General features: G+C 43.3%; 1 protein-coding gene across 3 annotated transcripts; it reads right to left on the bottom strand.

Moving 5' to 3' along the window:
• Positions 1 to 6,681: 6,681 nt before the first annotated feature.
• On the bottom strand, positions 6,682 to 104,613 carry LOC114654486 (A-kinase anchor protein 2). Of its 3 annotated transcripts, none has more exons than XM_051929774.1 (5): positions 104,546 to 104,613; positions 29,132 to 31,373; positions 25,007 to 25,197; positions 16,704 to 16,742; positions 6,682 to 9,207 (listed from the first exon to the last, which is right to left on the bottom strand). In XM_051929774.1, exons 1-5 carry the CDS (start codon positions 104,546 to 104,548, stop codon positions 9,115 to 9,117), a joined length of 2,568 nt encoding a protein of 855 aa, XP_051785734.1. In that variant the 5' UTR covers positions 104,549 to 104,613; the 3' UTR covers positions 6,682 to 9,114. The 3 variants fall into 3 exon arrangements, with proteins under 3 accessions (XP_051785734.1, XP_051785732.1, XP_051785733.1); XM_051929772.1 differs by lacking the exon at positions 104,546 to 104,613 and adding an exon at positions 73,816 to 74,123; XM_051929773.1 differs by lacking the exons at positions 16,704 to 16,742; positions 104,546 to 104,613 and adding an exon at positions 73,816 to 74,118.
• Positions 104,614 to 144,179: the final 39,566 nt, after the last annotated feature.

The raw sequence follows: 144,179 nt of genomic DNA on the forward strand, positions 1-144,179 counted from the left end.
CAGTACCTTTAATTGAACTATTAGTCCCATACTGATATACATAACGACAACAACAGACTTCTTTTTGGTCTAATTTATCTTTGTGCAATGTGGCATACTAATAGAACTTAACTTTGGAATGGTCTAGGAGGGGGTTAAGTGGGACATAATGTCCTTGGCCCCAACTTGAATGGGACACGTTGCTCAGGTGTGACGATGTTTTGAGATGGGACTGAGAGAAAAGTGTAAGGACAGAGACGGGTCAACCCCAGGAGGTCAAAAAGGCACAATCGACAAGTCCAGAAACGTTTGTAATGAAAAACTAATTCAGCCAAGGGATGTTTTTGAGGGGTTTGGACAAAAAAAAATTTTTTCAATCCACAATTCAGATGAGGAAAAGAATTTTCAGCTGACGTTTAACCTGCTGCGTCAATTACCCTCAGGCCAAGCTCCTAGAAAAATAAGCAGCCCTCCTTCCTATGGGTGTCCAAAATAGAAGTGAAAAGAAAATGGCGGTTAAAATGGCAGTTAAAAATGAAAAAAAAAATATTAAATTAGCTAGAAAAATAAAAACATTAGAATTGAGCTCAGGATATCCAAACAAAATGAGTGCTAGATCATTCAAAATGCCTGAGAAAAACGCATAAAAAAATAATTCAAGTTTCCAAATGATATCAAGGTGGCTGCAGACTGTCAGAAGGGGTGTAGCTACCTGGACAAGCTTACCATAAAAGCGGCTCCTGAGAGCGCAGATGAGGGGACAGAGACGGACCACTTGAGAGACGTACTATCGGAAGACCGCGCCTCAGCTTCTAACATCCACCGGCCTTGGTGTTTGGCGGCTGGTGAGCCTCGGGTAGGATTCTAGCTTTGGATCGGCTCGGACGTGTGTAGCAGATGGCATGGCCACTGACCCCATGTGGTGGGGGTGTATGTGCAGGTATGGGATGAGTCGGCCAGAAGCATGTGGAGAACGTGGTTACGGACCCAGTGGGAGACTGTGGGTTTGACCTTATACGATCCTTTCAAAATGCAAAGTCCATTTCCCCATTCACTGCAACAGTGTATGTCTCTCAACAGTGCGAATTTCTGAATTCTTAATACTTAATAATATCAAATGAGGCTCTTATATTCACAGGTCATTATTGTGTGACTTTCATTATATATATATATATATTTTTTTGCAGTTGTTTGAACGTTTTCTAAGGTTTTGTAATATGACCCCCGTGACCCTGTGTTAGGATATAGCGGGTTGGATAATGGATGGATGAACTATGTAGATTCCAATATATATATCTTTCTTTCCCAAGTGGTTTTAAATTAGTTGTTTTATTGTTTTTTTAGTCTTAATGCTTTCCTGGAGCCATTTCAAATGTACTTTGCTCTTCAGAAAGCTACCATGTGACAGTGGCCATCACGCATGTCATTAGACTTTCTGGTATGAATAAGGCAGAAATTTATGGCAAGCCATTTTAACATTTAATCCATTTAATTTGATATTTGCTTTCAAAACTTCGATATCATTAGTTTTAAATTTGATATCAGCATGTTGAGATTTGATATCACGCTTTTAAAATTCGACATGAAGCTTTTGAAATTTGATATCAACATTTTAAAAATTGACATTGTGCTTTTGAAAATTGATATCATGTTTTTGAAATTGGAGGTGACAGCTGAAATGCAAATAAACTCTCACACCATATTTTCTCATTTTGATATCACGGTTATAACATTTTAATATCGAGCATTTGAAATTTGATATCACACTTTTAAAATTTGATATCGAGCTTTTGAAATTTATCACACTTTTAAAATTTGATATCACACTTTTAAAATTTGATATCGAGCTTTTGAAATTTATCACACTTTTGAAATTTGATATCACACTTTTAAAATTTGATAGCGAGCTTTTGAAATTTATCACACTTTTGATATCTAGCTTTTGAAATTTATCACACTTTTAAAATTTGATATCACACTTTTAAAATTTGATATCGAGCTTTTGAAATTTATCACACTTTTAAAATTTGATATCACACTTTTAAAATTTGATATCGAGCTTTTGAAATTTATCACACTTTTAAAATTTGATATCACTTTTAAAATTTGATATCGAGCTTTTGAAATTTATCACACTTTTAAAATTTGATCACACTTTTAAAATTTGATAGCGAGCTTTTGAAATTTATCACACTTTTGATATCGACCTTTTGAAATGTGTTATCATGCTTTTGAAATTTGATATTGAGCTTTTGAAATTTTATATCAGATTTCAAAAGCTCAATATCAAATTTCATAAAAAGACAAATGGATTAAATGTTAAAGTGATCTGCCATACTATGGAAGTATTTAAACTCTCTTTTTTGAAATTAAGTTTCAAAAGTGTGATATTAAATTTTAAAAGCTTGATATCAAATTTCAAAAGCATGATAACACATTTCAAAAGGTCGATATCAAATTTTAAAAGTGTGATATCAAATTTCAGAAGCTCGATATCAAATTTCAAAAGCGTGATATCAAATTTTTAAAAACTCAATATCAAATTTAAAAGCAACGATATCATCATTGTAACTGCTGATATAATGTAAAACAGATTAAATGTTAAAGCGGCCTGCCATAGAAATTGGTGGATAATCCCTGTCCAAAAACTCTTATCTGGTAGTCCACGTTCCAGAGTTTCATTTTTGGGTTGACCCTCATTACGTTCACCTCTGCTTGTTTTCCCACTGGACACTTTGGTATTCTTTTGATCTTTGTGACTCTTAATGCTATTGTGACGATTCTTTTGCCTGCTCCATCTTGTGCTCACAATACATTTTCAATTCACCACCAAGCTCTTCCTATGCCACGCTGCACAGAGATGAATCACCGCTTCGTAAGTGTTATGAACTTTGTAACAGTCTTATTACATAACAGTATGTGACTAACAGCTGCATTATAGGCACCCCCAAATCTAAAGTGACACCCAAGTGACTTTCTCTCTTACTCATACATTGCAATCCCTGTCCTGTCGCTCTTTTGCTGTTGCACCTGACTCTCATCTCAATCAGTTTCAAACAATTCATGAAATTCAACAATCCATTTCAGACATTTCTTTCCTTTTATGCATACATCATGTTGATGTAAACCAACAACCACTTACTTAGCCTTGTTACTGAATTTGTGTCATCTCTTCTCCTTTTATGTCATATTTTCTGCAGTTATTTTCTATTTGCAGAAAACCTCTGGGCATTAACACCGTCTGACACCTGCATTTCAGTCCTCCGTCCTTCATAACAACTGACTTGGCCTATGCATCTCAGTGTTTTCAAACCTCCGTAGCACTCAGTCTATGGGACCGCACTTATCATTCACCCATTACATTATTGCAAGTCCATTGTAAACCTTTCAGAATTGTGCATAGTCAATTTTAAAAGACACCTTCAGTTTATTATGATGATAAAGATGATGATGCAAACACAATAATACCTTGGTTAGTGAATCCCCTGAGAATGAAGCTCCTTTCAAAAAAGTTCAACGACCAGACTGCTGGAATACCATTGTAGTCCTTGTGCGTCTCCCTACACTGAACAGTCTCTTGTTAATTTCATGCGTACTGCAGAACATCAGTTTATTACACGCAAGTTGTTCGGTATTCCACAAGCACTGTGGTCACTCCTACAGACACCCGGAGATCCACGTCAATGACAGGCTGGTCTGGTCTCCTAACACGGAGGAATTGCAGAAAAAAGAGCAGAGCTTACTCTTGGGGAGGCCGGGTTTCTTTAATGTGGGTAGTGACATTCTTTACATGTCCTGTAAATCCGATAAGCCAGTGTGGTGTGCTCGGCCAATAACATCAGTTCTATAGAGGCCGACCGAATGAACGAGATGATTAAGAAGACAGGCTCAGTTATGGGATGCCCTCTGGACCCGCTGGAGGTAGTGGCGGAATGAAGACAAACATTTTAGCCATTTATGAACAATTTTGCAATCCTCCCTATGAGACCCCAGCATCAAGATTTTTAGCCAATGAATTATTCAACAGAAGTGTGTCGAGTAACGGTACTGGGGCTTCGTCATATCAATATCAGAGTGCCCTTCGTAGTGCCTCAGTGGGACTTCTCTCTTATCATTAGCCAAGTTTTATTCTTTTTTGAAAGTCATGTGTGTGCTTGAGTGTGCTAATTCTCCCCCGGGGCAAACAAAGTACTGTCCATTTATTAACTGCAGAAAATAAATTTCAAGTAGCGTAATCACTGGGATTAGCATGCGGCCATGTAAGGAGCCAGTGGAGAGAGTGCCACGGAAGAGGTGGCATGGATAGAGACCACTTATTAACAAGCAGGAGGTGCATCTCCTCTGCTAAAATCTACTGACTAGAGTGAGTGTCTCATTAAAGTTCCTGGCTTGGATCAGCTTATGGATTTAGGGAAAGTGAAGGTAGATGGTGTTGCCACCAAATGAGCCTTCTGAGGCGGAACCAGTGTTGCCAGGTTCACGGTTTTCCTGCTTTTGACTGGCGCCCACAGAAAAAAATGAGCTTTTGCGGGTTGTGTATTTTTTGTGTATACTTTTTCAGACTCCTCCACATGAATACCATATTATTTTATCCATCTGGCATTCGTTTCTCTGCTATTCACACTTGTATACGTACTTTATCCTTGTAAAATCTCTGAGAGGGATCGTTGTGTGATGGTTCTGTTTCGAGATTCTATTTCTGAGGAGGGACTATGCCAGGCTTTAAAGCTATGTGCCTAATTGTTTGCTACCAGTGCCACCCCAGTTGTCACGATGGCTGCATTAGATTTTGGGCAACTACACCGTTTTTAAGCTGTCCTTGGGCTATAAATCTTTCAAGGGCCTGGCAACCCTGTGTGGACCAGGTGGCATGTGCACGAGGCAGATGAAGAGTGCATGGAGCTACATGGGAGGAGCCGTGGAAGAAGATATCAAGATGTGGCTGCAGAATAACCCTTAGGCAGCAATAGTCCTGCTTTCAACATCAAATCCAACTACCTGCCCCTAAAACCTCCATTTTAATGAGTTTTGCATTTCACAATTTCACAATCACACACACACCATAAATTTTCAGGGGAAATTATGTGAAATGAAACTGTTATGTGACATGCAGCCGGTGGTGTGAATGTGCATGAGGTGGAAGAGGCAGATGAGAGTTTGTAGCTGCCTGTAAAGAGCCACGGCAGCATCGTTGGAGAAGCAGGAGACAGCAGTTTCAGCTACGTAAGAAACGATATCCTCACCGGTCTCTCTAATGGTGCATCTACTTCTGATAACAAAATTTCTTATAATGAACTAAAGTCCCAGAATGCATTTCCTCCATTAACTGAGGTACTATAGTACTAGTGGGTTACTTTCGAGGAGACACAGAATAAACGGTGCTACCCTCTGTAATTCAAACACTATAAAAACACATGCACACAATAAATAATACCTCTGTCTCTTAAAATTCACTGTTGCATTTGCGTCACTCGGCACACCAAGTGTGGGCAGAGAATTTAGTGCATCCTAATTATAGGAGACTTGAGAAAACTAATAAAAATACAAAGATGTTTCAACGCGATTACTATCCCGTTCACACCTCAATCTTCAAAGTCCTGGTTATCGGAAGCTGCGATTTTTCTGCTGCTTAACCTGAATGGTGTAATTTAGAAAGCAGAAAACAAAAAAGATTAAATAAACACAGCATTGGCAAGATTCAGAACCAAAGTCTCACGGGAGGGAGTCTGCTTTTTCCAGTCGTTGTCATTCTGGGCACATCCGACTCTGATAAGAGCCTCATACACGAGGACGTGTTGACTCTCAACAACAGGCTGGCCACCCCTGAAGCAAGAAAACGCAAATGCTGGTTGGGTGAAGTCGAGTCGGCGCTGGGCCACATCACTGAGGTTCACCGATCCCTTCGCCATCAGACGCCAAAAAAATGAAAGCAGCTTCACCAAAGGACTTCCGATAGGATGCATGCGGCTTGAAATGCTTAAATGAATTCAAATGAAAAGGTCATTTCGTTCCATTCCTGTGCTAGTCGGGCCTAACTTCTACTGCAGTCCCCATAACTGGAAGATAAAACATTCGCAGTCTCCGGCCCAAGGATAGGTTAATGTCACGGATATCGATCAAATCACACAGCTTACTTTTCATACAGTGTCATGTATGGAATTCCCAAATAAACACACACCAAATTATACGGAAAGGTGAAAGTAAATTATTAACACGTGTAGAATGCCTTTATACTATTTAACCAATACATTATACTCTGTATTTGCTTCAAGAGTTTCAATAACAGCAGCACTTATGCATAATAAATTATATGGCAAAAAACAAATCCAGCTTCATTGCTGCAAAGTCAAATCACAAGATCCTATGCACATCTTCTGGCACTTAAAATGAAAACACATCATTGTATTCCCTCATTCAGTGCAGTGGAAATCACCAAATGCCATTTCTTGTTTTTCCTGCTGGTGGGTGTAGGATTCTGGCCAAGGGGGTTTCGTGCCTTTGTCTCCTCAAGTTGCTGTTGAGGTTTGTGAACCTGAGGCTTCCAGTTGCTGGTTATGGATAACGCTGCCCTCTTCTGATCTCCAGTACATGCTAGAAGAACACACGTGTGTATCTCCAGTGTCCCTGAAGTCACCGTCATCTCTCAGGGAATTGGCGGTTTGCCATTTGCAGGTGAGGCGGATTTCAGCTGCTCCAAGTATAGTATTGGGGATGGTGAGACTGACCCATAGACTGATGCATTGTGTGAATGTGGGAGCTCAAGGAGTGTCAAACTCAGATCCTGGTGGGCCGTAGGGGCTTCAAGGTTTTGTTTCAGCCACTTTCCTAATGAATAACCCACTTGCTGTTTACTTTTCACTTGACTTGCTTTTTAAGACTTCTCCCCTTTAAATATTTCTTCTCTCCTTAAACAGCGACCAAATAGTAAACGAGTCAAAAAAGCTAACCAGCTCGGCTAACTCAGGGGTCTCAAACTCGGATCCTGGTGGGTTTCTTAATTACAGTCCAATTATTGCAGTGAATGAAGCATGTTATTTAACTCTATGGCCTCTCGCTTGTAAGGATTACACTAACCGGCAGCAGTTTGAGTGAAGAATGGAATCGGGAGAAGGGAAAGAGACGTATATAAACTAACCAAGGTCAAAACTGGGAAATTAGGAATTGAATGAAACAAACTTAGGAAGTGAAACTAAAAATGGTAGCCAGGGAGGCTCCGTAAGTAGAAGTCAAAAATTAGCTTTTGTACATTAATTGAGCCAAATCTGAAAGTGGAGTTCAACAAGGAGAGGAAACCAGTACTCAGATATAACGCAAGGGTCTTTGGGGTGTACTGGTTAACCTGGACAAATCTGGAAGAGCAGGACGCTGACCTTTGGGTGGCGCTCAGGAAGCACTCAGAAATTCATCAGGAATTATTAGAGTTTGGGGGGGCCTGGTGTAGCCCTCTAATCCTGCTGTAACTGTGACTCTCCCTACCAGACAGAGGACTAAAACATCAGCCAATGAAATGTGATTGCCTTGAAAAGCACTGCAGCACTCGGAAGAGCTCAGAAACTAAATTTCGGGTCCGACCATTGTTCTTCTGGTACATCTTGCTTGTGACGACAACGTAACGCTGCAAAGTGGATGGATGTTTGCTCTTTTCATCGCTCATTTAGGTAGCAAGCTGTCCTCAGAAAGACGTCTCGCTTCAGCCACACTAGTTTGGAGATCGTGCGAGTGTGTCAGGCTCGTCCGTTTTAGAGGCTCCCCTGCAGCCGACACTGAAGCTGCTTGTCTAAATGATGGAATGGCAGCTCATACTGTTGGTGATTCGGCGCTGATGTCATTCCCGGCTAATGCAAGGCTGAGCGCCTTTTAAAAAGAATTAAGTCGGGCACTCAAGAATGTGGTGTTTATAAGTCTGGAACAAAGGTATTGCTTTGAATGATTATTGTTGCTTATCATCAACATCACGTAGAAGTGGAAGAGGATGAAGAGGAAGAAGAAGTTGCTATTTTTTTTTAAATATGACACATCCTACTTGTCTTTATGAAACATAAGTTGCATGAGTAGATAAGGGGATGCATCTAATGGCATTTCTTTGTGTCCTCTGTCAGACATTTTATTGACCGCTTGTGAACTTCTAGCATGAGGAAGCCACTCAGTGTGAGGAAGATTTCTAAAAGAGTTCTAAAACTCCCTCCATCTCTGAATGTATTTCTTTTTTGAACAAATATTGAGGACAGCCCACCTAATTGTTATAATGTTAGCTCAAAGGCTTAGAGATGCTCAGTTGACTAACAGGGTATAGATGTGCCAGTGCAGCAGGATAAGCACCAATCCTAAATCCACGCTTAACTGGATTGGCGTGTTTGCATATCTTCAATTAGATGCATATATCTATATATAGATAAATTATTACAATAGAGAGCTTGAAAAAAAAATTTGGACGCATTGCAGTAACAAGAGCCTTCCTTTACGATTTCTGATTTTTGGTGTCACTCTTGTCATGTGACGACAAATGAAGCTCGGCGCCGTTAATTTCTTTTGAATTGCCTGCCTCGGCACCGACATCACATTTTCGTCTTGACAGTAGCTCCTAGGTCAACAGCCACAAGCTGCAATCCTCCAGAATAGGACCTTAAAGCTCCTGATGTCTGCTACAAGGATGAGGAGGATGAACGATGTGGCCTTCCCAGGTGTGCGGTCAGTAGAGATAGATAGCAACATCCTCCGTGGTGAACATTCACAAAAGCACCTTCTCAGAGCTCTCCAAAATCGAAAACGCAGCAGTAATAAGTGGATGAAAAAGACGGGCTTGTACTAAAAAAATAAATGGTGAGTCTTTGCTATCAAGGGCTCGCTGTTTTGTTTTTGTTCTTGCTGAAGAAGTCTTGCATCAAAAACCAAGAACCTTTTTCCTGTTGTTTAGGTCAGCCACCTGTATTCTGCAAAGCCTAGCTAAAATAAATACTGATTTTTTTTTTCATTTTTCTTCATATATTTTTTTTAAATTTTCTCATAAAGCCGTGCAGGTCTGATTCTGCTTCACTTTGATTGTCACTGGCAGATCCTGGCAATGGTGGCAGCAGCAGTGGTTGTAGGGTAGCAATGGTTTGGGCTGAGCGATTGAATGGCATCCACAGGGCTGTGCTACTCATTTTCATCCCGGTTGGCGTAGATGCCAGCTTCCCATCGCAGTGCCATGGAGCTCTTTCTGCGCGTTACCCTTGTTGCCTCGAGCACCTGTGAAAAACAGAAAATTGTGAATATTCACCGTTATGTTCTAACCTCCCTGCTAACTTGCAATTTCCTTTCACTGTACTAACAGACAGGCACAGACACGAGGCTGGATTTTGGGTTTGAAACCCCTGCTGAAATATACATGTACTTTATGACAGTTCCTTCTGATTAGTCATAAAAGAAATTTAGGATTCATGCACTTTCTCAAGTGGATATTAATTCTTAGCTACACCCCTGCCCAGCAGCATCAGATGCCATGTTGGAACCAACCCCAAATGGGTACTACCCCATGCCTTGGTCTAATCACACCAGGGACGTGCGGTCAGGGGAGGCTAAAAAAAACTAATAATGATAACATAAAATAAATTTGTCCACTGGTCTGTGCTATAAGTTTGTTTTCTGTATGATTGAAATAATTTTGATGATTTTTACAGTCAAAATTGCTGAATTGGTGCATTTCTTGTTCAATTAGAGGGGAGAAACGTGAGGTGTGGCAGTGATGAGCCTCACCTCCCCTCGGACTGCACTCTCCCTCACACACTGACGGGGCTGATGCCTGCAATTGGCACGTGTCTGTCGCTGTCTCTCTGTATGTCGCCAATATAAGGTTTGCAGACACCTTTATTACACACCCTGCCACAATGAATTTGAAATGAAACAACTCTGATGCAGTTGAAGTGCAGACTTTCAGCTTTAATTCAATGGGGTGAACAAAACGATTACATAAAAATGTGAGGCAACTAAAGCATTTTTTGAACACAATCCCTTCATTTCAGGGGCTCACAAGTAATTGGACAATTGACTCAAAGGCTATTTCATGGGTAGGTGTGGGCAAGTCCGTCGTTATGTCCTTATCAATTAAGCAGATAAAAGGCCTGGAGTTGATTTGAGGTGTGGTGCTTGTGGTTCTTCTGCACCATCAGGGTTACAACACTTCAACGGCTATGTGGCAGTTACAATTTAAGAATCTTTTCTCGGCTTATAAAAGGATTAATGTTATACTGTCGGTTAATGCACAGCACATTCTCATTATAGCTTACATTTCAGTTAATAATGTTTTTTCTTTCTCAATTCTTGAGGACCAAGGTGTGTCAGCCTCTATGTCTGTTATATCTGGAGAGCCCAGTGTGTTGTTCGTGCCAAAGCTAAGCTAGTGAGTCCCTTTGTAGAGTACTGCGGAGTTGTATGCAGTGTGGGGAGAACTTCAGGGCATATGGTCTGCGAGTGGGAGGGGTGGGTGTGTGTTTGAGTAGACCAATCCAAAAATGAATTTGCACTCCCACCATGATAATACATAAGGAGAAAGACGATCATTAAACTCCTATGCAGATACCAGTCCGTCACAGGGTGGTCACATGCACACACATACAGACCCCAAACAGCAGGTTTAGATTAACCAGCTATCTTAAAGAGGAACAGTCAACATTTTTCTCATATTTAGTACAGTAAAGTACTCTTTCATGTCGAGTTTAAATACTTGGGATCAACAGTACAGAGTAACGGGGATTGTGGGAGAGAAGTGAAGAAGAGAGTGGAGAAGAGTGTCGGCAGTGATTTGTGACAGACGGGTACCAGCAAGAGTGAAAGGGAAGGTCTACAGGATGGTAGTGAGACCAGCTATGGTATATGGGCTGGAGATGGTGATACAGGGGACAGAGCTGGAGGGGGCAGAGTTAAAGATGTCAGATTGGCACTGGGTGTGACGAGGATGAATGGGATTAGGAATGAAGACATTAGAGGGCATGGTGGCGCAGTGGGTAGCGCTGCTGCCTCGCAGTTGGGAGACCTGGGGACCTGGGTTCGCTTCCCGGGTCCTCCCTGCGTGGAGTTTGCATGTTCTCCCCATGTCTGCGTGGGTTTCCTCCGGGCGCTCCGGTTTCCTCCCACAGTCCAAAGACATGCAGGTTAGGTGGACTGTGTGTGTATGTGTGTGTCCTGCGGTGGGTTGGCACCCTGCCCGGGATTGGTTCCTGCCTTGTGCCCTGTGTTGGCTGGGATTGGCTCCAGCAGACCCCTGTGACCCTGTGTTCGGATTCAGCGGGTTGGAAAATGGATGGATGGATGGACATTAGAGGGGTCAGCTAAGGTGGCAGACAAAGTCAGAGAGGCGAGATGGTGCTGGTTTGGACATGTGCAGAGGAGAGATGCTGGGTGTAATGAGAGAAGGGTGCTAAGGATAGAGCTGCCAGGCAAGTGGAGAAGAGGAAGGCCTAAGAGAAGGTTTATGGATGTGCTGAGAGGGGACATGCAGGTGATGGGGGGTGACAAAGCAAGATGACAAGGACAGGAAGATATGGAAGAAGATGATCCGCTGTGATGACACCTTACAGGAGCAGCTGAAAGATGAAGAAGAAGAGGAAAGTACTCTTTCATGTGAGCACTTTGAAAACATGGCCAGCTTGTGTCCCCTAATCCTAACCCTGTGTTGATTCTCGGGTTTTTGTGTTCCAATAGCAAAATGCAAGACCACTGAAGTCACCAGTCTGCTCCTCTCTGGCGGTTTATATGGAAACAGTTGCGTTGGTTTCATGTCCACATGAAGGGGTACATTTTGCTATTTAAAGATAGAAAAAAATGTGACTGTCCCCCTTTAAAATCGTGCCTAGTTTGGATTGGGGGAATCCAGATATACTTGGGGAAAAAAAATAAGAGATTGGGGAAAACATAAAAATGAACACAGAAAGACGGGAAGAGAATTTGAACCCAGGACTCTGAGGCACCTGCCACCTTACTAACTTTTGTTTTTTGTGGAGACCTTTATTCTATCACTAGACATTAAGCCCGTTACAATAACAGGCTCTAGAACAGTAGTCCATAAACATTAGTAGGAACAGTCTATATTAAATGGCAAGGGACCTTTTACCTCATTAAATTCTTCCCATAAAATGCCTGTAATTTTCTCTGACAGTAATAGTGGCTTTGTTGTCCGTAATATTTGTTTAATTTTCTGTCACACCGGTGGGCAATCAGCAGATTCTCCCTGGCAACTGATGTAATGTGCGCGAAAATAAATCTAGTTTTAAAAGTCATTGTATTGTAATATCATGAAAATTCGTATATTTAGGAAAACCCCTTCAACGACTGACACTTTACTGGGCCAAGCTTCTTAATCGCAAATCTGACATCCTCAGAGTGAACACTTGCACAACAATGGGGAAGCTGGTCTCCGCGTCTCAGTACCCGATTGGATTTTTTCGTGTTTTATGTTTTAGGTCTTACCTCATTTACCGAAATCTGATTGGATCTGCCACGCGATAGTTTATAGGTCCCGCCCACTCTGTCTTGTGTGACGCGTCAGGCGGCCTTTGAAGCATCGCACCGTGCTCCGCGCATGTGCACTTCACCAGAAGACACACACACACAGACACTGGACGCACACAGGGGTTTTATTAAAGAGGATGCCCAAGAGAAGCATGGTGAATAGAATTATGTAACAGGACATCTAAAATCGGGGCAAGGATAGGATTAAAAATTGAATCCTGAAGCCAACCGCAAAAGCACAGCCCTAATGTCTGGCCGATTAGCACATTGTCCTGTCCAGTGCACTCCTGCTACACTTTCTCCTTTGTTTTCGGCCATTTTTAGAGGCACTCCTCTCCCAGCAGAAGAGCTCTCCCTAAAATAAAGTATCTATCTATCTATCTAAACTGCAATACCAGTCTTAATCAGAGGTCGTTTCCTTCCTGTGTTTGTACTTGTTTTTCCTATTTCAGGGGATTTAAAACTGGCTTGACAGGACAACTTTTGTTTTTTAAGCATACATAAGCATTTGATCCCCTGCTGAATGTGTACGTTTGCTCACTTGTAATTGCCAATCTGTGGGAGCCCGAATTCTGGCTGGGTTGTAGGGGATCAAATCCTTATTTCTCTCAATGACACGCAAATCAGTTAATAACTTTTACGTCATGTGTCTTTTTCTTGATTTTCGGTTGATATTCTGTCTCTCGCCATTAAAATAAAACTACTATAATAATTCGAGACTGTTCATTTCTCTGTAAGAGAGGAAACGTACACATTCAGCAGGGGATCAACTGCTTATTCCCCCACTGTATAAAGTCTATACAGGTGGATGGCTCCTCTTCTCTTCACTCTATCTATCTGTCTATCTATCTATCTATCTATCATATACTGCCTTTCACTCTATCTATCTATCTGTCTGTTATATACTGCCTTTCTATCTATCCATCTATCTATCTATCTGTCTGTCTGTTATATACTGCCTTTCACTCTATCTATCTATTATATAGTGCCTTTCACTCTATCTATCTATCTTTCTGTTATTACTGCCTTTCACTCTATCTATCTATCTATCTATCTATCTATCTATCTATCTATCTATCTATCTGTCTGTTATATACTGCCTTTCACTCTATCTATCTATCTATCTGTTATACACTGCCTTTCACTCTATCTATTTATCTGTTATGTACTGCCTTTCACTCTATCTATTATATAGTGCCTTTCACTCTATCTATCTATCTATCTATTATATACTGCCTTTCACTCTATCTATCTGTCTGTTATATACTGCCTTTCTATCTATCCATCTATCTATCTATCTGTCTGTTATATAGTGCCTTTCACTCTATCTATCTATTATATAGTGCCTTTCACTCTATCTATCTATCTATCTATCTATCTATCTATCTATCTATCTATCTATCTATCTATCTTTCTGTTATTACTGCCTTTCACTCTATCTATCTATCTGTTATATACTGCCTTTCACCCTATCTGTCTATCTATTATATAGTGCCTTTCACTACTTATTTCCTCCATTGTATAGAGTCACTGCGGTTGATGGCTCCTCTTCTCTCTTTCTCTTGGGTGGGTTTGTAGTACTGGGGTGTTGCACCGTGTCAGCCATTATGGATGTGGTGAGAAGGCAAGCAGAATGACCCCTTTTATTAGCTAACTAGAAAGATTGCAGGATGTGAGCTTTCAAGGCAACACAAGCCCCTTCTTCAGGTGAGATTTTGTTTTGGGTTTGATTTGTTCCATTTGTCTTGATTGTGTGAAATGTTTCTAATTATCCATCCATCCATTATCCAACCCGCTATATCCTAACTACAGGGTCACGGGGTGTTTCTAATTAAAATCAATAAAAATATAAAAAATACAAAAGAAACTGGGACCAGTCTGTAGTCAGAGGGACAAAGGAATAATTCAAATATTCCATTTATAGTTTAACTTGTGGGGTCTGTAATAGAAACTCCCATCGTCTGTGCTCTAATATATTTAGACAAACATTTTGAAGCTGACAGCGTGTTGTCACACCCACCACATGACAGACCACCTGGATCGGTGACACGTCAGGAACACTGTCAGCTTTTTTACGGTGGTTGGAGTGCCAATCCTGTTGTCACCTTCTCACCAAGCTTCTTGCCGGTGGTCTTGTAGCCCACTCCAGCTTTGTCCCTGATGTTCTTTGCCCGTGGTGGTGGTGGTGGTGGAGAGGTTGGAATGGAAGACATTGACTCTGTGGACAGGTGGGCTTTATACACATCACGAGTTGAGATCAGGAGTATCTGTGATTGATTGATTGATTGATAGGCTGTGTGCCCATCAATCAATCTGTGGGAGTCAGAATTCTGTCTGGGTTGTGGGGGATCAAATCCTTATTTCTCTCAATGACATGCAAATCAATTTACGTCATGTGTTTTTTTAATGGATTTTCGGTTGATATTCTGTCTCTCACCATTAAAATGAAACTACTATAACAGTTTGAGACTGTTCATTTCTCTGTAAGAGAGCAAACGTACACATTCAGCAGGGGATCAGTTACTTATTTCCCCCATTGTACAAAGTCGCTGCGGTTGTTGGCTCCTCTTCTGTCTTTCTCTTGGGTGGGTTTGTAGTACTGGGGTGTTGTGCCGTGTCAGCCATTATGGTTGTGGTGAGAAGTCAAGTAGAATGACTCCTTCAATTGGCTGACTAGGAAGATTACAGTATGTGAGCTTTCGAGGCAACTCAGGCCCCTTCTTCAGGTGAGATTTTGTGTTGGGTTTGATTTGTTCATTTCTCTGTAATTGAGCAAACGTCCACATTCAGCAGTGGATCAGTTACTTATTTCTCCCCACTGCACTTTCAACTTGCCAAGTTTCACAGTGTCTCTTTGACCTGCTTGAGGTCAAGTTAGCCAGCTTACGAAACGTTCACTGGAAAAGTCAGCCATTGTGGCCTAACAGTAGCATCGTGTCAAAGGATCTGCTGTAACGGACTTCATCATTCCTGCCTGGGACTTACATGTATTCACAGGGCAAAACGCATCACGCTAAGCACCGTGTCACACTAGAGAGGAGTGTTAAGTCCATGAGTGAATGCAGAAAGAGAAAAAATCATGGATTCCAGAAGTGATATATAACTCGGAGTCCTGCCACGTGCAAAAGTTTGCTGATGACACTGCTATCGTGGGCTGCATCAGGAGTGGGCAGGAGGAGGAGTATAGAAACCTCATCAAGGACTTTGTTAAATGGTGCAACTTAAACCACCTACAACTGAACACCAGCAAAATCAAGGAACTGGTGGTGGATTTTAGGAGACCCAGGCCCCTCATGGACCCCGTGATCATCAGAGGTGACTGTGTGCAGAGGGTGCAGACCTATAAATACCTGGGAGTGCAGCTGGACGATAAATTGGACTGGACTGCCAATACTGATTCTCTGTGCAAGAAAGGACAGAGCCGCCTGTACTTCCTTAGAAGGCTGGCATCCTTCAACATCTGCAGTAAGATGCTGCAGATGTTCTATCAGATGGTTGTGGCAAGCGCCCTCTTCTACGCAGTGGTGTGCCGGGGAGGCAGCATTAAGAAGAAGGATGCCTCACGCCTGGACAAACTGGTGAGGAAGGCAGGCTCTATTGTTGGCATAGAGCTGGACGGTTTGACATCCGTAGCAGAGCAACGGGCACTCAGCAGGCTCCTATCAATTATGGAGAATCCACTACATCCATTAAACAGTGTCATCTCCAGACAGAGGAGCAGTTTCAGCGACAGACTGCTGTCACTGTCCTGCTCCACTGACAGACTGAGAAGATCATTCCTCCCCCAAACTATGCGACTCTTCAATTCCACCAGAGGGGGTAAACGTTGAACATTATTCAAGTTATTGTCTGTTTTTTACCTGCATTTTTTATTACTCTTTAATTTAATATTTTTTGCTGCTGGAGTATGTGAATTTCCCCCTGGGATTAATAAAGTATCTATCTATCTATCTATCTATCTATCTATCTATCTATCTATCTGAACAGTCTTTGCTAAGATGGAAGGAAACGGATAACACATTTAGAAAAAGTGACGACACATCGACGGGCCTGAGGAACAGTAAAAGGAAAGGACTGAATGCAGCGCCATATTGACAGACGTGGACAAACTCCTGGGTGAACTCTCGCCAGCACACAAGCAGCACACCAAGCAGTGGCCCGGATACATGCAACATCCGGGAAAAACCAGCATGCGACAAGAACACCAGTGAGCCGTAGAGCAAGCAGTTAACAAGTACCTCTGAAGTAACGTCATTAGCGAGCAACAAACGGGCGTACTGATGGAAAGGAAAGAAGCAACATTAGTCATTCAATGCAACATGTCGGAAGACTTTTCAAAGAAGTCCATCATCACCTGCAGAATGGTGGCAAAAGGACACAGACAACAAGCCAAAATGATTGCATTACATTTTTTTTTTTTAATTCACTTAGATGACAGTTTTATCCAAAGCAATTTACAAATCTCAATGGCATGATAATGTCCAGGCAGCTTAAGTGACACAGGGAGTTCAGGATTCAGGCTAACCTGGGACCTTGCACTTTACTGTCCACTACCGAAGCCCCGAGATAACACCTAACATCAAGTCAAGTCAAGTTGGGGAGCAGGCACTGGTATGGCATGTTGCCGCACCCACCACACGATGAAATAGCTCGGGATCCTGGTTGGCACACGGTCCAGTCCCACCCTCCAGAAATGACTTTCTATCTGCCGCAGCCCGGTGTTACGTGGGTGACACGTCCCCACACTGCCTAATACTCCTAAGTACTCTACAGAGGGACTTGCTAGTTAAGCTTTGGCCTACTCCAGCCACTCAGATCCTCAACAATGAGGATCCCGCAAGCCAGATCACCCTCGGGTAATGGCGCCACATGGCCGTAGTGCCGTAACTGATGCTCCCTGACAATGCAGGTCATGTGCCTCATTCAGGACTCCATGAGCAACACAAAGTCAAACCAGTGGGACCCAAGGATTCTCCATAGAGACACAGCACTGAAGGAGTCCAGTCTTCATCTCAGGTCACTGGATAGCGTCCATGTCTCACAACCATATAGCAAGACAGGGAATACCAGGACTCTAAAGACTTGGACCTTCGTCCTTTAGCAGAGATATCGGGAGCGCCACACACCCCTTTCCAGCAACCTCATGATCCCCCATGCTCTCCCAGTCTGTCTACTGACTTCATAGGTAGAGCCACCAGAGACGTAAGTATGCCGAGTTAATTAAACCTCTCAATGACGAGGTCAACAGTCTCTCTGCAGACAGACACACTGCTGATGGCTGTGCCCAGGGGGTCATTATAGGCCTGGCTCTTTGGTTTTTATCGGGACCCTCGGAAGCCCAGACCCTCAGAGTTCTGCCTCAGTCTCTCAAGAGCCCCCATCAGAGCCTTCATTGACTCCATGAAGATCACAGAATCATCAGCAAAGTCAACGTCAGTGAATCTTTCTTCACCAACAGTCCATACAAGAACTGAACAGAGAAGGAGCAGAACACACTGCTGACCATCTCCAGAATCAACTGGAAAATACTCAACTCTGTACAACACTCCCAGTATCAGTGGACAGGCTGGCCATGGTATCCAGCAACCTTGAGGGGAGGGGACCTAACATCAGATCAATACATTTTTCAACATGCAGAAATTATAGCATTGCCCCCTTGAATGGTGTTACAATTCCTTTAGGCTGACGGGAATTTATAACAATGGTGTTTTGTCATGGTAGGGTCCTGGGTGACCCCCATTTTCCCTTTTATAGTCTTTATTATGTAGACCCTAACAGCTATTGAAAAGCGTGAATAAATTTAAATATCGAGGATCAGTGGGTGCCCAGTATGGAGAACTAGAATCAGAAATAACCCACAGAGTGCATTGTGGACGAAGCAACTGGGTGAAGGTATCAGGAGTGTGGTGAGCTTGAAGAATTAAGGTGAAGGTTAAAGGTAAAGTTTTTGTGACAGTAGGAAGACTAGCAATGATATGTGGAGCTGAGACATGGGCAGTAAAGGGGGGGTACAGGAGAAGTTAGATGTGACAGAAATGAGAATGTGGAGATGGATGTGTTACAAAGATAGACAGAAATGAGACCACTAGACATCCAACAAAAGTGGGAGAGATCTCTAAGAAAGTGCAGGACAGCAGGCTGAAGTGGTACAGACATGGGATGAGGACAGCGAGAATGAATAGGTGGATAAAAGAGTGATGGGAATGGAAGTCCAGGGGAAGAGAAAGCGAGGGAGGCCAAAGCAGAGGTGGATGGATAAAGGAAAAGAAGACCTGAAGGAAAAGGGGTCCGACTGGGGAGGAGGTGCGGGACTGAGCTGTAAGGAGAAGGTTGATCAAGTACAGTGACCCTACATAGAAGTGGGAAAACATGAAGAAGAAGAAGAATTAAGCAGACCATAACAGAACGCCCCAAGTCCCATCCTCACCGCCAAATGTTCTGACATGGATTCACAACAGGAAACATGTCAGCCCAAAGACTTGCACTGCGGAGAACTGCCGGTGGTCAGAGGTTGGACCTGCAGTATCCGACTCAGGAGCCTAAGCTACACGGAGAGTTCACTCAGTCAGACGCACCGAGACCATCTGAGGAAACTGTCAGTGGAGCACTTCCTGGGGACGTCAGCCGATCTCTCTCTCTATCTCTGTCTCTCTCTCTCTCTCTCTCTATTTCTCTTTCTCTATCTCTCTGTCTCTCTCTCTCTCCATATATATATATATCTCCCTCACTCTCTATTTCTCTCTCACTCTCTATTTCTCTCTCTCTCTATCTCTCTGTCTCTCTCTCTCTCCATATATATATATCTCCCTCACTCTCTATTTCTCTCTCACTCTCTATTTCTCTTTCTATCTCTCTCTTTTTCTTTCTCTCTCTCCATTTCTCTCTCTCTATTTATCTCTATTTCGTTTTCTTTCTCTCTCTATCTCTCTCACTCTCTATTTCTCTCTCTCTCTCTTCCTCTCTGTCTCTCTCTTTCTCTCTATTTCTCTCTCTCTGTCTCTCTCTATTTCTCTGTCTTTCTTTCTATATCTCTATTTCTCTCGCTCTCTTTCTGTCTCTCTCTCTCTGTCTCTCTCTCTTTCTCTCTCTATCTTTCTATATCTCTATTTCTCTATTTCTTTCTCTCTCTGTCTCTCTCTCTCTTTCTCTCTCTTTCTCTCTCTGTCTCTCTCTCTCTCTATTTCTCTCTCTCTCTTTCTCTCTCTGTTTCAGCCCCTCCCCTTTTCTCCACTCCAAACTCTCATCCCGATTCTTACAGTACGGCTCCTTCCAGTGTCTGCCACGTCCACTGCCTGCACATTCACGCCACCCACTGCTCCTTTGGGGTCCAAGGAGACACCTCAGGGCTGGCTCGAGCACTTTTGCTGCCCTAGGCAAAGCTGTAAAGAGGAGCCCCCTCTCCATTCCCCTCAACCAATATTACAACCCTTTTTTTGAAACCCTTGACTATGGGATTATGGGTATTTTACACTGTGAGTGTGTGAACATTTGTAATACATTCTAACTTTGTAAGCTGCTTTGGATAAAGGCATTTTAAAAGTATACCGCAATAATGATAATAGCCATACTGCATCAAAACTGTTAGGCCGCACTGTTTAGATATACACAGCATATGAGAGAAACTTTTTTTATTTGAACAAGTTAAGAAGCTGATCATAGAAGAAATGAACACCACAAAGACAATTGTGTAACACAGCTCTGTGACAGCATCAGGGTGACCACTTGGCGTACTGGCACTAAACCTGTCCATTTAATAATCAGCAAATTATCGGAAATCAACTTAATGTGTAATGTCTGAAAAACTTTATATTTTCAAACAGATGTGTGAAAAAGTAAGTACACCCCAAGGAAATCATTGACTTGTTCAACTTATTGGCAGAAGCAAACAGCAGATCTTCATGCAAATAGTGCCACCCAGTGATACATGAAATCAACATGGCGCATTCATTCTCGTGATCTCAATGTACAAAAATCCAGATTTGTCACGTGAAAATGGCAAGTCCTCAGGACTTTACTTTACCCCAGTCCTCTGCTGTCCAATCCCTGTACCTTTTCTTTGATGAATCCCTTTTCTGATTGGTTGGGGCAGATTGTCTGGAGAAGAAAAGGTGAGCGGCGCTACCATCAGTCCTGTGTCAGGCCAACAGTAAAGCATCCCAAGACCATTCATGCCACAAGGGGTTGCTTCTCACTCACAATTTGGCCTAAAAGCAGAGCCATGAATAAAGAATGGGACCAAAACATCCTCCGAGAGCAACTTCTCCACACCATCCAACAACAGTTCGGTGACCAACAATGACGGAGCACCGGGCCATAAGGCAAAAGGGATAACTAAGTGGCTCTGGGAACAAAACATTGAAATTTGGGGTTCGTGGGCATGGCTGTGTTCTTAGGCCAAATTGTGAGTGAGAAGCAACCCCACATGATATGAATGGTCTCAGGATACTTTACTGTTGGCCTGACACAGGACTGATGGTAGCACCGCTCACCTTTTCTTCTCTGGATGCCCCAAACAATCGGACTTTACCCCAGCAGTCCTCAGCAGTCCAATCCCAGAATATCAGTCTAACCCTGATGAGTTTCTTGTCTTTGCTGCCCTTCTTGACACCCACCAGGCCATCCTCCAAAAGTCTTTGCCTCCCTCCCACCTGCCTGCTGCCATTCCTGAGTAAGCTGTGCCCTGGCAGTGCCCGCAGCTGAATCCACTTTAGGAGACGCTCCTGGCGCTTGCTGGACCTGCTTGGGCACCCTGACGCCTTCTTCACCTCTCTATTGTAACTCAATCAGCATGACAGAGTGACCTCCAGCCTCGTCCTTGTCACACACTCTCACCCGTGTTAACGAGAGGACCACTAAAATGACATCAGCAGGTCCTTTAGTGGCAGGGCTGATATGCGGTGGGTGTTTTGGGATTGAAGTTCATTTTCATGGCAAAAAGGGACTTTGCAATTCATTGCAATTCATCTGCTCACTCTTCAGAACATTCTGGAGTCGATGCAAGTTGCCATCATAAAAACTGAAGGAGCAAACTTTGTAAAAATTCCTATTTGTGTCATTCTCAGAACTTTTGGCCACGACTGTACACACTGTTGGCATGAAGATCTGCCGTTTGCCAGTTCAAACATATTGAAAAAGCCAACAACGTCCATGGAGTATACTTACTGTTTCACATGACTGTAGAGTGAGGCTAAAAATCGAGACAGTTCACCATGAAAAGGAGATGCCCCTGGCAGTCAGAAAAACCCGACTGTTCGCTGGGCTGAGTGGACGTCACTTGTAGCTGAATGGGGCTAAGATGGCTGCACTCTGTACCCAGAGGCCAGAGTTTGTGACCAGAAACTCTGAAGGAGGACCTACAACGGAGAGCGGCCCTGGCTGTGCAAAAGCCTTGCTGAAGACCGTGTTGGGGGTAAGACAAGTGTAGGGAGGCTGAAATGGAGCTAATGCGCTGTAAAAAGAAGAAGTGGTCACGGACAGAAGGCCGATTGGTCACCAGGTCACCATTAGCTTGACTGGCTAAGATGGCCATACCCTGCGCTCCAAATCCAGTGACTCGAGTTTGTGTTCAGCAGTACAGAGTGAGGACCTCCAACTGTGTGTGTTTGGGTCTGGGGGGTGTGTGATTAGCTGCCAGAACAAATTTCTCATTGGTGACATCCCAGGGGGCGGGGTTTGTCTGAGATTCACTCAGGGAGCTGAGGGGTGAGTGTAGCAAGAAGATGAAAGGGAGAGATGCCTAAAAGTTTGAGGGGGGCGGGCTCTAGGGAGTGTCCATGTTTTTGATTGGTTAATGTCCAGCTGAGGGGGCCATCACATTTACAGCAGACACCTAAGATGCAGACTCCAGTGGGGATGATGAATTCAGAACTTCTCGAATGAAATAAGAAGTCATTTTAGGCAACGTTTTCACTCACTCAAATTCGCCACAGGTGCGCACAGTCACAACTCTGAGCGGGCGCGGATATCCCGTGACTGTGTGGTGGATACAAGTGCAAGAAGAAGGCACCCAACCTGACATACTTGTCTTTGTGATGGGGCAGATAAACCCAGAGAGACATTGGGGGACAAGCGCTGCACAGACATTACCTGGGCTGTGATTTGAACCCTGGGGCACTGGAGCTACAAGGCAGTGGTGACAATGACTGGGCCACTTCTAGTGTCCTGTGGAGCTGCTAACTTAAGAGCTGTTACCTGCTGTGTCTACTGGGATATTCATTTTCTTTGTCAGACACATAAAAACACCAGATTTCCATGCTGAAATAAGGAAACCAACAACATTTGAAATATAAAGTCTCTAACAGGCGGAACAGGTCATCTTTTTTTCCAGAACCAATGGTGTATCACTAACAAGACCACCAGACAACACCCAAATATATTTGAATATACAGCTTTGTTTTGTGTACAGAATCACAAACATTTCAAATCAAGGCAACAAAGTCTGACCGATAGCAGCAGTGCTACACAGATTGTATAAAAGTGGAAAATAGAAGTGAAAGGTACTATATAATAAATAGATAGATAGAGTGAAAGGCACTATATAATAAATAGATGGACATATATATATTTTAGCGTAGTTGGCAGGATTAGATAGATAGAGTGAAAGGCACTATATAATACATAGATATTTTAGCGTAGTTGGTAGGATTAGATAGATAGATAGATATGAAAGGCACTATATAATAGATAGATATAGATATGAAAGGTACTATATAATAGGTAGATATTTTAACATAGTTGGTAGGATTAGATAGATAGAGTGAAAGGCACTATATAATACATAGATATTTTAGCATAATTGGTAGGATTAGATAGATAGATAGATAGATAGATATGAAAGGCACTATATAATAGATAGGTAGATATTTTAACATAGTTGGTAGGATTAAATAGATAGATAGATAGATAGATAGATAGATATGAAAGGCACTGTATAATAGCTAGATAGATATTTTAACGTAGTTGGTAGGATCAGTCTCCATATACAGTCGTGGCCAGAACTTTTGAGACCAACACAAATATGAATTTTCACAAAGTTTGCTGCTTCAGTTTTTATGATGGCCATTTGCATCTATTCCAGAATGTTCTGAAGAGTGATCAGATGAATTGCAAAATCCCTCTTTGCCATGAAAATGAACCTCAATCCCAAAAAATCACTGCATGTCAGCCCTGCCACCAAAGGACCTGCTGACGTCACTTCAGTGATCCTCTCGTTAACACGGGTGAGGGCGTCGACGAGGACAAGGCTGGAGGTCACTGTTATGATGATTGAGTTACAATAGATAGATAGATAAGAAAGTAATTCATTTCTGCTTCATCCACAAGGTGGCACTATGTGATCTTTATTGAGATTTCTTTTTGCAAAACTCAGAACTGAAAACAGGGTCCTGTTAGTGTGCATGGATGTCTGATTGTTGACTGCACCTTCATTTTGGATTCAAGTACTTTTTTTGGCCAAGTCGAGCTTATGCTGTATTTAACTAAAATTAAGTAAGTCATTGTGAAATTTAAAAAATGTACACAGTTAGGGAGCCCCAGTTTCAATAAACCTATGGAAGAATGCTGTGGGGTAGGGTTAGTACCCAGAACTTGCATGGCTTCCAGTTCTATCATCCTGCGTTCCTTTAAGAATTTGCATGTAACCCTGCTGTGGCTTTATGGGCTGCACTCACTCCAGGGCGTCATTTTCAACACATCCTGTCCAAGAAGCTTATCGTGTGTACTAATAAAAAGCATTGCAGTTTCCATTCCAACAGAATATGCAACCAATGCTCTGTGAAATTTTAAACAGAAAAAAATATCAGGGTCATACACAGGGGTGCTGTAAGGGTCTCATACTGGTGTTTTCCCAGTTATTTGTTTATCTGATTTATTCCTGCTGTTATTTTGACCCTTATGGACTTGACTTTCATGGCTGATCCTTATGATCTGAGTCGAACTAAATGAGATTTATATTAAGCAGGGTAGCTTGATTCTGTTCAAACAGTTAGCTTGATTTAACTAGGGGGCAATTACTTTTTCACACAGTGCTTATTCGATAAAGGACACAGGTAAAAATAAAAAAGTGATGTGTTCACTCAGTTTCCCTTTACCTAATGTTAGATTTTGGCTAAACACCTGAGAACATTTTATATCAATACTTTATACAAGTGGAAGAAGCCAAGAAGGGGGCAAATACATTTTCACGGCAAAAACTGCAAATGCATGCTTTTATGCAAAGAGTGAAAGGCTGCCTGTCATTACAGTAATAGCAAAAGTAAGAATATCAGCCAAGGTAGCTGGAGATTTCACGTTTTAGGTGGAAAATCAGGCAGAACGTTCAAAGGAAAGCCCACCAGTATCATCAGTTTTAAGCTCTGGTCTTGCTGATGGAAACCATTGATTCAGGACAAAAAAAAAAAAAAAAAAACAACCTGTGACTTCAAGCAGAGAAATCTGCCACTGAAACTTGCAAAGGAGAAACCGCTTGTCCTAAAAACCCCAAGTCAGGCGTATGTGAGTGAAATGCAGCCCGTTGGTGGCCATAAATTATTCAGACACTTACGCTGGTGTCTTCGACTTTCTCTCGTCGCCTCACTTTGTGGGTCTCGTAATCTTCCATGAGAGTCTGCATGAAATTCTTAGGTCTGTGGTTGCCTCCGGTCTCTTCTGATCCTCCATCGGACAGCGGCGATGGCAGAGGCCCCTCGGCAGAGGGTGATACTGGGGGCACGGGGCGAAGTTTCTCAATCTTGCCTGTAAAAGAAAAACAAAAAAATAGGTGATACACAGGACACCTGAATCAATAAGAAATATAACTGCAGTGAAAAATCCCCCTTTTTGACACACCTGCTCTGTTTATATCTGGATACCCCGAGACATTTTTTTATATCCACAGCTTGTACAAAAAGATATTTTAATAATGATAAACTACTTCTGATCTCTATAGAAAACCATTTAGCATCAAAACCCTTACACTTACACTAAATGGCCAAAACATATGTGGTGTAACCAGTAGGTGGCGCCACTGAGGCCCTAGCCCCAAACACACCAACACAAATACAAGTCCCGGGTTCAAATAAAAAATGTATTTTCCATAAATAATTGTCACAGATGTTGTCAAATGTTGTACAAAAGGACATAAGGTCACTGGAAAGGGGAGTGTGGCGCTCCTGATATCTGCAAAAGGACGAAGGTCCAAGTCTTTAGAGTCCTGGTGCTTCCTGTTTGCGAGACACGGACACACTCCAGTGACCTGAGATGAAGACTCGACTCCTGTGTCTCTATGGAGAATCCTTGGGTCTCGCTGGTGTGTCTTTGTGTTGCTCATGGGGTCCCGAATGAGTCACATGACCTGCACTGTGAGGAAGCGTCAGTTACGACACTACGGCCATGTGGCACCATTACCCGAGGGTGATCCAGCTTATGGTTGAGGGCCCGAGTGGCTGGACCAGACCAAGGGGATGCCCATGTAACACCTGGCTGTAGCAGATAGAGGGTCATTTCTGGAGGGTGGGACTCGGACCGAGTGTCTGCCTGGGGAGTTGCCAACCGGGATCCCGAGTTGTTTCATCATGTGGTGGGTGCGGCAACATGCTGTACCAGTGCCTGCTCCCCAACTAGACTTGACCTGCTGCACAGAATCACAAACAGTAATCTTCTTCCCGGCGGCACAGTGGTAGCGCTGCTGCCTCGCAGTTAGGAGACCCGGGTTCACTTCTCGGGTCCTCCCTGCGTGGAGTTTGCATGTTCTCCCTGTGTCTGCGTGGGTTTCACCTAACATGCAGGTTAGGTGCATTGGTGATTCTAAATTGTCCCTAGTGTGTGGGTGTGTGTGTCCTGCGGTGGGCCCGCGCCCTGCCTGGGGTTTGTTTCCTGCCTTGCAACCTGTGTTGGCTGGGGATTGGCTCCAGCAGACCCCCGTGACCCTGTGGTTAGGATATAGCAGGTTGGATAATCTTCTTCCCCTTCTTTGTCATTCCTCTCCTCCAGGTGAGTTTCATCCTCCTCCACCCGACTCTGACTCCACTGAAGTGCCGAGGAATGGCATCCTTTATACCAGGGGTCCCCAACTCCAGTCCTGGAGGGCCGCAGTGGCTGCAGGTTTTCATTCTCACCTTTTTCTTAATTAGTGACGTGTAATTAACTTCTTTTGGGGTGGCACGGTGGTGCAGTGGGTAGCGCTGCTGCCTCGCAGTTAGGAGACCCGGCTGGGTTCACTTCCCGGATCCTCCCTGCGTGGAGTTTGCATGTTCTCCCAGTGTCTGCGTGGGTTTCCTCCCACAGTCCAAAGACATGCAGGTTAGGTGGATTGGCAATTCTAAATTGTCCCTAGTGTGTGCTTGGTGTGTGTGTGTGTGCCCTGCAGTGGGCTGACGCCCTGCCCGGGGTTTGTTTCCTGCCTTGCGCCCTGTGTTGGCTCCAGCAGAACCCCGTGACCCTGTAGTTAGGATATAGCGGGTTGGATAATGGATGGATGGATTAACTTCTTTTGAGTTCATTGTAATTAATTTGCTCTTAAAGACTCAGACCCCCTTAATTGTTTCTTTTTCCTTAATTAGCTACTGTGGCAGGTGGCCGGGTGCGGCCCTCAATCAGCCGCCTATTTAAGGAGCCGCCACCCTGCAATCAAGGCTGGAGTCGGGTAGGCGGAGAACAAGGCCAGTGCAGAGGCGGCAAGGAGAGGCCCTGTGTGTGTGCAGTGAAGAGACGGCTCAGAGGAGAAGCCAGGACTTTGGGAGTCAGTGGGGGTTTGTTGGTGTGGTGCACATAAGGACTTGTATATAATAGTGACTTGTGAAATAAACGTGTGGTGATGGACTGCAACGTGTCTGCCTGTATGTGTCCGGGCTGTTCCCTTCTACACTACCAAACAATAACTACATATAAAATGAGCCAAAACAGGACCAGCAAACTGTGACCATCACACAATATCTGAAAATAAAGAAAGGTGAAGGTCTCAGGAATACTGATCTGTACCTCTCACACCTCTCATCTGGTTTAGTGGTGGGCTTTTTGATTCACTTTATGGATTTAATTCTTTTGAACTGTCTGTTTAAGAGAATCGATTCTTTTGATTCATCGATAGGATTTTTCATTCTCTTTGATTAAAAGTCAGGCAGTCGTCAGTCAGTGTCCAACCCGCTATATCCTAACACAGGGTCATGGGGGTCTGCTGGAGCCAATCCCAGCAACACAGGGCGAAAGGCAGGAACAAACCTGGGGCAGGGCACCAGCCAACTGCAGGACACACACACACACACACCAAGCACACACTAGGGACAATTTAGGATCACCAATGCACCTAACCTGCATGTCTTTGGACTGTGGGAGGAAACCCACGCAGACACGGGGAGAACATGCGAACCCAGGTCTCCTAACTGCGAGGCAGCAGCGCTACCCACTGTGCCACCGTGCTGCCCTTTGATTAAAAGTTAATTTTTTATTTTCATTACTTCATGAGCATGTGCAGAGGAGAGATACTGGGTATACTGGGAGAAGGGTACTAAGGATAGAGCTGCCAGGCAAGAGGAACAGAGGAAGGCCTAAGAGAAGGTTTATGGATGTGCTGAGAGAGGACATGCAGGTGCGACAGAACAAGATGACGAGGACAGGAGATGATCCACTGTGGCAACCCTTAACGGGCGCAGCCGAAAGAAGAAGAAGAGGAAGAAGAAGATGATATCATTTGTGTTTTGTATAATGTCATAATCTGGTTTCCTGTGACTCGCTGCTGATTTTTTTTTCTAATGTCTGGAACTCGTTGCTGGTGTCAAGTCATTTTCTCTGATGAATCCCCTTTGCAATTGTTTGGGGCATCCGGAAAAAAGAAAAGGTGAGCGATGCTACCATCAGTCCTGTGTCAGGCCAACAGTGAAGCATCCTGAGACCATTCATGTCATGTGGGGTTGCTTCTCACTCAAAATTTGACCTAAGAACACAGCCATGAATAAAGACTGGGACCAAAACATCCTCCGAGAGCAACTTCTCCCAACCATCCAAAAACAGTTTGGTGACCAACATGATGGAGCACCGGGCCATAAGGCAAAAGTGAGAACTAAGTGGCTCGGGGAACCAAACATCGACATTTGGGGTCCATGGCCAGGAAACTCCCCATTGAGAACTTGTGGTCAATCCTCAAGAGGCAGTGGGTGGACAAACAAAAAGCCACCAATTCTGATCCTACACGAATGGGCTGCCATCAGTCAGGATTGGGCCCAGAAGTTGATTGCCAGCCTGCCAGGGAGAATTGCAGAGGTCTTGGAAAAGAAAGAAGGGCCAACCCTGCAAATATGGACTCTGAGCATAAACATCATGTCATTGTCAATAAAAGCCTTTGAAACTTCTGAACTGCTTGTAATTCTACTTCAGTCTACCAGAGAACCATCTGAGAGAAAGATCTAAAAACACTGAAGCAGTAAACTTGGTGAAGACAGAGCACTTGGGTCCTTCTCGAAACTGATGGCCATGACTGTATTGTTTTGTATTGTATTGCATTGTGTTGTGTTGTATTGTATTGTGTTGTAGTTTTGTGTTGTAGTTTTATGTTGTATTGTTTTGTGTTGTGTTGTATTATTTTGTTTTGTGTTGTATTGTGTTGTGTTGTAGTTTTGTGTTGTATTGTGTTGTGTTGTATTGTATTGTTTTGTGTTGTGTTGTATTGTATTGTACTGTATCTCTGATTTCTTACCTGGGACGGTCTTCCCACTGCACGCTATTCTTGTCGGCAGATTAGGACCACTTTTCTTTGTGGGACTCGGTTCGGCGCTGACTCTCTGCCTTTGTCTTCGCAGTTCCTCTTCCCTCTCCTGGGCCGCTCGGATCTCTTCCTCGATCATGGATAGCGTCCGCTGCTTCCTGGAGCGTAACTTGAAAGGGCCGGCGTTAAGCTCAGGTTCCTGCGTCTTGAGGACAGAAGCCGTGCTCCTCAGCTCCGCGGCTTGAGAGTACTTGCTGAAGTAGCTGAACTCCTGCCTGTCTTCAGTGGGCGACCGCTCACTTGAAACGTCCACAGCACGCTGGTCACAACTTTCTGCCGGTCCCTGTACTGGTGAGGACACTTGAGGTGGCTGAAACTGGGATGTTACCCTCAGGGGGCTTAGTTGCTCTGCAGTCTGTTCCTCAGGCTCAATGGGGGGCAGCTTTTCTGCTGCCTCTTGTATGCACACTTCAGGGGTAGTGGGCTCCTGAACTGTAACGCTCCTTTCGTGACTCTGCTGGGCAATGGCCTGCTGGATTGCATTTTCCACTAGAATGCCCGCGTGGTACTCCAGCTGCTCATCAGTTGCCATGACTCCGTTGTACGTACCTGGCAGTGGGCACATAACGGGGTCAGCCTGGGTTTTGGCACTGCCTTCCATTTTACAATCAATGGGGGTGACGGCTTGTGGAGTAGGAGGCAGCGAGAAATCCCCCAAGGAGTTCTCCAAAAAGGCGTTCATCGTCTCGTTGGAAGCCCCGCTGTCACTCACATTATCCATGCTAAAGTCATTGGACAGCGTTTCCAGTATGGTGGTGTCCTGCGACCTGAGGGACAAATCGTCTAGGCCAGAGTCTAATTCTTCAGGGTGAGAGGACACGGTCACCGATTTCGCGTAGACGTATGGCATATCGTGCTCTTCGTCTTTCAGAATGGTCATCACGGCTCGAGCACAAGTAAATTCAACGTCCTCCTCCTCCTCCTCCCACCTCTCATCTTTGAATCCTTCATTTGGGTCATTCGAGGCCTTGATGTTTTCCTCTAACGTTGTCTCGTCCAGCTTATCCGGCACATAATAGATTTTCTCCGCTCTGATGGTGGTCACCTCCGCCTCTGACTGATCTTGACTACTAGAACTCCCAGTCACCATGACCGAGCCGGCCAGCTTCTCCATTTGGGGCTGCTCGGGTGCTTTGCAGAATGGCTTTGCAGAATACATCTTGGGAGCCACAGATCTCTTTGGTGCGCTGGGCTGAGTCGGCATATCCATCTTTAAAAATTGTTTCCGCGCAGCCGAGAAATCAATCTGCTCCGTCACTATGTCGTCCTTATTAACGTTCAGCGGTTCGGACTCTGTGACGACGGTTTGGTTCTGCTTTGGCGATGGCAGGGCCGTGCTCGTGTCTTGCTTCCTCTGCTTCCTTTCTTCGTATTTCTTATGCGACTCCAGCTGTTCCGGGTCCAGCTGTTCCAAAATGGTTTTCTCCTGCGGTGGGTTCCACCATTTGGCGGCAATACCGGGATTCTTTTTGACAGCCTGGCTACGGATCAGCTCTCGCCGTTCTCTCTCCAGCTCTGCAATCTCCTCCGAAGGCCTGATCATCTTCACTCTGACGATCTCCTTTTCCATACTGCTGTCAAAAAGCTTAGATGGCTTCTTCTCTTCGTGGAAAGCCCTCAATTCAAATCGGGCTTCTTTCTTGATGGTCGTCAAACTTGGCTCAACGGCTGACCTCTGATTGGATTGTAGGTTGGAATCGTCATGCTCAGGTACCGAGTGACCATTGCTCTTCGTCTGGCTGCCATCGTCTGCCTCCACACACGTGACTTGTCTTCTTCCTATCACAATTACGTCATTATCAGATGGTGACATTCTACCAGAAACGCTCACCGATGGGCTGGAGGCTTCGAGGGCAGTTGCACGAGGAGATGGCATCCCATTGAAAGTCTCATTCACAGAATCGCAGCAGTTAGCCTCTAGAACTTCATCCAAATACTGGATCTCCTTGGCCACATCGCTGTCCAGGGATTCATGCCTGACCTTCAGTCCATTCTGGTCGTTGCTCGGTAAGCACGTGTACTGACTCTGGGCAGGCTTCTCTGAGAAAGGAGCCTCAACTTCCATCTTGCGCTTGCTGCCAGAGAATATGCTGATGGGTTCGAGGAAGCTGACACTCTTCACACCTTTGTCTTTCTTTAAATCTCTGTCATCTTCAGCGATTTTGGAAGACTTCTGACAAGAAAAAAAAAAAGAACACTTTCAGTTAAAATGCAATTTAGAATTTGTCATAGCAGCAGGCTGATGCTTTATCAAAAAAGGCTTCTTTTATTTTAATAACTTAAGTAGATATTGATATATCTATATAGCGCCTTTCACATCTACCTATCTTATCTATTAATCATATAGTTTCTATCTATCTATTAATTATATAGTGCCTTTCACATCTAGCTATCTTATCTATCTATCTATCTATATAGCACCTTTCACATCTATCTATCTATGTATCTATCTATATAGCGCCTTTCACATCTATCTTATCTATTAATCATATAGTATCTATCTATCTATCTATCTATTAATTATAGCACCTTTCACATCGATCTATCTTATCTATTAATCATATAGTTTCTATCTATCTATCTATCTATATATCTATATATTAATCATATAGCACCTTTCACATCTATCTATATAGCGCCTTTCACATCTCTCTATCTTATCTATTAATCATAAAGTGTCCATCTATCTATCTATCTATCTATCTATTAATTATATAGCACCTTTCACATCGATCTATCTTATCTATTAATCATATAGTGTCCATCTATCTATCTATCTATCTATATAGCACCTTTCACATCTATCTATCTATTAATTATATGGCACCTTTCACATCGATCTGTCTTATCTATTAATCATATAGTTTCTGTCTATCTATCTATATATTAATTATATAGTGCCTTTCACATCTCTCTCTCCATCTTTTGTAAAGTGTCTTTCATATTAATCTGTTTTAATACCTTCTTGTTTGTCATGTTTCCAGAGTGTTGCATGCTGCTTGGACATGCAAGTAAGAATTTCAGTGCACATGTGACAGCATAACAACTACTACAAAATATTTAAAATGTTAGACTTTCAAGACTTATCTTTTAAGGAATCATTAGTATTTATTTATTTCCTTTTCCATCAGAAATCAATTCATGTAACAGGCATTTTGGGGATGACTGAGGCAGTCAGCAGAGGAAACCCAGTAAATATGGGAGGAGGTGTAAACTCCAGAGAGACAGAGCCAGGGCTGTGAATTGGACCACAGGGTCCATCTGCTGTAAGACAACACAAAAGCTACCACATCAGTAATGTCAGGCCATTTTCTAACCTGTGGAGTCCAGACAAGGTTCACGGCTTGGGAGGCTGGAGCCTATCCTAACTGTCATAGGGCATAAAGCAGGAACAAACCCTGGACAGGGCGCCAGTCCATCCACAGGATGAAGACACACACTCGCCCACACACCAAACACGATTTGTGTTGCCGGCTCACCTAACCTGCATGTCTTTGGACAGTGGGAGGAGATCGGAGCAAACCCACGTGGGCACAGGGAGAACCCACAAACTCCAATGCAGGGAGGAACTGAGATGTGAACCCTGGTCTCCTCACTGACAGACAGCAGCACTAAACCTGTGCCACCATGCTGTCCTGCACCAATAATAATTATAATAATAATATACACATAGACACACCCCATAAAACTGCCCCGTGTCTAGGCCTGATGTACTGTAGGTGGTAGCAACAGAACTATCCCAGGATAATTACAACAACAATAATAATAATAATAATAATATGTACTTGAGGAAGATTCTTGTGTTGTTCCATTATTGCTTTGTCATTTTATTCTGAAAGACTTTGGCCTCAATCGGCACTGGGCAATAAACAGATTGTTTTTTTTTTAAAGCATTTTATTGTTTTTATCACTTTTCTTTCTTTCTTTCTTTTTCTTTCTTTCACACGTCTGTAGATTGTTTTTTTAAAGCATTTTATTGTTTTTATCACTTTTCTTTCTTTCTTTTTCTTTCTTTCTTTCATACAGCATTTTATTGTTTTTATCACTTTTCTTTTTCTCTTTCTTTCTTTCTTTCTTTCTTTCTTTCTTTCTTTCTTTCTTTCTTTCTTTCTTTCTTTCTTTCTTTCTTTCTCCCTTTTACACGTCTGTAATGAATTCCCTTTTGTGTCCGCTCTTCCATGACATGTTTTTGTGGCTCTCACTATGGTGGTCCCATCAGGCTCTTCTTCTCCTGGGTGATTAGCCGTGTGCTGAGGGTGTTAATTATAGCAACACCAGAAATCCCTTAAATAGCTCCAGAGTTCTGCACTTTGTGCAGCCGACGCGCCCTCGCTGTCTCCATCAGTGAAAGGAGGATCACAGAGACCACGACGCTCCACTGTGCGAGTTCTGCTTGTAAGGTACATTGGAGAAGAGTGTGGCACCCTGAGGAGATTTGCAGGAAGTAAAAATAACAATGCATCTCCTCTCTTTCATTTCCTTTTCTTCTACTGGGCTGTATGAGCAGTGTATGCACACAAATGTCAGGGCCCTGTAATGCATGGGCACCCACTTCAGGGTTGGTTCCTGCCTTTCTGCCAGATGCTGCTAAGATAGGCTGTTACCCTCACTGGCTCAGAATTGCAGTAAGGAGGTCTGAGAATGGTATGTTATGTACGGCAGTGTGGGTGACAAAGCTGCCACCTGGAGGCAGAGGGCAACCCTGCAAACAATGGGCGACTAGAGGATAACAAATAATCGATAAGCGCAGAGTCCAGACCGGGAATTGGGGTTCCAAATGTCTGTACCTGTAGAGATCAATGCTGTTAACCAGCATTAGTTGGCGCCCCTACTCCAGGCAGCGCTAGCCCCCCAGGCTAGTGGTGATATAAAATGGGTGGTGCGGTCGTTGGACTGACGGCAGTTGAATTAATTAGGTAATCCGTTGACTCCATTCACTTTTTCACAGCTCATTTCTGGTAGTGTCACTGCAGAGTGTTGTACAAAGGGTACGGCAGTGGGGCCCAAGCTCTTTTTTTGGACTGGGACCCCATTTTGAAATCGGAGCTTTTTCTTTTGAAGCACTGACACTCACTTCCTCTTCAGGACATTGTTTAATGGCGAGTTGCATTATTTTGCGATCGTTTTGAAGACTGAAGTTCAGGATTTGGAAAGCCTGCACTTGATGTGGACGGGGCACCTCAGTCAAGAAGTCTCCCCACTCTGCTCACTTAATTAACAGGCCGGGGAACACAAAGAAATGTACATACGAAAAGATTCGAAAATTCGTGGGACACATTTCAAAGCAGGGTGGCACGGTGGCGCAGTGGGTAGCGCTGCTGCCTCACAGTATGGAGACCCGTCTGGGTTCGCTTCTCGAGTTCTCCCTGTGTGGAGTTTGCATGTTCTCCCCGTATCTGCGTGGGTTTCCTCCCACAGTCCAAAGACATGCAGGTTAGGGACATTGGAGATTCTAAATTGTCCCTAGTGTGTGCTTGGTGTGTGTGTCTGTGTGTGCCCTGTGGTGGGCTGGCACCCTGCCCGGGGATTTGTTCCTGCCTTGTGCACTGTGTTGGCTGGGACTGGCTCCAGCAGACCCCCGTGACCCTGTAGTTAGGATACAGCGGGTTGGATAATGGATGGACGGACATTTCAAGCACCTTAGTTTTGAACGTTTTAAAGCAGGGGTCTCAAACTCCGGTCCTGGTGGGCTGCAGTGGCTGTAGGTTTTCATTCTCACCCTTTTCTTAATCAGTGGCCTGTATTTGCTGCTAATTAACTTCTTTTGAGTTCATTTTATTTGACTTGTTTTTGAAGACTCGGACCCCCCCCCCCCCCCCCCCCCCCCCCCCCCCCCCCAATCGTTTCTTTTTCCTTAATTAGCTGCCAAACAAGAATGAGATACAAAATGAGCCAAAACACGACCAGCAAACTGTGTCTGTCCATCATACAATATCTGAAAATAAAGAAAGACGACGGTCTCTGCTCAGGACCCCAAAACATTTGACCAGCGCTCTTAGAAAAGAGAAATATCAACAATTCTAGAAATGTCTGCCATTGCACAGTGAGACCACCAAGAAGCCATGGAATTGAATTAACAACGAGACTCGACGCCTGATTAAGCAACTGGTTGGAGTGAAATTGGTTGGAGTTTGAGGCCCTGACTTAGGTGGTCTTCAGTTGGCTCCCTCACTTCACGTTTCATTTCTGTTTGGGTGCCGTTTAAGGAAAGAAATGAAGCAATTCAGAGGAACGACGAAGAAATTCAGGGGAACAAATTATAAAAAAAAACAAGTAAATTCAAATGAAAAGGAATTAATTAGCAGCAAAAACAGGTCACTAATTAAGAAAAGGGTTAGAATGAAAATCTGCGGCCATTGGTGCCCTCCAGGACTGGAGTTTGAGACCCCTACTTTATACCAAAGTACCTCTGGTGCTGCCACATTACACACAGGAAGCACTTTTGGGTCAGGTGGATCCCCCCCCCCCCAAAAAAGAAAGAAACCTCCTCCCCACATCTCCCTCTATGGTGGCTCCCTCAAGACCCAGCAGGATTGCAGAGTGGAACTCCATTTCCCATGAAGCCCTGCAGGAGTGTATATGAGAGATCCATCAGAGAGCTGCTGCCACCTGTTGGAGTGGAGGAGCAAATAGCTCCAGGTGACGGTCTCTTGCCATCCATATGTAAAACTGGCCACCCTGGCTGAGTAAGGAACCTTGAACTATCCTGCCCGGGACACAAGTCCATACTTGGTGCCCATTACAGTGGACACCCCTAAAAATACAGTAACTCAATGGAGCCATTCAAGCTCAGGGGAACAAATCTCTCTATTATAAAAGAAAATCCTGAGACGAGACGAGACCTTGGCCATGAGATTTTTTTAAGTCCCGCCCTCCTCTCCACCACTTCTGGTTCATGGCCCACGCCCGCAGTCCTCTCACCCCTCTATTAATATAAAAAAATCCTGGGATGAGAGAAAACCTTTTTTCCAAGAGATAATTTCAAGTCCCGCGAGATGAGACTTTGGCCGTGAGATTTTCTCAAGTCCCGTCCTCTTCTCCACTGTTTCCGGTTCACGTCCCACACCCGCGGTCCTCTCACCTCTCATTGGTGGGAATGCTTTTGTCCGACTCAGTTTCTGCGCTCTAAGCTCTTATAAATTTTAAAGTTCCCAACTAAAGAAGACGTATTCTGTCCAAATCTTATTGAAGAATTTAATCTCGAAGGGTTACCAACAGAAGAAATGAGTACACGGGAAATCCTAGCACCGAGAAACGATGAAGTCAAACGAATTAACACAAAAATTGTTGATTGGGTACACAGCAAATTGATTAAATGCGTATCAATAGACTCTGCTGAAGCAGTTGGTGGTGATGGTGCGGAAGATGAAAACATCAACTTACAATCCATCCCATCCATCCATTTTCCAACCCGCTGAATCCGAACACTGGGTCACGGGGGTCTGCTGGAGCCAATCCCAGCCAACACAGGGCACAAGGCAGGAACCAATCCCGGGCAGGGTGCCAACCCACCACAGTCAACTTACAATATCACGTAGAATATCTACAACTGTTAACACCGTCTGGTCTTCCACCGGCCGAATTACTACAGATATATCGTAATGTAATTGTGTAATTGATGTCTGAGTGATGGGCTATGCAATGGAACAAGATTAGTCGTATTCAAAATTGGATCAACTGTACAGAGTAACGGGGATTGTGGAAGAGAGGTGAAGAAGACAGTGCAGGCAGAGTGGAATGGGTGGAGAAGAGTGTCAGGAGTGATTTGTGACAGTCGGGTATCAGCAAGAGTGACAGGGAAGGTCTACAGGACCAGCTATGTTATATGGGCTGGAGACGGTGGCACAGGAGACAGAGCTGGAGGTGGCAGAGTTAAAGATGCTGTGACGAGGATGGACAGGATTAGAAATGAGGACATTAGAGGGTCAGCTCAAGTGGGACGGGTGGGTGACAAAGTCAGAGAGGGGAGATTGTGTTGGCTTGGACATGTGCAGAGGAGAGATGAGGGGTATAATGAGAGAAGGGTGCTAAGGATAGAGCTGCTGAGTAAGAGGAGAAGAGGAAGGCCTAAGAGAAGGTTTATGGATGTGGTGAGAGAGGACATGCAGGTGATGGGTGTGACAGAGCAAGATGACGAGGACAGGAAGATATGGAAGAAGATGATCTGCTGTGGCAACCCCTAACGGGAGCAGCCAAAAGAAGAAGAAGAAGTCGTATTCAAAATTGGTCAAACAATTCTGACATGTAAAATTTGAACAGGCGACAAGAAAGGTAATGTAGTCCATCTTCAGGGGTAACATTAGACACCAAAGGAGACCTTGATATGCTATTCGTAGTGAAGCGTTTACACTTTCCCGTTAGAGTAGCTTTGGCTATGACAATTAACAAATCACAGGGACAAACATTTGAAAAAGTCGGTTTAATTTATTAGAGAGAAAGAAATGAAATTCACTCATACGTTGTGTTGTCACGATGGAGTCCAAACACGGAATCAAAATTCAATGCGATATTGACGAATAGTTAATTCCAAATATTGTTTTTATTGAAGTTTTACAGTAAAAGTGTAAGTTTAAAAAGTATTTGCGTATTAATTTCAGTCAAACAGAACGAAAACGTATAACGCAACGAATACCTCTAATGCAACATGAAACATAATTTTCTTTCAGTTTATTACGTTTTATTATTTTTCCTGTGGTTAATGACTCGCTGTAATGTAAAACAGTTACTTCTATTATGCATATGTAACAATTCCCATCTGTTTAAATTGCACACCCGCTTCCCGATACCGTGAGCGGCAGAGCGTGAAGTGGCTAGCGTGTGGCGCCCGTCTGGGGGTCGGCGAGCGAAGTCAGCAGGGGGCAGAGCCCCCTAGTCTTAAAAAAACAAATCAATTAAAATGAATTCAAAAGAAGTTAATTAACAGCAAAAACTGGTCACCCATTAGGAAAAAAAGGTGAGAATGAAAACCTGCAGCCACTGCGGCCCTCCAGGAGCGGCGATTGAGACCTCTGTTTTTACGCTTTTAATGTGTATTAAATCTGAACTTATTAATGAAGCAGTCTTAATTGCATTTATATTTTACATTTTTTTTTCTATTTCTAAATATTTTTTCATGAATCCATTAGCATATCAGGTGACCCCACGTGGGGTCGTGACCCTAAGATTTAGGAAACGCTGTTCTGCAGGTCGGGGATGATAACAAATGTACAACACACACAACGCATCAGTAAACGTAAAAGAGAATGGATTAGCTGTAAAACAAAGCCATTTCAAACTGATTCAGGTAAACGGCTCCTAATGTGCTCACGTCCATTCATGTTATTGCTGAGCCTCTGTTAACTTACGGAAGCTGCTTTTCTTGTAATGTTATAAAATGACAGATGTGATTGTTAGATTAATGGCAGGAAAATGAACTGAAGAATTCAATACATACATCTGGGCATACAGTGGGGGAAAATGAGCATTTGATCCACTGCTGAATTTGTACGTTTGCTCACTTACTGAGAAATGAACAGAGACAGAATATCAAGCAAAAATCCAGAAAACAACACATGACGTAAAAGTTATAAATTGATTTGCGTGTCATTGAGAGAAATAAGGATTTGATCTCCTACAGCCCAGGCAGAATTCGGGCTCTCACAGATTGGCGATTACAATCAATCAATCAATCACAGATACTCCTGATCTCAACTCGTGATGTGTACAAAGCCCACCTGTCCACAGAGTCAATGTCTTCCAACCAACCTCTCCACCACCACCACCACCACCACGGGCAAAGGACGTCAGGGACAAGGCTGGAGTGGGCTACAAGACCACCGGCAAGAAGCTTGGTGAGAAGGTGACAACAGGATTGGCACTCCAGCCACCGTAAAAAAATCTGACAGGGATCCAGTGTGGTGCTGACGTGTCACCGATCCAGGTGGTCCGTCATGTGGTGGGTGTGACAACACGCCATCAGCTTCAAAATTTTTGTCTAAATATATTAAAGCATAGACAATATATTACAGACCCCACAAGTTAAACTATAAATGGAATATTTGAATTATTCCTTTGTCCCTCTGACTATACACTGGTCCCAGTTTCTTTTGTATTTTTTATATTTTTATTGATTTTAATTAGAAACAGATAACATTCCATACAATCAAGACAAAGGGAACAAATCAAACCCAAAACAAAATCTCACCTGAAGAAGGGGCCTGAGTTGCCTTGAAAGCTCGCATACTGTAATCTTTCTAGTCAGCCAATTGAAGGAGTTATTCTGCTTGACTTCTCACCACATCCATAATGGCTGACACGGCACAACACCCCAGTACTACAAACCCACCGAAGAGAAAGAGAGAAGAGGAGCCATCAACCGCAATGACTCTATACAATGGGGGGAATAAGTAACTGATCCCCTGCTGAATGTGTACGTTTGCTCTCTTACAGAGAAATGAACAGTCTCGAACTATTATAGTAGTTTCATTTTAATGGAGAAAGATAGATAGATAGATAGATAGATAGATAGATAGATAGATAGATAGATAGATAGATAGATAGATAGATAGATAGATAGATAGATAGATAGATAGATAGATGTGAAAGGCACTATATAATAGATAGCATAGTTGGCAGGATTAGATAAATAGATAGATAGATGTGAAAGGCACTATATAATAGATAGCATAGTTGGCAGGATTAGATAAATAGATAGATAGATGTGAAAGGCACTATATAATAGATAGCATAGTTGGCAGGATTAGATAGATAGATAGATAGATAGATAGATAGATAGATAGATAGATCGATGTGAAAGGCACTATATAATAGATAGATAGATAGATAGATAGATAGATAGATAGATAGATAGATAGATAGATAGATAGATAGCAAAGGCACTATATAATAGATAGCATAGTTGGCAGGATTAGATAGATAGATAGATGTGAAAGGCACTATATAATAGATAGATAGCGTAGTTGGCAGGATCAGATAGATAGATAGATAGATAGATAGATAGATAGATAGATAGATAGATAGATACTTTATTAATCCCAAGGGGAATTCACAAATCAATTTTATTTATATATATATATATATATATATATATATATATATATATATATATATATATATATATATATATATAAAAAAAATATCAACCGAAAATCAAGAAAAAAGACACATGACGTAAAAGTTATAAATTGATTTGCGTGTCATTGAGAGAAATAAGGATTTGATCCCCTACAACCCAGCCAGAATTCGGGCTCCCACAGATTGGCAATTACAATCAATCAATCAATCAATCACAGATACTCCTGATCCCAACCCGTGATGTGTATAAAGCCCACCTGTCCACAGAGTCAATTTCTTCATTCCCAACATCACCACCACCACCACGGGCAAAGAGCGTCAGGGACAAAGCTGGAGTGGGCTACAAGACCACCAGCAAAAGAAGCCTAGTAAAGCTATATAAGACATTGGGCAGTCCCTGGTGGTGATGGGCAGGTGTCCCCGACTCTTAGAGAACCACCCACAAAACACAAGGAACACAACACGGGCATCGGGAATACAACAAATAAGAAACCAAAGTAACAGTAACGTAAATCAAAAGCTGACAAATGAACAAAAAAAGACCTAAAAATAAGAATTTGAACCTTAGATTCGGGGGGGGGGGGGGGGGGGGGGGGGACGACCCTGACTGAAATATAACAGACAGCTGTATAGGAGTATCACACTGTTTCCCTTGGTCCTGAACTTGACAGAGACTCCGGCTTTTTAGGTGTGTTTCCAAATGATGTGCGAAGGAGTTATTGCAGTAGCCGTGTTATGAATCGACGACTCGGCCCCCGGTCCACACATTCTGTCTAGAGGTGGTAGCTTATTCTTCAAAGAACTGTGTCACGACGATTCAGTCTTATTGAGGGATCTCGAACAGATCGGGTGCTGGAGAAAATTTTGAAATTAAAAAAAAAAAATCACCCGTTGAAAATCACTGGCGAATGTGCAAACGTGTCAGTCTTAAAACAGGGAAACACTCCGGTGCTGCATTAACTATTAATAATATAATTCATTACATTTATATACTATTGTTACTTTGCTGTTTTTACCTCAGCAGTAGTAATACCAGCTTGTATATTTTCGTAAGTTTTCCTCTTTTTCATCTCTGATTGCACAGTTGACGGCAAACAGATCCCCAATTACAAGTGAATGAAGCACCAACAGACCGTGGGTGTGTGTGTGTGTGTGTGTGTGTGTTTCTGTCTGTGTGTGTGTGTAGGGTAGGAAGTCGCTGTCATGATCTGCTCCTATGCACGTGGTAAGCCAATCCTTTCTCGGCGAGTCCAGCCGGGCGCACGCAGAAACTGCTGCATCAGCAAGTTGCTTTGTGCTTTATGCTTTGTCTGGCCCAGGTGTGCCAGTGAAAGTGACAGTCCCCAATTTCATGACACCCAAGAGTACCAAAATGTCCCGTTTTTGACAGGTTACCCCTCTAACAAAGTCTATTCCGTGTTACGACCTAAACAAGGAAGACTGACAGAGGAGTCACCACAGATAAATCAATAAACGCCCGTCCATCTCGTTGTCACACAAGAAGCACAGATCACTTGCTGATCTCAGGTGGGCGCCCAGCCTCCTTCTTCCTTTAGTTCTCTGTTTTGTCACATCTTCCTTTCCCATTAAACCTTCCTTCCTTCAGCTTCACTTCCAGTGTTGGCCAACCATCCCTGCACCCAAACACTTGTTGTTGTTTTCCTCTCCAAGCTCACATTGCTCTGGCAGCAGCATGCCCATTTGGCACCTACTGGGGTTGCCATCGGACATTAATAATAATAATAATTCCTTATATTTATATAGCACTATTCTCACTACTACTTCTCCATGTAGGGAGGACCTGGGAAGCGAACCCCACAATCCCCCTTTCTGCAAAGCTGCAGCACCACCACTGCTGAACGATTTCCAGGGTCTGCTGTGGCCGTGCCAAGCCTCAGAGTCCGTCCCTTTTGCCCAATATATACACAGCAGGGCTCCCCGAGTTTTTCTTATCGTCAATCCAAACTTGTCCACTAGAGGTTTAGTGTCTCAGTCTGACCTGATCAGAGTGCCACTTTGAGATCACTACTCACTAATGGCAGCCATGGCGGGCCTGTTACTGGGCATCTCTGGTGCCAAGCCCGAGGCTCACTTCCACAGGAGGCTTTGCGTTTGTGACCTGACCGGCCTGCCTGCCTGCTCTGCCTTCTCTTTTCCTTAATGACGGGTTTTTCCTTCCTCCTCCAGGCTTGAACTTCTCCACTGGAGCTGATGCAGATGGAACACCATTTGAAATCAGATAAAGAAATGTGCAAATGGAATCTGCGAGTACGGCGAAGGTAAACTACCAAAGAGGACAACGGAGAGGGAAGAACTTCTTTAAAAATCTAAAAGACGAGAAGAAAAAAACAACGGAAGCAAAATGTAACAAGTGCACTGAATTTATCAGACAGGAGTGGAGCCCCATCATGGTGTGAGGGGCTTTAATGATTAATGTGCAGGACGTCCCCAAACTGGGACAAGCGCTGCTGCCGTCCCCGAGGGGCTCAGACTGTGGCAGAAAAATGTAAAGAGTCCGGATTAGGCGCTGGGCACAATTAGTCAGGCCTCGAGTGAGAGGGTGACAACCAACATATTTAAAAAAGAAATTCAATAAATCAAATGAAAAATCCATAAAAGATTAAGCTTTACAAGTAATAAAAATTAAAACACACGTTAGTCAAATAGAGCTTTACATTTCATTTTTATAACTGAGAAAAAGGAGGAAGAAGATAGATAGATAGATAGATAGATAGATAGATAGATAGATAGATAGATAGATAGATAGATAGATAGATAGATAGATAGATACGAAAGGCACTATATAATAGATAGATAGATAGATAGATAGAGTGAAAGACACTATATAATAGACAGATAGATAGAGTGAGACACTATATAATAGATAGATACAAAAGGCACTATATAATAGATAGCTAGACAGATAGATAGAGTGAAAGACACTATATAATAGACAGATAGATAGACAGATAGATCGATAGATAGAGATAGATAGAGTGAGACACTATATAATAGATAGATAGATACAAAAGGCACTATATAATAGATAGATAGATAGATAGATACGAAAGGCACTATATAATAGATAGAGTGAAAGACACTATATAATAGATAGATAGAGAGTGAAAGACACTATATAATAGATAGATAGATAGATAGAGTGAAAGACACTATATAATTCATAGATAGATCTATTTAGAGTATAGCACCTTTCATCTGTCTACCCTTCTTATCTCTTCATTATGTAGCGCCTTTTCTGTCTGATGGTCTGTCTCTCTCTAGTATATAATGCCTTTCACTAATCTTTGTATCCACCCCTCCATTATACAGCACATTCCCTACTTAGCGGTTTATCACTCCATATTGCCACTCCAGTCTGTCTGTCTGTCTGTCTGTTTTTCTATCAAGAGCTTTAGTGTGAATTCACAATTGAAGAGCGACCTCTCAAATGAAGTTGCTTTGTGCCCCGTATGGCCGGCTGACATCCCGCCAGTGAACTGCACGGCTCAATGCTGCGAGTCGCTGTTTCCACCTCCAGTTTACACATCTGGTCGCCACTCCGTGAACATTTTTTCTGCATAAGTAAGCTTCCTGACTTTGCGCACGGCCTTTTAAAGGAATGCAAGACATATTTTGTCTGCCTTTTGGCAGTTGGGATATTTTAAGAAATATGTGGTAACATTTCAGGGGCAGGACGTGAAGGGCCACACTGAGTCAGTCACCTACTGTTATGGGAAACAAGCGAAGTCCTTTGTTAAGCTTTTGTTACGGAGCACTTAGTGACAAATGTGAGCCCCTGCTGGCACTTCAAGGCTTGGCCAGTGGGACTTTTTAATTCTGATTAACACCAAAGCGCCAGCTGAACAGACCAGTGGAGGCCCCTAGGCAGCCCGTCGTAAGGTGTTGTCACATACTGTAGGTTTATTAAAATGCCTTCCTGTGCCAGGCGTACGCTGTGCGATTTTTCGAAATCGGGTGGCTAAGTGATGACACTCATTACACAACTGAGTCACCGGTCATTTGTGTGCTCAAACTGTGCAAATGGATTTGGTCCGACACGGATGCTGTGACTTTACACGGTGTGCATGATGCCCCCGATGGACAGTCTTACCCATACAAAAAAAAAACAAGATGGCCACGAACGTCTTAAACTGTCAACAAAGCAAATCATTTTGATAGCTTCCCTTGTGCTTTTTATTTATTTTGTAATTAATGGTCATTCTGGACAGTGCAGCCTTAGTGGGTAGGACTTTGGACTAAACCCTGAGTGATCTGACGTATTGTCACGGTGCCCACAAGGAGCATCAGCCAGGGAGGAGTCACCCATAGTATAAGCTGGCAGTGGGGAGGGGGCTATAAAAACGTCGTACGTGCAGCAACCATTGAGCTGCCCTTTTGTATCCACAAGGCCTACAGCATTGGAAGGATCACTCGCACCCTCCCCATTGGGGTCTTTGTCCCACTTCCATCTGACGAAGGTTCCATTGCATCCAAAGCAATTTGGTCAGGGTCTGCGCCAGCTTCTACCCCTTTGGTGGTCCGGGGACTCTGAACTCCGCACTACCCCCCCTACCACCCTCAGATCTGCTCCTGATAGCTTATTTGTGTACAGTGCATTTGCTGCACCCGTTACAACTGTTGTTTTCTTTTCATTAGTAGTGGTGATTATTATTATTTATTTAGAACATTAGAATAATCCGGACGAGAGCAGGCCACTCAGTCCCACAAAGCTCGCCAGTCCTCTTCACTTATTTCTCTCTATTATGAAAAAAAATCCCGTGGGTGGGAATGACTAGGAGACGATACGTGATCTTCACGTTAAGATCATGGAAGACAAATAAAAGACCCGCGAGATGGCCAGCAAAAAAAATCAGTAGTGTAAAGGCGTGCAGCACACACAGGGGTCTTAGTGCATATAAAGGACAATACGTTATAAATGAAACGTCGAAGACTAAAAGATCGCATTAGCGCAAACAAAAGGAAATTAATCATCAGGACCAGGTGTAATTGAAAAATAGCAGGACAAAGCCGAGGTCAGAAATAAAAGGCAAAGAGCATTTGCCTTCGCATCATTCAATGCACAAAACGTAGATTTACACAATAATGGAACATGAGAATATATGAGAATCTGTGGTCCCGCAACAGTTAAAGCAACGACAAGTTTAATTTCAAAGAAAACACAGTTCGGTCAGGTGTATATTTAGGATCACAGAGAAGCGATCACAACGCGAGCAGCAGAGACACGAAGTGGCAAAAAGGACAGCGGCTGTACAGGCTTTAAAATGATCGACGGGCAGCACGACAGCAGTTGCCACCCCCCTTCATAATGCGAGCAGCGCTATACGTCCTGCAAGAAAGAGATTGAACCAAACCCCAGGGCCGGAAATAAAGGACGATTATTGTTTTTACAACGTCACGCGAGACAAGGCAGTGAGCCATCATTTAAAACAAGTCCACAAACATCTAACCTAGCAATTGTTGGATTGCTGTTGGCAGACACGCATCATGTGCTCCCAGCTCTTAAAACAACGACATGCGACAAGCAGAACAGGCAGAAAAGACAGCAGACGATCCGACGGCATCTCCTTAGCGTGCGTTCAGTCACCCCCCCCTTCACAACGCGAGCAGCGTTATACATCTGGCGAGAAGAGATGTAACCACGCACGGGGCCGGAAATAAAGGACTAGTACTGTTTATACAAAAGTTTTTAAAGTAAAGTGAAAATAATGCATACTGTATGTAACAATTCACAAGAAAATAACAATCTCTTTAAATTGTATATCCTGTAAACCAAACACGGGGGTGGGCGAGCGAAGTGAGCAGAGGGAGGAGCCCCCTATTCTTCCAAAAAAACATCAAGTCGAGTTTTGAAAGTCCCCTAAAGTCCTACTGTCTACCACACTACTTGGCCGCTTATTCCAAGTGTCTGTCGTTCTTTGTGTAAAGAAAAACTTCCTAATGTTTGTGCAAAATTTCCCCTTCACAAGTTTCCAGCTGTGTCCCCGTGTTCTTGATGAACTCATTTTAAAGTCACCGTCTCGATCCACTGGTCTAATTCCCTTCATAATTTTGGACACTTCAGTCAGGTCTCTCTTAATCGCCTGTAAAGGCTCAGCTCTTTCAATCTTTCCCTTATCACTCATCCCCTGTAGCCCTGGACTCAGTCTAGTTGTTCTTCTCCTTGACCTTCTCTAGTGCTGTTATGTCCATTTTGTAGCCTGGGAGACCAAAACCGCACCCAGACTCCAGATGAGGCCCTCTCACCAGGCTGTGTTATAAAGCTTGGAGCAGAACCTCCTGTGACTTGTACTCACCACACATCAAGGCGCTATATAACTTAATATCCATTAGATGTTTTGATCACTTCTCTCATCTGCCTACACACAGACAGTGACCAGTCCACTATGATTCCAGGTCCTTCTCAATGGAGACCCAAACTGCACCCAGTACTCCAGATGAGGCCTCACCAGTGTGTTTATAAAGCTTGAGCAGAACCTCCTGTGACTCGTACTCCACACATCAAGGTGCTATATAACATGATGTTCTGTTAGCCTTCTTAATGGCTTGTCTGGTAGTTGATAGCACTGAGTCCACTACGACTCCTAAGTCCTTCTCATAAGGTGAACTTTTGATTTTCAAACCTCCCATTGTGTATTCAAACCTGACTTTTAACTTCCTATGTGTCATACTTTACATTTAATTACATTCCTTTTTCTTCTACTTAGACTGTAAAGGCTCAGCTCTTTTAATGTTTCCTCATAACTCATCCCCTGTAGCCCTGAAATCTGCCTAGCTACTCTTCTCTGGACCTTTTCTAGTGCTGCTATGTCTTTATGGAGACCTAAACTGCACCCAGGACTCCAGATGAGGCCTCACCAGTGTGTTATAAAGCTTCAGCAGAACCTCCTGTGACTTGTACTCCACACATCAAGGCGCTATATAACTTAATATCCTATTAGATGTTTTGATCACTTCTCTCATCTGCCTACACACAGACAGTGACCAGTCCACTATGATCACCAGGTCCTTCTCAATGGAGACCAAAACTGCACCCAGTACTCCAGATGGGCCTCACCAGTGTGATATAAAGGTTCAGCAGAACCTCTGTGACTTGTACTCCACACATCAAGGCACTATATAACCCGACATTCTGTTAGGCTCCTTAATGGCTTCCTCAACACTGTCTGTTAGTCGATAGCTTAGAGTCCACTATGACTCCTAAATCCTTCTCATAAGGTGGACTCTGATCCTCCGAGATCGATGTGCGTGCGTCGAAGTTTGATGAACGGTTCAATGTGGTGAAGCAAAGTGCTGACATACAAATGCATTGGTGGTGCTTTTATATTCAAGCATTGCATATTCCCCATCGTAATGACGCGATACGTTTTAAATCTCACTGGGACACGGTGAAAAGGTGTATTTTGTGATTAAAGTGGAAACTTGGCCCTTTAATCCTCGAAAATGCTTCCACTTCAACCTCATAGTTTACTTTATCATTAAAGTCGATCGTCGTAAACGTCATCTTCAAACCGCCCCAGTTGTTAATCGCTATTACCCTGCATCTGTTGTTCTTCCTCCTGACCTGACAGCAGCGGCAGGCAGTGATCGCCACACACAACACGTTACATTTTTGATATTCCAGCTCTCTGCTCATTTAGAATCCTTAGATTTCTACTTGATATCACGTTCGTGATGAAATGCATTAAAGTATGTATGTGACATTTTACAGGTAAGTCATTAACTTCATTCAAATAATGAACACTGTTAATAATTACGCACGTGGGGGCGGCACGGTGGCAGAGCGGGGAGTGACGTCTCTGGTGTTCCCTGCCTGGAGTTTGCATGTTTTCCTGGTGGGTTTCCTTCCAAAGGGGAGTTGGTGATGCTACTAAAATGATGCCAGTGTATGTATGTGTGTGTGTGTCTGCTCGTATTCCCCTTGCAATGAGCTGATGCCCCGTCCAGGGATTCTGTTTCCATCTCGTGCCCAGTGCTTGCTGGAATGGACGCGTCCCTGGATTGATGGATGTTATCATTAAACATCCTCTTCAGAGATATTGTGGCACGGTGTTCTCAGAATTTAATGGATGTTTAGGGCAATTCACAGCACAAGGAAGCCGAACGTGTGCTCACCGTGATGATATCTCGCACTGCCACCTGGTGGAATCTTCCAGATTTACATAAAGAACATGCACAAGTATAAACAGTACAATGCTGGCGTAGCAGTAGCGTCCGCTGGGGCACACGTCACGTCACGTGAAGTATAAACCTGGCCTTAGATTGTTACTTCACATCAGTTTTATGCTGGAATGTGTTAAAGCATGTGTGTTACATTTTACAGATAAGTCATTAACTTCATTCAAATAATGAATACTGTTAATAATTACACATGTTGTGGTGGTGCTGCTGCCTCGTCCCTGGTGTTCCCTGCCTGGGGTTTGCATGTTTTCCTGGTGGGTTTCCACCGTGGGCTTCGGGTTTGGGGATTTGGTGACACTAAAATGACGCCAGTGTGTCTCTCCGTTTGCTCGTGTTACCCGTCCAGGGATTTTGTTTCCGTCTCGTGTCCGATGCTTGCTGGAATGGGCGCATCCCCTGGATTGATGGATGGCATCATTAAACATCACTCTTCAGAGATATTGTGGCAAGGTGTCCTCGGAATTTAATGGATGTTTCAGGCAATTCACAACTCAACGAAGCCAAACCCGTTCTCACCGTGATGATATCTCACACTGCCACCTGGTGGAATCTCCCAGATTTACGTTAAGTACGCTCTCAAGTATAAACAGTACACCGGTGGCGTAGCAGAAGCACACGTCGTGTCACGTGAAGTATAAACCCGGCTTTACTCCTAACTGACTCTCATTCCCCATCTCTACGGTGTGGACCTCCATGTCTCCTGATTATTCTCTCACCGCAGTTCACAAAGTCATCCTTGAATGTCACAGGCCACGGAGACCCCCATCTGACCTCACCTGTCCCACCACCATTACAAACAGTAAAGGCCTCAGAGCCGACCCTTGACGTAACCAGGCTGTCACTCCCTAGCACAGTCCCTCAGCTCCTGCCCCACCATCACGTACTTCTCTGCCACTCCCGACTTCCTCACACGGGACCAGAACTCCTCTGTTAAGTAAAACACGACCAGAGATGTGCAGGTTTAAAGAAAAGAGCAAAAAAAAAACAAAAATGGAAAGGTTTGAAGAAAGTTCTCATGGGATAAAACTGTGACGTGGCGCCCTTTGTGGAGCAGCTGAGTTCCCGTTTACAGAACTTTTAACTTCTCTTCTCATGTGCTTGCAGGACCAGACGTGAGGAAGAGGAGCTCGCTCGCTCTCCATATGGGACCCCATGCCTGTAATCTGTGAATGTACATGGACGGCCGTTCACACGCTGGCCTGCAAAGGCTGGAAAAACAGGAAACCACATCGGAAAGCAAAGGCTGGAAGGTTTTCTGCGTTTCCAAAAATAGACGAGGATAAAATCCGTACAACCGGGACGCAGCCTTTTTTAAGCTGAGGAGCGGATTTGACTCGAAAAAAGGAAAGTTCAGTCTGCATATACAGTATAGCTGATTTGGAAAGTCCTCAGATCCTTCAACTTCTGCACACTTTCTGGTGTTGTGGATTTAGCTTTAAACGGATCAGCTTGCCATGTTTGTCCATTCATCTACGCTCAGATAACCCATCCTGATAAACTGAAAATGTTTTCAGAAAGCTGTGCAAATTTAAAACAAAAAAAGTCAAAAACTGAAATCTCTCCTTCCTGTCCGTATTCAGACCCCTAATTCAGTACATTATAGAAGCAGCAATTCCACGCTTTAAGTCTTCTTGCCAAATCTCTACAAGATTGGCACACCTGGATTCGGGCAGTTGATCCCAGTCTTCCTGGGAGATCCTCTCAAGCTCCATTTGACTGAATGGGAGGCGTCCTGTGAACTGCCATCTTCAAGTTTCTCTGTCCTGGGCCACTCAAGGACATTCAGAGGCTTGGATCACATCCTATCATGCTGCCACTCACCACAGCAGAGCCAGGAAGGCGATGCCCAGGCACACATGCATGGCACCCTATAGGGGTCTCCCTGCTTCCCAATGGTGGCTCCCCACATTGACAGACTTCTGTTTCAGCTCGGTCCATGAAGGACTCGTGTGCGCCACTCCACTCAGTGGCCACAGGCGAAGCAGAGAGGATGAACTGAGATAATCTGCTGGAGTATCAGAGTGGACGATTGTGACGGAGTCTAAACCCACAAGGCCTGGAATCCCAATTACAGCGCCTTATTCACGTCATCAACCACTTCTGGGCAGACACCGCCAATTCATAAACATTAGGTACGTCCTGAGGAGCTACTGGCCGGACCACTGAAGTCCTGATAAGCTAATTGTTTTCAAATGAATCACATGCCAAGCCTAGCGGTGGAAGTGGTGGTGTTGGTCCATTAACCAGCACTCGGCTGCTTTTCTTAGTAGGATGTCGAGAAAGTTTTGGTGTTAACTATATAATGGCAGATGTAAAAGGCACTATAAGTAATAAAGTCACCATATGATAGACAGAAATGAAAGGCACTATATAATGAATGGATACATAGATATGAAAAGCATTATCTAATACTAGACAGATAGATACACAGATAGAAAGGCACTATATAATTAACAGATAGGAAAAGAATTCTATAATTAAAGATAGACAGATAGAAATTTTAGCGTAGTAGGCAGGATTAGATAGATAGAAAAAGATAGAAAAGGCACTATATAATTAACAGATAGGAAAAGAACTATATAATTAAAAGATATAATGATAGAAATTTTAGTGTAGTAGGCAGGATTAGATAGATAGATAGATAGATAGATAGATAGATAGATAGATAGATAGATAGATAGATAGATAGATAGATAGATAGATAGATAGATAGATAGATAGATGGATATGAAAGGCACTATATGATAGATAGATAGATAGATAGATAGATAGATAGATAGATAGATAGATAGATAGATAGATAGATAGATAGATAGATAGATAGACACTATATAATTAACAGATAGGAAAAGAACTATATAATTAAAAGATATAATGATAGAAATTTTAGTGTAGTAGGCAGGATTAGATAGATAGATGGATAGGGCATTCTGAAATAGAGAAGCACAGAAAGTACACTATATAATAGGCACTACAGCACAGACAGATCTGAGAGACACAAGTGAAACACAATATATTGGAAAGGCACTATATAATAATAGGCACTACTTTATAAATTGTATGACATATCTTTCAATAAGTGATAAAGTCACCATACGACAGATGGATGTGAAGCACACTATATAATATACAGACATGAAAGTCACTAAATAAAAGACATGAAAGGTGCTATATCATAGAGAGATGTACAGCTAGATATGAAAGGCAGTGCCTAATGGAGAGGCACACAAAGCACACTATATGAAAGGCGCTATATCACAGCTTCATCCGATAGGTAATTCCTCATGAGACGAGTGATTCACACTGTGTCATATATGGCGTCTTTCAGTTAGGTGTGAAAGGCACTATATAACAGCTCAGATTCCCCTCTCCTGTTGATCTCCTGTTTCTCTCCTTTTGCTCTCCATTTGTCTCTCTGTGAGGCGCCTCAAGCCGCCCTGCCACTTTACAGTTGCTGACCTTTTTGTATGATTGGTTGTGATTTGTTTGATGTCACACGATGTCACACATTGAGTCGGAGGCTCGTGCCACACTGGCCACCTTGATGTTTTTTAAGTCCCACTGCCTGCTGTGCCCATCTTCTTTTAGACTTCACGCCCTGAAAGATCTAAACATCACAAATGGACAAACGTACGTGTAGAGGAGGACTTCTGTTTCCAGGCGAGTGCCTCCAGTGTCCCTGTTATTGCCCTTTAACTTTAGAATTTCTGAGGCCCACATGGCGGCTCCTTTACTTCAGGTGATGACACACCTCTGAGAATCATGGGGTCCATCCACACAGAGTCACGTGTGCCCCCGGCTGGCAGTCACAAGAGCACACAGACTAAGCCAGCATCCTGTTCAGGGGACTTCATGCAAAATCACACTTGGAAAAAGAGAGAGAGAGCGGAAAAGAACACTGGGACACGTCCAACAACAAGACCTCCTCACCACACCCAAGTGTGATAAGGGACCACCAGTGACAAATGTGACTCACGAGTCGTGAATGAACTTTCAGTTTCTTTTTACCAAAAGCACAACAAACCCTCCGTGTCTCTTTGTGCTTCTTTCTGGCCCAATGAAGCTCTTTGGTGTCTTTTCACAGCTCCCTGCTGCTTCCTTCCTCCTGTCCTCTGCTGTCACTTAACTACTTCTGCTGATTCGTTTATTTCTTTACAGATTTATTTTCTCCTTCCTCTTCAACTGTGGAACAATCCGGCAAAAAAAAATGGACATTTCTGTGAAGTGCTGTGATTTGTTGTGTTACAGCTGCATTGCTCTCAGTCCATGGATATGGCTGGAGATTGTGAAGGGTCCGCTAATCTCCCCTCTCATCAACAGTAAAAGGGCAGACTGTGGAGCACCGCAGATATTGAGGGGCACTCCGGAAAAACAGACCCCTAAGCCTAACCCTAATCTGCTATTATACAGTGCCTTTCACGTGGCCTCTCTGTAATATGAGCTGTTTCATACTTACCGGTGTCTATATATTAAACTGAACCTTTTACATCTAACTGTCTTATATAGTGCCTCTCTATTATAAACTGCATTACAATCTATTTTAACTATTATATAGTGCCTTTCATTGTCTCTCTAATATAGTGCTTTTATATCTGTAAATTTAACATAAACTGTGCCTTTCATATAACTCAAGCTATCTATTATCCTAAGGTGTATAGTGCCTTTCACTGCTTACTTGTCTATTATAACGTCTTTAACATCTACCAGTCAGTCTGTAGTTTTATAGCACCTTTCACTGCTTTTCTAATATACTGTATTTCATATCTATCAGTCTTAGGTATACAGTCAGTCAGTCATTATCCAACCCACTATATCCTAACACAGGGTCACGGGGGTCTGCTGGAGCCAATCCCAGCAACACAGGGCGCAAGGCAGGATCAAATCCCAGGCAGGGCGCAGGCCCACCGCAGTAGGTATATAGTGCCTTTCACTATCTATTATAAAGCACCTTTTACATACATCAAAGCGTTTTTCACATCTATTTAACTATTATATAGTGCCTTTCATATCTATCCATCTATGTATTTAAGGTATATAGAGCTTTATGCTCTGTGTTTAATATACTGCCTTTCATATCTATCTTATCTATTAATCTAAGGTACAGTATATAGTAGTTTTCACTATATATTATATAGTGCCTTTCATGTTTATCAATGGGGGCGGCACGGTGGCGCAGTGGTAGCGCTGCCGCCTCGCAGTAAGGAGACCCGTCTGGGTTCACTTCCCAGGTCCTCCCTGCGTGGAGTTTGCATGTTCTCCCCGTGTCTGCGTGGGTTTCCTCCCACAGTCCAAAGACATGCTGATAGGTGCACTGGCAATCCTAAATTGTCCCTAGTGTGTGCTTGGTGTGTGGGTGTGCGCCCTGTGGTGGGCTGGCGCCCTGCCCGGGGTTTATTTCCTGCCTTGTGCCCTGTGTTGGCTGGGATTGGCTCCAGTAGACCCCCATGCACCTGTAGTTAGGATATAGCGGGTTGGATAATGGATGGATGGATGTTGATCAATGTTTCTAGGTTATGTAGTGCCTTTCACTGTATATCTAATATAGTGCCGTTCATAGCTATTGACGTATCTAAGTTACCTTTCAATGTATATGCAATATAGATTTATTTATTTACTATTTCTATTATTCTACAAGCCATGCCCCGTGGTTCTCCCAATGTAGTAGTGAAACAGGACAGTGAGGAGGACCCAGCCCGGCTCCCCACTCCTGATGTCACGCTTCCCCCTCCACTCGGCCCACAGCCTCTCTCTCTGATTAGCGTGAAAATATCAATCCTGCAAGTGAACTCTGATTCTTAGCGCGATGAGAGAAGTCGCAAAATTAATCAGAATGTTCAAGAAAAGTCTAGAAAAAAAAAAGAGATCTAAATCCGTGAAGTAGTTCTCCTGTGAAAAGCGGACAGACAGACGTTGGATTTTAGATCTCTCTCTCTATAGATATATATACACATACTAGCCATCCCCCGTGGCTCCGCCCATGTAGTAGTGAAACAGGACAGTGAGAAGGCCCCGCCCAGCTCCCCACTCCTGATGTCACGCTTCCCCCTCCACTCGGCCCACAGCCTCTGTCTCAGATTAGCGTGAATATATCACTCCTGCAAGCGAACTCTGATTCTTAGCGCGATGAGAGAAGTCGCAAAATCAACTGGAATGTTCAAGAAAATTCTAGAAAAAAAAAAGATCTAAATCTGTGAAGTAGTTGTCTCATGAAAAGCAGACAGACAGACAGGCATTGGATTTTATATATAGAGAGAGATATCTATATCTCTCTCTATAGAGATATACAGTATATATATATATATATATATATATACACACACACACACACATAGATATATGTACTGTATGTATATATACTGTATATATATATATGCACATACTAGCCATCCCCTGTGGCTCCGCCTACATATTAGTGAAACAGGACAGTGAGGAGGCCCCGCCCAGCTCCCTACTCCTGACGTCACTCCTTCCCCTCTCCTCGGCCCACAGCCTCTGATCAGTGTGAACATATAGCTCCTGCAAGCGAACTCTGATTCTTAACGCAATGAGAGAAGTCACAGAATCTACCGGAATGTTCAAGCAAATTCTAGGAAAAAAAAAAGATCTAAATCTGTGAAGTAGTTGTCTCGTGAAAAGTGGACAGACAGACAGACAGAGACACAGACAGACGTTGGATTTTATATTTATAGAGATGTGTAATACTTTGCATTTACTGACATCTAAATCCGTGAAGTAGTTCTCTCATTCGCTAGCTAAGTGGAGGTAAGGTACACGCCCTGAGGGTGGAGCTTGAGTGAGGACGGCCCCGCCCACCTCCCCTTGGATTCACGCAAATAAATCGGTAGCACAAGTGAACTATGATACTTAGAGCAATGAGGAAAGATGCCAAATTAACCGGAATGTTCAAGCGAATTCTAGAAAAAAGAAAAAAAAAAAAAAAAAGATCTAAATCCGTGAAGTAGTTCTCCTGTGAAAAGCGGACAGACATACAGGCAGACGTTGGATTTTATAAATAGATAGAGATAATGCATATCTATTTATTTGTTGTATATAGTGCCTTTCATTATCGATCTAAACTACTGCCTTTTATATCCGTTATCAGTCAATGCACAGGTGTATGTAGTACCTTTCACTGTCTATCAATCTATTATATAGTGTCTGTCGCATTTATATATCTATGTAGGGTATTGTAGCGTGCAGTCGGGGCTCTTGCCCGGCTGGGACGCCTCCACGCTGGGAGGACCAGGGGAGCAAGCATGGTGAGAGCGTTACCTCCCCGGGATGCTAGATGGCAACCCCCCTGGTTTGCAGCAGTGCCTCAGATTCCCGCAGGGCTTCATGGGAGTTGGAGTTTGGTGCAGCCCTGTTGGGTTCCACCGGCACTGCCAGGGGGTGCTGCAGCAGGAGCTGCTGAGCCCTTATGGGCAGTTCTTCTGCCACACCCGGAAGTGACGGGTGCGTTATAAAAGGAGCCAGCAGCCACTACTCGGGGAGCCAGAGTTGGAAGGTGGAGGATGAAGCTTGACCCGAGGAGTGAAGGAAGAGAAGGAAAAGAGTAAAGGAAAGGATTCATTGTTTTGTGCGTTGTGCTGTGCTTGGACTGTGTTATACTTGTGGGGAACGGGGGAAGGCGTTTCCCACAAGGGAAAACAGAAAATAAAAATCTGTGCCGCTTGAACTTGTGTCCCACGCTTATCTGTGTCGGGTTCAGCTGGCAGTGCCAGCCTGGTGGACCACAGGTATATAGTGCCTTTCATGGCCTATTATGTAGTGCCTTTCATATTTGCTGATATATTTAAGGTATGTAGTGCCTTTCATTACCTGTCTAAGTCACTGCCTTTCATATCCGTTGATCAGTCTCGCTTAAGTGTATGCAGTACCTTCCAACTATTTATCTATCTATTATATAGTGCCTTTCTTGGTCTATCTAATATAGTGCCTTTCGTATGTATGAATCCCTCTGAAGTATTGAGTGCATTTCACTGTCTGTCTGAACGATCATCAACCAGTTGATCTTAGGTGTATGCAGTGCCTCTCGCTATCTATCTGTTATATAGTGCCTTCTCTATCTATAAGCACCTTGGGCATGGGAAAGGTGCTATACAAATAAAATGTATTATTATTATTATTATTGGATATTGTGTCTTTCATATTAATCTGTATATTGATTTAAGGTACAGTGCCTTTCATATTTATCTACTGGTATTGATCTAGTGTACAGTATGTCCATGTACAGCTTTAGTCCATTCTTGTTGTCCCCCTGTTGGTGACTGGTGACATGTTTCTTGCTAGTTGGACGTTCAAGTGAGACTGTCCCTGTCCATCCGATGACACCCTTTGTGCCCATGCTCTCTCTCTTATTCAGTGGACAGGGCCAGTGTGTACCGCCGCCACTCGTCCTGCTACAACACTTGCTATATAAGTAAAACACGCTTACTTCATCAGTTGTTTCGGTGTAATGTGGCACCATAACATTCTCAACATAATGCCCGGCCATTACTTCAGCTCTGGAAAGAATGTTGCTAAACTCAAATCCCACTAGCGTAACAAACGTGAGTAGCAGCGCGGCCCCAGGGTCAGCCAGACCTGTCGTCACATTCCCTGCATGCCTTGCAGCTGATGAGCGCCACACAGATGAGGTGACGAGGGACGCCGGCTGCATTGTGTCTTTGTTTTTCATTCAGTGGCATCACTAGGCGGACTGAGTGTGTACGCGTTGTGAATTTGTGTGTGTGTGTGTGTGTCACACTTTCTCATGCAGCCTTCCAGATCCACAGCAGGGTGTTGTGAAACGCTGCAAAATTCACAGCTCAGCCCCGTGAAGACACCGCATTTCAAATCTCCACCGCCACATCTGGGAGGTGTTAAGGTGATGGAGGGGCTGTGGAGATTAACCCTTTCAGATGTGCTGAATGACGCTAATCCCCTTCCAAAGGCAGGGCTTTATGGACAACTGCAGAGGGGCCACCTGAGGTGAAGTGATGGGCCTAACGGTGCTGAGTGCTCCCGCCATTCCCGCTCTGCTGGGTGTGTGTCGTCACCTGTTTCATCGTCTCTGCGTTGGTGTAGCCAGAGACCTCCAAGACACCTCAGCAGCCCACCTCACTGCTACTCACATTTACTTCTACATTTCTTTTTAAGGACTTTTTTGCTGAAAGTTAAACAATCATAGTATAATATACAAAAAAAAAACTCATGTAAGCTCAAATAGAGTAAGGAGTGCGACTCACAGGCTGTGGTTTAGACTGCAAAGCAGCGGGACGCGAGTTCAATCACAGGCCACTGACTGTTGGTGTAACCCTGAGCAGGTCACTTCACCTGGCAGCACGAACACTGCAGGAACACGAAAAGAGCGTCAGCATACGCATCACGTGATGTGGGATGGAGCTAGATGTGAAAGGCACTATATAATATATAGATAGATGTGAAAGGCACTATATGATAGATAGATAGATAGATAGATAGATAGATAGATAGATAGATAATGAAAGGCACTATATAATAGATAGATAGATACATGAAAGGCACTATATAATAGATAGATAGCTAGATAGATAGCTAGATAGATAGATAGATAGTGGCATGGTGGCGCAGTGGATAGTGCTGCTGCCTCGCAGTTAGGAGACCCGGGTTCCCTTCCCGGGTCCTCCCTGCGTGGAGTTTGCAAGTTCTCCCTGTGTCTGCGTGCAACATGCAGGTTAGGTGCACTGGTGATTCTAAATTGTCCCTAGTGTGTGCTTGGTGTGTGTGTGTGTGTGCACCCTGTGATGGGCTGGCGCCCTGCCTGGGGTTTGTTTCCTGACTTGCGCCCTGTGTTGGCTGGGATTGACTCCAGCAGACCCCCCGTGACCCTGTAGTTAGGATATAGCGGGTTGGATAATGGATGGATGGATAGATCGATATATTGATAGATGTGAAAGGCACTATATAATAGATACAGTAGGTTGGTATGAAAGGCATTATATGATAGATAGATAGATAGATAGATAGATAGATATATAGATAGATAGATAGATAGATAGATTTGAAAGGCACCATATACTGTAATAGATAGATATGAACGGCACTATATAATAGATACTTTAGCGTAGTTAGCAGGATCAGATAGATAAGATAGACAGACAGATGTTAAAGGCACTATATAATAAATGTGTTGTCCCTGTGCTCTGGTGGTGTTGCTGGCCCTACACCTGTCTCCACACCCCACGTTTTCTGCTCCATGACCCACCCCACCCCCACTTTTCCCTCATTTTCAGTCTGGCTTATTCCACGGCTCTGTTGACTTTAAATCCACTCCATTTCCTTCAGATTCTTTCCGGCCCCCGTCTTACTGATCGTTCTGTGTTCAGTCAGAAGGTCCGTCCGTCTTCACTGGCTGCCCCTAAATATTTGTGGTGCTCCACCATAATAACAATAATAATAATTCATTACATTTATATAGCGCTTTTCTCAGTACTCAAAGCGCTATCCACACAGGGAGGAACCGGGAAGCGAACCCACAATCTTCCACAGTCTCCTTACTGCAAAGCAGCAGCACTACCACTGCGCCACCATAGCCTGCTCTTTATTATTATTGTTGAAGGAGGAGAAGGACGGACTCTCCAAAACCCCCAGCCATACCACCCGTGTACTAAGAGATGTTTAGCTATTGGAGGGTCGATTGCACAACTTCCCCCAATCGTCCAGCACAGGTCAGAGTTTTTCCTGAATATTCCAGCCACTGAATGAAGGACTGAATGAACATGGAGTGCCCACTCTTCTACACAGGAGGAGTCCACCATTCACCGATTGCTGTATCAGTTTCCTTCATCCCGCTGAACCACTTCAAGCCTCCTTCAAAGCCGGAGAGCAGTGAGAGGGGCGTCTACTGAGCCATGAAGCTCGTGCGTCTCCTTGGCCAGCAACATGTGGAGGGCAGCACAGAAGCCCCCGATTTCACAAGAGCGACACCAAAACCTGACAGCACCAGTCCTGCCCTGGAAAAGTCACTCAAAGCTCATTGAAGGAAAAAAAAAAACTCAAAAAATAAGAAAAACCCACCAGGTTCCCTTTCGGTGGGTCCATTACAGTCTGAGTGCTCTGCCCATCTGGGCCACAGAGTGGGTACCAGTGAAAGGGAAACCAGGGGGGTCCCATTTCCTGCCTGCGCTTTACAAACAGCCTGCTCTTATTGGATTTTTTCTCAATTGAAAAAGTATTGCCCCCCCCCCAGACACCCCCCCCCCCCACACATACACATCCACCCTCTGCAAACCAAACGGCTACGTGGACTCACCCCCGGCATCACTCTGGAGGGGTCCCTGCTAGAAGGAGAAAATGCCTTTTGATTTCCACAATGCCTCCTTCTCTCTTTGGCTCCTCAAGTCAAATTCCTTCCCTGCCTTTTTTTTTTTTTTTGGCAGCAATGATGTCATCGACTTGGGGGCTGGGAAAGCAGCGGCAGCGGCGGTGGGCGGGCGGGCGGGCGGCCCACCTTCAAGCCCATTCAACAAAGATGGCTCTTTCAGCACCCCACCCCCCCCACCCGCCCCTTCTTCCTTTTTCTCCTTCTGCTTCTCCAGCCCCCTTCTTGAGGCTTCGGCTACTGTCGACTTTACACAGACACTCACACACACTCGCACACACACACAGAGAGACACACACACTCACCCACACTCACATACACTCATACTCACACACTCACATACACAGACACACACATAGAGAGACACACTCACACACTCACGCACACACACATGGAGAGACACACACACACACACACACATAGAGACACACACACTCACCCACACACTCAATACACTCACACACACACATAGAGAGAGACACACACACACACACACACACACACACACATACTCACATACACATTCACTCACACACACCTATAGAAAGACACTCACACACACACACACACTCCCACCCACACTCCCACCCACACACACCTATAGAGAGACACTCACACACACACTCACACACACTCACACTCACACACACACATAGAGAGACACTCACACTCACACACACTCACATACACTCATACTCACACACTCACATACACAGACACATAGAGAGACACACACACTCACACACACACACACACACACTCGCACACACGCACACACACATAGAGAGACACACACACTCACCCACACATGCACGCACACACCCACACACTCACATACACTCACACTCACACACACACACATAGAGAGACACACTCACGCACACACACACATAGAGAGACACACACACTCACCCACACACTCACATACACTCACACACACACATAGAGAGACACACACACACACGCACACACACACACACACATAGAGACACTCACACACACACTCACACTCACATACACATTCACTCACACACACCTATAGAGAGACACTCACACACACACACACACACTCCCACCCACACTCACACTCACACACACCTATAGAGAGACACTCACACACACACTCACACACACACATAGAGAGACACTCACACACTCACACACACTCACATACACTCATACTCACACACTCACATACACAGACACATAGAGAGACACACACACTCACACACACTCGCACACACACACACACACTCGCACACACACATAGAGAGACACACACACTCACCCACACACGCACGCATACACCCACAGAGACACACACACACACCCACACACTCACATACACTCACACTCACACACACACACATAGAGAGACACACTCACACACTCACGCACACACACCCACTCGCACACACACCCATGGAGAGACCACACACATAGAGACACACACACTCACCCACACACTCACATACACTCACACACACACATAGAGAGACACACACACACACGCACACACACACACACACACACACATAGAGACACTCACACACACACTCACACTCACATACACATTCACTCACACACACCTATAGAGAGACACTCACACACACACCACTCCCACCCACACTCACACTCACCTATAGAGAGACACTCACACACACACTCACACTCACACATAGAGAGACTCACACTCACACACACACCTATAGAGAGACACTCACACTCACACACACATACACACAAGCACACTCACACAGACACGTGGCCAAGCTATGATACCTCACGTGAATTGCATCTGCTTCCAGCAGCACTTAACTTCTCCCGAACTTCCCGAAATTCACACTTGGCTCCCAGATGCCTCTTCCAGTTTTTTTCCCATTTAGTTGTAAATTTCAGCAGCTGCTCCGTCAACCAGCTGATGAAGCGGAACGGAAAAAAACAATTCCAGCGTCGGGACCCAAGAGGGTCACATGCTTGCTGGCCTTCAAGCACCAATCGCTAGAGTCGCCTGGTCGTGTTGGCGCTGGGCTGCCTGCAGTGCTCAGACCCTCAACATAAATTCGGTGGGTTACCGCCACCCCCCCACAGGAGTAAATCGCTTCATCTGCCGCATTGAACGTCTGCTGCTTTTTTTATAAAAAAGGGATTTTGTTTGCCCAAAACGTGACACTGGGCTTCTTTTCTTTCAGAGGAAAATGCCAGGATGGGCACCTGGTTGGGCTCCCTTGCTTTCTGCACAGGAGAGATTTTGGGTCTTTTTTTTTTTTTAATACCAGTCGGGTGGCACAAAATGTGGCTAGTGGGAGGTCTGGAGTGACTTTTTAGTAAGACCACGGGGGACGTGTGGAGCAAGTCAGAGTGACACAAACTCTCTGCTGGCAGGTGTCACCAAGTCAGAATGTCAGAATGCAACAACAGCTCTGGTGTTCAACCAGCTGAGGTGGGCTTCTACCTGCTATGCATTTATGTCCCACCTTGGGCGGAGTAGTGGCTCTGAGGCTAGGCATCTGTGCCAGCAGTCAGAAGGTTGTTGGTTCGAAACGAAGTGACTCAACTCCACTGGCCCCTTGAGCAAGACCCTTAACCTGCGATTGCTCTGTCATTAATGACGTTAATCTGCGTCCCGCCGTGCAAGCAGGTCCTTCGACTTACAATGAAAACTTGGGGGTTGGCGGCAGGATTGGCAATCCAGAATTGTCACCTGCTGCCCTCGGGTCCCCAGTCAGGTGGTCCGTCGTGTGGTGGGTGTAGCACCATGCCATATCAGTGCAGGCTCCCCAACCTCTCTCTCTCAGTTTTTAGTTTGCTACTCTACCTTCACCACATCAGCACCTTTAAGTTCAAACTCCATAATGTTCAGCCTACAGAATATCCCGTGGATCTGCACCCACATATATGGGGGGGGACACTTTTGAGGTCCTAATCACCTACTCGACCACTAATGTAGGCTGATGGGCAGTGCCACCTCTGCACGGCATCAAATCTCAGTCCACACTCTTTTCATGTGTAGCTGATGGGATGAGCTGCCCACTGCCATTTGGATCTCGGGCTCCCTCAAGTGCTTAAGCAGCGTTTGAAGACCCTCATTTGGTGAACGTCTGTCTCACTGATGACACTGATGGATTTTTGTATCTATAAGGAAGAATTGGGACTTGTGACGGTCAGATTTGTACCCTGGTTCTGTCACTCTTGTTCCCAAACAGGCCCCCCCAGACTGATGTGTACTTGTTACGTTCAACAGTTGTTGAAGTCACTTTGGATAAAAAACAAATCTGCTAAGTGTTGGGGGGGTTGGAGTGATTCGTTATTTGCTTCAGAACCATTTTGGTACCCATAGTGAGGGGCAAAAGCAGAAATCGATACCAAATTTGAACTTTTAGTACCCATCAACCACTGGTCTGGATGTGCCACCCACACCGGCCTGAATTGGATTACATTCGTTTGAGACTGGCATGTTAGCTCTTACAGCCTGCATGGAGACCCCTGCTCATTTCCCACACCTCTGCTCACAGCCGTGCTGCACGTCTTCATTTATGGTTTACAGCCCCCCGTATTCTGAACTGCTGCAGAAGACGCGCTACACGAGCCACCGAAGTACCAAACAATCAGGCATCACGCGGCCAAATGGCATGAACCTCAATATGCTGTGGTGTCACTTCTGTGTCTGCAAAGCACTTTGTGACGGCTTGACTGACGGACAGAACTGTTTCAGAACACCAATACCGATGATGTGACATGCGTGACAGAACCGTCACCTCTTCAGGCCTTTCACACAGCGACTTCCTGGCAGCTGTGGAGCCACAATGGCACAGGTGTAAATACAACTGAACCGAAAACAAAGGCAAACGATGCAAACTACACGCTGAGCAGATTAAAAAAGATCATTTATACTGCGTGTATGTGTATAAATATAAAATAGAAATAAATATATACAGTGTATATATGGATATAGGGGCGGAGAGGCAGCTATGAGGCTAGGGATCTGCGGAATGTTGCCGGTTCAAATCCTGCAAACGCCAGAAGTGGCAGGATCAGATAGATAGATAGATAGATAGATAGATAGATAGATAGATAGATAGATAGATAGATAGATTCCCATAAACGCCAGAAGTGGGCCCCAGAGCGAGGCCCTTACCGGTGCAATTGCTTTGTCCCGGGTAGAATATTATCCTGCATCCAGCCCTACAAGCAGGTCCTCTAACTTGTGAGGGAAAACTCAGGGGTTGGTGGCAGGGTTGGCACTCCAGTCACTGTAAAAAAACCTCACACTGTTCATTGTGGTGCTAAAGTATCACCCACTGAACTTGGGTGGTTCGTTGTGGGGTGGGTGCAGCATCACACTATCAGCACATACTCCCAACCTATATATATATATATATATATATGTATATATATATATATATATATATATTGTCACAAACGTGCGAGTAGGAGGCAGCTAAAAGACCTGAGTATTGTAATACCATCACCAACCAGGGGGTGGCGGAGTGTGCTGACTGTCTTTCTCAGTTACTTGCAGACCGTTTCCCGGGAAATCTCAACAGGTTTTGGCATCCTCGATGACATCACTTCCAGGTCTGGCTCCAGAGATGATGTCACTTCCATCCCAGCAACATCACTTCCGGCTCCAGTCCTAAAGATGACATCACTTCCTGACCGGGCCTTTAAAGCCACCATCTTGACTGTCTTTGATCAGTTCTGTTTTAGACTCAGTCTTGTGAACATCTCTGTTCAATTACATCAATTTTATCAGCCAGGATACAATATACAGGTGGCTGCCCAAACTTTAATCATGTCTTTTGTCATCATTTGTCACAATATATACACAGGGTGAGTCAAAATTATGTTAACACTAATGGTACTGCTATATACAGTATATACAATTTTTGTGGACAATTTATGTGCCACATGTGGTCCATGTGTTGAACATGATGGCAAACAGGTTGAGACATTCCTGTAAATCATCTTGCACAAATGAAGTATGTTTTGTGAATAAATTGTTTTCGCCATTCAAATGTTAACATAATTTTGACTCATCCTGACTATATAATATAGCCACATGTGCATGCATAGGGGACAGCTAAAGGACTCTAGTGACTGAAATTCTAGCGCTGCTCCAGGGATGTCCTAATGCATCTCTCTCTTCCTCCCTCATGCAGACTGCTTGACTGACAGCTCAGAATCCTCTGACATCACTTTCGGTGTCCATCCTCCTGGATGTGCCTTCTACCTGTCAGAAGGTCCCAAAACCAGAGGGTCAGCCATCTTGGGACAGTTCTGTCTTGAACTGTGGAGATGACTACGCAATATATGCATATATTTCTGAATCTCACTGCCCCCAAACAATACACAATGGCCATCTTGGCACCCCAACTCTTTTATTGTTGTTCTCTCTTTATGTTACTATATATTATATATATATATATATAAATATATACCATATATACTCGTGTTTAAGTTCTCCCACGGATAAGTGGGGGCTTGACTTTACAGTAGAATTTCCGATATTTTATAATGTCGGTCGTATGAGTCGAATGTGGAAAACTCACGCTATTGGTCCAAGAGAGAACGATATGCTAATGCCCAGCTGAGAGAGTAACCACGGGGCACACAGCCTTTTTCTTTTCTATGTATTGTGCCTACGTGACCACACGGTGAGACCTGAACTATTCTGAAGCGACGTTTGCACTGATTTGTGTTTTTCGTATCTCACACCCTCATACACCTTTACCGTAAGAGCATCCCTTATCTACGATGGAGCGTTCGATCCGAAGAAAATATGAAGCTGGTTTTAAATTAAAAGTCGTCGAAGTGGTGAAAGAAATTGGTAACTGCGCTGCTGCAACAAAATTTGATGCGTCTGAGAAACTGATGAGTGAGATTGGAGGAGGCAAGAAGAGGTTAAAAAAAATTGAAGTGTCGTATTTTTGAACGGGCGTATAAGTCGGGGGTCTGATTTTTAGGATCGATTTTATATGCGAGTAGATATGGTATACAGTCACACATGCACATCGGAGGATCTCCTAACAGGCTCAGTCGAGGTATGTAGTGACCCGCTGGCACGAGAGGGGGCGCTATCACTAACAGTGTTATCTCCTTCTTTCTCCACCAGGTGACTGACCCCCCCATCTCCCAGTTTACTCTCCAAAAAAGCCTGACCTCCCCAGTTAGTTTTTGACAACAGCTACCCACAGAGTGACCTCACGTGTGGCTTACTTTAAGTTTGTTAGAACATTAGAACACTCTGGACAAGAGCAGGCCATTCAGCATCACGTTTATTCTTCAGCTCTAGATTTTGTGGGACACGTCTACTGAGGAGTAGGTATATTTTTTTTGTTATAAATATTGGATATTAAAACGCAACCACCCAGTTGGTACCCCAAATTTTTCATTTTTTGTTGAGCAGTCATTCCAGACAGAAGCCTCTCCTCAGTAAAAGACACACGAAAGCCCACATGGAGTTTGTAAAAAGGCAACTAAAGGGTGGATGGTGCAAAGCAGGATTCTCCTGTCTGACGAAACCAAGATTACGTGTGGAGGAAACAAGGCACCGCTCATCATTCCAGTGGTGAGAGCATCAGGGGCTGGGAGACCAGACAGAGGTTTGGGGGGAGACCTGAACAAAGCCAAGTACAGAGACATCCTTACTGAAAACCTGCAGCAGAGCGCTCAGGGCCTCAGACTGGGCCAAAGGTTCAACATCCAATGACGACATAAGAGGGGCTTAGGGGTAACTCAGGGGATGTCCTTGAGGGGCCCAGTCAGAGCCTGGACTTGAACCCAACTGAGCATCTCTGGAGAGGCCTGAGGACTGATGGCCTCCATCCAAGCTGGTAGAGCTTGAGAGGCCGAAAGTCCCCAAATCCAGGTGTGTCAAGCTTGTTGAGTTAAATTCAGGAAGAATCCAAACTTGAATGCGGAGACAAGGGTCTGAATATTTGGCTCAATGGGATATTGTGGAGACCAGGGTTCGCTTCCCAGGTCCTCCCTGCGTGGAGTTTGCATGTTCTCCCCGTGTCTGAGTGGGTTTCCTCCTGCAGTCCAAAGACATGCAGATTAGGTGGATTGGTGATTCTAAATTGTCCCTAGTATGTGCTTGGTGTGTGTGTCCTGTGGTGGGTTGGCGCCCTGCCCATGATTGGTTCCTACATTGCGCCCTTTGTGTTGGCTGGGATTGGCTCCAGCAGACCCCCGTGGCCCTGTGTTCGGATTCAGCGGGTTGGAAAATGGATGGCTGGATGGCATTTCTAAAATCTGCAATGGACTGGCACCCTGTCCTCCTGCCTTGCCCCCTATGCCAGCTGGGGTAGGCTCCAGCAAAACCCCCGTGAGCCTGTCCAGGACAAAGCTGGGTTAGAAAATGACTGACATTTCTAAAATTCTGTTTTTGGTTTGTCATTCTGGGGTGTTGAGTCGGTGGGGGGGGGTTTCTATGATTTTAGCACAAGGCTGAAACAGAACAGTAAGTGTAAAAAGATCTTCTACTGGCACGGTAAGCTCTGTTCACCTGCCACCGGGCCACAATGTCCATCGATGGCAGGATCTCATTTAGAGGAAGACGACTCGATGGCGTGAGATGGGCGGCCGGGCTCCTCCTGTGCTCATCACAAAAGGGATGCGTCTTACTGAACAAAAATACAACTAAAGGGGATTAACCCTCATTTAGAGCTTTGCCTTTCTTACCAATGAAAGGAGGATTAAGGAGGATCTGAAGGAGCGGGCTGGTGCACCAACACCACATTGCAGCACGCCACTGGTCTTCTCTCAGGGGCGGCTTCTCATTTTTGTGCGGGGTGGTTGCGTGTTTTGTCTGTGTTGTGAAAAAATTATATATAAAAATAATAAGCTGTTCAGGGTATGGTGGGGCGGCACGGTGGCGCAGTGGGGTAGCGCTGCTGCCTCGCAGTTGGGAGATCTGGGGACCTGGGTTCGATTCCCGGGTCCTCCCTGCGTGGAGTTTGCATGTTCTCCCCGTGTCTGCGTGGGTTTCCTCCGGGGGCTCCGGTTTCCTCCCACAGTCCAAAGACATGCAGGTTAGGTGGATTGGCGATTCTAAATTGGCCCTAGTGTGTGCTTGGTGTGTGGGTGTGTTTGTGTGTGTCCTGCGGTGGGTTGGCACCCTGCCCAGGATTGTTTCCTGCCTTGTGCCCTGTGTTGGCTGGGATTGGCTCCAGCAGACCCCCGTGACCCAGTTCGGATAGAGCGGGTTGGAAAATGGATGGATGGGTATGGTGGGGCAAACATATAAAGGAACCAAAAATAAGAATCACAATCATCACTCGTTTTTCAGGGTTCACCTAAGATGGCTGGGTGTCCCCAACATCGGTGAGCTAAGCCACCAAACTTAGTCGCGTACAAAGGAAACCAAAACCAAAAGAGTCCTGAAACGAAATCCACAAGAATACTAGGAAGTGCAAGATAAGTGGAAATAAGCCGACCAATGAAACTTGAGAAACTCCTCTCTAGTCATGGATTCCCTTAGCTGCTACTATAAAACCGTATCCACTTCACGGCCCTCGCGTTTTAACTGTGCATTTCCACAGATGAGGTCCTCACTCTGCGCCTCGGTGGGGCAGGGATGGACATCACAGAGTTACATTCACGGCCGTGTGCAGCTGAAACACAAACTCCGAGAGGCCGATCACGCATGAGCAACGCATGAGCAATTACAGGTCTGTGATGCCCTAAGATGTCCAGGGGCACATGCTACACTCAATGGATTGAGGTGTGTCTACCCGGCCCCTCCATTCCTGATGGCGACTGGGGCTTGCAATTGTTCCCCTCAAATATGGAAATGCAGGTCATAAGCTGGCACAGATGAGGTCCCTGCCCCTTTGCACATCCTGCCTGCCCCTAAAACCGATTGGGTGGTTTAGTGAGGTCCTCCAACCAGCCCTGCTGCAGTAGTTCATGGCACCTGGTGCAGCACCTACAAGGTGATCAGACTTAACTAGAGAGGAAGGTTTGGATTGTTACCGAGTCTCGGGGGGGTGAGAGCAGAAAGTGCGGCACATTCACCCGACCCCGTCTGATGCCACCAGTCCTCTCTGCAAACCAGCATCCCATCGGAATCTAGCCCCATCTTTGCTCATAAGGTCAATGTTTCAGTATCTGTGGTTTCCATATCCGCTGTTTTTTATTTCAAGAAACATAACCCCCCCGCAAGATAACGAGAATCGACTGTGCAATCCTCACCGAACCTCCAAAATCTCCCCCACCCCCCCCCAAACGAACACATTCAAATGAACCGCAATGGACTTCCAATTTCCAGCTTGCCTTTATAGGGCTGGGGGCCGTCCTAAACTGTGATTGACAGGTGGCCCTGTCCACTGGAGGGCCACCCACAAATACAAGCATCATCAGAGAACATATGCAAACAGAAACTAAATTAACACAAAATACATCACTAAACAATAGAAATTTTTAAAAAAAATCAATAATAACATAAATGAACAAAATGGACATTAAAAGGAAATTTAAACCTAAGCCATGAGAGAAACCCCGACTTCAACAGAACCATTGCCATCAGTGTGCAGAAGTGGGACTTCAACTTCAATGGCGGGCACAGTGCCTTCCACTCAGATAGTTTGGATCACCATTTGGATTTTAGTTTTTGTCTTTTTGTCTCATGGCAGGTTGTGTTTGGCTACGTTGAATTTCCAAAAGAGACTTTTTAGTCATTTATTTTTACCCAGAAAATGCCAAGTGTCTGCGGTGGGTTGGCACCCTGCCCAGGATTGGTTCCTGCCTTGTGCCCTGTGTTGGCTGGGATTAGCTCCAGTAGACCCCCCGTGACCCTGTGTTCGGATTCAGCGGGTTGGAAAATGGATGGATGGATGGATGCCAAGTGTTTTGATAGATAAGGGGGTCACCTGACATTACCAAAACAGTCTTGTGAAAAAGTAAGTGCACCCCATGACATAGTTTTCTTTTTTTTTTTTTTTTAACATAAGTGGACATGTGGTTTAAAATAAAGAGAAAATCTTGATATCTGTAGATAATGGTGATGGAGTCACTGTCCCCATCTGTCAGCTCATTCGGTTATGTCATTCGGTGTTGGGTTCAAGACGCTCCCAAAACTGGAAGAGGGAGCCTGGAACTGGGCCTGCACCGTCACAACTTGGGGCACTTACTTTTTATGTGTCTATTTATCTGTTGATTAAATAGTGGCTTTCATCTATCTATCTATCATATGGTGCCTTTCATATCTATCTATCTGTCTATAAAGAAGTGCGGAAACTTTTTGAACATCCCTCATATGTAAACTATATACAGGTGCTGGTCATAAAATTAGAATATCATGACAAAGTTGATTTATTTCAGTAATTCCATTCAAAAAGTGAAACTTGTATATTAGATTCATTCATTACACACAGACTGATGTATTTCAAATGTTTATTTCTTTTAATGTTGATGATTATAACTGACAACTAATGAAAGTCCCAAATTCAGTATCTCGGAAAATTAGAATATCAATTAAGACCAATGCAAAAAAAAGGATTTTTAGAAATGTTGGCCAACTGAAAGGTATGAACATGAGAAGTATGAGCAGGTACAGCACTCAATATTTAGTTGGGGCTCCTTTGGCCTGGATTACTGCAGCAATGCGGCATGGCATGGAGTCGATCAGTCTGTGGCACTGCTCAGATGTTATGAGAGCCCATGTTGCTCTGATTGTGGCCTATAGCTCTTCTGAATTGTTGGGTCTGGCGTATTGCATCTTCCTCTTCACAATACCCCATGGATTTTCTATGGGGTTAAGGTCAGGCGAGTTTGCTGGCCAATCAAGAACAGGGATACCATGGTCCTTAAACCAGGTACTGGTAGCTTTGGCACTGTGTGCAGGTGCCAGGTCCTGTTGGAAAATGAAATCTGCATCTCCATAAAGTTCGTCAGCAGCAGGAAGCATGAAGTGCTCTAAAACTTCCTGGTAGACGGCTGCGTTAACCTTGGACCTCAGAAAACACAATGGACCAACACCAGCAGATGACATGGCACCCCAAACCATCACTGACTGTGGAAACTTTACACTGGACCTCACGCAACGTGGATTCTGTGCCTCTCCTCTCTTCCTCCAGACTCTGGGACCTTGATTTCCAAAGGAAATGCAAAATTTACTTTCATCAGAGAACATAACTTTGGACCACTCAGCAACAGTCCAAAGGCGAGATGCTTCTGACGCTGTCTCTTGTTCAAGAGTGGCTTGACACAAGGAATGCGACAGCCGACACCCATGTCTTGCATACGTCTGTGTGTGGTGGTTCTTGAAGCAGTGACTCCAGCTGCAGTCCACTCTTTGTGAATCTCCCCCACATTTTTTAATGGGTTTTGTTTCACAATCCTCTCCAGGGTGCGGTTGTCCCTATTGCTTGTCCACTTTTTTCTAGCACATCTTGTCCTTCCCTTCACCTCTCTATTAATGTGCTTGGACACAGAGCTCTGTGAACAGCCAGCCTCTTTAGCAATGACCTTTTGTGTCTTGCCCTCCTTGTGCCAGGTGTCAATGGTCGTCTTTTGGACAACTGTCAAGTCAGCAGTCTTCCCCATGATTGTGTAGCCTACAGAACTGGACTGAGAGACCATTTAAAGGCTTTTGAGTTAATTAGCTGATTAGAGTGTGGCACCAGGTGTCTTCAATATTGAACCCTTTCACAATATTCTAATTTTCCGAGATACTGAATTTGGGACTTTCATTAGTTGTCAGTTATAATCATCAACATTAAAAGAAATAAACATTTGAAATACATCAGTCTGTGTGTAATGAATGAATGTAATATACAAGTTTCACTTTTTGAATGGAATTACTGAAATAAATCAACTTTGTCATGATATTCTAATTTTATGACCAGCACCTGTAATGGATAGAGTGAACGGCGATAGATAGATAGATATGAAAGGCACTATATGATAGATAGATAGATAGATAGATAGATAGATAGATAGATAGATAGATAGATAGATAGATAGATAGAGTGAAAGGCACTATATAACATAGATTTTAAAAGCAGTTTCTAGATAGGAGATATGCTACATGACAGTAATAGTAAATGTAAAAGTCACTAATTAAAAAACAGATATAAAAGGTGCTATATGATGAAGGTCACTATGTAACAGTGTAATATATGAAAGGCATTTGATAGACAGACAGAAAGATATAAAAGGCACTATATAATAAATAGATCAATGAGATGATGTAAAAGATACCATATGAGAGGAAGATGTGAGAGGCACTATACGATTGACAGGTAATTTATCATTAGCTAGGAGGGGTCCTCACTGCTGCCTTGGGTGGGCTCACCAAGTAAAGTTTGGAAAAATGTGTATTGTGTTAAGTTTGCCTGTACAAAGGTTCAATGATGTGGATTCATGTGCCAGGGAAACACACAACCAAATCTTCAGATCAATAATGAAAGTTAAACTCCCCATAAACCCACAGCAGTGTGTTATCCCAATTCACACGTCGACTGGCTGTTTGCTGCCTGATGTCGCATGTTCTGATGTGACGCTGTGGCTCTGCTGTGTGCTCCGCAGTACCCTTTGACCAAAGAGCTTTTGCTTTCATTTTCTAAAGGGCCCTCCCCATGTGCCCCTGGGGCTCTCTTTCCAATATTCACTCTGAGAACACACACACACACACACACACACACGTCAGGATGAATCCACACTTGCGTGTCCACATTCTCCACATTTTTTTCTGCGCCATATCCGGTTGCATCTTCCAGCAGCTTTTGAGGTCAACTGATTGAGTGCCAAAAGGCACAGCGTTGCCTGCACTTCTGCTAAGCCTGTTCTCAGCCTCGACACCCCCACCACATTTCTTTTTCTTCTTCTTCATCCCCCCAGAACTTAACAAACAAAGGAGGTCAAAAGTTGAAGAGTGTGTAGCGAGATGTTCACTATTGTATAGTACCTTTCTTATCTATTTACTTTATATAGTTCCATGTATTATGTGCTGTATTTCTCGATCAATCAAAATAATCCTCTGGGGTCCATAGTTGGTTATAACACACAACACAAAGGCAAAAGACAACGTAAAGGCAAAGTCCTAGAGTCGTCAACCATCCATATTACATACTGTAGTTGTCTTTCTGCTATCATATAGTGCCTTTCATATCTATCAGTCTTATATAGTTCCTTTTCCATTATTATATAGTGTCTTTCATATCTATTTAACTTATTTAGCTTTTTTGTCTGTTGTATATAGTCCATTATTTGAATGTCCCCTTGGGGATTAATAAAGTACATCTGATCGAATCGGTTATATAGTTCCTTTCACGTCTGCACACCACGATTTCTTTATCTTAATTTTAGACTTTGCACTCAGGGGAGACCACCGTATCTCCCACCGTATTGAAGTGTGTGGTGCGAATTATCGGAGGTCATACAAGACAACTCTGCGCTGCGCACCCTTAGAACACTTGGCGAGAATTTCGGAGCGATTCGCCTGTTGATTCGAACCCTTCGCGTGTTTATCCATCCATCCATTTTCCAACCCGCTGAATCCTAACTACAGGGTCACGGGGGTCTGCTGGAGCCAATCCCAGCCAACACAAGGCTCAAGGCAGGAACCAATCCCGGGCAGGGCGCAACCCAGCGCAGTCGCACTTTTTAAAAACGAACGGGGCATTCTGAGTGTCCCAGCCTAAAGAAGGACGCAAGTGAGGGACTTGTCTCACAAACGTCCTAAATCCAGCCGTCACGCGTCAACTTCAGTATCGCGACATTTGATGTACAAATCCCCCACCACCCAAGCAGCCCCCCAATGGAGCCCTGCAGGTTTTTGTGCACATTGACCCCCCTCTTCACTCGGTGGACGTCTCCGCGGCTCCTCCATTGGGTTTTTGCTTTAACCTTCCCATTTTGAATGTTAAATCAAAGTTGACTTTAAGTGAGCGCTAAATAAGAAGACAGCGCAGCGGAACAGAAGCAGCCCGCCGACGTTCTTTCAAAATAAAAGCGCACGGCGTTATTTATATAATAAGAAAGCTCGTCTTACCCTAAATCCCTGCTCCATGGACAGGCACAGGACTTGCCAGGGTGCCGTGTACCTGAACATCTTCGCTCCTTCCTTTGCTCTCTTTAACAGATCGTACAGAAGTCCAGTCGAGACAACTTGGGGCGGCTGCCGCTGAAATTAGGGTCTGTGAGCACTTGTGACTTCACTCCAACTCTCATTCAGCATCGCCGACGCTCTCGGGCTGCGTACGGCCGGCGGGTCGCGTCTTCCAGGGCGCACTACGCAGGGGGCTTTGAAGTGAAGTGTCCTGTAAGAAGCTTTGCGTCCTGAAGCGGAGCTTAACATCAAAACTAATTATATGGCAACTTACCCCCCGGCGCGGGACTCCAATGCAAAACAATGAGGCGCCGCCCGCTCGCTCCCCTGTGAAGACCACCTGTACGCCACACCCAACATCGACAAGAAATCGTTACGGGGTATTGTGAAAAAAAAATCTGAAGCGGCTCCGGGGCAGGAAAGCAAATCGCAACTAACAAACATTTATAAAGACCCCCCCCCCCCCATCCCTGTCTATGTCCCTGTGTCTTCGATCTTTTATTGTCACACTGGTGGGACGTGCGTACGCTTAACAATCGGGACCTTCAAGTCTGTCACATATCGCACGTTTGGAGCAATCGTTCCAGGTACGAGATCTGTGACCACTAGGGGGCGTCCCAGAGGCCAAAACCTCAGGCACAAGTCCCGGGATCAAAGGGCATATTGTTTATTAAACAGAATACTTCTGAACATGCCCCTTAAAAACAAAATCTAAAAGGCACAAGATAAACACATGAAAGATAATTAGATAGATAGGAAAGGCACTATATGAAAGATAAATGAAAGGCACTATATGATAGATAGAGAGATAGACAGATAGATAGATAGCGTAGTTGGCAGGATCACATAGATAGATAGATGTGAAAGGCACTATATAATAGTTAAATACATATGAAAGGCACTATATAATCAACAGATAAACAGACATGAAATATAATTAGAGAGATTGTTATTAAACACCTCACATAATCAAATGATAGACACGGCAGGTACAAAACATCATGAAGGATATTAGAGTGGATACGCAGATATGACAGGTGTTGTATAAAACAGCACTACATAATCAATAGACAGTGTGAGTGCCATGATAGATGCTCCAGTGTTTCGCCCGGGATGGAAGCTGGTTCCTTGCCAGAGTGAGAGTCTGTAATAGAAGCATGAGGATGTACTGACACCCTGACTGGCATGGGCGCTGGGTCCTTGCCAGGTCAGGAGGCCTTCTCAGAAGGACAGTGGGTGGCTGCCTCCCTGACTGTGTTCTTCCCCCTGTGCACATGATGGCAACATCCTACCAGTGGAATTCCCATATGGATACCTGCAGGGCAGGGTGGGAATTACTGTCCCATAGGACAGCCCAGTCAGTGTTCTTCGGTGCCACCAGCAGAGCATTATGTCTCACTCAGAAGGGCTTCCAACATCGACTTGATGCTCTCAGAATGTTAGCATGAATGCTTCAAGATTGTCATCAGGAATGTCAAAATGATGGCACCGAAAAGAACTCCAGGGCACTTAAGACAAAACTGACAGGAGCAGCACAAGAGAATGTTGTCAGACGGGCCGCTCTTTACAGTCCTGGTGGAATATTAAGAAGGGGGGTCTGGACAGCGAAGACACACACTCAACCTGCAGCTGATGCCAGCAACTATCAAGTGTGAAGGCAATTTTAAAATGTTGTAGACATTTAAAAAATAATTCAAAATCATCCTTCATTAGTAAAGCACCTATAGCATGGGAAAGGTGCTATATAAATAAAATGTATTTATTATTATTACTATTATTATTATTTCATAAAATATTTCATGCAATTGTGTTCAGTTATGTATGTATAATTTTGAGGAAGCAATCACTGGGTGAGGGTTGGGGGGGGGGTTCTGCCAAAGACACTGGCACCACCAGGATGGCATAAGACAGGTGGGACTTAGCCCTCCCATCCATGTAGAGCCCTGCTCTTTGCCATCTTTATGATGCCCTTATCTCTAGTAACCTCTTGCCAGCCTGTGCCCCTCTTATGATACTTATGACTGGTACTTTTAAAATTAAATGTTAAAGTGAACTGATTTTAAGTTAAAGTAATAAAAATAATATTATTATTATTTTTATTACTTTAACTTAAAATCAGTTCACTTTAACATTTAATTTTAAAAGTACCTGTCATGACAGACCAGGTGAGAGCCCACTGAACAAACTGCTGGGCATATACTGGATGGAGATGATAAATAAATAGGAAACGTGTTATATAAGAGGTAAATAGGACAGGTACGGCACAATAAAGAGGAAAATTAGATACTGTAGATAAATATGAAAGGGACAATGTAAGCAATACATGGACACAAAAGGGAGAAATTAATAGATAAGAAAGGCAAAATACTACATAGTAGATATATAGATATGGAAAGGGCCATATAACAGATAGATAGATAGATAGATAGATAGATAGATAGATAGATAGATAGATAGATAGATAGATAGAAGGCACTATATCAAAAATGTAGCATTTTTCTTTCTTTCTTTCTTTCTTTCTTTCTTTCTTTCTTTCTTTCTTTCTTTCTTTCTTTCTTTCTTTCTTTCTTTAATCACACCTGCACATTGGTGCCTTTTTAATCTTCTTAAAGTCCCCTTGTCACAATGCAATGGTGGCCTGCTGGTCACACAGCTGCACCTCTTTTGTGTTCCCTCGTCTCTTATTTTATGTCCCAGTGACTGAGCTAAACAGACTCGGTGTCCTCACTCCGCACAGGTGTGTGAGGCGTGTCAGGTGTGAGTTGTGCTGCTGTACCAGTAGGTGTGAATGAGCGAAGCCCACTTTCCTGCAAGACAAACATCGTAAAAGAAGCTGTTCATCCTGTATGAGTGGGGAGTGTGAAAGGAGAGCTGCTGGCATGGCAGGATAAGCGGGCCCCAGAGTGTGTGTGTGACAGGTGTGAACTCAATAGCTGGAATGCTGAAGTTTGCCACTCACTTCTGCCAGTGGGGACCCTCAGCGTGTTGATCAGCTGAACTGAATTTCTGTGGTGGTCTTGGCAAACCGTTACAAGACGTCCACATAAAGAAGTCCAGCCCTGAGATGGGGGCCCAGCTGACTTGTAGAAATGTCACAACCGTTGGCTAAGGACATCACTGGTACAGAGTGTGAAGTCTCCAATCAGACTAAACTGGAAGTCTCTCGGTTTTCCGCACATTTCTTTAGCCCAGCGTGTCTCTCCATTGACCCCTGTAAAGTGGCACTGGCTCTCTGATTTGCCTGCCACTGTTCTTCTATTTTTTGCTGCCTTATCACTTTTTCCTGCTTTAAGTGTTAAAAGCTGGGGAAGCAGAATGTGGCAGATGGAGCTGACAGATCAGCCTTCCTTATCAGATTTTGCGTCCTTCACTGTCAGAAGTGGAAAAATGCGTAGGGACGGCATTAAAAATTGAGAAATAAGGAAGAAGTGGTTGGGAATGTATGTTTAGAATCCCTGTAAGACGCATCTTTCTCTTCAAGTATGACGACGGTGACATATTATATTTGGCGTGACACATTTTTCTACCCAGGGTGCCAGTCTCTGGTGAGTTCAGTCAGTTCGTTGAACACACGGCACACAACCACAGGAGACATCAGAAGAACATGAAGGACGTCTGGAGTGGAGTGGACGTCACTACTGGACCCACACTATCCTGGGCTCAGGGGCCACAAGTGGATGAGGACAAAGCTAACACAACAAATTAACTTTTAATGGATCTTCTCTCCCACTGTCACCTTCTTCCAATGACCCGTCTCTCTGATTGTGCCCATCATGTCTGCTTGGGTTTTTTTCCTCCCACATCCCCAAAGGCGTGCAGCTGACATGAACTAGTGACTCCAAGTTGGCTCTGCGTACCCCTAAAATTGCCCTGCCCTGTGCCCGCTGCTGCCAGGCTGGGTCTCCTCAACCCTAAATTGCTGTGTGTGTGTGTCCTGTGATGGACGGTCACCCAGTTCAGGGACAGTTCCTAAACTGAGCCCCCCATTAGACTATGGCCTTCGTAAATGGTGGGTTATGTTGCATTCTGGTATGTAATTCAGACGTTGCTGGAGTAACCCTGTGGAGTGACTGTTTTGTTGTGGTGTTTGGCACAGAAGCAGAGGCCATGTCACCAATAATGGGAGCAGAAGTCCTGTTTACTTGTAGCACACAATAAGCCCACCTGAGCCAAAAAGGAAGAGCAAACTGAAGCAGGCCAGCGCCCCCCTCGTTTTGCCCACGTGACTTCAGTGGCTCCTTATGGGGTGGACGGCGTTTGTTGGAATGCTCTAAAAGCTAAAATAAAGTACTGTAAAGCGTAACACGTGGAGGAGAAGGCAGGAGGCTCTGATAGGCACGGTGTTGGCACCAAGGCCAGGAGAAAGAGCAGGACAATGGCTGAACCTGCGCTCCAGACGTCATGTGAAAAGACAATTAATAAAAAATATCAAAAAAAAAAGAAAGGAGAAGAGATTATGGGGGGGGTGGGGGGGGGAGGGGCGGGGGCTGGATTAAAACCTGCAATTCTGCCACTTGGACACTAGAGGGCAGGCCACTCGGCAGATACCAGGGACATCAAACCCTTTGATTTAAGTGACAGCGTGGACATGTACTGAGTGTTGTGACTTCTGTTCTCCGGAATTTTCTTCCTTCTTACTTTCCCTGTCTTTATTAAACTGACGGAAAGAAAGAAAGAAAGAAAGAAAGAAAGAAAGAAATCTTTTTGGAAGGAGAAAACTCAACAGTTGGTAACCAAAACCGTCCATTGGGACGGAGGTCCATGGGTGCCGCCAGGAGGCGTTGCAGGGAGTGTACATATGTGACTGGAAGTACTTCCATTGGGGCGACACCCCCCGGCACCTGAAGTACTCCCGGGTCCTCAAAAAAAGGGGCTGCACTCCCTTATCCAGGTGGGTCAGAGCTGGGAGGACGGAAGGCAACACTCGACTGGAGGAAGGCAGTGCGGTGGAGAGAGGAGAGGAGAGGAATTGTGGTTTGGCTACTTTGGAGGTATTGAGGTTTATAAACATCCATTTATTTGAACCCGGGACAGCATTTGTGTGATTGTGGTGGGACTGTGTCAAAATATACATCTATATCTATATACAGTATATGTACAGGGCTGGGCAAAAGTAGGTTTACTTTTGTTTGTGTGGATAAAGACACCCAGGTTAGGATTAATCCAATATGACTTTCTAAACTCAATGGAGTATCCCAGTGGCAGAGTGCGCTCAGGTCCAGTCACTGAGGGGCTCAAATTACCGGCCTGCACTATTTACACATTCTTGTAGTCTGCTTGATAAGGAAGGGTATGGAATAGTAACAATAAAAATAAGATGATGAAGAAGACAAATAAAACCAATAAATAATGCAACAATAAATAAATAAATACATTTTGCGTACTCACAACTGTAAACCTACTTTTTCCCACCCTCTATCTATCTATCTATCTATCTATCTATCTATCTATCTATCTATCTATCTATCTATCTATCTATCTATCTATCTATCTATCTATCTATCTATCATATAGTGCCTTTCACATCTATCTATGTCCAGTATCTCCCCCTGGACGCTAGATGGCAGCATCCCTGGGTTGCAGCGGTGCCTCGGACTCCCCCAGGGCTTCATGGGGGTTGGAGTTTTGTGCAGCTCTGTGGGGTTCTGCACGCGCCGCCAGGGGGTGCTGCAACAGCAGCAGCTGGCCCCTTTTGGGCACAGGTTTCGCCTTACCCGGAAGTGCAGCCGGATGTCAGCAATCAACCACCTGGAGCACTTCTGGGTGCCTGATAAAAGGGGGCCAGCAACCACCACTCAGCGGCCAGAGTCGGGAGGAGGAGGAGGACGAAGCTTCCTGAGGAGGAGTGGTGGAGGAAGAGAAGAGAGAGGATAGTGCTTTTGTTTTTATTTGTGCTTGGTCTATCTATCTATCTATCTATCTATCTATCTATCTATCTATCTATCTATCTATCTATCTATCTATCTATCTATAATATAGTGCCTTTCACATCTATCTATCTATATATCTATCTATCTATATATACATATATATATTTGCATATACTATATATATATACTGTATATGTATATATATATACTGTATAACATAATATACAGTATATATATATATATATATATATATATATATATATATATATATATATATATATATATATATATATATATATATAAAATCCAATGTCTGTCTGTCCGCTTTTCTTGAGAGAACTACTTCATAGATTTAGATTAGGTTTTTTTCAATAATTTGCTTGAACATTCCATTTGAGACTTCTGTCATCGTGTTAAGTATCAGAGTTCGCTTTGTGTGACTGCAGTGTGTGTGTGCATGTGGTGTGTGTGTATCATGTGTGACTGGTGTATGTGAGGTGTATGTGTGTGTGACCACCCTTCGATGGACTGGCAGTCTGCCCGGCGTTTGTTCCTGCCTTGCACTCTGTGCTGTCTGGGATTGGCCCCAGCACCACCCCCCCCATGTGACCCTGGTCTGGACTAAGTGGGTCAGACGATGGCTGTCATTTTATAGGTTGAGCTCTTCTAGGTGTTCTGTTGTGTGTTTTTCTCTCTGTGTTGCTGTCACTCCTCTGTGGAGACTTTCATCACTTCAGGTGCCCTCGACAATAAACCTGAACTTGAAGTCCTGTCAGGCCACCCGAGCGTCCGCAGATGAGGTGACACATGAGCATCACAGAACACACACTTCTCAATTCATCTAACTAATACACTTGACTGTGGGATGAGGAACTAAAGCGGAATCCCACTTGTGACACTTGGAGTGGGGGTGGGGGGGTTCTAAACTCCACTCAGACTTCGAAGAGGCTGCCGATTGAACTTGGGTCCCAAAGTGACCGAGACGGCAGGAGTGACATCAGTGCCTCTGGAAATGAACCAAGTTCGTTCTTCCTCTCCATTAGTCTTTGGAATTCAGACCCCTATAGAAAACATGTAAAGTGGGATCGGCAAGCACACAATAATAACAATAATAACAATAATAATAACAATGCATTTGATTCATATAGCGCCTTTTCCAAGTCACCGCACACACACACACACACCACCACAGCAAGACTTCAAACCATGATACAAATCCCACCAGGGTTTAGCTAATCAGGTGATCGGTCGCTCACAGCCGGGAGTGACCTCGGTGACAATATGAAGCGTCACTTAAGGATGACACTACACTACTCTGATACAGAGGGCAAAGAATGCAAAGTGACAAAGAGTGACATTCCAAAGCAGGCATTGAGCTCGCCTCTAACCCCAACCCTAATGTTCCTTAGACGCCACCTCACGTGTAGTACAAGTGGTGTGGTGGCCGTTCAGTCCCCTCAGGCTCTCAAGCCCCCAACGGCTGCGGTGGTCAGACTCACCTTGTATGAAGAGAACAACATCCAGAAGGATATCATCGTTCAGCCTCCCTGCAGCTTCGCTCACTCGCTCGATAGGAAACTGAACTTTTTTTTCCCCACAATGACATTTAACAACAAAGATGAAAAAACTGCACTGGAGCATTTTATTATTGTTATTATTATTATTGTTTTTTTGTCCCCATTTAGTTCCCCTCAACAGACTAGTGAAAAGAAAAAAAAAAGGAAAAGGGGCTCTTGAAGCGTGAGAGCAAAGCGAGAGCCTGAAGCGGAATTCCTGCCCTTTCATGGATGCGAGCTTTTCATCCAGGAGGATTCTTATAAAGGCAGAAGTCGCCGGATCATAAACCACAGTAGACGTGCCAGTTGGCTTACTGGGCTAGGAGCTGGACTGCTGGTGTTTAGGAGTCACTTGTCACTTGTCAGTAGGCATCACTGAGGTCTGTGTATTTAATAAGCTTTGCACTTACAGAAATGACCCGCTTACAAAATATGATGAGTCCCTACACATAAAATACTGAGGGCTGTGTCTTCTGTGTCACTTGATTACTCGCGAGCCACCGAGGACCGGACTCAATGGAAAGCTTGTGATGAGATGGCAACCTCGGCAAAGTCATCGCGATTCGCATCCTTCTTATAACAAACTTTGACATATCGGAGAGAAAAAGAAAAGCAGAGACATCTGCTAAGCGTGCAGCAAATTGCAGAAGCCCATTATGTGATTGGAACAAGAAGAAGGACAGCCCGGGACTCCACTGTGCCCAGCCTTCTGGTACTTGGTGAGATGTGGCTACTGGCAACATCCAAGAGGCTCTCTGACTTTGCGTCTTTCTTACGGATACGAAATGCAAGTGCAACCAAGACAGACACGGGAAACTGCGCTTGGGTGTCCACAGCTACGTGACGTCCCTACAATCGCAAAACTGAGAGATACGCAAAGGAGAAGACGAGACGTGTCCAACGCATCTACTAGGTTATTGGGCCAACCTGCAATGAAGGGGCGACCAACGAGGATGACTGCGGGCGTCTTGACGATGGACTGCAGTTCAGTTGTATAAACGTCAGTGCAGTTCTGCTATATCCATTAGCTGCATTAGGATGGGGTTCATTATGAAAGGCGCTATAAAAAATAATCAAACCCCACCACTCTCTGCTTATTGTCGTCTTTGAAGTGGCCAAGATGGTGTGAAGCCTTTAAAAACAGCCACAGAAGCAGGATGGAATCCCACCAACCTGCCCAGAGGAGATGCACCACAAGGCAGGTGAGCGTCCACTTGAGTGGCTGGATTTGGCCTATGCTGATCAAAAAAATGCAATTTTGTTGTCAACGTTCAAAAATGTTTTCTGCATCGTCACAAAACACAATCACAGTACCCAACAAGGGAGAGGATCACCGTCAACCCCTGCCGTGTATACAGCAAGGCCACATCTTCAAAGGGTTAGATTTATTGAATGAAAAAAAGCCAAAAAAATAAAAAATACAACAAAGGGTTCATAAAGAGCAAAAAAAGGAGCAGCCAAAGGCAATCCAGGCAAACAGAATCAAAAATACAATCCAGGAGCAGAAAAGGTTGAAACAAATCGGCAACAAATCAGAAATCACAAAGAGAACAAAACCCACCAACACCAGAAATGACGAGTGCTGGACTTCATTACCCAGACTGCCTTTACAGGGCTGGGGGCCGTCTCTTCATGGTGATGGACAGGTGGCCCCGCCTCTGTAGGACACACCCACCAAATACAAGAAACATAAGAAGACTTCAAGATGCACATAAATACTAAATAATAACCAAATAGAATAAAAATAACAGGTGAGACATAATTAAACAAATAACATATGGACAAACATCCACCCATCCATCCATTTTTTTTTTGTTTTTTATTTTGTTGTGAATTTCCCCTTGGGATTAATAAAGTATCTATCTATCTATCTATCTATCTATCTATCTATCTATCTATCTATCTATCTATCTATCTATTTTCCAACCCGCTGAATCTGAACACAGGGTCAGAAGGGTCTGCTGGAGCCAATCCCAGCCAACACAGGGCATTAGGCGGGAACCAATCCTGGGCAGGGCGCATCACACACACACACACTAGGGACAATTTAGGATCGCCAATCCACCTAACCTGCATTGTCTTTGGACTGTGGAAGGAAACCCACGCAGACATGGGGAGAACATGCAAACTCCACGCAGGGAGGACCTGGGAAGTGAATCCGGGTCTCCTAACTTGCGAGGCAGCAGCGCTACCACTGCACCACCGTTAAACAACGTCATAGAAAACAATTAAAAAAAAGAACAACAAAGATAAAGACAAGCACTTCAAGCAAGGGCTTAACACATACAACAATGGAGAACCGAGATCAGGAACTTCCTGACACAGCAGACTTCTATGGGGGTCAACGGAGAACAAACTGCAAAGATGGTGATGGTGGCACCGTCCACCAATATAGCACCTTTGAAAAGTACTTGGACCCCTTCACTCTTTACACATTTTATTATGTTGCAGCCTTCTGCTAAAATCATTTCACACTCAACACCTCAGAATGACAAAGTGAGGACTTCTGGAATTTTTGCCAAGTTAATGATCTGAAATTTCACACTAACATGAGTGTTCAGAGCCTTTGCTGTGACACTTGAAATTTGGCCTCAGGTGCATCCTCCCATTCTACTGATCCTCACTGAGATGTTTCTACACTTTGTTTGGAGTCTACCTGTGGTCAGTTCAATGGACTGGACTGATTAGGAAAGGCGCACACCTGACTACAGAGGGTCCACCACTGAGCAAAAACTGAGCTGTGAGGTCAAAGGAATAACCTGCTGAGTGCAGGGACGCCATTGTGGAAAGGCACAGATCTGAGGGAGGAGGCCAAACAACATGTCTGCAGCACTGAAGCTTCCCAAGGGCACAGCGGCCTCCATAGCTCTTGAGTGGAAGATGTTTAGCACGGCAACAATGACTCTTTGCAGAGCTGCCTGCCCAGCCAAACGGAGTACCTGGGCAAGAAAAGCCTTGGTCTGGAATGTTACTCCTCCTGTGTGTCTCAAACTCGCACTTCCTCTCTCGTCGTGTCACAAAAGCCAACCTGACCAATCACACCAAAGCTAATCTGACCAATCACGTCAAAGCTAAACTGACCAATCACACTAAAGCCACAATGACCAATCACGCCAAAGCTAATCTGACCAATTATGTCAAAGCTAAACTGACCAATCATGCCAAAGCCAAATTGACCAATAACACCAAAGCCACAATGACCAACCACACCAAAGCTAAACTGACCAATCACGCCAAAGCTAATCTGACCAATCACATCAAAGCTAAACTGACCAATCAGATTGCACTGAGGGTCATTACACAGAAACCTTGGTGTTTTATTATATATATATATATATATATATATATATATATATATATATATATATATAGTCACACGTGCGCATGGCAGTCAACCAAAGAAACCAGAAAATGCCAATTCCACGCCAGGCCAGGAGGTGGTGGATTGCACTGAATCTCTCTCTTTTCTCTCCACAAGTCAAAAACGATTAATCCTGCCTGTATCCGAGTACGCTCCAAAGATGTCACCACAGGAAGACAGACAGCTAAAAGATGGCGTCCTCTGCAGCTCCACCTCTGCTCCCCTCGCGGCTTCTATGCAGTGTGTTTCATTCTATGGCTGAGGCAAGTACGTGGTTAACAAAGGCGTATGGCCTCAGCGCCCTCTAGTGGTTGGGTTTGGCCATTCCTACAACATCATTATCCAATTGGCGGTGAGTACGAATGGCGTCAACTCGGCCAGGCTGTAAATCGGCACATGGTTGCCCAAAATATCGGTATTGAACAACAGCAAAACAAGACATTCAGTTGAATCGATTTGATAAAAACTGTGGAGTTGTAAAATAAAGTAGTAGCAGTTGGTGACACGAGTGACACAGTCAAATGTAAAAAGGTTTAGAAATTACATTTTTTTTAGAGAATCTTAATCAATTTACTAAATAGATTTTATTACAGGTCATCAGTAAAATGAAATTCACAGTCAAGCACATTAAAACGACTTACTCGGCCCGCCTGTTCTACAATGGAGTGGACGGGTCGTGAACGACTGGGCATGTGTGCCATTTACGGTCCACTTCCTGGAAGATGAGCTTTGAAAGGACATAAAAGCTGAGCCTCAGTGCTATTCATTCACTACTCTCTAGAATGCCCCAGGCTGGCATTAGCAGCCATTTTCCATCTTTCTCCACTCACATTGTTTCCAGTTCAGCAGGACTTTGGCTTCTGACTTCACTGGCGATAAATCGTGTGACAGTGAAGATAAAGCACTTGGGTGAACTGAACATGCTTTGATTGATTTCATTGGGAAGATGTGACGCAGCAGCTCTGGTGTCACATGAGGTGACAGAACCGTAACCCTCACTGGGCAGTGTGAAGTGCAGTGGATGATGTGACATCAAATCACTTCCGTTAAATTATTGGGACGAAGAAGTGGAAGGTGAAGCCGTGATGTCTGAAATCTAAAAAAAGGACAAATCGCACAAGTGTGTTACCAAGTGGCTATCAAAATGTCTGCTCCGCCAGTGATCTGCCCGTTCGCCCGTCTAACTGTCTGTCTATCCACCCCTAGTGTCCAGCCAGCCAGTCCAATGCCAGTCCATCCAACCGCATCCTTTGAGCCCGTCAGCCAACTTGCAAACCGTCCATACATTCATCTGCCCAGTTACTGGCCCATCCTCTTCATCATTGAAGCCAAATGTCTGTCCGTTCATCCAACCAATCAGCGTGCAGATACAGGTTTACACTTGTTGGGGTCAGTAGTATCACATGGGCAGAGTACAATCAAGTTCCTAATTAATATTCAGCGCGTCACCACTCTCTGTCACCATGGTTAGTGACAGACAGACAGATATGAATGGTGCCATATAATAGATAGTGTAGGAGGAGAACGGGCATCCCAGCCGGGAAGGGGGCTGATTTATTACCCGGACAGAAGGCCAGAGAGGATCGACAAAGAAATTGGCCAGTTGGATGGAAAAATAACTTTGTGCCCGGCCAGTATGAAATAACAGATAAACCAATGGAAGCTGAAAATCGGGAGTTATTCAATCCCCCATACATCAGGTGGCAGGGGTTCTCATATGGCAAGCTGGTCAAGAAACCTGCAGGGGTGCTTGGGAGTTGGAGTCCAGAAGTGCAGCCCTGTTGGAATCCCTATGTACCAATAGAGGGCGCTGTCGAGAGAGGACCTCCCTGCTTTCTTTATGGCCCAGAAGTGCTTCCTGGAAGACATGGTGAGCCACCAAAAGCATTCCCAGGTTCTGACTTAAAAGGAGTCTGCTGCCTCACATCGGGGAGTCAGAGTTTGGGAGGTAGCAGGCAACACTCAACTGGCAGTAGAGAAGGAGGAAGACAAATTGTGTAATTTGTATTGTAACTTGATTGAGAGAATAAAATCTGTTATTTTATTCCTATAAAGTGTGCTAAATTACTGAGCCTTGGGTTTGGGGCTCAGTGGCGCCCCCTTGTGACCACAATACCTAGAGTGTGATGGTTCAGATAGGGGTTCAAATGTAGATGAATTCTGATGATGTTAATATTGTTGTTTAATATGTATTGGGAGGATCTGATAGGAAACATGGGATAAACTGGCCAAATCCAGGTGTGCCAAGCTTGTAGAGATTTACCCAAGAAGACTCCTAGTTGGAGTTGCTGCTCCTGCAAAGCCTCCTTGGACTTCACAGCTTATTTTTCATTCTTTTTAGTCCTGACATGCAGTGTAAATCGTGGGACCTTCTCTACCTTTCTAAACGATGACCAGTCAATTCAGTTGGCCACAGGTGGACCCCAGTCAAGTTCTAGAAACATCTCAAGCAAACAGGAGGCACCTGAGCACAATTTGGAGTCCCTCGGCATCTGAATACTTCTAGGAATGAGAGATTACAGATTGGGGATGTTTAATACATTTGTAAACCTTTCTGAAGACAGGCTTCCGCTTTGTTATTATGGGATATTGAGTGTAGACGGATGGAAAAAAAAAATGGAAATGTATCTATTTAAGGCCGAATCTACAACACAAATAAAGTGTGCAGGTGTGAAGGAGTCTGAATCCACTTTTGTCACCATTTTCCCACTTTGAACCTGAGACACTACCAGCTGGTGGAGTTCAGCTAGAATTGCCCAAAAGAATGAGCCATTGTTTGCCTTTGGAGGTATACTGCCTTCACACCTGACACTCCGACTTCAGGACATCGGCAAATTGCAAATTTTATAACCACAGACATTCAAGGAATTTTCGGTTGGCTATCGAATTTGCCAGTCAGGGATGGAGTTCCTCACCTGGGCCGAAAATGACATGCGGTTAAATGACACACGTCAAGGCCATAAAGCGGCCATAAAGCATCCCGCTCAGGATAAGAACCGACAGGCAGCTCAGACCTTGCGGAAAAATAAAGAAAGCAGTAGGGTGTGCCGAGAAATGGGAAATGATGACAGCGATCAAGAACAATGCCGGCTGCGCTTCAAAAAGAGGCCAGTAGTCAAACGACGCCTGCGGTCACTTTGTTTTTCTTCCTTCATTAAAGAAGAAGTTAAAAAAACAGAGCAGGGAGGGGAGTCGGAGGTGGAGGAGCAGGAGGAACTTGACTTGTACAGATGACCTCACTTCCTAAGGCACAGTGCTAAACACATCCTTGGGAGTGTGGAGAGCATGGATTGAAAGATCTGAGGGACGGTAAAAGAGCAGGAACGACTCAAAACAAAACCATCATGAGGAATTTGGGACAGGGAACAATCTCACGAGAGAGGGGAGCAACGACCAAAGGCGAGGTCAAAAAATATAACTAAGGAGTGTCACACAAATGGTGATCCCAGGATCTCCTCACAGGCTCACTCGAGGTGGGTGATTACCCGTTTGAGCGAGTGGGGGCGCTGCCACTAACAGTTTTTTGTTCTTCCTTCTCTCCCCTCAGCACCGAGAAACCATCTAGTGAGGACACATAGCCCCGCCTCTTCAGGTCAGCATAACAATGACAAATTGGAATGACAAATACAATGCATAAGTTTCTGTTATATGCAATTTGGTATGGGATTTGTAAAAGAAGTGTTAATTATTGCGATGCACCATCGGTTAGAATGACAATACAATGAATTTTAATTCTACAGATGTTTGTGATGGAATTAAAAATACAATGCATATGTCTCTGGTATATGCCACTTGGTACAGGATTCATAAAAGCAGGGTTAATGTTTGTGATGTGCCATCTGTTGGAATGACAAATGCAATGCAGGTCTCTGTTATATGCCATTTAGCATGGGATTAATAAAAGCAGGGTTAATGTGTGTGATGTGCCATCTGTTAGAATGACAAATGCAATACAGGCCTAGTGTTATATGCCATTTGGTATGGGATTCATAAAAGCAGGGTTAATGTTTGTGATACGCCATCTGTTGGAATGACAAATGCAATGCAGGTCTCTGTTATATACAATTTGGTATGGGATTCATAAAAGCAGGATTAATGTTTGTGATGTGTCATCTGTTGGAATGACAAATGCAACGCAGGTCTCTATTATATGCCATTTGGTATGGGATTTTTTAAAAACTCTTTATTAAACCACTGCAGAGTTTGTTTTTTTTTAAACTTCCTATTAATTCCAAATATGATGGCCTACAGACTAGTCAGTGGGTCAGCGCTTATATATATGGAGATACTTGGGAGGTCCTGTGCTGCTTGTCGACCACCCAGATTAGCCTAGTAGTTCCCAGGGCAAGTCTTTAATATGTCCTCCAATCCACTTCATACAAGACGATTCATAATGCAGCAGGACGTCTGGTATTCCACCAACTGAGGTAGGCCCATGTCACTCCTCTCTTTAGATCACGGCACTGGCTCCCTCTAGTGGCAGGTATTTAGTTCAGATCCATAATGATGGCCTACAAAGTCATCAGTGGGTTAGCACTTATATATATGGAGACACTTGGGAGGTCCTGTGCAGCTTCTAGACCACCCAGATCAGCCTTGTAGTTCCCAGGGCAAGTCTTTAATATGTTCTCCAATCCACTTCATACAGTAAGATGATTCTGGTGTTCAACCAGAGGTCCTGTATTCCTTCAGAAACAGCATCTGGTGACGCTGATGAATGGCGTCTGCGTGGAATCCAGTGTCACGTGAACATGCTGCCCACCACCATTCGAACGCGTGACTCCCTCCCAGTGTGTTTAAGACATGAGTGTTGGTCGAATTTCTACTGGGCATGATAGCTCACTTGTATTTTGTTCCGAGACGGTCAGTTTTGTCCCCTCATCCAGTCACACTTGTTCCCAAATGGTCCCCCAGACTGCTGCTGACACCGATTATGTTGACCTCTTTTGTTAGTTGCTTTGCATGCAAGGCTCCGAGAGGCAAATAAATGGAAATATAAAATGTCATACTCTTCTCCTTTTAAAGTTTAAAACGGTCACCTCCGGCACGCCCCCTACAAACCTACACCCCCTGCCAACCTTCCAGAACTTTCCCTGCCAAACAACTGCGGACCCTTCCTTTTTCCTTTTTTTGTGCCAGAAAGCCAAGGTTGATTCTGTTTGTAGGCCATCCACGATGAGTGGCATTTTCAGAGTGGCACCATTGCAGGTCTTCTCGCAAATTGTCACCCAACAGAGGGGCTCATCAGATGGGGGACGTCCATTCGCAGGCACTCAGTGTTAAACCTTCTCTCATTTAACGATGTGCCGACAGCCCTAACGCTCACACTTGAGCTTCTTTAAGCTGGCAGCGATGAAAAGCATTGCCGACTGGTTCTCATTACTCAAACTGATGACGGGCAGCCGACTTCCATGGCACCGCAGTGCCTTTAATTTGAAATGTATGCGGCGGCTGCTTGTTTGCAGCGTTAATAATCCGAAAAGTGATTCACATTCCGAGCAGGACTGCTGGTGCTGCCGGAATGTTCGCCTCTGGAGCTTAGCGGGGAAAAACAACACGCTGGAGCCAAGTGACCTGCTGCTCTGGGTTAAGGCGGGCAGGCGTGTGCCCACTGGCCCAGGCTCAGGCCTCCAGCACAAATACCCACTCTACACACACTTTGGCTGATTCTTATTTTTCTTTCCCTTGCCAAGCGGATAGAAGGGTTTGTGTTGAGGGAAGTAGAGTTGGCAAAACTGAAAAGTGAGAATTTATCACACCGGGACCACAATATTGGTATTCATAAAACAAAACAAACTGAATGGGCAGATCAGCCAATTCTGTCACTGATTCCTCATCGCGCCTTGGCATTTACATTCTGCAGGGTGACCTGCTGCAGCACTGAACCTGCCAGTCTCGACATGGGGATGGGTCTGGACGTGATTGTCAGACGAGAACACACGTCGAGGGACCACCCGTTAAAAAAAGTGTGTAGTGAATAGCATCGCTGCAAGGGCTCCGCCCACCCGCCCTCAGTTCCTCCAGTCCGTATGTTTTAAAACACTGCCGGGGTTTCAGGGAGACGTCAAGAGAAAATCAAAAGCTGAAACTGCTGCCATCCATTCAAGGCAACTGAAGCGTAACGACTCATGCGCACGTCATAAGGAGTGCTGCGACACTGGAGACGGTCAAAGGAGGCTCTGATCGGGGCTCTCGAGAGGCTGAGTGAGGGGTCTGAGTGTCTGTTCTTGTGAGGGTCCTGAAAAAGACCAAAGAGCCAGGCCTTTAATGACTCCCTGTGCACGGCCATCAGCAGTGTGTCTGTCTGCGGAGAGAGTGTCGACCTCGTAGAGACGTTTACTTACCTCACAGGTGACATTCATATGTCATGTGACTCTTCCTATGAAGTCAGTAGACGGATTGGGAGAGCATGGGGGGTCATGAGGGAGCTGGAAAGGGGTGTGTGGCGCTCCCGATATCTCTGTAAAAGGACGAAGGTCCAAGTCTTTAGAGTCCTGGTGCTTCCTGTTTGGCGAGACATGGATGCTATCCAGTGACCTGAGATGAAGACTGGACTCCTTCATGTGTGTCTCTGTGGAGAATCTTTGGGTCCCACTAGTTTGATTCTGTGTTGCTCACGGAGTCCCGAATGAGGCACATGACCTGCATTATGAGAGAGCGTCAGTTAAGGCACTACGGCCATGTGGCATGATTACCCGAGGGTGATCCGGCTCGCAGGACCCCCATTATTGAGGACCCGAGTGGCTAGACCAGGCCAAGGGGACGCCCAACTATAACACCTGGCTGTGGCAGATAGAGGGTCGTTTCCGGAATGGTGGGACTGGAGCATGTGTCTGTCAGGGATGTTGCCAACCAGGATGCTAAGCTGTTTCATCGTGTGGTGGGTGTGGGGATGCGCTGTACCAGTGCCTGCTCCCCGACCTGACCTAACATGACTGCTAACTCCAAACGGCATTTAATGGTCTCTGAGGGTAAGAGGATATAGATTCTCTGGCCTGATGAGACCAAGATTGACCCATTTGGACAGAACTGCAAGTACTTTGTCTGGTGAAGACCAGGAACTACCCTTCAACCGGCCGAATGTCATCGCTACAGTGAAACATGGTGGTGGCAACATCATGCTTATGGGGACAGGGAGACTGGTCAGAATGGAGGAAAGGATGAATGAGGCCAAATACAGAGAAAACCTGTTTCAGAATGCACACCACCTCACATTTCAGCACAACAGCCAAGACAATGCTGGAGGACTGGTTTTGGGACAAGTCTATGGGAGTCCTTGAGTGGCCCAGCTAACATGTGTGGAGAGACTTGAAGATGGCAGTTCACAGATGCTTCCCATCCAATCTAACTGAGCTTGAGAGGATCTGCCAGGAAGAATGAGATCAACTCCTCAAACCTAGAAGTGCAAAGCTTGTAGAGACTTAAACAAGAAGACTCAAATATGTCTGTTGAAGACCAAAGAGTGTTCATCACCTGCCTAATACCATCCCTGTGCTGAAGCATGGAAGTAACAGTGTCATGCTATGGTGGCATTTCTCAGTGGCAGGGGACAAGGAGACTGGTCAGAACTGAGGGAAGGATGAATGCAGCCAAATACTGAGAGGTCCTTGAAGGAAATCTGCTCCAAAGTGCACGTTGCATAAGACTGGGGTGAAGGTTCACCTTTTGAGATGATAATGCAGCCAAAACAATCGTGGAGTGGCTTCAAGACAAAGTCTCAGAGTGTCCTGGAGTGGCCTAGCCACATAAACCCCACAGAAGATGTGTGGAGAGACCTGAAGATGGCAGTTCAGAGAGGCTTCCCATATAGTCTAATGGAGCTTGAGAGGATATGCCAGGGAGACTGGGATCAACTGCCCAAATCAAAGTGTGCAAAGCTTGTAGAGACTCAACCCAAGAAGACTGCCAAAGGGGCTTCTACAAAATACTGAATTAAAGCTGGAATACTTCTAGGAATGCAGGTTTCACTTTCTGATTTTTAATAAATTTGGAAGCTGTGGCGGATGGCAGGGGCCCTTACCCGGCCAGGACCTTCCGAGAAGAGAGTATTTTCAGGACAGTTTCTCCCCCAAGCAGATAGACAGCAGCTCCCTTGGCTTACAGCGGGGCCACGGGTTTGGAGCATAGAAGCTCAGCTCTGCTGGGGCCCGTGACCACCACCAGGGGGCGCCAGGATGTTTACAGGGCCCTGTCTTCTGCCATACCTGGAAGTGCTGCTAGAAGAAGGTCGTTGGGCACCCGGAGAAGGACGAAGCCTGTGAGGAGGAGGAGGAGTGGAGGTGAAAAGGACTGTGATTTGCTGATTTATACTGTGCTGGTTGCTTTGGACATTGTGCTCTTGTGGGGAGCGAAGGAAGCGCCCCCACATGTAAATAAAGGTGAGCTGCGTGGGCCTGTCTGTGTTAGGGTGGCTGTACGCGCCCCGAGCTTTACAAAGCCTAACTGAAAAGACGCCTTCACTTTGTCATTATGGGCTATTGAGTGACATTGACGGGCAAAAATGACAAATGTATCCATTTAACATGAAATGTACAACACAATAAAGTGTGCAGCAATTGAAGCGGTCTGCAGACTTTCTGAATCCCCCGTACATGTCTGTCTGTCTGTCTATAGGGCCCATAAAAGTATTCACCCCCCTTTGGAAATTTTGACATTTCACTGTCTTACCTTGTGCCCTGTGTTGGCTGGGATTGGCTCCATCAGACCCCCGTGACCCTGGGTTCGGATTCAGCGGGTTGGAAAATGAATGGATGGATGTTATAAAGTATTAAATTTCTTTACACTCTTCTGATCATCAGAAACGATCTTTAATGTCAAAGTGAAAACAGATCAACGCAAAGTGGTCTAAATGAATTACAAAAATAAAACACCAAATACTTGACTGCTTAAGTGTTCGGCCCCTTCAAGTCCGTATTTAGTTGACGGACGGCAGCCATGCCAGTCTTAAGTCTGTGTGCCCAGCTCTCTGTTTCTCTCTAACAGCTCTGCTACTTTTCCCCAATTCTTCGTTGTAAAGCTGCGCAGTCCCCTGTCAGGTGTCATGGAGATCTGAGTGAGTGGCTTTTCTCAAGTCCGGCAACAAATTCTCAAATAGATTGAGATCTAGACTCTGACTCGGCTACTCCAGGACATTCACATTGTCATTTTGAAGCCATTCCTGTGTAGCTTTGACTTCAAGCTTGGGCTCGTTGTCTTCTGCCACAGCCCCATCAGGCTCGCTCTCTCTCCTAGGATTTCCTTGTATTTTACTGCACTCATTTTATCGCACAAGCCTTCCAAAGGCAGCTGCAGAGACACATCCACACGGCACAATGAAGTCACCACCAGCAAAGGAAGGAAAGGAGGAAAAGGAGACTCCTCACTTCTGGAGCCGAGCCTGTTCTTGCTGATGTGCCCTCACTTTTCCTGAAGGCCTTTACACTTTGGACCCACTGAATGGCTCTCCTCCCCTCTAATCCCACATTTTTCCCTGGGTATCTTTGTGCCAACAAGACACCCCATTGTTATGTGCTTAGACACACATGAGATGATGTGAGGTGCTGCGTATGAGGTGTGTGCCACAAAACTAAAGCACATTAACAGCCTCTAATAGAAACACAGCAAGAGAAGATGAACCGCTGAGGGAATAGACGCTCTGGAATAGACGCTCCACTTGTGCGCGAGAAACTGCTTAGCGATCTGACCCAGTTAGACGGAGTGAGCTCGATGGCAGCCCTGCGCTAGCCTGAACAACGGAATGGGAGGATAGACACGTATAAAGAGAGGCGGTCAAGGCGCTATATAGGATAGATAGACACGAGAGAAAGGCACTACGTCATAGGCATTAGATAGATAGATAGATAGATAGATAGATAGATAGATAGATAGATAGACAGATAGATAGATAGATAGATAGATTTGAAAGGCACTATAATAGATAGATAGATAGATAGATAGATAGATAGATAGATAGATAGATAGATAGATAGATTTGAAAGGCACTATATAATAGATAGATAGATAGATAGATAGATAGATAGATAGATAGATAGATAGATAGATAGATAGATTTGAAAGGCACTATATAATAGATAGATAGATAGATAGATAGATAGATAGATAGATAGATAGATAGACAGATAGATAGATAGATAGATTTGAAAGGCACTATAATAGATAGATAGATAGATAGATAGATAGATAGATAGATAGATAGATAGATAGATAGACAGATAGATAGATTTGAAAGGCACTATATAATAGATAGATAGATATGAAAGGCACTATATGATAGATAGATAGATAGATAGATAGATAGATAGATAGATAGATATGAAAGGGACTATATGATAGACAAATTTTAGTGTAGTAGGCAGGATTAGATAGATAGATTGATGCTATATACTGTATAGTGCCTTGAGCATGGCAAAGGCGCTATATAAATAAAATGTATTATTATTATTATTATTATTATTATAGATAGATAGATAGATAGATAGATAGATAGATAGATAGATAGATAGATAGATAGATAGATATGAAAGGCACTATATAATAGATAGATAGATAGATAGATAGATAGATAGATAGATAGATAGATAGATAGATAGATAGATAGATATGAAAGGCACTATATAATTGACAGAAAGGCACTAAATAATAGATATAAAATTCACAATATTATAGATATAAAAGTAATTAAGCAATATATACACAGATACTGTAGTAAGATATGAATGGAATTATCTAATAGGTTTAGACATACAATATTGAAAGGCAGTACATAAAATAAAAATATACTGTATATAGGGAAGGCACTATATCATTGAGAAATTTGATACCTATATATTAGATATAAAAGTCACCAAGTAGTATTTACACAGATAGTAAGATATAAAAAGCATTTAATAATATACTGTATAGCTATTATTGTATTTATTATTAAAAGCACTATACAATAGATAGATGTGAAAGGCACCACATAATAGATTAGATAGATTAGACAGATGCAGGTCACATATTGGCACTGCCATTTTGTGCCAGCATGTTAGTTGCCTACTCAGGTCATCTCATGACTTCCTCTTCTCCTTTTCTTCTCATGGCACATCTCCCACTCCCACGTCTCCCACCCACATCATGCCGTGTAAATTTCCGAGTTTTTACCTCGTGGACACACACCCATACCAATAATAAGCATGAATATAACATGGCAACAAGACACAAAACAAAAACAGCACAACAAGCCTCCTTATTACCGCCTGTGAAAGAGTGCCCCCTAGCTGCCAGAACACATATTTGCAAAACAAACGAGTATATAATCTTTGTTTTGTAGCATCTTTCACAACAAATGCCTATGCAGGCAGATATTCTTCTACAACAAGCCATACTGGTTAACCAGCTACACTGCAAGCCAGCAGTGACATCTGGACATGAGTGCCACCTTCCTGAAGGAGGCCAAATGTTTGGTAAACTTCCATTGTTTCCTGTTGCTCTTACTCCAGAAAGCGATTATCTGAAACAGACACCCCTTCTCTCCATTCATCCATTATCTTTTAGTAACTGAGAGCTGCAAGCAAAGCAACAGTGAGTGCCAGTCTTGTATCTCCGTAGGAGTGGCTGCCAGCCCTGAGGTGTAAATCTTGAGGAAACGGAGTGGTTGGCTCTGAGGTTAAGGATCTGTGCTGGTATCCAGAAGGTTGCCGGTTCGAATCCCCATCACTGCCAAAAGAGATCCTGCTCTGCTGGGCCCTTGAGCAAGACCCTTAACCCTTAATTGCTCCAGGGGCGCTGTACAATGGCTGACCCCAAGGGGTATGCGAAAACTAACAAATTCCTAATACAAGAAATCGTATAAGGCGAAATAAAGAACAATAAAAAAAAAACAAAGAACAGATAAGCTGAAGGGTGACTGGGCTCAGCTTGTTCAAGTCCCTGTGAATGTAGGCACACCATTGAAGTTTATTCCTTACAACCTTTCTGTAATTCAAACCTCTTGCAGATGGTCGTGCCTGCTGTCTAAAGCGCCTCCTACTGAGACACTACACTACCTACACAAAGACCGTGCTGAAAGAGCCACCTCTACATGAGTGGTAGCAATGCACTCTTAGGCAGGCAGCACAACACCTTTATGTCAGGTTACTCCGATGTTGTCCTCTGAACTATTCGACTAACCTCATCTTCCTTAAGAAAACCCAAAGATTACATCTTGCCTGAAGAAGGGGCCTGAGTTGCCTCGAAAGCTTGCATATTGTAATCTTTTTAGTTAGCCAATAAAAGGTGTCATTTTGCTTGGCTTTTCTCTACATTAAGAAAACCCAAAAAGAGGTAAAGCCTTAGAACTGCTGAATGACTGGGCTTGGCACACCTGAAATGTGTTCCAAGTCGCTCTGAGGGTTGGCACTCCATGTCCATAATTGAGGCCACCGCCTATACTTCCAGGTTATTCCTCACAACTTTCCAACTTTTAATTTAATGGCCTTGCTGCCTAGAGTACCACTAAGTGAGAATCCTAAGACTGTCCCAAAAGAGCCACCCTGCACCCTTACAAAGGCAGCACTACACGATCACAGGAGGAGTGTTGTCCTCTAACCTATTCAAGAAACCTCGGCGGTCTATTAAGGCACCTTAAACATTGGAAAGAATAAATCAAAAAACAGATAAAGTCTTAGCGGTGCTGAGCGACTGGGAGTGTCCCACCAAAACGTATTCCACGTCACTGTGTGGGTTGGCAGTCCATGCCCCCAGTTGATACCAGTGTCTTTGATACCAGTCCTGGAGTGTAAATCCTTAAGAAAACCAAAGAACGGATAAGCCTTACAAGCTGCTGCGTGACTGTGCCCACCTCCATCTGTACCTATTCAAGTTACTGTGAGGATGGCACTTCATGCCCATAACCAAAGCTGGTGCCTTTACTTACAGATCATTCCAACTTCAATGTAAGAGGGCGTCCATTAATGCATGCTGTCTGGAGCGCCTCCTGGTGGGTATCCTAAGACAGTGCCAAAAGGGATTCCAACATGAATGGTGCCAATGCCCACCTAGATAGGCAGCACTACAATGTCATTTCAGGGTACTCCAATGCTGTCCTTTAAACTATTGGACTAACATCAGCAGTCTATTTAGAGGCCATGAACAATTCAAAAAAGAATAGCTGGTAACCTATTTGAGACTCCTCAGTGTCTGTCAAGGTGCCTTAAACAATTTAAAATAAACTTCATTAAGAAAATCAAAAAACAGATAAAACCTCACAGCTGCTGAGTGACTGGGCCTGTGCCACCTTAAATACATAAAAGTTGCTGTGAGGACTGGCAGTCCATGCCCACAACTGATGCCAGTATCTTTACTTCAAATTTATTCCAATTTTAATGTAAGGGGTGTCCACCTGAGGATGATTGTGCATGCTGCCCAAAGCGCCCCCTGGTGAGTATTCTAAGAAAATACCAAAAGGGGTCCTTGGGTGGAGATGGGTCTAACTGCAGCCTGCAACATCTATATCATAGGCCAGTCGTGAAATGCCCTATGAGTCAGATAACCCTCCCACAACCCCAATGTTAACCATTGCGTAATTGGGGCATGTGATGAGCGTTTTTGTGATGTTGGGGGGGCTACTGTTATGTGACTGACCTCATGGCTACTGCGGTCTGCAAGTACACTCTGTTGCAGGGGCCACCAACAATAATGATACTTCTCACCCTTTGATTGGTGGCACTACACCATCATAATAGGAGTGCTGAGTGACTGGGCCCATCTTCACTGTGACGTGTTCAAGTCACTGTGAGGTTGGGCACTCCATGCCTACTCAACCAAGACCAGCGCTTCCTTTGCAGGGCCTTCTTAATGTATGGGCAGTGGACGGGGACCCCCAGGAGCATAGGGGCCCATGATGTTTCTGATGCCTATGTATATTTCTGTTTTGCTATCAATTCAGTCCTTATTTATTTGTCACATGCATAGTTACACAGGACAACACGCAGTGAAATGCATCTTTTCGGATACCCCTTGAGGTCAGAGTGCTGGGTCAGCCATTGTACAGCGACCCTGGAGCAATTGAAGGTTAAGGGCCTTGCTCAAGGGCCCAACAGAGTTTTGGCAGTGACGGGGATTCGAACCGGCAACCTTTGGGATGCCAGCGTAGATGATTAGCCTCAGAGCCACCACACAGGAGAGCCAGCGCACTACTTTGCCCAGGGTCCTATGAATCTTTGCAACCATCTAACTTAAATGTACAATATGGGGGCGTCCATCTGAGGGTGGTTGGCAGAATGCACAACCACAGAGCGCCTCCTAGCAAGAATCCCAAGGCAGTGCCAAAAGGGTCACCGACAAGAATGGCACCCATCTATCCAGAGACCGGCAGCACTGCAACGCCATTGTATCCTCTAAACTCTTCGAGAAACATCGGCGCTCTATTAGGGTAGCATCTCCAACAATTCAACAAAAAGAAATAATTAAAGAAACAGTTTGTAGGTGACCGCAGTCAGACGTGTCAGAAAGCACAAAACGGTAAAGAGGGCAGCCGACCCGGCAAACGAATTTCAAAGAAAAGCAAAAAAGGCTCACAGAAACTGCTGACAACTTTTTTTGAACTGCCCCAGCGGTCCCGTCCACCTTTCCCCGGCATTCATTACAGCACACTGCGGTGTGACCTCCCTGCAGTCTCCCCTCTTTGTCTCTCCCTGTCAGACGCCCCTTGCAGTGCCCATCCAGCCGATCCCGTTAACACTTCACATCCGCGACTTCCTACCTGAGGTGAGCAGCGGAGAGTCCCCTTCGTCGCCCCGTGTGTCGTTGTCGGTGCGGTGCGGCTCTGTAGAGCTGCTGCTACTCCGGCCGTGCCGCGGATGACATTGAGCTCATTCTGCGCGCCTCCCTCTCCCTCTCTCTCTCTCTCTCTCTCGCTCGCTCACTCGCTCACTCTCAATGCGGGCAGCGCGAGCGGCCGCTGCTGAATAATGAATGAATAATGTCGTCCTGGAGGTTTCTCTCCCATTCCAGTGCAATCAGGCGCCGATCACAGCCGAGGCACACAATGAGCCCTGCCAGTTTGCTCAGGTTACAGCCCACCCGTTTCAGTAGTGCGACGGCCTCCCTCTCATCCTGTCATTGTTGTCCCTATCACATAAAAGCCATTGGACGGACCCCAGGGGTCATTGTGGGGGTGGAGAGTTGCTGCTGCTGCTAATGCTAATGCTAAAAGGCCGTTTGCTGGTCACCGGAGGGGCAATTTCCTCAAAACTGGAAGGATTTAAAGGGATTGTAGAGTTTATGACTGGGTCGTGTGGATAGCAAGCTGTAATTGAGCTGATACCTTTAAAAGGGAGGGAAAAAAAAAACCAAGATAAACGAGACAGACTTTCATTAACGTGAGCAACAAATCTCTGGAGCTAATGAATTAAACCTGGCAGGGATGCCAGTTTGTCACAGACCCTCCATCAGGGAACGCCTTACTAGCATCATAGGCCCCCCAGGCAAAGAATTCAGGGTTGGGGACCCTGTTTTGACAGCAAAACAGAAACAGGCATCAGAAACATCATGGACCCCTGTGCTCCCGGGGACCCTGGCCAGTGCCCATACAGTAAGATGGCCCTGTCCTCCATCTAAATCGGCAAGGAGGAGCTCAGCCGCTTTCAGTGACGTTTCTGACATGAAAGTTGTGTTGGGGCCATGGCAGAAGATTTTGATTTATGCAGAGACCTCTCCGATGTTAACTTTACTAATCATGTCCGACCTTTTTACTTTATGTGTGGTTGTGGGATCAAAATTTTCCGACTGAGTTAAATTCAGATACGTTCAAAGCGTATTTGACTTTAGCGTGGTGCCTGAATGTTACATTTAATTATTTGGCTGACACCTTTATCAAAAGTGACTCACATTTAATGCACAATTGTTTCCATTTCCATTGTTTGTTCCAATTGGACTGCAGGCAGGTGAAGTGACTTGTTCAGGGTCACACAACATCAGTAGTGGGATTTGAACCCACAATCTCAGGATTGGAGGTCCAAAGCTTTAACCACTACACCACACTGCCTGTATGTGGGGGTCTGTATTAAAATCAAAATTGATTTTCATGTCTTAAAATTACAATTTTTCTCTGAAAAAGTTTGTGTGGTGTGTTGTATGGAGCTCTTGGATGACCACAAAGTTGCAAAGATACAAAAATTTTGAACAAGCATATTCTGAGATATTCGCCTTGAACCCTGACACCTACAGTGGGTTCATCAAGTATTCTGACCCCTTCCTTTTCTTCACGCTTTAAATGAATTTAACTTTTTATTTGTTGCCAATCAAGCCACACCTACAGTGCATCCAGAAAGTATTCCCAGCGCATCACTTTTTCCACATTTTGTTATGTTACAGCCTTATTCCAAAATGGATTAAATTCATTTTTTTCCTCAGAATTCTACACACAACACCCCATAATGACAACGTGAAAAAAGTTTACTTGAGGTTTTTGCAAATTTATTAAAAATAAAAAAATTGAGAAAGTACATGTACATAAGTATTCACAGCCTTTGCCGTGAAGCTCAAAATTGAGCTCAGGTGCCTCCTGTTTCCCCTGATCATCCTTGAGATGTTTCTGCAGCTTCATTGGAGTCCACCTGTGGTAAATTCAGTTGACTGGACATGATTTGGAAAGGCACACACCTGTCTATATAAGGTCCCACAGTTGACAGTTCATGTCCTAGCACAAACCAAGCATGAAGTCAAAGGAATTGTCTGTAGACCTCTGAGACAGGATTGTCTCGAGGCACAGATATAAGGAAGGTTACAGAAAAATTTCTGCTTCTGCTGCCTACTATACTAAAATTAAAATCTATCTATCTATCTATCTATCTATCTATCTATCTATCTATCTATCTATCTATCTATCTATCTATCTATCTATCTATCTATCTATCTATCTATCTATCTATCTATCTATCTATCTATTATATAGTGCCTTTCATATCTATCTATCTATCTATCTATCTATCTATCTATCTATCTATCTATCTATCTATCTATCTATCTATCTATCTATCTATCTATCTATCTATCTATCTATCTATCTACTGTATGTAAAGCCTTTAGTTGTTTGAGGCATGAAGGAGGTGGAGGTCTACTTTGCACTTTGTGCTCCATAAAGGTCTATTGATGTTTAGATCAGGGAGGCCATGGAAGGAATTTGAATTCTTTTATGATTTTCGGCCTTCATTAGTTTTTTGTAGGTTTTACTGGATCAATTTTCAATAAGTAATGTAAAGTTATGTTGTAATAGGAATCAGTTATTAAAAAATAAGCTATGCTTCCTTAGAAGAATACAATATTTGATAACAACAATAAAAAAATAACAGAGGTCTGCTACAGCTTGAGTTTATGTTGACTTGAATGTATTAAAACTCCATCCATTATCCAACCCGCTATATCCTAGCTACAGGGTCATGGGGGACTGCTGGAGTCAATCCCAGCCAACACAGGGTGCAAGGCAGGAAACAAACCCTGGGCAGGGCGCCAGCTCACTGCAGGGCACACACACACACACACACAGACACACACCCATACACCATGCGCACACCAGGGACAATTTAGGATCACTAATGCACCTAACCTGCATGTCTTTGGACTGTGGGAGGAAACCCACGCAGACACAGGGAGAACATGCAAACTTCATGCAGGGAGGACCAGGGAAAGGAACCCGGGTCTCCTAACTGTGAGGCAGCAGCGCTACCCACTGCGCCACCGTGCTGCCCCATGAAAATTATTATAATTATTATTATTATTATTGAGACAACTCATACATGAGCATCAAGAAAAACAGAAAGGATTGCATATGGTGTTTATTGATGTGGCGTGCCCCATCAACAGGTCTAGAGTTGCATGAGAGAGAAAGGAGGACCACCAGAGAAGTGTGTGAGGATTCTGCAGGATATCTTTGAGGGAGCGAGGACTAACGGACAAGACCACAGTTCGAAGAGGTCTGCACCAGGGGTCTTCTTGAAGTCCTGACAAGTTTGATCTTGTTATGGATGTGTTGACTTGTGGGATAAAAGACCAAGCCCCCTGGTGCAGATTTTGTGCTGATGACATTGTGTTGTGTAACACCAGAAAGGGGGAAGTGGAAAGGAATTTTGAAAAATGGAGGAGAAGCTTTGGAAGATAGAGGGTTGAAGATAAATAGGAAGAAGAAGAAGACAGAATATGGGAGGGTCAATGATGATCAGAATTCAGAAGTTTGTGTGCAAGGAGAGCCATTGAAAAGGGTGGAGAAGTTTAAATATCAAGGATCAGTGGTAGCCCAAGATACAGAGTTAGATGCAGAGATAACCCATTGTAATGGGTATAGGTTTAATACGTCACTGCGCTCTGTGCAAATCTGTCTCTTCTAAATCTGCTTTTTTCTACGCACATTCACAGCTGACACAGAGCCAGATTTAGCCCAGGGGTTCACCATATAGAACTGCTAGGCAGGCAGTATGACATGAGACAGATTGGAACAACTGGAAAAGGTGCAGTGAGACTGAGGACCGGTGTATACTATTTTTTGTCTGTTAAAGTTGGCATGAAACCGAATCCTCGTTGCCATCTTTCTAATAAAAAAAAAAAAAAGTGAATTTCCCCTTAGGATTAATAAAGTATCTATCTATCTATCTATCTATCTTGTTCTGAATTGTATGTACACCTGAGTGGGGGCCTGCATGTGGAGAAAACAGTATAAAGCCTTGGAAAACGGCCAAGCACACCTTTGAAGCCGACCGACGGATGGGAGATATCATCATGCCTTCCACTGCACCAGCGAACATCGACAGACTCAACACCTCGGGGCCCCACTCCCGAACTGTGTTCTTGTCATTGGCTTCCTTCGTCTCTTACATTAGACAAAACTATGTTGTCTCTCTTGCGTGATTTCCTACCGCCGTATCACTAGGCAGGGGTGTCGCCTTTTATTTTATATCTATATAGAGTCAGGTTACATAACACGCTGCAATCACAAAAGAACACATTCCTATGGAGTTAGCACCCCCTGCTGGATTCACCCATAGAGTGCAGTGTGGATAGAACAATTGGAAGAAGGCATCAGGAGGGTTGTGTGATCCCAGAATTAAGACAAAGGTAGACAGTGGTAAGACCAGTCATGATGGTGTGGAGTTGAGCCATGTTGGGCAGTAAAGGGAGTGCAGGAGAAGAAGTTGGATGTGGCAAAAATGAGAATGTGGAGATGGATGGATTTGTGGAGGACAGAATAAGAAATGAGAGCATCAGAGGTACAAAAAAAGTGGTAGAGATGGCTGAGAAAGTACAGGAAATGAGGTTGAGGTGGTGTGGACCAGTGAAGACCAGTGACAGTATTTCTATTGTGGTGTGGACCAGTGAAGAGGAGAGGGGAGACTAGGAATAAGTGGGTCAAAGAGGGATGGACATGGGGAAGAGAAAGTGAGGAAGGCCAGAGTGGAGGAGGATGGAGAAAGTCAAAGAAGATCAGAAGGCAATGAGCTTGACAAGCGAGGGGGTGCAGGACTGAGATGAATGGAGAAGACTGGTCAAGCACATCGACCTCACGCAGAAGGAGGATGAAGGAGATTATTATTATTATTGCTGTTATTATTACTGTTATTGTTCCCACTCTTTATAAGAAGAAGAAATGCTTGGGTCCAGTTGAAAAACAATTCAGATTCTACATGTGGAATCTAACCCACCAAACTCAGCCTAACGATAATCACGATGACGACAAAAGGAACTTTCAGCGAGGCTGTTTCACTTTAGCTATCTAATACCAGAGACGCCTTTTGTTTTTAGATCTGCCATTTTATTTTTCCCCCATGCATATTTCTCAGCACCCCTAAACTGAAATGAACGGAAAGAACATAAGAAGAAGTTCAATAATATTTTTTAGCACCACAAAAAAGCAAAATGTAAAGAGAGGGACTCACCATTGCAGTCTGATCACACAGAGTTTCTCCGTATTCCTCCGTCAGCAGCAAACGGGGGCACGCGTCCCACCCTGGAATGCAAAATGAGTCATGTTGATCAGCATGTGGTCAGGAAATCAATATTTTGTGAGGCATGCTGTTGAGCAGTTGTGATATTTCAATAACGCTTTAATGACACTCCCCCCCCCCCACCTCTTTAGCCCACCATACCAGGGGGCCCACAGAACAGTGCAGAGGACTTTCTAAATTGGGATTCTTATGAGCTGTTTGACATTACTCAATGAAAAGGGCTCAGCCATCACGGAAAGTGACACTTTCATCTTTTTGGAAAATGTCTCAGGCGGGCTCCACCAAAAAGCCCCTTTTGTTCAAGTGAACTTTTACAACATTCTGGGGGCGGCTACTTTGTGAGGTGTCGGCTCAGTTATCTGCCCTGCTGAAGTCTGTGACGGGGAGACGTGCTAAAGGGGACATTTTGAAAAGACAATCCTGGGCTCAGTGTCCATGTACAGTCGTGGCCAGAACTTTTGAGAACAACACAAATATGAATTTTCACAAAGTTTGCTGCTTCGGTTTTTATGATGGCCATTTGCATCTATTCCAGAATGTTCTGAAGAGTGATCAGATGAATTGCAAAGTCCCTCTTTGCCATGAAAATGAACTTGAATCCCAAAAAACCACTGCATGTCAGCCCTGCCACCAAAGGACCTACTGACGTCACTTCAGTGATCCTCTCGTTAACACGGGTGAGGGCGTCGACGAGGACAAGGCTGGAGGTCACTCTGTCATGATGATTGAGTTACAATAGAGAGGTGAAGAAGGCATCAGGGCACACAAGAAAGTCCAACAAGTGCCAGGAACGTCTCCTAAAGTTGATTCAGCTGCGGGTACCGCCAGGGCAGAGCTTACTCAGGAATGGCAGCAGGTAGTTGTGAGTGAGGTGAAGACTTTGGGAGGATGGCCTGGTGGGTGTCAAGAAGGGCAGCAAAGAAAAACATCAGGGACAGACTGATATTCTGGGATTGGACCGCTGGGGGAAAGTCATTTTCTCCAATGAATTCCCTTTCTGATTGTTTGGGGCATCTGGAAAAAAGAAAAGGTGAGCGGCGCTACCATCAGTCCTGTGTCAGGCCAGCAGTAAAGCATCCTGAGACCATTCATGTCATGTGGGGTTGCTTCTCAGCCAAGGCGGTGGGCTCACTCACAATTTGGCTTAAGAACACAGCCATGAATAAAGAATGGGACCAAAACATCCTCCGAGAGAAACTTCTCTCAACCATTAAGAACAGTTTGGTGACCAGCATGATGGACCACCAGGCCATAAGGGAAAAGTGAGAATTAAGTGGCTCAGGGAACAAAACATTGACATTTAGGGGTCCATGGGCTGGAAACTCCCCAGACCTTAATCCCATTGAGAATTTATGGTCAATCCTCAAGAGGCGGGTGGGCAAACAAAAATCCACCAATTCTGACAAACTTCAAGCATTGATTATACAAGAATGGGCTGCTGCCATCAGTCAGGATTTGGCCCAGACGTTGGTTGACAGCCTGCCAGGGTGAATTGCAGAGGTCATGAAAAAGAAAGAAGGGCCAACACTGCAAATATGGACTCTTTGTGTAAACTTCATGTCATTGTCAATAAAAGCCTTTGAAACTTCTGAACTGCTTGTAATTCTACTTCAGTTTCCCATAGAAACATCTGACAAAAAGATCTACAAACAAGGAAGCAGCAAACTTTGTGAAAACCAACACTTGGGTCCTTCTGAAAACTTTTGGTCACAACTGTATTCTGGACTCGGGTTCAGCTCTGGCCACCTGTTTTGGACATTAAGCAAGCTGGTGACCCGACATCTCAGAAGCAGGGGGGTGGTCTTCAGAACTTCTGAACCGACTCTGGGATCGTTGTCAAATGGACCAAATGGATGGATGTTCTAATTCCTATGCAGGAACCCAACATGAACGTGGTGCTAACATCACAGAGACGGGGAGAAGGCTGGGATCTGAACCCAGCAACCTGCAGCTGAGAGGCTACCGTTGTTTGGATGGACGTGAATTACATTTGGATGGGTTTTCTACATCTTCTGGGAACAAACCATACTGTGTTTTTAAAAGGGTTCTTCACCCCTAGGGAATTTGTGTCTAGTGTTAGTTTTGTGTTTACACATACATACATTATTGGCTTAGCAGACACTTTTGACCAAAGAGGTCAGCATAAAATCAAATCAGCATCAGTCTGGAGGGGCTGTTTGGGCAGAAGTGTGACAGGACAAGGAGACAAAACTGACCACCACAAGTGAAGAGGTCAGAGCAAAAACAGCAACTAGTTACAATTCTTAGATAATACTAGAGTGTTGTACCGTGTTAGCCATTATGAATGTAGTGAGACATCAAGCAAAATGACCCCTTTCATTGGCTAACTAAAAAGATTACAATATTGCAACCTTTTGAGGCAACTCAGGCCCCTTCTTCAGGCGACATGTAATCTTGTGATGTATGTCTTGCCCGAAGACGGGGCCCCGGGTTGCCTCAAATAGCTTGCATATTGTAATCTTTTTACTTAGCCAATAAAAGGCGTCATTTTGCTTGACTTCTCATTAATTCCTAGATAATGAAACCAAACAGTGCAGTTAGACAGAAACTCATCAACCAAGAGGGTCTTCACACACTTTGTAAACACATGGAGGGAGTAAGAATTTCTAATGGAGGTGGGAGGCTTGTTCCACCAGTGAAGAGCTACACGTGAAAGGAGTCTAGAGTGAAATTTGATACCACACAGAGGGGGCATCACTAGATGCCATTTGAGAAGGTCTATGTACCTCACAAGTGGTCTCCTGGAGTCTGAACAAATCCAAATCGTATTATGTGATATCATCTACTGTTGAATTCTGCTCTGTACTTGTAATATTTCTATTGTACTATTATATTCTGCGGTGGGTTGGCGCCCTGCCCGGAGATTTGTTCCTAACTTTGCGGCCTGTGTTGGCTGGGATTGGCTCCAGCAGACCCCCGTGACCCTGTGTTAGGATATAGCGGATTGGATAATGACTGACTGACTGACTACTATATTGTGTTGAGGATTACTTGTGTTCTGTTCTGTGTATTGTATTGTATTGACCCCCTGTTTTTGACACCCACTGCATGTCCAACCTACCTGGAAGGGGGTCTCTCTTTGAACTGCCTTTCCCAAGGTTTCTTCCATTTATCCCTACAAGGCTTTTCCTTGTCTTCTTAGAGAGTCAAGGCTGGGGGGGCTGTCAAGAAGCAGGGCCTGTTAAAGCCCATTGTGGCACTCCTTATGTGATTTTGGGCTACACAAAAATAAATTGTATTGTATTGTATTGTATATGCATCGACTACTCTGAAGGCAAGCATCAAGGATCTGAACTCAATTCACGCTGCCTCAGGGAGCCAAAGCAGTGAAATGGAAGGAGGAGTGACACGGGCCTGCTTTGGCTGGTTGAATGCCAGATGCGTTGCTGCCCCATAGACAAAGTCAAGTCAAGTCAAGTTGGGGAGCATGCACTGGTACAGTGCGTTGCCGCACCCACTACACGTCGAAACAGCTTGGGATCCCGGTTGGCAACCCCCCAGGCAGACACACGGCCCAGTCCCACCCTCTCTCTGCTGCAGGCAGGTATTATGTGGGCATCCCCCTGGCCTGGTCCAGTCACTCGAGTCCTCAACAATGAGGATCTTATGAGCCGGATCACCATCGGGGAAACGCACCACATGGCCGTAGTACCGTAACTCACGCTCCCTCACAATGCAGGTAATGTGCCTCATTCGGGACTCCATGAGCAACCGCTCATTTGACACAAAGTCAAACCAACGGTACTCAAGGATTTTCCGGAGAGACACAGTACCAAAGGAGTCCAGTCTTCGTCTCAGGTCACTGGATAGCATCCACGTCTCACAACCATATAGTATAGACAACGCAATACAATTTATTTTTGTATAGCCCAAAATCACACAAGAAGTGCCACAATGGGCTTTAACAGGCGCTGCCTCTTGACAGCCCCCCAGCCTTGACTCTCTAAGAAGACCCCCTGTGGAGGGTCTTAATCTGGCCTTGCAGTTCACAATAAGTTATGTGCAATGAGTGAGAGCTTCCAGAGGTTTTTATGAGAGACAAGAAAACAACAGGAGATAAATTTGTTAAATGAGAATCATAGGTAGGTCCAAAGCGGGTGGAAGCTAGAATATTGGAATGGTACAGCACAGGGGCAAATCAAAAATCAAAGTCAAAGTCAAAAAGGGGGGTAAAAACAAAAACAAAAACGTAGCTCTCGGCCTGCTTGAATTATTAACGATCTCAAAAGATTTTTTTCAAGTTTATGCAACTGGGGGATACCAAAACACAAAACCACCACCATATTTTCAGTGTTACTACAACTTATGTCCCAATTGTACACTTAACCGTTCTACTCCGTTTACTTAGTTCGGTTGGACGGCTAAGTCTAAGAATGGTCCTGGTGGTTCTAGACTTCTTCTGTTTCTCAAATACTGAGGCCACTGCGCTCCTAGGAAGACTCAGCACTTTACAAATGGTGGTCTTAACTCCTTTGCCCTGATCTACACTTCATCACATTTTGATTGTGGTGGTCTGCAGAGAGTTTCTTGGAAGTCCTGGCTTGAATCGTTGGACCTTCTATATTGTCATGCATGCACATCTATGGATCATTCTCCAGGCTCATCTGAGGTTTGCACTGCCACTCCTGGGTCGTGATGGGACGCTGGCGGTAACCTCCTCCTCTCTTGTTCCCTCCACCCAGTGAGGGCAACTGACTCCGCCCCTTTTAGTCCGCCACCTATAAATCACGCAGCTGCCGGAAGGAGTTGTTCAGTCTCCACAGGATGGAGTTCTTTCCTTGCAGTCCTAATCCTGCTTAGCCTGACGGCAATCTTATTTTTTTAGATTGGCACGCATAGCGGTCCTATTTTTCATTGACTTTGCAATATTTTTTGTTGGACGTAAACAGAGGTGACCGGGTTGGCGCTCCATACATTTTCCAATGGTGACGTGGAGTTCCTTACTCAACCACAAGACATGTGAGGCTTTCTGAAGGACATCTTATGATCTACTAGAGTGACTATTGGGTTCTTGGTCACCTCCTTGATCGAGGCTGTTCTTGCTTGGGTATTCAGTTTGGCCAGACAGTCAGCCCTAGGAAGAGTCCTGGTGGTCCCAGTCTTCTTCCATTTGATAATTCCTGAGGCCACTCTGCTCCTGTGAACACTCACACCCTTTAGAAATGGGTTTATCACCTTGCTCTGCTCTATGCCTCACCACAGTTTTGGTTATGGAGGTCTACAAAGAGTTCCTCAGACTTCATGAAATTTCTTTTTCTTGTCTGGTCTTTCTTTCTTGACTGGTTACTCGGTTTGGATGAATGGGAACACTCAAAGCTTTAGAAATGGTTTGATTTCTTGTGCCGAAGCCATGTCAATTTGATCATGGATGTCTCCAGAGAGTACCTTGGACTCTCATGTGTCTTTCACTCAAGTATGAGTTTTTTCTGCTCACACTACCATTAACACCGGATTGATGGAGTGCTGCTGAGATGGTCGCCCTTCTGAAAGGTTCTCCCATCTCTACAGAGGACTTCTGTCACAGTGACAATTGTCACCTCTGTGACCAGGGACCTTCTTGCCTGGTTACTCAGTTTAGATGGATGGCCAACTCCAGAAAGAGTCCTGGTACTTCCAAACTTCTTCAATTTCACACATCTTGAGGGAACACTCAAAGCTTTAGAAATGGTTTGATCCCCTGGGCCTAAGCCATATCTCACCACAATTTGATCATGGAGGTCTCCAGAGAGTTCCTTGGACTTCATGGTTTGGTTAGTGTCCTGACATGCAATGTGAATTGTGAGACCTTCTATACACAGGGACACGTGTGCCTTTCTATGTGATGTCCCATCAATTCAGTTTGCCACAATCAAGTTCTAGAAACATCTCAAGGAGAATTAAAGCAAACAGGGGGGCACCACAGAAAAGGGTCGGAATACTTCTCGGAATGAGAGATTTCAGTTTTTGATTTTTAATTAACTCAGAAACCTTTCTGAAAATGCGTCGTCGTCGCTTTGCCATTATGGGTGATTGAGTGCAGATTGATGGGCAAACATGGCCAATGCTTCCATTTGAAGTGAAATCTACAACACAATCAATTGTGCAGAAAGTGCAGGGGGTCTGAAGACTTTTACGAAGTCACTCTTGATAACCCACATCATTGATAACATTCCTCCTGACAGAATATGAAATTCCAATTTGCAGCCAATCACTTTTAATGGACCCTCGGGCAGCGTGGGCAGATGAATTCACGGCTCTATATTAGTGGGCTTCATCCGTCTGAGGATAATAACTATTTCGTAACTCTCAAAGCCTCAATTTGTAAGTCATTACGGCACGCAATCTTTTGTTCTCTTTGAATAATTTACTCATCCTGCAGCTGTTTAAAATTTGATAGTGACTTCTGGTATGCGGTGGGCACAAAAGCCGGTCCACGGGGGTGACGGCAGCCCTATTGAGCCGCGGCACACATTCAGCGTTAGTGCGAACTCTGCGAAAAACTAGGCCATGCAGAACAACAAAGAAAACTGCAGAATGATTCTACACAGCCATGACCCCCCCCCCCCCCACTCCATTAGATATGACCGGTGTTTATGCTGCCGGCGGACGGACCATAATTTGGGATAACGGATATGGGGGCTTTGTGGCTTTATTCTAACACGCATCTCCTCATTCGTGAAAAGGTAATGGAATTTCCAAATAGGCCGTGTCCTTGAAATCTGCAGATGTCTTTGCTGAATTACAGTGGCTTCAGAAAGTCTTCAGAAACCCCCCCCTTCCCCTTCCCCTTTTGTCCCATGTTGTGATGTTGCAGCCATGTGCTAAAATCATTTCATTTTATTTCTTCCCTTGTCAAGCAACACTCAATACCCAAGAATGACAAAGTGAAAATGGGATTTCAAATTTTTTTTGAGATATTTTTTGAATATCCCACTGATACCAGCATTCAGACCCCTTGCTTTTGGCTCAAGTGCCTCCAACAACAACAAACAGCATCTATAGGAACAAAAAAAATCAAAAATGAGATCTCTTTATCTTCTTTTTGGTTTCTCGTAAACAACAACGAAATCCGAATGAAATAAAATGGGAGACGCGCTCTTTTGTCTCCTGCTTTGCAAGATTTTCCTCCTGAGACAAAATACCCCGGTGGTCTCCCAAGTGTCACCTCTTGAGTTTCAGCAGAGATACAATACAATACAATACAATTTATTTTTGTATAGCCCAAAATCACACAAGAAGTGCCGCAATGGGCTTTAACAGGCCCTGCCTCTTGACAGCACCCAGCTTTGACTCTATAAGAAGATAAGGAAAAACTACAAAAACCCTAGTAGGGAAACAAACAATGGAAACAACCTTGGGAAAGGCAGTTCAAAGAGAGACCCCTTCCAGGTAGTTTGGGCGTGCAGTGGGGGTCAATACAATACAATACACAGAACAGAACACAAGTAATCATCAATACAGTATAAAAATAAAAATATTACAAGTACGGAGCAGAATTCAACAGTAGATATCACATAATATGATTTTGGATTTGGAGTCCTGGAGACCTCAGCCATCAAGCTGCCTCCCCCAATTGGCCATTCCACAGCTGAGACAGCACTGGGCCAGCCAATTCAATGAAAGGACCCCTCTACCCCACGATTCCTGCGATCCTCCATCAGTGATGACTTTACCTTAGGCAGGCAGAACAGCTTGGCAGGTGGGCAGTGGCACCAAGTGCCACATTTGAATACCAAGAAGAGAAACAGAATAGGTGAGGGTTAGTAAAAAATTCTAACTATCATGTTACTTATGTTTTAGTGCTAAAGACTAACAGAAATGCAGTCTGCACAGTTAATCAGTAGCTCTAGTCAGGGTGTGCTAAACTGAAGTAGTGAGTCTTCAGCCTGAGAGTGAAGGGGCATCTCTTATAGTAGCAGGCAGACCACTCAACAGTTTAGGAGCCCTGTAACTAAAAGCTTGACCTCCCACTGTTATTTTATTAATCCTTGGTGTTGTGATGTGAGATTTTACATATAACTTGATGAATATTTTGTACTGTATATCTTTATTTGTAATTTAGACAAAGCAGTGTAATTTAGTGTTTACCCCTCCCCCTTAGGAATGGGTCTATTTGAATTTTACGACAGGATTTGGGGGATGTGTGTTTTAAACCAGTTTGGCAAGTGTTTCCTTGCTAAAGTCATTTCTACCCCCGCAAATGGGCTAAGGTGTACTTTAACATATGGTTTGGGGGCAGGTGTTCAGATGTTCTATTTCCCCCATTGGTCTGAAGTATGGCTGTTTGGAATTGGCTTGGTTCAGAAGCCTTTAAATACCATGATGTGCTATTGGCTCGAGGGGTTGGACAGAACATCTATAAATGTATGTGTTTAACCTCAGTATCTCTCTCTTACCAACCAACATATGATGAAGAAGCATCTCTCTTGCTAACCTGAAGAGAACACAATGAACAGCACAGCTCAGCAGCCATTTTGAACAGACATGTGGCTGAAAGCTGAGCATCAATGATGCCTTAACTAGAGACATTTAAGTAACCAGAAGTCTGTGTGACACCTGAACTACATATCATCATTTAATCAGGTTGTATGGTTGCCAATATTCAAATGTACTTTGCATTTTGTTATTATTTATGAATATTATCAATAATACTAATACATTGTTTAAACTGTAACTTAACTTCTGCTTGTCTTTTACTATTTCTAATTGCCTAAGGTTATAGATATAGAAGGGAAGGTGGGGATAAGTTATATACAATAATACCTTATAAACAGTGGTAAGTCTGTGAGATTAGGCATTCTAAGGCTACATATTAATAATACAATAGGGGAAAGTAGAGCAATATATATATTACTCTACCAAGACAAAACACTTGGAATCCTAAGCAGACCGGCATCTTGAGATCTTAATGTGCACTCTGGTTTGTAAGTCATGATAAGTTCAGATAAGTAAACCGGACCTTGGCCATTTATGGCTTTATATGCTAAAAGGAGGATTTTGAAATCTGCCCTAAACTTAACTGGGAGCCAGTGTAAGGATTTAAGAACTGGAGTTATGTGTTTATACTTTCTTGTTCTTGTAATAATTCTTGCAGCAGCATTTTGGATTAACTGGAGGCTGTATAAAGAACAGTTTAGACATCCAGTGAACACCGCATTGCAGTAGTCAATCCTACTAGAAATAAATGCATGAATTAATTTCTCAGAATCCTGTTTAATTAGAAAGCGCCTCAATTTCCCAACATTTTTAAGATGGAAGAAACCTGATTTAGACAACTTTGTAATGTGTGCTTTAAATGACACGCTAGAGTCAAAGATAACTCCTAGATTGCGGGCTGATTCAGTAAAATTAATGGGGATTCCAACTGAGTTAAATGATGACAGAATATTGTTGTGATCAGCGTCATTCCCTCCAACAATTAACATCTCTGTTTTATTGGTGTTTAAAGACAAGTAGTTCTCATCCATCCACTCCTTTAATTCACTAACACAATTAATTAAAGACAACATTGGAGAAACTTCATTTGATCTAAAAGAAAGGTATAACTGGGTGTCATCTGCGTACGAGTGGAAATGAATGTGATGTTTCCTAATGAGAGATCCCAGTGGAAGCCTGTAAAGTGAAAACAGTAAAGGTCGCAGTACTGAGCCCTGTGGGACACCATATTTCAGTCAGTCAGTCATCATCCAACCCGCTATAACCTAACACAGGGTCACAAGGGTCTGCTAGAGCCAATCCCAGCCAGCACAGGGCACAAGGCAGGAACAAATCCAGGGCAGGGAGCCAGCCCACCGCAGGGCACACACACACACACCAACACACCAAGCACAATTTGGAATCGCCAATGCACCTAACGTGCATGTCATTGGACTGTGGGAGGAAACCGGAGCACCCGGAGGAAACAGGGAGAACATGCAAACTCCATGCAGCGAGGACCCAGGAAAGGAACCCAGACGGGTCTCCTAACTGCGAGGCTTACATGTGTCAATGTGATATTTCAATTTTTAATTTTTACTCAAATCTGAAAAAATTCTTAAAACCCTGTTTTCTCTTTCATCCTGGGATATGGAGTGTTGTTGGAAAAGGGGAAAAATGAATTGAAATAATTCTAACAAAAAGGTTCAACACAACAAAATGTGGAAAAACTGAAGGGGTCTGAAGACTTTCTGAATACGTTTTATGTTACGTCAGGCATGGGTGACTGCGAGACAATCTCACAGCTCATTTGATGATAATTCCAACCCAGGTCGAGGGATGGCGCTGCCTTCGGAATGGATGATCAACGGCGTGAGGAGCAGCAGCATCACATCCGGTTCCACCAGCCTAAACCCGAGAGGACATCTTAAAAAAGCCACCAGCACCACTACAGCAGATTAGTCGATGGACTCACATCTGGAAAGATGTATCGTAACAACGTCAACCGCCGATTTCTTTTCTAACAAACTTTATTTCAAAACCTGCAATCATGTGGAGGGTCACCTGTGGCGCCCCAAACCTTTATCTTCTCTCTCTCTCGCCATTTACAATTGTTACTTCTTTGGCAAATGTAAATCTTATTCTGAGTTTCACTGTAGTGTTATGAGATTAGTTGTGACCCAAAGTGCAATAAACAAGACCAAATAGAATGTGCTAAAAATATCTGTGTATGGGGTGGCACGATGGAGCTGTGGTAGTGCTGCTACCTCGTGGTAAGGAGACCAGACTTCATGCTCCCAGTGCTCCATGTGTGGAGTCTGCATGTTCTTTCCGTGCCCTCCGAGTGCTCCGGCTCTGCAGGTTAGATGGACTGGCGATGCTAAATTGGCCCTACATGTGGGTGGTGTGTGTGTGTGTGTGTGTGTGTGTGTGTGTTCACCCTACAATGGACTGGCACACCCTGTCCACAGATAATTCCTGCCTTGTGTCCTATACTTGCCTGATTATACTTCAGCTCTCTTCAGGATTAATTGAATTTAGGTAATGGATGGATGGATATCTGGTCATCCACCTTCTACTTTTCAAAGCTGCTATACCTCTTCAAGGGATAAGAAGATTATCCTAAGGGATGGCAGGAACCAACCCCCGCTGGAGTGCCAGGCCATTAAAGTGCACACCTGAATTCATGCCAAGGCTACAAGTGCAGTTTTAACAATCAGGAAAATAAAAACAAAAAATAGCATTGGTCTGTGGCAGCATCAGATGCCCACAATAGACAGGACACTCTTGGGTGTAAAACAGTACATTCATAATTGTTATGGTTCTGTACTGGTTCACGTTTCTTCATTTAATATTTTTGTTACCTTGTAAACATTATTAGGAGCGTTTGTGTATAATGTGAAAAGCACCTACTGTGGTAGTCATGCCTGTCTGTCTGTCCATCTTTCTTTCTGAAGCAATACCCGAGAAGACCCCAGGCTGGATTGGCTGTCAAAAGTGCTTCAAAACCGAGTACTGAGTAAAGAGTCTGACACCTTGTGTCGATGGGATATTTCAGTTTTTTTATCTGTAACTAGCTCCCCCTTGTGGCTCCGCCCGCATATTAGTGAAACAGGACAAACTTTAAAAATCAATTTAAAAAAATAAATAAATAATTTATATTGAGAAGAATTTATATTTATAGGTGTTGTATCCAAGGGCATCTTGATACACAATATTTTTGTTTTTTCTATCAGGGTCAAGAATGCAGATGTGATCTCTTTACCAAAGATGTAAAAAGTTGTCAAGTTATGGTATCTCTGGCCAAGCAGAAGGTAAATATGAAACTGATCGTGTTCAGCTGTGACGCATCTCCCGTGTGGGGAGAAGAGCACGTGACTGTGATATCTCTGCCAATGAGCAGGTACCCTCTAAAACACATGTAGTTCTGATCTCTCTATCAAAAACGTCAAACGTTACTCCTTAGCAGTCTCTAGATGATATTGTCTGTTGAACAAAGAGGTATCGCTAGCTAAGTGGAGGCGAGGTGCGCTCCAACACATGGCGAGAGGTAGAGCAACTTGAACAGAGGCTGGCGAGTGAGTGAGAATGGCCCCTCCCGGCTCCCTAATCCTACACCTTGACCCTCCCCTCGGCCCACAGCCTCCGTCTCAGATTAGCACGAATATGTCGCTGCTGCAAGCGAACTATGATTCTTAGCATGACGAGAGTAGACGCAAAATCAACTGGAATGTTCAAGCAAATTATAGAAAAAAACCTGATCTAAATCCGTGAAGTAGTTCTCTCGTGAAAAGAGGACAGACAAACAGATAGACAGACGTTGGATTTTATATAGAACTAGCCGTGCCCCGCGGCTCCGCCCGCATATTAGTGAAACAGGACAGTGAGGAGGGCCCTGCGCGGCTCCCCACTCCTGACGTCACGCTTCCCCATCCCCTTGGCCCGTAGCCTCTGAACTATGATTCTTAACTCAATGAGAGAACTTGCAAAATCAACCGGAATGGTCAAGAAAATTCTAGAAACAAACCTGATATAAATCCATTAAGTTATTCTCTCATGAAAGCGGACAGACATACAGACAGAAAGATGTTGGATTTTATATATACAGTAATCCCTCCTCCATCGCGGGGGTTGCGTTCCAGAACCACCCGTGAAATAAGAAAATCTGCGAAGTAGAAACCATATGTTTATATGGTTATTTTTATATTGTCATGCTTGGGTCACAGATTTGCGCAGAAACACAGGAGGTTGTAGAGAGACAGGAACGTTATTCAAACACTGCAAACAAACATTTGTCTCTTTTTCAAAAGTTTAAACTGTGCTCCATGACAAGACAGAGATGACAGTTCCGTCTCACAATTAAAAGAATGCAAACATATCTTCCTCTTCAAAGGAGTGCGAGTCAGGAGCAGATGTCAGAGAGATAGAGAAGAGCAAACAAATCAAAAGGGCTGTTTGGCTTTTAAGTATGCGAAGCACCGCGGCACAAAGCTGTTGAAGGCAGCAGCTCACACCCCCTCCGTCAGGAGCAGAGAGAGAGAGAGAGAGAGAGATAGAGAGAGACAGAGTTTGTTTTTCAATCAAAAATCAATACGTGCCCTTCGAGCTTTTAAGTATGCGAAGCACCGTGCAGCATGTCGTTTCAGGAAGCAGCTGCACAAAAGATAGCAACGTGAAGATAATCTTTCAGCATTTTTAGACGAGCGTCCGTATCGTCTAGGTGTGCGAACAGCCCCCCTGCTCAATCCCCCTACGTCTGGATCAGAGAAAGTCAGCGCAAGAGAGAGAGAAAAGTAAGCTGGGTAGCTTCTCAGCCATCTGCCAATAGCGTCCCTTGTATGAAATCAACTGGGCAAACCAACTGAGGAAGCATGTACCAGAAATTAAAAGACCCAGCAAAAAATCCGCGATATATATTTAAATATGCTTACATATAAAATCCGCGATGGAGTGAAGCCGCGAAAGGCGAAGCGCGATATAGCGAGGGATCACTGTATACAGTATATATAAAGAGATGAATTTGACGAAATTCCTCAAATCCTTTCTTCACTTTGTCATTCTGGGGGAACCGAGTGTCGCTCGATGAGTAAAAAAAATGGATTGAAATGATTTTAGCACAAGGCTACACCATCACAAAATGGGGCCTGAATACTTCATGAATGTGTATACGTATTCACCCGTCCACCAACTGTCTCACACTTGTGTCAAACGACTTGTTCTGCCGTGACAGAGCACTCACCTGAATCCATTTTGATTCACGCAGGGTACATAAAGCAGACCTCTTGGCTTGATTACCATTTTAGGTCTCCTCTGCTTCTTGTGATTTCAGGACCTTTTTGTGTCTTCAGATTTTTCCCCTTTTGTCCTTTTCACTGGTCTGTGGATCATTTATTTCCACCAGACTTGCTAAAAATGTATTGGTTCACTAATTTTTGCCTCAGTTATACACGACTGGCCATCTCTTTAAGATCATGCCATGGTATTATACCAAAGTATTTTTGTTATGGGCACCGCCATTTGCTGACGTTTTTGTTGATGGATGAAGTACTTTTGTCAGGTAAAGTCAACTGTAAGTGTGCCATGCATGACATCACAAAGTCAAAGGTTAAAAGTGCTTTCTGGTTGGATTCAATGGAAAAGACTTAGGAATTCAGCTTGTTTGTTCATTGAAAGGCCACCTTGGTTTCAAAATCTTTTCTGTCCCCGATTACAATTTACAGTATGTCTCTCATTTTGACCAGTTTGATGTGATTTTGATCTTTTCGCTTTTTTTGTCTTACATCCTGGGACGAATTTATTAGATCCCTGCCCTCCTGGTTAGGACTTCAGCTTAACTTCACTTCATTTTCTGTTTTCAATACTAAAAAGTCTGCATTAGCATAAGCTACCCTAACGCAGGGCATTCACAAGAAATGTCCCGATTTACTTCATGAAGTAGAAGTACATAATAAGCAAGAATAGTTGTGTCAAATATTTGAAATAATAAAATGTGTGCTTCAATTGAAATGTCTCAGGTCTAAATATTCTCAATTGTATCGAGACTGACAGAGGTCCAGAGGGATAGATCCAAAGTAAAGGGTCAAAAATCCAAAATAACTTCATATTCATAATCACGGACCTTGAAATCATCTAAAATGACACCCCCCCACATGCTTATGTTTGAAATTTGACATTTTTAACCTTCTGGGAGTAAATCTTGGAGGGCAAGAACCACCAGTAGAGAATCAAATTATCAAAAAATATGATAACTTTTGTGATCAGCGACATCAATAATAGCACAAAACAACTCTCCAATATCTCCAATATTACAGAACCTGAATTTTTTCAATGTTTTGTGAAAAGGAATAATTTTGACCCCTTATATCCCATTATGGAATGAACACCCTGAGGTCTGTTGACGTGGCATGCACATCTTCAAGTCCTTTTGCTGAAGACCCTTATTGATTTATTCTCCATCATAAGGGTGTCATTTCCTGCACAAAGTTAGGTCAAAAACTGGCCTAAAAAGGTGGTGTTTTCGGTTGTAGATGACCAAAAATAGAGGGGAACCCCAAATAGTCGAACAAAGTCGAAACATCAAGACGAACAATGTCATAGGTGAAGGTTTTCTTGTATCGGTGAATCAGGAGGTGTCGGACAAAAAACGACTGAAGTGATTTCAGAGCGTTTAGTATTAATTCTTACTACTAGGGTGTTGTACTGTGTCAGCCATTATGATTGTAGTGTGAAGTCAAGTAAAATGACCACTTTTATAAGATAACTAAAAAGATTACAATATGCAAGCTTACGAGACAAGTCAGGCCCCACTTCAGGCAAGATGTAATCTAAATTCTTATGTAGTAATTCTTATGAACGCAAGAACCGCTGCTGCCATTCTGCACACTTGCTGCACTTTCTTGGCCAGTAGCATCGTAACTGCATGGGTTAGGGTTAGGGTGTTACATCACAGCAGGCTCTCACTCCCTCGGCCTCGCTACACTTGTCTCTACCCTGAGGTAATTCTGGTCACAGTATCAGGACTTTGCTGAGGGCGATGTAATGGTCTGGGATTTATTTCAAATTTTCAAAGAAGTTCGAGAGTCCTTTTTCAGATGTTTATGCATTCACTATCAGGGTTCCATTCAAACGATTCATTTGTGATTATAGATTTCTCTATAGAATGCTTCAGGAAAAAAGTTACCTTGTGATGCGATTTTGTATTATTTAGAGTGCCATCGTTTCTTGAACTTAGAATCAGGGTTTTCGTGATGAATTTTCATATAGGGTACCAGGGACTATGCCGCTTATGATGTTCCTGGAGTGACTGGGATAAAAACGGTGTTGGTGTTCCTCATTTACAAATTTTTGACTTGTGCTTTGTACTTGTGTTAGAGTTTTGGTGATGACCTTATCTCAACTTTTGACTTTGTCTCATCTCCTAATTCCTTTCATGAAAAACTTCATGGTCTTGTTTTATAGTTAGTACAAGCTACGGCTCAATCAGACAACAACAGGTGGGTGTTTTAACTGCAGGGACGTGCGGTCAGGGGAGGCAATCCTGCGTCTGGTCTTTGTCTGTATGGAGTCTGCGCATTCTCCTCCAGGTGTTGAGGTTTTCCTCCCACATCCCTAAAAGTCATGTGTGTTAGCTTAAGTGGTGAATTCTAACTGGTCTGAGGGTGACTGAGGGAGACCTGCTATAAACTGGCATCCTGTCTAGAAGTATCTGCATTGCTGCTAGGACACAACTGTAGGCCCCAGTAACCCTAATCCACAGGAACATGGGAGGTAGGTGAGGTCATCATGAAAAGCAAAAAAATCTAATAATGATAACATAAAATAAATGTGTCCAATGGTCTGTGCTATAAATTTATTTTCTGTATGATTCCAATAATTTTGATCATTTTTATAATCAAAATTCGCTGATTTGGCACATTTCCTGTTCAAATACTGGGGAGAAACGCAAGGTGTGCAAGCGACGAGCCTCACCTCCCCTCGGACTGCACTCTCCCTCACACACTGATGTGGTTGATGCCTGCAGTTGGCGTGTGCCTGTTGCTGTCTCTCTGTATTTCGCCAATATAAGGTTTGCAGACACATTTATTATACACCCTGACTTTACACAGTCTGGCTAATATCTTTAACTAGCAAAATACCCGCGCTTCGCAGCGGAGAAGTAGTGTGTTAAAGAGGTTATGAAAAAAAAAGGAAACATTTTAAAAATAACGTAACATGATTGTCAATGTAATTGTGTTGTCATTGTTATGAGTGTTGCTGTGTTTTATATATATATAAAATACACACACACACATATAAACATATATATACATATACATATACACATATATATACATATCTACATATATATATACATATACACATCCACATATCAACATATATATATACACATATATACACACACACACGGTTTATGGGTGATGATTGTTTTACTCTTTTTATGTTTATTTTAGTTTATTGCAGAATCAACTCCTATCTGCGCACAGCAGGGCAGCCGTGGGCGGATGCGTATGGTGTATTCACTCTATGTTATCGTGCATTGCGCTGTCAGTGGTATTTTGATAAAAGAATTTGAACAACATATAAGAAGCGTATAAATTATTAAACAGTAAAACATTAACATTTAAGAAGTAAAGTTACATTAAGTACTACTGCAGTGCCTTCGGGTATACCTCATTTTTTGTTTGCCCATTACATGCTTAAATGTATACATTTTTTGGTGCACCTACCTGAGAACACGCGACATATAACCGAGCGTGGGAGAAGCATGGATTTTAAACACGCGTTGAGTTCATCTGCTGGTCTCCCTCGTGGAATAACTGGTAATGTTTGAGTAAAATCTACAGCGAGTAAAACGACATTACCTCCTATTTTTTTTTTTACGATCTCTGAGATCTTGCTTTTTTCGGTTCAAGGCTTCATAAGCTCTTTTATGTTGTATGGTGTACTTATCCCAAACCATCATCTTTGAATGTTGCAAGACTTTCGCCTTGTATGTAGATCGGGGTAATTACATTCATTGCATTCCTAGTCTGAATCACAATCTGATTGTATGGGTGGTTACCTGGCACTGTAGGGTTGCCACCCGTCCTTTAAAATACGGAATCGTGCCGCGTTTGAGAATGAAATTGCACGTCCCGTTTTGAATCAATACTGGACGGGATTTATCCTGTATTTTTTTTATCTTTTTTTTTTAAAGCAGCGTCTCATGCAAATCATCCCACACGCATTTTATGAAGATGCCTCCTTTCCTACTTTTGATTGGGTAATACTTGATGTCATCGTTAGTTTGATTGGTGTTTTTAACTGTCCACTGAGGAGGGCGTGTCTTTTAAGTAGAGTCTGCAAAGTGTTGGCACTGAGATGTGGCGTCAGCGCCATAGTTGAAGCCCCTAACGTTGCGGTCAGCAAGTCGGCTAACATCCGCCATGTGCCGTCTTTCAGTTGCGAGAAGCAGATCATAGAATGGTTGAAACTGTTGCCCCTAACGTTGCGCCACGGCGTGTGGTTCGTTTATACCTTGTGTGTTCTCATTAAACTTTTATCTCGCCAATATGTTATTGCAATCCGCAGCGGGAGCGTTTCTATAAACTTAATTTAAACTTACGTTTTACACCGTGCTTTGTTTCCCTTATGAACATGCTTGTATGCTTAACTCGCTCCGTTCTCAATTGTTTAATTAATTTTTTGCTCTTCGCTGTTTGCGGCTGTTCCTCCATTTCCCCCTACTTCGTTCTTTTATCTCGCGAATATGTTATTGCAATCCTTAACGGGAGCGTTTCAATAAACTGATTGAAAATAGTTTTGCATTTACCTTTTTAGTAAAAGGCGAGCTTTTAAGCCTGAGAAATCACCCCGTAAATGCACACGTTTAATTGGACATGTGTTAATATGTATGGTTACACAGTATTAAAAGACAGTGAACAACGTCAGTTACCTTTGTTCCCGCGTTTGATAAAAGGTGAGCTTTTAAGCCTGAGAAATCACCCCGTAAATGCACACGTTTAATTGCACATGTGTTAATATGTATGCTTACACAGTATTAAAAGACAGTCAAAAATTAACGTCATTTACCTTCGTTCCCGCGTGTGACTCGTGCTGTAAATGTCTTCCTTGTTTTTAGTTCACGTGATTACGTAGGAGGCGTGATGACGCGATACGTGACTCCGCCTCCTCCATTACAGTGTATGGACAAAAAATATGTTCCAGTTATGACCATTACGCTTTGAATTTCGAAATGAAACCTGCCTAACTTTTGTAAGTAAGCTGTAAGGAATGAGCCTGCCAAATTTCAGCCTTCCACCTACACGGGAAGTTGGAGAATTAGTGATGAGTCAGTCAGTGAGTGAGTGAGTCAGTCAGTCAGTCAGTGAGGGCTTTGCCTTTTATTATTATAGATGAATGTGTGTGACATATTTAGTCTTGCTGATCGGACATAAAACTGCAGTGAAAAGGCACACGGTGAGGCAGACAGTACCGTGCCGCCCTGAAGGTGGCGCATGTGAGCCCAACAGGTGCTCATTGCTGCTGTTCTTCTACGCAGAGGAGCCAATAAGTTAGTGACATCAGAAAGTCAAGTGCACTGCGGCGGGCCATTTATTTTTATTTTTCGTTCCAACTGACTGCCAACATGGAAGATTAAGGTTTTTAAAACGAAAGGAAAATAAGGAGGACTTTTACAAGAAAATGACGAAGATTTTCGTCGAAAAGGATAGGCGCATGGACTTCATTTACAAGTAAAGGTAAGTTAATTCAAAAAATAGTTTTTAGTGAAGTTTTACAGTAAAAGTGTAAGTTTAAAAAGTATTTGCGTGTTAATTTCAAAGCCAAACAGAGCGAAAACTTATAACACAACGAATACCTCTAATGCAACAGGAAACACCATTTTTTTAAAAATTTATTACGTTTTACTATTTTTTACTATGGTTAATTACTCGCTGTAATGTAAAATAGTTAGGCCTATTATACATATGTAACAATTCCCATGAAAATAACAATCTGATTAAATTGTACATCAGCTTCCCCATACACGAGTGGCGGTGCCACAATGTGGCTAGTGTGTAGCGCCTGCACAGGGGTTGCCAAGTGAAGCGAGCAGGGGGCAGAGCCCACTATTACTATAAAATACAAAATGTTATGATTTATTGTTCAATTTGTTTCTAATATGTGACACCAAAACAACTGCTTCTGATGCAGAACTGAGAAACCTCGGAAGTTTAGTTTAATACACATTTGAGGGCAGGAACTAAAGGGAATTGAAATCGTCATGAGGGGCGTCAGATCACCAGCAAAACAGGGGAGGGGCTCCAGAAGGAGAGAGGGTGTCAATTTATGGACCTCGTAGCATCTGAAGTGCTTGGATCTGTCTGAGGCCTAAAACTGTCCTGACTGCAGCTGGACATTTCTCGAGAACTGTGCTGTAAAGGTGGGAAGCAGGGGTGGGGAGCTGTTCCTGCGTGGAAAAATAAAGCAGTGTTGCACGTCCACTTTGTGTCCTTGCCTGTCTGTGTCAGGTAGGGTGGCTGGTGCACCCCATTGGTGGTCCATAAGCTAAAGGAGAACTGATTTTGGTAGAGTGGATGATCGGGGCTTCTGAATGTGAGGGGGCATCTTTCGTAGCTGCAGGCTTTCTCTCAACCTTGCTGTGCTCGCTCCTTTCCCAAGTGAATCAGGGTCATGGCACCATTTGTCTCTGCTCAGGGATTCGCTCGGGGCAACACCTCACTGAGATATCAATGGCGGGAAGTGAACTCGGAAGCTGCATTTGGTAAAATGGCTGATCAGGGCTTCTAAGTGTGAGGGTGCCTCGTTTGTAAAAAACGGGATTTCTCTCAGCGTCGTGACACATGCTACATCCGGAGTGATTCAGGCTCACGCCACCATTTGTCTCTAATTACAAATTTGTGCAGGGCGACGCCTCACTGAGACAGCCAAGGTAGAACATGAACTTGGGACTTGGGGATAACAGATTGGCCTTCTTGGCCAGTGTAGCTAGTGGAGGACTGGCTTTATTACCATGAAGACACTTCACTACGAGGACACTTCTTGTGCTCCAGTAGGCTCTCACACAGTTACTTGCTGAGACAGCGATGTAAACTTGGGGTTGCAGGATTGCAGAATGGCCTTATTGGCCAGCGTAGCTAAAAGAGAACTGGTTTTGGTAGGGTGCCTGATCAGGGCTTCTAAGTGTGATGGTACCTCTTATGTAGCTTTTTCTAAGCTTCGTTATGTTCGCTGGGTCACCCAGCACCATTTTTCTTGGCTCAGGAATTCTCTCAGGGCAATGGCTCACTGAGACAGCAATGGTGGGACATGGACACGGGGCCTAGGGATTTCAGAGTGGTCTTTTTGGCCAGTCTAGCTAAAGGTGAACGGCCTTTCAGACAGACGTTGATTGCGTCTTTTAAATATGAGGGCACCTCTTTTGTAACAGCAGGCTCTCCCACCCTCTCAGCCACACTACACTCTCCCATTCTGTCAGACCAAGTTAAATGCGTGCAGCTTCATGTATTTTATTTGCCTGGTCAATATTTTGCTTTATTGTACTCATATTTGTATATAATTTCATTATACATAAAATCAATTTTTATGAATAAAGAAAAAAAAAATTTAATTAATTTTATGTTATGAGTAACCTATTATAAAAGATTTAGCACAGGCAATTAAATATTCAATAAGCAATTAAATGACAAATGGCCTGGAGTAATGTACTGGAAAAAAAATAGATTGGAAAATGAATAAAAAAAATGAGTGAGTTATTGTCTTTTGAGAAATTATTATAGTGATAAGAATGTTAACTGAGAACATTACCAGATTAAAAGTGCAAAAGTCATTGGCATCGTCTGTCTTCTCTGCTCATTGTGTAAATCCAGCTGTGACTCACTAGGGGGTGCCAAATTTGATGTGAATTTTTGTGATAAATATGGGACATTTGAAAGCTTTTGCCCTGTGCACACCTAACTTATGATTTAGGGGCTAAGCTGCATTGGGTGAGACCTATTCAGTAGGCCCAGGCATTCGGAAAGGGCAGGTCTGGCATGTATTGACCTTTGGAAGTCACTGTAATGTAAAAGGCAGTTTGGTGTTCAAGGTTAAGCTGTTCAGAAGACAAATCCAAATGTGATATCATCTACAGTTGAATTCTGCTCTGTATTATTTCTATTGTACTATTGTATTGTATTGAGGATTACTTGTGTTCTCTTCTGTGCATTTTATTATATTTACCCCCTTTTTTTGACACCCACTGCATGCCGAACCTACCTGGAAAGGCAGGGGTCCTCAATCACAATCCTGTAGGGCTGCAGTGGCTGCAGGTTTTCATTCTAACCATCTTCTTCATTAGTGACCAGTTATTTGCTGCTAATTAACTTCTTTTGCCTTTGTTTTAATTAACTTGACTCAAACCCCTTAGTTGTTTCTTTATCCTTAAATAGCAGCCAAACAATAATGAGACACAAAACAAGCTGCCACATCACCAGCTAATCCCATTATTTGAACATAAAGAAAGGTGAAGGTCTCAGTAAGGTTGATCTCTCAGCTCACCAAAACATCTCAACGGCATTCTTAGAAAAAACAGAAAATCAACAGTTTTGGAAACGAGCCGTGGAATTAAATGACGGGTTTAATTAACAGCAAGATTTGGCTTCTCATTAAGGAACTGGTTGAAGTGAAATTGGTTGGAGTTTGAAGCCTCCGTTTAGCTGGTCATCTGTTGACTCATCTCATATCTCATTTCTGTTTGGCTTCCATTTAATGAAGAAAAGAATCAATTTAGAGAACCGAATCCTTAAAAACAGGGCTATTAAAATGAAGGGAAAAGAAGTTAGTTAGCAGTGAAAACTGGTCACTGATTAGGAAAAGGGTGAGAATGAAAACTTGCAGCCACTGCGGCCCACCAGGCCCGGAGTTCGACACCCATGTTCTAACTAGTTTCCTAATTAGAAAGCAATCCATGCTGATAATGAAACTTGGTATTGAACTGTTTGGCTTGTTAGTGCTTGCATTCATCCGAGATCTATTTTAATTGCTCTGTAGAGTTTCCTTCTGTGAGAACATCATCCAAGTGTTTTGTGGACCAGAATAGATTTAAACTTAATGGTCCTTCCAATTCCCCTCTCATTCATTTCTAAACATTTTTATCACTCATACTTCATGGTAAGCACATTAGCTGGAGAGCTGCTGGTTTATTGGTTCTCTGCATCTCATTATTAATAATGTCTGATTAAGAAAACAGGCAACAATTAAAATGTAAATGGAGCTGCTAAAATCTATAATAGGCAATTAAGGGTTCTGAATGGTAACAGCCAAGAGAACTCAAATTAAGTCCAAAAAACTTATTGCTTTAGTAGTAAATAAAAGGGTTCTCATTAAGAAACTTGTTAAAGTGAAAACCTGCAGCCATAATAGACCTCCAGGACTGTAATTGAGGGTCCTTGTACTTTTTGGTATTTGAAATTTCATTTAGAAGCAAAAACGTAAAAACGAAAATGAAAGGAATTTTCAGATTTTGATTTTTGATCAAACAATGAAATGAGGGAAAATAAGGTATATTTTAATACTGTGGTAACAAATAGCAGTGATAAACTTAAAATTACATATACTTTTCTCGATTTATTTGTGATTCAAATAATGAAAGTGTTATAGCTCAAAAACAACAAAACAGACGCAATTTCGTTGTCTGAAACCAGAGGTGCTTCTTCTTTTGCGCGATTTTTGACGACACGTATGAACAGTCCTCCTCCTCACAACACATTGACCGACGGCCTTGAAGGTACACTGCATGGCATCAGCAGAGGATGGATCATTACGTTGTTTTTCGGAACAGTAAAAGAGTGACACTCCGGGACGAGGACATAACTGCAGAAAGACTGAGTCGCATCTTTCAGGTAAAAATACAAGCTTTGCAAACTTTGCTTCATTGATGTGGCAGTTCTTTTATGAATGTTACTGTTATTACTTACTGTGAAACAGCTAAAATTTGGTGATTTCATTTACTAACACTAAGTCTGGCAATTTTTATAGTGCTAGCATTTTGAATGATTGCTCATTGACTTTTACCGGCTACTATACAGTAAACGTTTCGAGTATTAACAGTGCGCACAAATGTAACACATGTTAGGAGAGCAACGTGATTTACAGAAAGTTTTCTTAACATGTGTTACACTTGTCAGTGAGCAACCATTCACACATTTACACACATTCAAAATGCTAGCACTATAAAAATTGCCAGACTTAGTATTAGTAAATGAAATCACCAAATGTTAGCTGTTTCACAGTAAGTAATAACATAACGTTCACAAAAGAACTGCCACATCAATGAAGCAAAGTTTGCAAAGATTGTATTTTTACCTGGAAGATGCGACTCAGTTTTTCTGCAGTCATGTCCTCGTCCCGGAGTGTCACTCTTTTACTGTTCCGAAAAACAACGTGATGCTCCATCCTCTGCTGATGCCATGCAGTGTAACTCAAGGCCGTAGGTTGATGTGTTGTGAGGAGTACTGTTCGCACGTGTCGTCAAAAATCGCACAGAAGAAGAAGTACCTTCGGTTTCAGACAATGAAAATGCATTAATTTTGTTTTTTTTTAGCTATAACACTTTCATTATTTGAATCACAAATAAATCGAGAAAAGTATGTGTAATTTTAAGTTTATGACTGCTATTTGTTACCACAGTATTAAAAAATACCTTATATTCCCTCATTTTATTCTTTGATCAAAAATCAAACTCTGAACATTCCTTTCATTTTCGTTTTTCCGTCTTTGCTTCTAAAATGAAATTTCAAATACCAAAAAGTACACGGACCTTTTTGAGCTATTACACTTTCATTATTTGAATCACAAATAAATCCAGAAAAGTATGTGGAATTTTAAGTTTATGACTGCTATTTGCTACCACAGAATTAAAAAATACCTTATTTTCCCTCATTTCATTCTTTGATCAAAAATCAAAATCTGAAAATTTCTTTCATTTTCGTTTTTTCATTTTTGCTTCTAAAATGAAATTTCAAATACCAAAAAGTACACGGACCCTCACCGCACATCACTGCTAATCAAATGGTTTGGAGAATATTATGTTAGTATGGTGTTTGTTATAGAAAGGCATACTATATAACATTCTGAAAACCAATGGAGGGTCCATCCCAGGGCCCACTCATGCACACTCCAAAAGTTCCAATTTGGAATTACCAGTTAACTTAACATTTTGGGTGGTGAGCGAGGAAAACCCACACAGGCACAGGAAGAACATGCAAACAATGGACAGTAAGTAATGGATGCTGGGTGCCAGATCTATGAGGCAACAGAATTAACTACTGTGCCAAAAGTGCTAGATCGAATAAATGTTGCTGGTCTGTGCATATGCAGTCGACACCATCTGAATTGACATATATCTGATTGAGGCACCAGAGAGCGTTGACGTGTTCCATGTCTTACATCAGCATTTCTCAACCTTTAAGTATTTGCGACCCAAGTTTTCATAAATGTTTTAATCGCGCCCCCCTAGCGTTTTTTTGAAAAAAGCCCACTAATACCAATTTGTTCTTTTTTAATTAATGATATATCATAGATGCATATTTTATTATACCTACTTAACTTTTATCGACATTTATCTAACTCTATATTTATTTTTCTACTATCAGAATATAGTTCAAGTTAATTTGTTTTGGTTTCAATAGATGTATTTTTCATATTTTCGATTCTTGTTTTCTTTTTTTCACATATTCGTGCCCCCTTTTTTGTTACTTCAGGGGGGCGCGCCCCACAGATTGAGAACCACTGTCTTACATGCAAGTAACAATTTCAGTGTACTCTAAACCTATCAACCTCACTCTAAAAATTCACAGTTTCTACAAAACTTGATATACTGAGTACTATGAGAATGTCCTCGATTATGGAAGGTCTAGCATATAAACATATGGTACCTTCACCAAGTCTTCAGACCCCTTCACTTTCTTACATTTTGTTATGTTGCAGCCTTGTGCTAAAATCCTTTCCCTCACCAGACAACACTCAATAGCCCAGAATGACAAAGCGAGAGCAGGATTTTAGGAATTTTGGATGTACTGAGAAGTTACGCAAAATGACCCCTTTTATCGGCTAACTACATCTAGCCAAGATTACATCTTGCCTGAAGAAGTGCGCCTGAGTTGCCTCGAAAGCTTGCATATTGTAATCTTTTTAGTTAGCCAATAAAAGGTGTCATTTTGTTGACTTTTCACTACATTCATAATGGTTAACATGGTACAACACCCTAGTACTACTTGGCTAACTAGAAAGATTACAATATGCAAGCTTTCGGGGCAACTCAGGCCCCGTCTTCACATCTCGCCATCTAGCCAATAAAAGGGGTCATTTTGCTTAACTTCTCACTACATCCAAAATGGCCGACAAGGTACAACACCCTAGTACTACAGGAATTTTTGGCAAATTTATTTAAAATAATAAAACTGGAACATCAGATTGACACAAGCATTCAGACTCTTTGCTGTGACACTTGAAATTTGGCTCAGGTGCATCCCATTCTCTTGATCATCACTGAAATATTTCTACACCTTGTTTGGAGTCCACCTGTGGTCAATTCAATTGATTGGACCCGAATATGGAAGGCACACACCTGTCTGTCTATAGGAAGGTCCCACAGTTGGGCTAAAACCAAACCAAGTGATTGAAGGAACTGTCTGATTGTGTTGATGTACAGATCTGGGGAAGGCTACAAATAATTCCTTCAGCACTGAAGGTTCCCAAGAACACAGTGGTCTCCATAATTCTTAAATGTACAAGAAGTTCAGAACGACCACAACTCTTCCTAAAGTTGGCCAACTGGTCAAACTGTGCAATTGTTGGAAAAAGGCCTTGGTAAGAGAGAGGTGATCAAGAACCTGACAGTCACACTGGCAGAGTTCCACCATGCCTATGTGCAGATCAGAGAAACACTCCACTCATATGAGAAAGTGACCAGAGGCCACTTTGGAGTTTGCAAAAAGGCACCTAAAGGAGTCTCAAACGGTGAGAGACAAGATTTTCTGGTCTGATGACCCCAACATTAGCGTCAAGTCTGGAGGACACCAGGCATTTGTGCAGTACCATTTCAATAGTGAAGCATGTTGGTAGTAGAGTCATGCTGTGGGGATAAGACTCATGCTGTGGTGGGGTTGGGGGGGGACTAGAGAGAGTTGAGGGGGAAAACCGAACAGAGTACAGTACAGAGATATCCTTAATGAAAACTTGCTCAGGGTGCTCTGGACCTCAAACTTGGTCAACGGTTCACCTTCCCAAAGGACAAATGACCCTAAAAAGGAGTGAGGCTGAGCGGTATACCAGTAGTGGAAAAGTTATGGAAAACCCAAATTTTAATTTCAGGATTTTCGGTGTTGTAAATAAACTTCGGCTTTCCTCTTCTTCCCATCTCCCCACCTAACAGTTGCTTTTGTAGATGGGGGCAAAACATCCATTCTGTAGGCTTCACAAAACAAAAGTACACACATTAACACGATCAGAACATAGCAGCTTTAAAAAAGTAATTTGTACATGGTAGAGCGTGATGGCACTGTTCAGCAAAGAGGCGAGCAATTATGTGGCCCACCAGGAAGGCTGCAGTAAGACGGGGTAGGGGGTCGTGGTTTTGGAGTTATCCATTATTTGCTTCAGGTTTTGAGGTCCGAAAGCGGGTATCGATGCTGAAGTCAAAATGTTTAGCACAGAGGCAACACTAGACAGTGGTGGCTTATAGGGCGTCACATGTGGGCATAGGGGAGGCAGTCAAAGGGTTTAGGTGAGAGTAAGATGCAGAGCTGGGGGGGGGGGGGGGGGGGGGGGGGGTGATTAATTGCACTAATGCCTTTTCTCCCTCTCCCACAGACGACCAAAAGGAAAGCCCGCCTAGAACCCCTCCCACTTCTGGCTGCAGACCACACCCTCCTACAGACCTCATTTCCGGCTGAGAACTCCCCTCATTATCATTCACGATGGCTCCGAAATCCGTACTAACCCCTACTGTCTCTGCTGTTCTTTTTCCACTTTTCTGTGGTGGCAATCTGCACCCCCACCACCCGGTCAAAGCACCGTGATGCCCCTACATTGATGGATTGAAGGCCAGAGGTCCACATGACCATCATCATCAAGTTCTTCCATGTGAAACCTGAATATCATGATGACTAATTGAGATCATTTATGTTAGGTAGAATGCCTAGAGGGGGCTGGGTGGTTTCGTGGCCTCGGAACCCCTGCAGATTTTGTTTTTTTTTCTCCAGCCGTCTGGTGTATTTTTTTGTTTTTTCGGTCCTCTCGGACCATCGGACCTTACTCTTATTCTATGTTAATTAGTATTGCCTAATTTTATTTTTTATATTTTGTCATTTTTCTCTTTCTTCATCCTGTAGAGCACTTTGAGCTACAGCATTTGCATGAAAATGTGCTATAGAACTTAATATTATTGTTGTTATTGTTTTACTGCCCGCACTCTAGTCAGTCTTTGTTATGACTCAGTTGTTTATTACTACTCTTTTGCAGTTTTTTTTTTTTTTCTGTGTAACCTTACAATATATGGTGTGGATACACCCCCCCCCCCCCCCCATTTTGTTTTTTTGTCCTTCTTTTATAAGGGTCAGCTCTAGGAATGTCCTTGAGTGGCACAGCCAGGACCCAGACTTGAATCCTATCAAAAATCTCTATAGAGCCCTGAACATACAGTAGCTGTCTATAAATGGTGTCCAACCAATCAGACAGAGCTTGAGAGGATCAGCAGAGAGGAATGGCAGAAAGTCCCTAAATCCAGGTGTGTGTGAAGCTTTTCACGTCAAATCAAGAAGACTCCAGACTAGAATCACGGCCAAAGGGACTTAAACGAAGTACTGAGCAAAGGGTCTGAATACCTGAGTCAGTAATATATTTCCATCCATCCATCCATTTTCCAACCCGCTGAATCCGAATACAGGGTCACGGGGGTCTGCTGGAGCCAATCCCAGCCAACACAGGGCGCAAGGCGGGGGAACCAATCCCAGGCAGGGCGCCAACCCACTGCAGGACACACACAAACACACCCACACACCAAGCACACACTAGGCCAATTTAGAATCGCCAATCCACCTAACCTGCATGTCTTTGGACTGTGGGAGGAAACCCACGCAGACACGGGGAGAACCCGGGAAGCGAACCGAGGTCTCATAACTGCGAGGCAGCATCGCCACCGTGCCGCCCCAGTAAGATATTTCTGCTTTTTAATTTTTAATTAATTTGCAATTTTTTCTAAAATCCTGTTTTCACTTTGTCATTCCGGGGTAATGAGTGTGGCTTGAATGAAAGGAAATGATTTTAGCACAAGGCTGCAACAAAACAAAATCTGTAAAATATTGAAGGGTACTTTCTGAAGGCCCTGCACATACACACGGTATAAAAAATGTCTGCCAGGAATACATAAATGTGTACTGTATAAATGAGAAAGCAGTAATAGTAGTAGTAGTAGTAGTGCAGATCATGCCAGTGTGAGTTAGTAATGCTTGAGGGATGCAACTCTGGAGCAAACAAGCTTTTCAAGGGTGAGTTAGAAAGAACGATAGTCGAAAGACACAGTGGATAAGCACAGTGAAAAAAATGTCATTTATTTTACTAGGTATATCATACAAAGAAGAAGCCACAGGTACAGCATTGCTGCGGGCAGCTTTTATCAGAGAGATAGAGAAAAAAAAATGAAAGTTGGAAATAAAACCTTTAGTACATTAAAAAAAAAAATTACATTTCAGGTTACAAAATACAGCAGATCTCAACCCAAAAGCACAGCGTTTTCCAAAGCATTAATTCACATTATTATTATTATTATTTTTTTTTTAAACTCAGACACAATTTTAGACTATTGAATCCGCAATCCCACTTTCTAAAGTTGATGCTGGCAGTGTTTCTAACAAGAGGAAAACTGTGCTCCAAACAACATTTTGGTAACTGGCTTTACAGAATGCAAGTGTGGCAAATCGGCGGCTTTGGAAAAGGACATAAGGTGGCCCCCTGTGGTCACGAGGATGAGAGACAGAGTGGCGGTGCTGACCCTTAATATTGGTGCAGTCTACTTTCTCTTAAATCATTCGTTAGATTGCCACGGTCCAGCCGTTTGTTTCATGTTGTCAGATTGGAGTCATGCCCTCAAATTTAACGGCTTCTCCGTGTAACTATTGTGACATTCGGGGCCGGATTAAACATTTGAGCAATTTGGTGTGTGCAAAGGAGCACCAGGACCTGGGGGGCACCTGTGGCGAAAAAAAAAAATCTAAACACGAAAAGCCCATTTAAACTTCATAATGGCTGCATCTTCTGTTTTGAATTTGCCGGATTAGTCGGAATTACTTTTTTGCTACTTTTCTGGGTAAAAAGAATTAAAAAAAATTCTTAAAAAGCCATATCTGATAATGTGAAGGTAACTAAATGTATGCTATAGTTTTCCTATTTTCTAAAATTTTGTGTATGTTGGAAAGAATAACAAAAACTGTTATTCCCAAATCATTAACATATAAGACTGAATGGACTGATTCTACTAGCGATTCACAACTATGGCCTTTCATTTGGGATTTACGAAAATGCATATAGGTTACATTTGTCTGTGAATTGGAACTTTGTTTGACTTTAATAGTGGTTTATTACATTTTTATGCATAGTATGTTATGTTTAATCCTCACAAGGACCCCACCCACCCCCAACACGAACTTGTTCACACTTCTACCCTCAGGCAGGAGGTATAGACGTATGAAATGTAGGACTTCCAGGCTAAAGAACTCTTTCTTTCCCAAGGCCATTAGACTCCTAAATAACTGAGTGAAGTTCATAACCGTGGTTCACCTCATTCTATCTGCCTCACAAAACTGTATTTGACTTGTCCATCACACACCTACCTGCACATTACACTTTATATTTCTATTCTGTTTTTATACTTTATGCTGCCTCTGTTACTTATTATCTGCTGCTTATTATTTATGCTTATCTTTATACGTTGGTTTGTTAACCATTGGCATTTGGTGTGGACAGCAAAGAAAGAATTTCATTGTACAGGGAAACGTGTCTCCTTACTGTGCACATGACAATAAACTTTGAACCTGAACTTAATTTGTCTATGTGTGTGTGTGTATGGAGGCACCAGAGGTGATCATACCCAGGTGTATCGTAATCCAGTCCTGGTAACATCCAGACCTAACTGAGAACCTTGGCAAATACCATAGTCACCTGAGTGGAAACCATCAATGTAATGGCAGCAGTCTGGGAGTAGAACACTTAATCAGAGGCAACAGTGTGCTGAATAGCAGTGACACGAAATGCGATGCTATAGCAGTTTGAAGTGGTGGCATATTAAGGTGCTGAGACAGTTAAGGCTTGGTAGGATTGAGATTCAAATAAATGGCATTGTGCAGATCTGTTATATCAAAACCAGTCTTGTGAGTTATTCATCCATCCATTTTCCTAACCCGCTTACCCAGGGTGGGGTCACAGGGCAGTTGGAGCCTATCCCAGCAAGCACAGGGTGAAAGGCAAGAACAACATCTGGAATAGGAGTCAGCCCATTGCAGGGTGCAAGGAGGTATACATTCATCTTTCACCATCAATTGGACTACTGTGGAGAGGGTGAGCAGTTTTTAGCTCCTTGATATGCATATCACCAAAGCCCTCACCTTGATATGTGTATCACCAAAGCCCTCACATGGACTGTGTACACCGAAAAAGTAGTGAAGAAGGTGCAACAACACCTTTTTTTTTGTCCCAGGCAGCTGAAGAGGTCTGGTAGGAGTCCTCACATGCTCAAATCAATTTACACCTTACACCACTGAAAGCATTCTAAAAGGCTGGGTCACTACCTGTTATGTGAACTCCATTGCCCTCAAGTCTTACAGAGGTTAGTGTGTTCTGGCCAACAAATCATTGGAAGGGGATGTTTCCTAACCAACAAGACATATATGTGTTAGGTAGTATATAAGGAAAGCCAGGAAAATCATCAGTGACCCCTGTCATGAACTGTTCACATTATTATAGACAATACAGTAACTTCAGATCCCAGACCTGTTGGCTCCGAAACAAATCACATCGTTAAGCTGCGGAAGAGTGCTAATCCTTATCAACTCTCCACTTTCAAGCTGCTCTGCTTTCATCTCTATGTTCCCTTGCACCACAACTAGTTTGTGTTATTAGTACGCATTGCATAGTGCACACATTGTCGGAATGTCTAATTGATTACTTATGTAATGAATTTATTTTGTACAATGTGAGATTGCTGAATTGTTATTTACAGTAAACGTATTTATTATGTGTCTACTCAATTGTGTACATTTTTACCCAAGTTCATTTTGCAGTACTGCTGTGGACCTTACACACACGTTTTTCACTCATCTGTACGTTCGAATTAAGTGATGTGACAATAAATTGTCTTGAATTGACACAATATTAATAAATGGAACTTCCTTTCTTTTCATTACTGTTCGAAAGAGGTACGTATCTGTATCGCATGCAAATTCATACTTACCACATACGCGGATTTTATAACACGTTCTATACATCTTTTTCATGTTTTTTTTTAAGTTATTTTGACTTCAATCCACGCCACCGCACGACCTCAATGCTAAGCCTGTGCTTCTGGATTTGTGCACTAGTGGCAATTGACTGCGCATGTGCTTCAAACGTTACACGCCTCAGATAGAAACGCGCATGTGCAAACTGTGGCGGGCAAGTGTGATAACTAAAAACCGCGCGCTCTTGCTGCGTAAGTCCAGTTGGGCGGGCGGCCTCACTTCGTGCCAACTGTAGGGTGTCGGATACTTAAGAGCATCAGAGCTGTGGACGTACTGTAAGGTCAGTAAACGTACGTGGACGTATCTATTGTCTCTTATCGTTAGATAATTATGATATGGAACATGTTACAATTATTGCTATACATTGAGTCGTTAAATTAGTTAAAGCTGCGGCAACATCGCCATTGGAGTTACGTCGGGTTGGCACCGAAAGGGCTGTCTGAAGGAGAGATATTTATACAGAGGCATCAGTTAAATTGTATTTTTAAATGTAAAAGTAGTGAGAAGTCAAGCAAAATTACCCCTTTTATTGGCTAACTTAAAAGATTACAATATGCAAGCTTTTGAGGCAACTCAGGCCCCTTGTTCAAGCAAGATGTAACCAGAAGAAAGGGCCTGAGTTGCCTCGAAAGCTTGCATATTGTAATCTTTTTAGTTAACCGATAAAAGGTGTCATTTCGCTTGACTTCTCACAACATTCATAATGGCTTACTCGGTACAACATCCTAGTACTTTAAACGTAAAAGGAAAGTGAAAAATAGAGGCAGTTGGAGTTGAAGAAATGTGAAAAACGGTGCAGCCACTGGGTCTTAATTAATAATTCGGGGGACTTAAATTGATTATAACAGAACAGTGTAGATGTATTGGCAATGTCAAAATGGACACTACTACTAATTGTGTATTAATGTCTAAGAGATGTGCTACAAGGTTTAAAGTTTAGTATATGCTATTCTTGTTGTAACCTAGGAATTGTAAGTTGCTAGTGTTTTGTTCTTAACTCTTCACTTGTGATGATCAATTTTGCTTCCTTGTCCTGTCACACTTGTTCCCAAATGGTCCCCCCAGCCCAGTGGCATGCAGAGAGAGGCTAGAAGATGCCCCGGTTCAAACTTCTTCATTGTATGCCCCCTAAGGTGAGGTGCTGTCAAAGTGAATCGTAAAGAAGGCATATGAATATGATAAATTAAAGGCATATTAAATAAGAAATAAACACTTTATTCGGGTACTTGTGTACTAAAACGGACGGCAGTGAATGGTATAAATAACAATTGTACCTATGTATTTCTATAATATTCCAATTTCTGTAAATTTCAATAGATTTTTTTTTATCCCAATAAATATGTTATGAATTCGTCAAAACAATCCTGTTTTCCTTTGTCATGCCGTCCGTTTAGTACACAAGTACCCTTTATTCAAATGAAATATTCATTTAAGTTTGTTTCCCCAAATTAGATCTCCTCTTCAAAAAATAATTGTACTACTTCATTTTTTACATCATCTGTGAGGAATTCTTTTTCAATGCAGATGCTTTTGTGACATGAAAAATCTCAGATGAGTTTTTATTAATTTCAATTTTGAAAATGATCTTTCACAACTTGCGATTGAAAATGCGATGGTAAGCACTAATCTATACGCCATGCAAATTGTGGGATATCCATCCCTTCCAAAATGTACTAACCACTGGAGAGCATGCTTCGGATCAGAGGGAATTGTATCCCCAAGCTCGAAGGAGCATCACAAAGTCAATAATTTCGTCATATAATTGAATTGCTTGTCACATCATTATTGCATAATCTGCAAAGGCTGAACATTCCCTTTTTACTCTCTCTGTCTTTCTTTTTTATCTTCAATTGTGACTAAATGCAAATACAGAAGAAATGAAAATCGGTTTTCGAAGGTCTTAAAGACAAACACGACGGTCTTCAATTTCCGTTTTCAGCCCGTTCAGTGTACTTATAAAACTTGCATGTGAAGGATCAAGAACCCGACCGAACTCCTGTACATGCACGAATTATAACATAACCCAGATTTACTAATAATTTAAATTTGTTCATATTAAATGAAACAGGGCTCTCCTGGAAAGAAACACTCTTTGGATTGGATGACCCTGACCAACCACCAACCAGATATGGATGCCCAGGACCATCACCTCCTCGCGCCCAAAGACACGCCACTGCCCCAGATTGATCTTTACTCAATTATGTTGACTTAACTTGTAAGTCTCTTTGGATAAAAGCATCTGCTAAGCAATCAATGAAAAATGTTACGTTTAGTGACACTTTCGTCCCTGCCTTTGACTCCACATTTGACCCTAAGCCAGTCACTTCAAGTTGCAGTGTGATAGCTGCAAAAATATCAATAAAGCTTCACAACTTGTAAAATTTAATTGAATAACAAATACAATTTGATTTGATTTAAGAAAGGTGCCATAAAGGCTGTTGCTTTTATGCTTGCAGGCAGTATGACCTACTGGCTGAGGTATTGCGTGATAAACCTCAACAGTTTCCATTCAGTCTCCACTTCTGAATTTTGGGTGCATTCAATAAAGAAGGGGTTTGTGTTTGTGGCGCGTTTGTGGCTTTTATCTTTTATGATAAGTTGTGCATATTCCATGCTGCAAATCATCTCCGTGAATAGTTTCTCACAAACTAACAAGTGTCTATGGGCAAACTGTGGAGGGATTAGTGGGAATGGTATAAGGTTTGCTTCAATTTTCTTGTGAGCTGATTACGGAGGAATGGCCTGAGAGTTGATGTACTGGCGGTTTAGGGAAGCATTTTTTTATTTCTGTGTTAATTAGTGTGGCAGAAGAGCAAATAAAAGGTGCAAGGTGTGTTTTGATAAAGTACAGTGTAATAGGAGATACAGTAGGTAGGTAGGTGGGTATGTAGGTAGATAGATTGATAGCACTGTATTTCTCTCAAGTATGGGTAAAAAGCAGTTAAGGAGAAGAGGACATGTGATGACAAGGCATGAGGATATTTCTGGAGACAATGTAGAGGTTTGTCGGAAGCCACTGTTTTAAACGGGATGCAATTGGATTTAATTTTGGAGAACAGGAATTTGAAATCAGAAAGGTGGCAGACTACAGGTCAGTCAGTCATTTTTTCTATCCCACTTTGTCCTGAACAGGGTCATGGGAGTCTGCAGGATCCTATCCCAACTAGCTCAGGGCCACCAAAAATTAACTGATCATTAAGTTTCTTTCTGTTTATTGTTTTTTCATTTTAATCAGTCTATCTGTGTTTGACAAAAGGTTAGTCGTTTGTCATAATATAATTGAATGAATGAAGTCCTTAATCAAGCTTCTGTAAAAAGCAAGATTTTGCCTAGGAACAAACAAAGTGCTATGTGTCTGTCTGTCTGTGTGTGTTGTGGAGAGATTTGGGACTGATGATAATACTGTACAAGGAAGGTGGTGTGTGTGTTTTTGTTTGTCATAATATTTGTAGAAAATATTTCAAATAACAGTAATCATTTCTTTTAATATTTCTGGAGTTTCTTTAAAAGCTACATTTCCCAGTGAAAAAATAAAGTCAGTCTATCTATCTATCTATCTATCTATCTATCTATCTATCTATCTATCTATCTATCTATCTATCTATCTATCTATCTATCTATCTATCTATTATATAGTGCCTTTTATGCCTATCTATCTATCTATCTATCTATCTATCTATCTATCTATCTATCTATCTATCTATCTATCTATCTATCTATCTATCTAGTATTTTTTTTTTATATATTTTAAAACTTGGGAAGTATTCCTCATACAAGAAGGATACATAATCAACAGTGGACTGACTTTTCTGGGTCCCTGAAGCTTGAAATGTTATGAGGGCCCTTTCACAACCAGCAACGAGGTCTGGGTAACCACTGTTCATAAAAGCAATAGGTTTAGGCTAATCTAACACTATTTCACCTTTATTACTTATTTTTCTAAAGGTAACAGTTATTTTCGAGTAGGGGGTAATTTAAAATATTGTATTGTTATGAACACTACATTGGAAAAAAATTTCTTGTCTTGATTGCTTTCACTCTGAAAAGACAATCCATTGAGAAATGTGCTCTAACGGTATTTGTTTTTATGTTTGCAGGTTGTGTGGCCTATTGGCTAAGGCATTGGACAATCAACCAGAGCATTTTCAATTCAATCTCCACTTCTGTCTTTAGGTAATTCACTTAACTTACTTTTGTTACAATTTAAAAAATATCTGGCTTGTTAGGCAAAGCTTTGAACTGTAACACTGTTGGTTCAAGCCCTCCCTCTCCTCAAATAGGCAACTCTATGTAAGTCACTTAACCTGTTTTAAACTACAGTTTTTAAAATAAATGTTTATTTTATATAACTTTTCATTTGTAAACTACCTTTGAATCATTTTACATATAGTAAAGGAATGCAGTGTGGACTACTAGTTAACTAAACCCCAAAACTGTCTGAGTGAATAAAAGACCAGTACCTCATTCACTATAAAGTAGCATACTTTAGTATTTGCTATGAAAAGGTGCCATTTAAATGTAAGGACACACATTTAACCCTGATATTCTTACTCTTTGACCTCAAACAGATTCCATCATCTGCCTTGTTTTACGTAGTGCCTTATGTAAGCAGTATTCTGCAGCTTTCTAGTTATAAAGCACATTGGGATGATCTTTAGTATACAAAGGTGCTACATTATTTTTTTTTTGCTTGCAGGCAGTTTAGCTCTGTGGGCAAAGAAGTAAAATTGAAACTTCAAAGATGCCTGTGTTAAATAAATAAATAAATACATACATACATACATACTTGTAAGTTTATACATATAAATCATCTTGCTCTAATGTTTTTCATGCTAAGGCACTAAGTAAAAACACAGTTTTACATATTTAACCCAAACATTTTTTCAGTATGTGACACTAAGCAAATTACATCGCCTGCTCTGTAGTGATGAATATTGGGATGATATTCAATACAGGAAAGTGCTAAACTCTATACTTAAAATTTTTTATTTTTATTTTTATTTTTTTTTGCACAAAGGCACTGTAGCCCAGTGGGTAAAGCACTGAATTATAAATTGTGAGGCTGCCAATGTTTATAAAATAACCTGTTGCTTTTTACTTGTAAACCACCAATGTGAAACTGTTTACTGTGTTTTATTGAGTCACATATTTATTGTTTATTGTCTCTTTACATTCTTCTTCCTAATACATAGTCTTAGAGCTTAGCAACTAAGCATTTCACTACATATTGTACTCTGTGTGTAATTGTATGTCACAAATAAAATTTGATTTGGTATCTAGACACAGAGTTACACTTTGAATCCTCATAGGTCTTCATTATGTAACCTTAAAGAGGTCCTCCCTTAAAAGCCTGTGTTGAAATAAGCTGCTATAAGAAATTGTGCTACAGCTTTGTAGTTGTAAAGGATCTTGGGGTGATGCTGAGTACCAAAAGATACCATATAAAAAGAGAGTGCCACATATTTAACCATCAGATGTTTTTCTTTGTGATTTTTAACAAGCCTGTGTAGAAAACAAATAGTCCAGTACCCTCTGTTTTAAAATGAGGTGCTTTTAAATAAAAGGATGGCTAATAAACAATTGTACTCTAACATGTTGTTATAAAGCCCCCCCAACACAGAAACATTCTATAGAAATAAAGGCTGATGCTTTTTGTGCTTGTGGCCAGTGCTGACAGTGTAGGCTCGGCCTCCTTGTGATTGCCTACTAGTAAAAATCAGCCTGATGAGATGGATGAAATTGTAGAAATATTTATACATCCATCCATTTTCTAAACCAATTTTATCCTAAGCAGTTTCACTGTGAAGCTGGAGTCTGTCCCAGCAATCACAGGGCACAAGGCAAGTAACACACTCAGGACAGACACACATGCACACACTCTCATGAAATAACCCAGTGGGCTGGCATGCTAACCAGAGTGTTACTCATCCTTAAGTTATGCTGTGGCCCCCCCATTATCCTAACTGGATAAAACATGTTTTAAAATGTTCATTTTAAATATGCAGTGCATTGCCATAATGCATTCACTTAATTGCAGTTTTTTTAAGATATTAAACTACAAATGTAATGATTGCATCTTTTCATTAGTATTGAGTAAGTTGTATGATACATTGAATCCCCCCCCGTGTTCTAAGTTTCAGCTTTAAAGCAGACATGAGAAAGCCAACAAATTCAAAGAAATGCCTACAAGCCCATTTGTTCAAGAGTAGAAGAGCAAAATTATTGAGTGATATGTTTGGAATTCACCAGTGAGTCAAGCTGGTGGAGTTTCTGAATGATAGCAATGATGATATGAGATGGAGGGTAGAGGATGAGGGTGGGCTGTAAGCCCCTTTTTGCTGCCATCCTTTAATCTGGAGTGCCTATGTAATTTATGATCTTTAGGCCAAAAAGTTTGACTTATTGAGATTTATGATTCTACAAGTGGGATTTTTGGGTGGTTTTGTTCAAAGTTTTGAAAGTAAATGGATTATTAGTTTTGAGTTACTGCCCATCTGGGCCATGAACTAAGGGTCCCTACTCTTTCTGTGATAGCAAAACACAGCAAACTAGGATTTGTATTTATGTTCTCACCCTGTAAACCTTTTTTAGCACGCAGGGAGACCTACACAGATACAGGGAGAACCTGTAACATAAACCCCGGTCGCCATACAGTCAGACAGCAGCACCACCACTATAAAACTGTACCATCCTACTTAGCAATCCATCTTTTTTTTTTTTTTTTTAACCAATGTCCAACTTAGTTCAATAAAGAGCTGCAGATAGTGGAGGCCTGTCCTGACTGCATTGATCATAAGCTAGAAATCAACCCTAGACAAAAAAATACAGGCCTTGGTGCTAACCATTGTTGTCCTGTGTAATACCTATCATCTTTAAAAGAAAGATGGCTTAAACTCTTAGCTATAAATCGTTATTTAAATGTAGAAAACTGAGTAAAGAGGAAAAACAGAGCCATGCAAAGTGAATTCTGAAATGTCTACTTCTTTTTTCATAATCTAACACTTTGGACCCCATTTAATCCAATTCAGGGCCACATATTGAGTGCCATTTTTGGCACATTGGGTGCAAGACAGGGACCCAACTGTGGGTGAGGTACCGGTTCATCTCGCTGCCCACTCATGAACACAACCCCACTGGGCAGATTTAGAATTACCAGGTAACCTCACATGCCTTTGTGATATATAATAGGAGGAAGTTCAGCATCCTCAATGAAAACCCCTTGAAGAAATAATGAAAAACCTGTACATGGCACATGAATATTTATGCACATGCACAAGTTGGCCTTTGATCAAGAAGCAATATGGAAAGAAAGTCTGTCTGTCTGCCTGTCTAATTTTATTTGATAAGCAAATGACATCCATTTTGTAAACTATGACAGGACCATAATTGAACACATAAGGGTTTTAGGACCAGTTCCTATATTAAAAGTAAAGTGTCTCTGTGAAATTTGTTGTTTTATAAGACGGTACTCAATTGTTTGCATTTAGCTGAGTTATTTTTTTATTGGACAAGTACTTACTGGAATCTGGTATGTGATTACTGGAACCCTGACAAAAGTTAAACTGTCTGGATGAGATACTGGGACACATTAGCTATTTTGCTAACTAAGCAAGTGCTAT

Source organism: Erpetoichthys calabaricus, chromosome 7 (assembly GCF_900747795.2).
Source record: "Erpetoichthys calabaricus chromosome 7, fErpCal1.3, whole genome shotgun sequence".
Taxonomy (NCBI): domain Eukaryota; kingdom Metazoa; phylum Chordata; class Cladistia; order Polypteriformes; family Polypteridae; genus Erpetoichthys; species Erpetoichthys calabaricus.

Coding starts and splice junctions, on each gene's coding strand:
- LOC114654486 (XM_051929772.1), bottom strand. CDS start 73,875: ATGTTCAGGTACACGGCACCCTGGCAAGTCCTGTGCCTGTCCATGGAG. Junction 16,743..25,006: donor AGAAAGTCGAAGACACCAGC/GTAAGTGTCTGA, acceptor CCTTTCCATCAG/TACGCCCGTTTGTTGCTCGC. Junction 9,208..16,703: donor CTAATGACGTTACTTCAGAG/GTACTTGTTAAC, acceptor TGTTTTTCACAG/GTGCTCGAGGCAACAAGGGT.